At 39.4% G+C, this 144,179-nt stretch overlaps 1 protein-coding gene and 1 pseudogene across 3 annotated transcripts; both read right to left on the bottom strand.

Moving 5' to 3' along the window:
• Positions 1-31,036: 31,036 nt before the first annotated feature.
• Positions 31,037-123,805, bottom strand: Rfx7 (regulatory factor X7). Of its 3 annotated transcripts, none has more exons than XM_029481237.2 (10): positions 123,269-123,805; positions 122,944-123,109; positions 79,440-79,473; positions 63,920-64,002; positions 62,448-62,570; positions 45,912-46,028; positions 43,412-43,496; positions 41,995-42,202; positions 38,512-38,807; positions 31,037-37,256 (listed from the first exon to the last, which is right to left on the bottom strand). In XM_029481237.2, the coding sequence occupies exons 2-10, from the start codon at positions 123,102-123,104 to the stop codon at positions 33,984-33,986; spliced, it is 4,380 nt and encodes a 1,459-aa protein (XP_029337097.1). In that variant the 5' UTR covers positions 123,105-123,109; positions 123,269-123,805; the 3' UTR covers positions 31,037-33,983. The 3 variants fall into 3 exon arrangements, with proteins under 3 accessions (XP_029337097.1, XP_021028095.1, XP_029337098.1); XM_021172436.3 differs by having other exon boundaries at positions 122,944-123,106; positions 123,269-123,804; XM_029481238.2 differs by lacking the exons at positions 122,944-123,109; positions 123,269-123,805 and adding an exon at positions 76,178-76,203.
• On the bottom strand, positions 99,116-105,215 carry LOC115031903 (large ribosomal subunit protein eL38 pseudogene; annotated as a pseudogene).
• Positions 123,806-144,179: the final 20,374 nt, after the last annotated feature.

Raw genomic sequence — 144,179 nt, 5'->3', positions numbered from 1 at the left:
TTTCGGTCTTCTAACACAAATGTTACAGCCAGCGTCTCAGTTTTCCCTGAGGCACCTTCCCTACTGGTGAAGACACAGGATCTCACCACACTGCCTTCCAAGGGCCAGCTGTGCACATTTGCTCTCTAGTTGCAAACGTGGGGAAAGCCTGTAATCGGAACCCCATGCAGCATGTGTTACACTAACCGGCAAACCCTACAAACCATGAGAAGGTCCCTGCAGAGTACCAGGAACTAAACAATTATCATCATGTGTTTGGTACAAGAAAGTGCCAGTACGGGACTGGGAAGAGTCATGTGGGGCAGAGAGCAATGTTAGTACAAAGGTTCTGGGACATGGAGCTTGACTTGAGTGGAGTCCGGACTCTTTGAAGAGCCTGGACCTAAAGCATATCTCAGAATTGTCCTTTCCAGGAGGAATGTTTGCCTGCTAGTTTCTATCCTCCCTGGACTAGGGTGTAAACTCTCTACCATTTCCAATTTTGCTTGTGTGTGTGTAGAAGGGCTGAAAAGGCAGCTGCAGGCATATTGAATAGCAGAGGCCCTGAGGCCCCAGGGCAAAGAGAAAGCACAGCGCCGAGCAAATGGCTTCCAGACTAATCCTCCACATAGCGGATGGCTACAACCAGGACCTCAGGGAGTTTGCTGAAAGAACGTGGCACAGTGGAAGAGAAATCTGATCCACTTGGTTCTGCGCCCTACTTAGTCCAGCCAATCCCAAAGCCTGTGAGGTCGTGGCCAGTTTTTAACTGTTTCGTAACTCAATAGGCGAGGGGTCAGAGAATGAGCTGTTGTATTCCCTCAAAGAAACTGGTCTCAGGGCAGCTTTGATATGCTTCGGCTCCAATCTATTCCCACCCATTCCAAGTGTTCCCACCCTTGGGCAGCATTCAGCAGCTCTGGGTTGTTGCCTATTGGTGACTCAGGTTTTCATCCCCCTCTGGGGGGGGGGGTGTATGAATCATTAATTGTGCTTGCTTGCCATGAGCATTCATTTAAAGTTAGCACTGGACATGCAGGTACTGATATATGTCCCCCAGGATAACCCCCCACCCCCTGCCAAGTTCAGCACCAATGCTGCTGGTCTTTGTTGGTGGCCCAACCATCACCCCTCATGGTAGCTCTTCATCTAGATAGCAAATGTCTGCAATAACTGTGAAGAGAAAAGCGGTACTGGATTCACAATGCTGTTGTTTCTGCCCGAGACTGGATGACTCTATTGTTTGGGCCTAGGTCAAAAAAGCACATGTGTTGGGAAAGTATGGTAGAGCAAATCCACTCAATGCGTGGTTAGAAAGGAGAAAGAGAAGAGAGAGGAGCATCCCACAGGCTCCATCGGAGCTCATGCACAAGAGCTGAAGACCACCGCTAGATCCCAGAAGCTTCTCCACAAGCCGGGAGGCCATGCTTCGGACAAAGCCTTCACAACGCACAGCACTGGGGTCTGAGTCCTTACTGTGCAGTTCACAGACATCCAGTTTTCCCACACGGACCTGTGTGGGACACGTAAGACCCAAGTCTCAGTGTAGCACTGCAACGAGGTCACTTTTTGTTTTTGTCCTTGAGATAAGGTTCTTATGTTTCTCAGGATGGTCCACAACTCACTGTGTGGTTGAAGATAACTTTAAACTTTGAATCCCCCTGTCTCTACCACTGAGTGCTAAGATTACAGGCATGGATCACTATACCCAGTTTACGCCATTTGAGGAACTGAACCTAAGGCTTCATGAATGCTAGGCAAACAGCTTACCAGTTGAGCTTCATCCTTCAATTCAGTAACTCTTTGTTTTTTGTTTTTTTTTTTTTGGTTTTTCTTTTTTTTTTTTTTTTTTTTTTTGGTTTTTCGAGACAGGGTTTCTCTGTATAGCCCTGGCTGTCCTGAAACTCACTTTGTAGACCAGGCTGGCCTCGAACTCAGAAATCTGCCTGCCTCTGCCTCCCGAGTGCTGGGATTAAAGGCGTGCGCCACCACCGCCCGGCACAATTCAGTAACTCTTTGTGTGCTAGTGCACAGCATGGGACGCTCAAGTGGTTATTGGGTGGATAGTCATAGACTCCAGGGTAATAGAACCCCCTCGATGCATCTCTTGGAAGACACACCCTCTGTACTCCGCACCACGAGCTAGAATTCCTAACTCAGCAGTGCCTGACAGTGTGAGGACAGGAAACACAGTCCATGAGTGAGTCACCAGTTGTCATGATGAGTCCAGCCCACTGTCACCCTGTGGGTAATGGAATACCAACCATTGTTCAGCCAATTTATTGCCTGATATGTTTTCCTTCAGATGTCTGCTCCTCCACAATCCATCAGTTTCTTAATTTTTTTTAGATGGTAGGGATATTCAAGACAGAGTTTCTCTGTGTATCCCTGGCTGTCTTGGAACTTGCTCTGTAGACTAGGCTGACTTTGAACTGAGAGATTCTCCTGTCTCTGCCTCCTGCATCCTAGGATCAAAGTCATGTGCCACCGTTGCCTGATATTTTTCTTAATCTTTAAAACATGTATTTATAGCCAGGCAGTGGTGGCACACGGCTTTAATCCCAGCACTTGGGAAACAGAGACAGGCAGATTTCTGAGTTCGAGGCCAGCCTGGTCTACAGAGTGAGTTCCAGGACAGCCAGGGCTATACAGAGAAACCCTGTGTCGAAAACCAAAAAAAGAAAAGAAATACAACCTGGAACAAAATCATACCCCTAAAATAAAAAATTTAAAAGTATACTGGACATGGTGGCACACATCTTTAATCCCAGCACTTGAGAGACAGAGGCAGGTGGATCTCTGAGATGGAGGCCAGCCTGGTCTACAGAGGAAGTTCTAAGACAGCCAGGGCATCAGAGAAACCCTGTCTTGAACCCCAACCCAAAATAACATTATTGCCAGATAAGGCTTTTACCATTATTCTACAGAAAATGTCTTATGGGTTGTGGTCATGTAGTTCTTTTCCCTCTCTGTCTCTTTTTGGTGGAGAGAGGTTGAGACAGGGACTCAACCTGTAGCCCTGTCTGGCCTAGAACTTACACAGTAGATCAGGCTGGCCTTGAACTCGTGGTGATCCCCCTGCCTCAACCCCTTGGGTGCTGGGGTGACAACACACATCTTTCTGTATCTGTAGCCATTAACTAAGGTGAAGAAGACAGTTAAAAGTTACATAAGCCTCAAATGTCTAAAAACAGTAAAAAAACTGCCTTCTTCAAGTTTTACCAAATATAGATTAACATTCCAGTCTGGTTCCTAAGAGGTGCTTTGTGATGGAATGGCTTTAGGAAACCACAAATTCAGGAAACCACAAATTCAGCTGAATGCCCTATCTACTTGCTCAAACTTGTTTAACATTTGGAGGGAGAGACAGAAACAGATAAACACTTCACAGTCTGCTTCTTCAATTTGTTGTATTGAATTTTTTTTTTTTTTTTGGGGGGTTGGTTTTTTCGAGACAGGGTTTCTCTGTTTAGCCCTGACTGTCCTGGAACTCACTTTGTAGACCAGGCTGGCCTCGAACTCAGAAATCTGCCTGCCTCTGCCTCCTGAGTGCTGGGATTAAAGGCGTGCGCCACCACGCCCGGCGTACGTGAATTCTTATCCCTCAGGATTCATTTCTGAGACCCAGAATAAGGTTACATCCAAATAGAAGCAGGTACCACACTGTACCTGCCTTGTGTCTAAAGAGAAATCACCGAGGTTTAGAAGGAGAAATCTGTCCCTTGTCTGTGTCTGTGGCGGGCTTGCTCAGAAGAGGAGCACAATTGCCTTCAGTCTTCTTAATGAAAGTTCTTCTAAAAATTACACACGATTTTGTACATAAGTACGCATGTGTGCCTATGTGTGCCATGGTGCTTTTGTGAAGGTTACTACACAACTCGTGAGAATATGCACTCTCCCTACACCATGTGGTTCAGGAAATCAAACCCAGGTTATCAGCGTTGCCAGGAAGCACCTTTACCCGCTGAGTCATCACACTGGCCCTTCTTACTGAAATAAGCACAGACCAAAGAAGACCATGAAGGACAAGTTAGGCCAGGCATGTGCCATTAATCCCAGCACTCAGGAAGCAGAGGCAGGCAGATCTCCAAGTTCGAGGCCATAGAGAGCTCCATGCTGGCAGGGCTACATAATTAGTCCCTCCCTTAAATTAAAATAAATAAAAAAATAATGAACGAATGGATGGATAAGAAGAGAAGTCGGAGCCGGGCGAGGTGGCACACACCTTTAATCCCAGCACTTGGGAGGCAGAGGCAGGCAGATTTCTGAGTTCGAGGCCAGCCTGGTCTACAGAGTGAGTTCCAGGACAGCCAGGGCTACACAGAGAAACCCTGTCTCGAAAAACCAAAAAAAAAAAAAAAAAAGAAGAGAAGTCGGGAGGGAGACGAAGAGGGAACAAGTCTGCAAGTCTGGGCTGGAGAGATTGCTCACTTCCTGTTCTCTTTCTTTCTTTCTTTCTTTCTTTCTTTCTTTCTTTCTTTCTTTCTTTCTTAATATTTATTTACTTATTTATTATATGTAAGTACACTGTAGCTGTCTTCAGACACTCCAGAAGAGGGCATCAGATTTCATTACAGATGGTTGTGAGCCACCATGTGGTTGCTGGGACTTGAACTCAGGACCTTTGGAAAAGCAGTCAGCACTTTTAACCACTGAGCCATCTCACCAGCCCTCCTTTCAAAGGACCCGGTTCAGTTTCCAACATGGTTCACAAGTGCTTTGTTTGTTTGTTTTGAGACAGGGTTTCTCTGTGTAGCCCTGGCTGTCCTGAAACTCACTCTGTAGACCAGGCTGGCCTCAAAGATCTGCCTGCCTCTGCCTCCCAAGTGCTGGGATTAAAGGTGTGAGCCACCACCGCCCGGCTCACAAGTGCTTGTAACTGAAGTTCCAAGTGCTCTCTTCTGACTTCCAGTGACAGCACGCACACACAGGACACGTATATTTTAAGTAAAGGAGGGAGAGCAGTGGGGTAGAGAAAGCGAGACAAGCCTGTCAGTCCCCGGCACAGGCTCTCCTCTGTTCTACTTCGGTTTCATTCCGTATTCCAAAGAAGATTATTTATAAACCACCGTCTGTTCCATGAGCTAAACAGACTTTTTAGATGGATGTTCTCCAAGGTGCCTGCATTCCTCGGAAAAAAACCTCATTCCCTCGCCCCCTAAAAACTGCTTACGCTGGGGAAGAGAAGGAGTAAGGAGGATGGAAATGCAGCCACCCGTTCTAAACGAGCATGTGTGTTGTTTTTTCATTCTCTCCACTAGAAACATCTATGCCTGCTTATAGAAAAATGTTCTATATATAACTGTTTCATACTTTAAAAGGCTACTTCTGTCCCAGGGAATGTGGTTTTGCAGGACTCAGGCAGTTGGGACAAGGTTCACCAAACACCTCCAAAGGCTGACTGCACTCTTGAAGAAGAATAAAGAGTAAAACAAAATTAGAGTATCAGCAATTATTTCAATGCTAGCCCACACCATTTTTCTTCCTTCCTTCCTTCCTTCCTTCCTTCCTTCCTTCCTTCCTTCCTTCCTTCCTTCCTTCCTCTCTCTCTCTTTCTCTCCTCTCTCTCTTTCTCTCTCTCTCTCTCCTCTCTCTCTTTCTTTCTTTCTTTCTTTTTCTTAAAGATTTATTTATTTATTTATTATATGTACGTACACTGTAGCTGTCTTCAGACACACCAGAAGAAGGCATCAAATCTCATTACGGATGGTTGTGAGCCACCACGTGGTTGCTGGAATTTGAACTCAGGACCTTTGGAAGAGCAGTCAATGTTCTTAACTGCTGAGCCATCTCTCCAGCCCCAGCCCACACCATTTTTAAAGAGATTCTGGGGTAAGTGTTCAGAGATGTCAGCACTTTACATTTAAATTTTTTTTAAAAAGTTTTATTTATTTTATATATATGAGTACAGGCACACCAGAAGAGGGCATCAGATCCTTTTACAGATGGTTGTGAGCCTCCATGTGGTTCCTGGGAATTGAACTCAGGACCTCTGGAAGAGTAATCAGTGCTCTTAACCACTGAGCCATCTCTCCAACTCTCCTATTTTTTTTTTTTATTACTAACATATGTGTGTGTCCACAAGTATGCACCACAGCATGCATGTGAGGGCCAGGGGACTAACTTCTGGGTAAGCTCCCTCCTTCCACTGTCAGGATTGCATTCAAGCTGTCAGGCTTGCTTGGCATGTAGCTCCATCTGCTAAGTCATCTCATGGCCCCTGAAAGAGTGCTTTTTCTGTTTTTTTTTTTTTTTTCCAGTCTCCTAAAGTCATTGTGCAGTTTCCCCTCTTTCCAATAATGACATTCATTGTGTGGTGTGAGCAGACACTGTCTACAAAGAAGCAATTAATGCAAAGAAGGTCTGAGTGGATTTTATAGTCATGCCTACCAAAAGAGCCTGAAACCACAGGACTTCGGCTCTGTACCAGCCAAGCCTTTGAGAGAAGAAAGGGTTTTGTTTATAATTCAAAGAAGGCGTGGTTACAAAGCTTAAATCTTATTGGAGGATTGAAGGTTTAGGCTTGAGGAAATTTTGCCACAGGGTAAGGACAATGAAGTGACTCACAGACAGCTCCCCTGCCTGCCTCAGGCAGGAAAACCAAAGCAGTATTTCCTGGGCTGAGAGGGAGAAAGGAGAACGGGCGAGAGTAAACAGAGCTGAAGTGCCTAAGAGGGGCCCACTCCTAAGGCCTTGCTAGTCAAACCTTCAGTGACAGGATGGGTTGAACATCACGCCACTGGGGTCAGCCTCAAGGGGTTAGGAAGGGCATCTGGTGGGTCAGAGAACCTGAGCGAGTGTCTTTGGTCTGTGTGACCCAGATGGGAACCAGATGGATGAGACCTGTGAGCTCCGGGAGCAGCCTGGGGTGGGACAGAGCAGAGGAGGTCCACACCGGATGTGAGGATATACACGCCGTCCGTGAGGATGCACACATCGGATGTGAGGATATACACGCCGTCGGTGAGGATGCACACACCGGATGTGCTAAGAGGGCACAGATACCAGAAATCTTGCAGAAGAAGAACTTGGATTCCAAAGAGTTGAAAGACTTGGATCTTTCCAGAAAAAGTCATGGAGAAGTTATAAAGTAATATGGGCCACAAATGCAGATGCTCATGGGAGCCTGAAAGACTGAGTTTGGAGAGAGAATGATACAGCGAAGGAGTGTCTTTTTTTTTTTTTTTTTTTTTTTTTTTGGTTTTTCAAGACAGGGTTTCTCTTTATAGCTCTGGCTGTCCTGGAGCTCACTTTGTAGACCAGGCTGGCCTCGAACTCAGAAATCCGCCTGCCTCTGCCTCCCGAGTGGAAGGAGTGTCTTTATTGGTGATGTTGAAGTGGAGGGCAGCTTGGGAGCTTTGGCCTTTGAGGAAAGAAGGCCAGCACACAAGTCTGGGAGAAATGGGCTTGGTTACTCATATTCTTTTTCTAGCCAGCCAAGGATTCTGCCTTTAGAAGGGAGGAGATTCAAGTTGAAGAATTAGCTGTGCTTTGCTGTTAAGCAAAGACAGGGGCTAGGGAGATGACTTTGTGGGTAAAACGCTTTCCCTGAAAGCAAGAGGACTGAGTTTGGATCCCCAGCATCCACATAAAAGTTCAAGCAGGGGTAGTGTGAGCCTGTAACTCTATCACAGAAAGGTATCGATGGGGAGAAGGGGTCAGTTAGGAGGGAGACTTGTGGAGTTTGTCAGCCAGCTAGCCTAGTCTGATGGCTGAGTTCCCGTTCCAGTGAGAGACACTGCTTCAGAATAATAAGGTGGAAAGCAATTGAGGAGGACACCAATATCCACCTCTGGCCTTCACATGCACGCACAGGTGTGTGAGCCTATACACATATGCACACAGCTACACGAGGGGAAAGACAGCTGCTTATCCCTGTTGATATAAAGTGAGTACTGTGTTTACCAGGGCTAGGCTCTGAACGGATGCTTCATAAATAAAGAGACAAAGCAAGGGCTGGAGAGATAGATGGCTGTGATGGTTTGTATATTCTTGGACCAGGGAGTGGCACCGTTTGGAGGTGTGGCCTTGTTGGAATAGGTGTGACTTGGTTGGAGTAGGTTTGTCTTTGTGGGTGTGGGCTTAAGACTCTTACCCCAGTTGCCTGGAAGTCAGTCTTCCACTAGCAGCCTTTGGATAAAGACGTAGAACTCTCAGCTCTGCTTGAGCCATGACAGCCTGGATGCTGCCATGCTCCCACCTTGATGATAATGGATTGAATCTCTGAACCTGTAAGCCAGCCCCAATTAAATGTTGTTTTTTTTATAAGACTTGCCTTGGTCATGGTGTCTGTTCACAGCAGTAAAACCCTAACTAAGACAATGGCTCAGAGGTTAAGAGCAGTTAAGGCTGTTCTTCCAGAGTCCAATTCCTGATGCCCTCCTCTGGTGTGTCTGAAGACAGCAACAGTGTCCTTATATACATTAAAAAAAAAAAAAAAGTAAATCTTAAAAAACAAAAACAGGGGCTGGTGAGATGACTCAGTGGGTAAGAGCACCCGACTGCTCTTCCGAAGGTCAGGAGTTCAAATCCCAGCAACCACATGGTGGCTCACAACCATCCTTAATGAGATCTGGCTCCCTCTTCTGGAGTGTCTGAGGACAGCTACAGAGTACTTACATATAATAAATAAATAAATAAAATTAAAAAAAAACAAAAACAAAAACAAAGCAAGACTCTAGTACCATATGGTAGCATCCAGTACACATCTGCCTGGGGTCCTCCAAAAGTTGTATGGTGCTCCTCTCCCCCATCCATGGAAGTCTTTCTGGGTTTTTTTTTTGTTTTTTAAAAAAAGATTTATTTATTGGTTATATGTAAGTACACTGTAGTTGTCTTCAGACACACCAGAAGAGGGAGTCAGATCTCATTACGGATGTTTGTGAGCCACCATGTGGTTGCTGGGATTTGAACTCCGGACCTTTGGAAGAGCAGTCAGGTACTCTTACCCACTGAGCCACCTCACCAGCCCTGTCTTTCTGTTTTGTAGTTGAACTTCCCAAGGGCTGGTAGCCCCCAGAGAAGGAGAGTGAGCCACCAAGGAGGTGTTGTGAGAATTTCAGTTGAAACCAAGGGCTCCTCTCAGTGAACCTGCAAGAGACTTCAAACATTCCACACAGAGAAGTGGAATGACTCCCAGGGAAGTGGTCTAGATCAAATGTTTTTGTGGGGCTCACACAATGTATTAAGAGGAGTGGGATTAAGCCTCTCGAAAAACCAAAAAAAAAAAAAAAGAGGAGTGGGATTGATGCTTGAAAAAAATTTTTTTTCCTTTCTTTTTTTTTTTTTTTTTTCCGGGGCAGGGTTTCTCTGTGTTGCCCTGGCTGTCTTGGAACTCACTCTGTAGACCAGGAGGGCCTCAAACTCAGAAATCCACCTGCCTCTGCTTCCTAAGTGCTGGTCTGTGTAGTCCTGGCTGTCCTGGAACTCACTCTGTAGACCAGGCTGGCCTCGAACTCAGAAATCCGCCTGCCTCTGCCTCCTAAGTGCTGGGATTAAAGGCGTGCGCCACCACGCCCGGCGTGCTTGAAATTTTTAAGCCAACATTTGTTTTCTTTCCCAAAATGATTGCTGGCTGACCCAGTAGAATGTCATGCATTGTTTAAGGGAACAGCTGGTCTAACCTAGTACAAAAAAGGAGATCAAAAGTCAAAACTCTCTCTCTCTCTCTCTCTCTCTCCTTCTCTCTCTCTCTCTCTGTGGTGTGTGTGTGTGTGTGTGTGTATGAAGTTCTCTGTGTAGATTTATTATGTGCCTGTGTGTGTTCCCTAAGGTTGTTTTTTTGTTTTGTTTTTCAGATAGTATCTCACCATATTGAACAGGATGGTTTGAAAAGAACCTCATGAGTATCTGGGACTGGATGTGTGCACCTTAACACAGCTGTGTGTGTTTAATTAAATTCGGGGCGGGCACACTTGCCTGAAAGTGTACACAGGCACCAGGTTTGAAGTTTATGGTTAAAATGACTCAAGGACAAAGATATTTAACTCTGTTAATATGTCAGTGAAAAAAACAGAACCCCCCCCCAATTCTACAGGGTGTGGAAACTTTCACCCTGCCCCTTTAAGAAAATGTCACCACCTCTAGTTTAGACCTTTTCTTTTAGATTAATTCAGAGTCTATCTTTAGGCACTCCTCAGTCATTCTTTCCCTTTATACCTCAGGCTGAGTTCAGGTGGCAGGCGGCAGAGGGTATGCGACACCACTATTTCTGCACTGAGGAGGGAGTTCCTGCCCTCTCTGCTTGCTGGCCTCCACTAAGGTACTCTCTACTGCGGGTACCATCTGCTATTGGGATTACTATCTTCTGCCCTGGATGCCTCCTATACTTGCCGTGGCCCCTTGATTGGGGTATAGCTCTCCCAGACTTAAGTCTAACCCTTTGGGATCTACAGGTCTTCACAGTAGCTGTGGACCCCAACCAAAGGCAGGAAACCTACTGTAACCAGTCAAGCAGAGATGGTTGGTATTCTAAAGAAACACTGTGTCCTTCCCTCTGGTCCGCAGACTATTGAAACAATGGGCCCTAGTAAACGGGAATTTCCCCAAAACCTCTTGCTAGGAGAAGAGAAAGTCAGAGGTGGGAAAAATGAGGAAAGAGATCCACAATTTGTCAGACTGCGTTGTGGGAGAGGTAAGGAGGAACAGCGGTAGGTGGGACCACAGTCTGCCCCGGAGTGCTTGCTTAGCCTGGTCCCGACTTAAAACTGAACCTTACATCAGGAGGGGCTCACTAGAGTTCTTTGTCCTTCTCAATGTGACCACATTGAATAAAAATCTCTTCTTTCTGTTTTCATTATTAACTGGGCTGCTTTTTTTGGCTTGCTCAGGACGGTTGGCGAAACATACTTTCTTGAGGCCCAGGCTGGGGCCTCAAATCCAGTAACATTTGTCTAGGATATTCAGGCCCCTTGAATTCACAAGCCCCAGCTCCACTTCTCTCTGATCGCCCACCCCCCTCCAGCCCGGTTGTTTTGTTTGCAACCCTCCTTCGGTGTGGGGTGTTTTTCCAAGTCCCCAGACAGAAAGAATGCCTGAGCTGCCTCTCCTCTAAGATTCCCTTTCACCCAGCTGGAGAATTCCACCCTTCTGGCTTTCTCCCTAGGCTCCTCCCCCCTAACCAGGAAGGTCTTTTATTGCCTTTTTGTGTGACAGGAAATTGCAATGACCTCATGGTCGTATGGTTTATATTAAAAACTATACTATACCATGCCTCAGATCGAAATATTTGACGATATTTCGTAAGTTTGAAACAGAACAAGCGGGCCCTTCTTATCAACCAGTAGGCCCTGAGCCTGTTTGCGCAACGTGTTATTCTTGCCCTCAGCCCATCCCCCTCTCAGCTCCGGAGCTAGCCGCTTGCAGGTCACATGATCTGTAAACCCTAGCTAGGTCCAGCCCCTCGAGACAGCAGTGCAAGCCCGGCCTGGAGAAGTCTGGGTATATTCTGAGCTAGCGTGGAAAGTGCTGGACGCTGCCGCGTTCCACCGCGGCTCTAGCTTCCTCCTAGGATCATCTCCCAGCCTCTCTGGTCTTGCTGTAATCCGTTTCTGAGAGATCTTCAGCGTCCAGTCTTCTTTCTCGCTGCCTCTGTTTCTTGTGCATCTAATTATCTGTTCAGTATTGCACACGCACGCGCGCGCATACACACACACACACACACATGTAAGGGGGTTTGTTGTTGTTGTTGCTGTTTTGAGACAATCTGCTGGATCCCAGGTTAGCCTCAAATTCACTTAGGAGCAGAGGGTGTCTTTGAGTTCCTGATTTACTCTAGCTCCTGAGTGCTGAGATCACATGTGTGCATCACCATGTCTGGTTTATATGGCTTTGTGCATACCAGGCGAGCATTCTAACAGCTAAGCTCCTCCTCCTCCTCCTCTTTCTTTTCTTTCTTTGAGACAGAATTTCTCAGTGTAGCCCTGGCTATCCTGGAACTCACTCTGTAGACCAGGCTGGCCTCAAACTCAGAAATCCGCCTGCCTCTGCCTCCCGAGTGCTGGCTCACTGAGGGTTCCTGAAGTGTTTTCTTGATTAGAATATAATGGAGAGATCTGGCTTTGAAGACCTTTACTTCTGAAATGATGTTCAAGAGAAAACGAGTAATTCTTTGCATTCCTGCTATAAAAGCCCCGGAACTTTTGAAAGCAGTGATGTTTAAACTAGAGTAAAAGTCATGAGCAAGAAATACAAAAATAAAAAGCATATCAACATATTTCAAAACCTCTCGCTACCAAAGCCCCAAAGGTACTGTGTCCGTCATACTGCCTTAGGAGCAGCCATTTGCTGGTCTGTCTGCTCATGTGCAGAGTTCTCAGCTGTTACAGTCTTGTGACTATTTTGGTCCTGTGCAGCTACGTCAGATTCCAAGTAACCAGGTTTCAAGCCCTGTCCTAACTGGATATTTCATATGGGAACAGAATACTTTTGATGCTTAAGTAATGGACTCTTAATAAAACTTACAGGCTGATGTTTTAGAGTTAACTTTATAACAGTATTTGAATATCCTCATTTTATGTAACCTACATCCCTTCATTTATAGCAAATGAATTTACATTATTGCTCTATTAGAATTATAATAATTATTATAATTATTTTGGTCTTTTGAGACAGGGTCTTACTACATAGCCAAGCCTAGCCCAGCATTTGTGATCCCTAAAACTCAGTCTTCTGGGTGTCCAGAGTATAGGCAGATGGTGCCATGTATGTCTGGTTCTCTCTCTCTCTCTCTCTCTCTCTCTCTTTATTTTTCTTTATTTTTTTTTTTTAAAGATTTATTTATTACATGTAAGTACACTGTAGCTGTCTTCAGACACTCCAGAAGAGGGCGCCAGATCTCGTCACGGATGGTTGTGAGCCACCATGTGGTTGCTGGGATTAGAACTCTGGACCTTCGGAAGAGCAGTCGGGTGCTCTTACCCACTGAGCCATCTCACCAGCCCTCTTTATTTTTCAATACAGGGTTTCTCCATGTAGCCCTAGCTGTCTTGGAACTCACTGTATAGAACAGGCTGGAGAGTGCTGGGATTAAAGGCACCATCAGGCTTCTTTTTGTTTTGTTTTGTTTTGTTTTAGATTTATTTATGGTTATATGTAAGTACACTGCAGCTGTCTTCAGACACACCAGAAGAAGGCATCAGATCCCATTACAGAAGGTTGTGAGCCACCATGTGGTTGCTGGGATTTGAACTCAGGACCTTCGGGAGAGCAGTCAGTGCTCTTAACCACTGGGCCATCTCTCCAGCCCCTCTTTTGTTGTTTTTTTTTTTTTTTTTAGTTTTTTTTTTTTTTTTTTTTAAGATTTATTTATTTATTATATGTAAGTACACTGTAGCTATCTTCAGACACTCCAGAAGAGGGCGCCAGATCTCGTTACGGATGGTTGTGAGCCACCATGTGGTTGCTGGGATTTGAACTCTGGACCTTCGGAAGAGCAGTCGGGTGCTCTTACCCACTGAGCCATCTCACCAGCCCCTCTTTTGTATTTTTAAGCATTTCAAATTAATAGTATGAGTAACTTTTATAGTGGAAAAAGGTAGGAAAAGTAAGTTTAGGTTTACATTTTCTCTTACTTTACCATTTTATACATATTTATTGGAACACATACAGGCTGCCTCTAAAATGTCTCTGTACCATCTCCACTGCCTTCCTACTTCAGTCATTGCATGTTACCCTGTACTAAAGTGGTCCAATGTTTTCTCTCTTCTCTCGGTTCCCAGGCCGGGCATCTTCCTTTGGAGCAGCTACTATAACAGTCCCCTAGACCTTAGCACATCTGACTTCATGATGGAAGTACCATTCATCCATAAAACTCAGCATGCAGACACCACCACCCACTGAAATAAAAACAAAGACCTAATCTGTCAAAGCTCATAGTTCTGGGAAAGTCTCTAAATGCACTAACCTGTCTCTTTAGCTCCTGTAGTTTCACTTCTGGCTAACTGTTCTTGTTGAATAAAGTGTGTCAAGACCAAGATATGTCTTTTGGTGTGTGTGCTTAAAAGTTCACTCTGAGAAAGGCTCAGGCTACACTGGAATCCTGAACATCCAGTGTAGTTGCTGGCAGGTTGATTAAAACTTTCAATTGGCTTAAGCCCACGGCCAATAGTCTTCTCTGGTGGATACCCCAAAGTGCTACCATGCATCAAGCACAAAGCTGAGGACTCTCTGCCCTCAGGAAACTCACATCCTAGCACTCCGGGGGGGAGTGTGTGATGCTCTGTGGAAAAGGGGTCTCCCCGTCATCCCCAGGATGGAACCTGGAGGAGCAGGGTCTGACTAACTAACTGGAACCTCAAAGACCCCTCCAGCAGCGGTTCCAGGCCTGACTAAGTGAGTTATTTTCTCCACATCTCCAAATGTAAAGCAATAGGGGTTCTAACATTTCTCAAATCTTACAGCTGCCCTGAAAATGTATATTCATGCTCTCTCTGATGGCTAATCTTGGTTGTCAATTTGCAACATCGAGAATTAACTAAAACCCAAGTCGCTGGTCATTCCCATGAGGGATTTTCTTGGGATCATCTGAAGTAGGAAGACCCACCCTTGTGGGTATCAGGGTCACACCTCCTGTGGCAGCCAACATAAAAGGACATCGAAGGAAGCTTTGGGTTTGTTTTTTTGTTTGTTTGTTTGTGGGTTTTTTTTTTTTTTTTTTTTTTTTTTTGCCTACTTTCCCTTACCCTGGTTGGCAAGTTCATCTATCCTGCCGCTGAGGAGTTCCCACAGTAGTATGAAACCTACTTCTTCGGGATTTCCACACAGACTGAAGAGCAGCTGAGACACCCAGCCTCGGGAACTGAGCAAACTACCAGGTTCTTAGCCTCTCTGTCAAGACACAGCCATTGTTGCTTTACTCAGACCACAGCCTGTAAGCCACTTTAATAAAATTCTAATAATCCCCCTTTGGTATATATGTACGTATACCCACCCACATATTTCTTTTTTTTTTTTTTTTTTTTTTTTTTTTTGGTTTTTCGAGACAGGGTTTCTCTGTATCACCCTGGCTGTCCTGGAACTCCCTCTGTAGACCAGGCTGGCCTCGAACTCAGAAATCCGCCTGCCTCTGCCTCCCGAGTGCTGGGATTAAAGGCGTGCGCCACCACGCCCGGCTTCTTTTTTTATTAAATTATTTTATTTATTCCAATGTTGCCCTCCTTCCAGGTTCTCCCTCCCATAGTTCTTCATGCCATACCCCACCCATCCCCTCTGCCTCGGAGGGGTGCTCACCCACCTCTCCCATATATATTATACACACACACACACACACACACACACACACACACACACACACATATATATATATTTCTTTTACCAGTTCTGAATCCTGATTTTCTCTTATGTGATAATACTGCTTGACAGTGAAAATCAGGTATGATATCATCCAAAAGTCTCTTACTATTCTGGAGTTGTTCTTTGTACTATAGGATATCTTATTTACATTTTGAATTTATAGCCTACACTGAGGCTGAGTGTGCTGGTACCCACATGTTCCCCCCCAGCTATCCAGGAAGCTGAAGTAGGAGGACTATTTGAGTTCAGTTCCAAATCTGCCTGGACATCATAGGAAGAAAAGTATCAATGTTTGAAATTTAGAAATAAATTTCTGTAAGACAGGAGTAGTAATATATACCTTGAATTATACGCAGGAGTCAGAGGCAGAGGATCTCTGTGAGCTTGAGGCCAGCCTGATCTACAGAGTCAGCTCCAGGACAGTCAGAGATATACAGTGAGACCTTGTCTTGAAAAAAAAAAAAGATTTATATAAATAAAATAGAAACATTGCTAAGCAGTGGTGGTGTACAAATTTAATCCAAACACTAGGGAGGAGGGGGCAGGTAGACCTCTGTGAGTTTGGGGCCAGCCTGGTCTACAGAGCAAGTTCTAGGACAGCCAAAAACCAAAAACAAAGAAGAAGAAGAACAACAACAAAACCCCAAAACCCCAGCCGGGCGTGGTGGCGCACGCCTTTAATCCCAGCACTCGGGAGGCAGAGGCAGGTGGATTTCTGAGTTCGAGGCCAGCCTGGTCTACAGAGTGAGTTCCAGGAAAGCCAGGGCTATACAGAGAAACCCTGTCTCGAAAAACAAACAAACAAACAAACAAACAAAACCCAAAACAAAAATCAAAACAAAACAAAACAAAAAACCCCACAAAATAAAACTTTTAAAGCTCTATGTTGCTTTGAAATACAGATTTTTGAATTCCTGTCTTTCTCTACTAGACTATAAGGTCACTCTTTCATTGTCTGCATTTTGTATGTGGTCACAAGTGGCCCCTAGTGCTGCACTAGACAGACACTATTCAAGATTTGAGCTGGTGAGGAGTTTGAATCTCCATCTAGTGGTCAAACTGAAAAACAGCATGCCCCTTTGTGCTAACCTATCACAATTGTGAACCAAACCTAGAAATGCTAGCAAACTTAACAAAAACTACCTGACACCACAGGGCCCTTCATTCCTGGTCTATTCCTTGAACTTCTGATCCTGCTGCCTCTACCTCCATGTTTATACAGTGTCTGACTCAAGAGCTTTCTGGATGGTACACAAGCAGTCTACCAATTGAGTAGCATCCCCAACCCCATAGGTTTACAAAAAGAAAAAAAAAAATCAAGTGTAGACAAGTGTCTGTCACTATTTCCGATCCATGACTAGAGATAGATGATCTCAGGCTTCTGTGAGGAAACAGAAGCCTAACGCCTTTTCTCTATGGAGCTGAGTAGGCCCAAGCTGATTTGGGTAGGGAGTGACCCACTCCTGCTGTGCTCTCTGAGAGCTGTCTGGGGTCTGGGCAATGCTCTAAGGTCCATTATCTGGTTTGGGAACCCACAGGAAAACACTGGGGATGGCAGGAGCCTTTTAAAACCTTGACCCCCTGACCTGGGACAAGCTTCTTCCAACCTCCTCCAATACAGTCACAACTCTTAATCCTGCCCAAACAGTTCTACCACCTGGGAGCAAGCTTTTAAGTATAGGAGCCTGTGGGGGCCATGCTCATTCACTTCAGCAAGGCTGTTTCACTCTGTAATTTGACAGGGTGAAGATCCTCTGGTTTGGTGTTGGCAAAACCTTTGCATGGAATTCCACTGTGGTTTGTTTAGGTTTGCTTGGCTCCTTGAAGTCTTGTGCTCTCACATGATGTAGTTCAGGATATTTTTTTCAGTTATGCCAAGTTATTCTTGGTATTAAAGTCACCACTGTTACACTGAGGCCTAAACTACCACCTTCTCCTCCTCCACCTCTCCCTCCTCCTCCTCTCCTTTTTTTTTTTTTTTATATATCTGGCAGCATTTTGTTTTTTTATAAAATTAGGTGCTGTTCTAACATTTGGCATACATATTTACATCATTATGATTTTCTCCAAGTAACTTAAAATATATTTTGCTTATTCCTTCCTATTTATCTGGTAATTCTGATAGTTTTACTATATTAGTAATAGTTCTTATTCCCCATTGGTATATCTCTTTTCTAGTGGAATTTGTCCACATTCTCAATGATAGTGTTTTCTAAAGTCTTTCTCTCTGGGGAATAGGATTCTTTTAAACACTTGCTGCATTTCTGGGCCAGTGGTGTGGAGATCCCCTAATTTAATCTTAAGATGGAAGCTCTTCACTTCTTCTTTAGCTGTGAAGTATAGCCTTGCTGGGCACAATGATCTTGGTTGGTAGTTATTCACTTCAGGACACAAAATGCATTATTCCATGCCCTTCTGACATTTAAGAATGCTTTCTGAGAAATCTTCTGTTAATCTGATGTATTTGCCTTTGTTACTTGACATTTCTATCTTATAGATTGTATTACATTCTTTGTCCTGTATTTTTAACAACTTAACTATAGCTATCTCATGGTGATATACTCTTGTGGTCATGTGTATTTGCAGTTCAGAATACTTCTTGTCCAAGATTTGGGGAGTTTCTTGCTGTTATTTTATGGAAGAGGTTTTCTATGCCCCCAGCCTGTATTTCTTCTCCCTCAAGTATGCCAATGATCTGAATATTTGAAAAAAAATTTTTTCAAGACAAGTTTTCTCTGTCCTGGAACTCACTCTGTAGACCAGGCTGGCCTCAAACTCAGAAATCCTCCTGCCTCTGCCTCCCAAGTGCTGACATTAAAGGCATGTGCCACCACTGCCCGATTTTGTTTTGTTTTTAAAATTTTTTTAAAAAAAGATTTATTTATTTTGGGGCTGGTGAGATGGCTCAGTGGGTAAGAGCACCCGACTGCTCTTCCGAAGGTCCAGAGTTCAAATCCCAGCAACCACATGGTGGCTCACAACCATCCTTAACACGAGATCTGGTGCCCTCTTCTGGAGTGTCTGAAGACAGCTACAGTGTACTTGCATATAATAAATAAGTGAGTCTTGAAAAAAAAAAAAGATTTATTTATTTTATGCATATGAATACATGGTAGCTGTACAGATGGTTGTAAGCCTTCATGTGGTTCTTAGAAATTGAATTTTTAGGACCTCTGCTTGCTCCGGTCCAAAGATTTCATTATTATATATGCATACACTGTAACTGTCTTCAGATGTGCCAGAAGAGGGCATTAGGTCTCATTACAGATGGTTGTGAGCCACCATGTGGTTGCTGGGACTTGAACTCAGGACCTTTGGAACAGCAGTCAGTGCTCTTACCTGCTGAGCCATCTCACCAGCCCCAAATATTTGAATTTTTAAAGGGTATCTCAAAGCTCTTGCATTTTCTCCTCATTCTTTAAAAATAATTCTCTTTTGTTTTTTGTGTTGGTTGCTAACAACTCAAAAGATCTGTCTTCAAAATCTGTTATTTTTTGTAGGAGGAATGCAGGTCCTTGTGCTCATAGATAAGCACCAGGGAAACCAGGAATGTTAAACACACACAGCTGTCTCTTCAAAGAGAGAGAGATGCAGAACCTGTCTCCTGTCCAGAAAGCTGGAAATAGACATTAAGCCTCGTGACCTCTGCACTATCTGTATAGCCAGGCAACACCAGCTCTAGCAGACCCTTATCTTGAGCTTGTCTTGATCTATAGCTATCCTCCCCAGGACCCTTATCATGTGCTTGTTTATCTTGAGCCTGCTTCCTCAGTTAATCTACAGAGCCTATCTTTGTGGAAGATGTCATCTGTACTTCACAAGAGTTTTGATGTAGTCATGTCTTTATTATTATTATTATTATTATTATTATTATTATATTTTTAAAATTTACATCTACAGTCCTCTGCTCTACCAACTGAGCTATCGAAGGCTCTGCGGATGTAGTCAGGCCTTAAGCTTTGTCATGCATACAGTATTGAGTTAATTAAAACCAGGAAACTTTCCCTCAATTGTTCTGGGCTTACATATGTCTAAAATTACGTACCTAGTACCCGCCTCTTCTTTTCATGAGACATGGTTCATCTGTGGAGCTAGGCAATCTCTTAGAGCCTCTCTGCTTTGGACATGAGGTCCTAAAGCAGATTCTACAGTGGAGTTCTCAACTTGATCTTGGAGTTTAAGGTCACATTTTGTGGAAGCTTTCTAAGGTCCACCCTTTATTTCTTCCTTCCTTTCTTTTTTATTCTCTTTCTTTTAAAAATTGTTTGTGTTGCTTATGAATGCATGTACTGTGCTACACTGTACATGTGGAAGTCACAGAACTCCTTGGGGGGGAGTCAGTTCTCTTCTTTCACTGTGTTAGTGGAAAGACTCAAATTCAGGTCATCAGGCTTAGTGGCAAGTGTCTCTCCTTGTTCAACCATCTTGCTGGCCAGTGAGGCCATACACCCAGGAACAGGATAGAATAAGAAAGAGTTCTGATTTTCAGTCCAACCAGCTCTATGTTGGAAGATTTATTTTAAATTCTTCTTCTTCCTCTTCCTCTTCCTCTTCCTCTTCCTCTTCTTCTTCTTCTTCTTCTTCTTCCTTTTTCTTCTCCCTTCTTCTTCTTCTCCCTTCTTCTACTTTTCCTTCTTCTTCTTCTCCCTTCTTCTTCTTCTTCTTCTTCTTCTTCTTCTTCTTCTTCTTCTTCTTCTTCTTCTTCTTCTTCTTCTTCTTCTTCTTCTCTTCCTCCTCCTCCTCCCCCTTCTTCTTCTTCTTCTTCTTCTTCTCTTCCTCCTCCTCCTCCTCCTCCTCCTCCTCCTCCCCCTTCTTCTTCTTCTTCTTCTTCTTCTTCTTCTTCTTCTTCTTCTTCTTCTTCTTCTTCTTCTTCTTCTTCTTCTTCTTCTTCTTCTTCTTGTTTTTCGAGACAGGGTTTCTCTGTGTAGCCCTGGTTGTCCTGGAACTCACTCTGTAGACCAGGCTGGCCTCGAACTCAGAAATCCTCCTTCCTCTGCCTTCCAAGTGCTGAGATTAAAGGCGTGAGACACCATGCTCAGCTACTTTAAATTCTTGAAAACTGCATTTCTCCTTCCCTAATTCATGTGTCCTTCCAATATTTTATCATAGGCAGCTAAGAAGAGGCAAATTAGTCATCACTCAACTTGAAAATTTCCTTTGACCAGATCCACAAGTTCATCATGTTACTGTAAGTATCGGCTTTATTCATTACTCTACGACCTTTGTTGTTGGTGGTGTTTTTTTTTTTTTTAATATTTTTTTATTACGTATTTTCCTCAATTACATTTCCAATGCTATCCCAAAAGTCCCCCATACCCCCCCCCCACTTCCCTACCCACCCATTCCCATTCTTTTGGCCCTGGCATTCCCCTGTATTGGGGCATATAAAGTTTGCAAGTCCAATGGGCCTCTCTTTCCAGTGATGGCCGACTAGGCCATCTTTCGATACATATGCAGCTAGAGACAAGAGCTCCGGGGTACTGGTTAGTTCATCATGTTGTTCCCCCTATAGGGTTGCAGACCCCTTTAACTCCTTGGGTACTTTCTCTAGCCTCTCCATTGGGAGCCCTGTGATCCATCCTATAGCTGACTGTGAGCATCCACTTCTGTGTTTGCTAGGCCCCGGCATAGTCTCACAAGAGACAGCTATATCTGGGTCCTTTCAGCAAAATCTTGCTAGTGTATGCAATGGTGTCAGCGTCTGGAAGCTGATTATGGGATGGATCCCTGGATATGGCAGTCTCTAGATGGTCGGTGGTTTGTTTTTTGAGGCAGGGTTTCTCTGAGTAGACCTGGTTCTCCTGGAACTCACTCTGTAGACCAGGCTGGCCTTAAACTCATAGAGATCTGTCTGCTTCTGCCTCCCGAATGCTGGGATTAAAAGTGGGTGCCACCACGCCTGGTTTTCATTCTACTATCTTAAAGCATAAATGGGCATCTTTTCTGTCTACAAGAACAATTTCCTTACTGGCTCCCTGACATGTAGGTATCAAATCATCTGTAACTACCACCCCCCACTTCAGATACTAATTTAGTTTTAGTAATCTACTGACATGTAAAAACCTACCTCAGATGAGTTGTCATTTCCTGAGTGTTGTGGGGTTATTGAAATAATAGCTGCAGCCAGGCAGTGGTGGTGCACGCCTTTAATCCCAGCACTTGGGAGGCAGAGGCAGGCAGATTTCTGAGTTCAAGGTCAGCCTGGTCTACAGAGTGAGTTCCAGGACAGCCAGGGCTACACAGAGAAACCCTGTCTCAAAAAACAAAAACAAAAACAAAAAAACCAAACCAAAACAAAAAAAAGATAAGGAAATAATAGCTGCAAACATCTAGAGTGTATAAAGATACACATTTTTTGTTTTGTTTTTTGTTTTGTTTTTTTGTTTTTTTGTTTATTTGAGACAGGGTTTCTCTGTGTGGCCCTGGCTGTCCTGGAACTCACTCTGTAGACCAGGCTGGCCTCCAACTCAGAAATCCACCTGCTTCTGCCTCCGGAGTGCTGGGATTAAAGGCGTGTGCCACCACTGCCCGGCAAGATACACATTTTTTTTTTTTAAGATTTATTTATTATATGTAAGTACACTGTAGCTGTCTTCAAACACTCCAGAAGATGGAGTCAGATCTCATTAAGGGTGGTTGTGAGCCACCATGTGGTTGCTGGGATTTGAACTTTGGACCTTCAGAAAAGCAGTCGGGTGCTCTTACCCACTGAGCCATCTCACCAGCCCAAGATACACATTTTTTAAAGGGATCAAATGAAATGTTACCCTACTTTCCAGTTACTGCCACATTGCTATTTTTTTAAAAAAAGATTTATTTGTTATATGTAAGTACACCGTAGCTATCTTCAGAAACTCATTAAAAATGATTGTGAGCCACCATGTGTTTGCAGGGATTTGAACTCAGGACCTTCAAAAGAGCAGTTGGTGCTCTAAACCACTGAGCCATCTCTCCAGCCTGCCACATTGCTATTTTGTTGTTCTTTTGTTTTAAAACTGGGACTTATGTTTCACAGACTAGCCTTATACTAGCTTTGTAGCCAAGGATGACTTTGAATTTCTTTTTTTTCTTTTTTTTTTTTTTTTTTTTTTTTTGGTTTTTCGAGACAGGGTTTCTCTGTGTAGCCGTGGCTGTCCTGGCACTCACTTTGTAGACCAGGCTGGCCTCGAACTCAGAAATCCGCCTGCCTCTGCCTCCCGAGTGCTGGGATTAAAGGCGTGCGCCACCACGCCCGGCTGCTTTGAATTTCTTAATTTCCAACCCCCAAGGTATACATCACCAGGACCATGCAAGGGTTATGCAGTGCTAGGGATGGAACCCATGGCCTTGTGCTTATGAAGCAAGTGCTACCAAGTAACCTACATTCCCAGGCCACTTTTTTTTTCTTTTTTGACATGATAATCTGCTAATCAATTTTCTAATTAATTTCTCCTTTCCTTACAAAAGCGAGTTCAGTTTGCCTATGTTACTTATTCATAGGTATTCCCAGAAATTCAAATAAGGTGTGAATCCATGTAAAGGAATTTATACATATGGATAGAGACTGTGGAGATGGATCAGAGGCTAAAGTGCTGCTATGGAAGCATGAGGATCTGAATTCAGCTCTAGCAACCGTGTAATCAGAGGGTGAACACATCATACACACACATATAACCATCTCATTGTTTAAACAACTGCTGACTACTACAGGCTGTGAGTAAATGATTCAAGTGTTAAAAGAATGGCTTTAACATTGAATAGAGCTTGTGGATATATCTGAACTTTGCTCCAATAATCTGGAGAACATGGTAAGATGTATTTAAATGGGAGTGTAATGAGGTTATGAGTTCATAACTATTAAGCTGACGTAAGGCTACATGAAGGTTCTCTATTCTTTTAATTTTAATATTCACCTGAATCTTCCGTGTATAAAAACTGTAATATTGCTACAACTATGAGCTAGTTTATATATTATTCCTACAGCTCCTAGTTATTTTAGGGCAGTGGTTCTCAAACTATGCATGACCCCTTGGGGTCAAATGACCCTTTCATATAAGTTGTTTAAGACCATAAGAAAACATATTTACAGCCAGGCGTGGTGGCGCATGCCTTTAATCCTAGCACTTAGGAGGCAGAAGCAGGCGGATTTCTGAGTTTGAAGCCAGACTGGTTTACAAAGTGAATTCCAGGATAGCCAGGGCTATACAGAGAAACCCCATCTCAAAAACCCAAAACAAAAAACCAAACCAAACCAAACCAAAAAATCCAAAAAAAACCCCCCAAAACCCCCAATATATTTAATTACAATTTATAGCAGTGGCAAAATTACAGTAAAGAAGACTTGTACAATGGTGGATAATGATTAATTAACTAATGACTTCTATTTCTTGTTTTGTTTTGTTGTTTTCAAGACAGGGTTTCTCTGTGCAGCCCTGGCTGTCCTGGAGCTCTCTCTATAGAACAGGGTGGCTTCAAACTCAGTGATCTGACTCCTCTGCCTTCAGAGTGTTACAGTTAGACATGTGCCATAGGCTCAGCTAACTAATTTTTAACTATTTCTGTCAACATATGAGCAGGTCTTCCTCCTTTTCTTTTCTTGTTTTTCTCCTTTTCCATTAGGAAATACAGAAATGTCTTGCATGGCCAAGGTGACCTTAGCTTCTTGCTCAAAGCTGAGAACACCAGACAGTTTATTGCATCACGTTTCTTCCCAGAGGCCCGGATTTAGGCAAAATGCCAGTGCTTACAGCTGTGTCTGCACTTCATATCCACTCCCCTGAGCTATAATTAGCAGTCAGAGAAATCAACAGGAGGCAGAGAGAATATGTTCTCAGAACTAAATGGAAATCAATTAGGAAATGGCTTGCTTTAAAGCCAAAGTTCCAGGAACATTTCAAGTGATGTCTGCTATTGTAAATGTGAGATGTAAGCAGATGTTTGAGTCTAGTGAATGGCAATAATATAAAAGAACTTCTTAGCTATCTTCAACTGTCTCCTTTTCATTAATGTACTGGCCTTTTATTCGATTTACTTACCTGTCCAAACACCATTTCTCCAATGAAGAGAGGAACTAGTCCATTCTTTTAGACATTACCAGGTTTCTTTTTTTTTTTTGAGACAGGGTTTCTCTGTGTAGCCCTGGCTGTCCTGGAACTCACTCTGTAGACCAGGCTGGCCTTGAACTCAGAAATCCACCTGCCTCTGCCTCCCGAGTGCTGGGATTAAAGGTGTGCACCACCACGCCCGGCCATTACCAGGTTTCAAAGCACCAGAATCACTAAGTACTAAGCTAAGCACTTGTAGAATATTTCAAAGAGAGTCAAACTTAGAAGGAGTTTTGTAGTCAGAGCCTCAGGAGAACCCGGGCTCCCTGAGGTGGGAAGGGGGTTACTAAGAATTAGAAGGAAAGAGTTTCTTGCTTTGTGAGTCCATTCAAAGCCTCACATTTGGCGTGAGTTAACTGGATTCCGCACAGTGCTCAGAAACTGTTAGTCTCATTTCCTCTGACTTTCCATCCCCAAGACCATCTATCCGGAGAAGACAGAAGGCAGGAGCTGGCCTGACTGTTAAAGTCAAGCACGGGCCTAAATTGAGTCTTCCTGGAAAAATTGCAGCACTTATAAAAAAAAATAACGATAGGACAAATTCACAGTTGCGACTGCATGATGTGGACTCAGTCATCAAATTAAAAACACAAACTAAAACACTCAAATTTCTTTCAGTTTGAAGATCTTCTCAGACTTATACAGTAAAATGGTAGCTTAATCAAAGATTAGCTTAATGCAAATATTTAGCCTCCTCCCAAAAAGACCATATGGTTATTGTCGTATCAGTTAAAAATTCTGTTAAAAGCATTAAGGGTGACCATCTGCTGAGGCTGGCAAAGAAAGTAACATATTTTAAAATGCAGACACATCCACATTCCCCTGCTGATCATCCACAGGCATCCTGGCTGTGGATGATTTGGATAAAGTGTCTAGGCTGGAGATCCTAGGCAATGCTCATTCTACTTACTTAGTATTACAGAGAACAATCTTTTAGCTTAATACTCTTTCCACCAATACTCCTCCACAGTCTTATTTTTCTACTGTTGTGACAAAACACCAGGACCAAGGAACTTATGAAAGAAAGCATTTAATTTGGGGTTTACTGTTATGACCATCATGTCATGGAGCATGGCAGCAGGCAGGCACAGTGCTGGAGAAATCTAAGAGAGGTTACATCAGGTCCACAAGCACAAGGGGGAGGGAGAAAGAAGGGAGGGAGGGAGGGGGAGAGAGGAATAGAGGGAGGAGAGGGAGAGAGGGAGGAGGGAGGGAAAGAAGGAGAGAGACAGACAGACAGAAGGAGAGAGAGACAGACAGAGAGAGAGAGAGAGAGAGAGACAGAGAGAGAGAGAGAACAAGTGGTGGTTTCACTATGTCCCCCCGTTTTGTGAGCGCTAACAGGGAATGTCATGGGCATTTGAAACCCCAAAGCCTAACTCTAGCAATTCATCCCCACCAGCAAGGCTACACCTTCTAATTCTTCCCAAAAAGTAACAACTGTGGTTCAAAATATACGAGCGTATGGGGGACATATTCACACTACCACCCTCTCCCTTTCTCCCCGTGTGCCTCTGCAAGCTTATGTGCATCATTTGCATTCAGGCATTTGGTCAGCGGCTAGAAAGCTATGCTGGATCCTCTGAAACTGGGGTTACAACATTTGTAAGCCATTATGTAGGTGCTGGGACCTACACCCAGGTCACCTGTAAAAGCACTATTCAGTCTTAACTCCTGAGTCCCCTCTCCGGCCTCCTTTGTGCCCGTGTTATAGGAGTTACTAGTTACTAGGCCTGTGTTTTGACATGGCGCACACCTTTAACCCCAGTGCTTGGGAGGCAGAGGTAGGCAGATTTCTGTAAGTTTGAGGCCAAGGGATGTTACACACAGATACACAGACACAGACATAGAAACACACACACACACACACACACACTCACTTTGTCTTAAAAGACAAAAACTTTTAGTTCACCGAGGACAGGGACAGGGATATGAAGATATATTGCCCATACAGGGCAAAATACTGTTATAAGCACTGTAATCTGATACTACTGGAGCCTTCTTCTTCTTCTTCTTCTTCTTTTTTTTTCTGAGACTGCCCAGCATCCTGGAGCCTTCTTCTTTTGTTTTTGTTTTTGTTCTGCCTCTCGGCTTCCTGGAGCCTTCTTAATGCTAGAGACTGGACAAGGCTTTCCCCTCAGATGGTGGTTGATGTGATTTTAAAGAAAAAATATTTTTCGTTAGAGAAATTAAAAAAAAAAAAAAGAGTAAACACATCCCAGGCTACCTAGCCAAGTATCCCAAGTATCCTGAACTTCTGATATTCCTGCCTTACTTTTTTTCTTTTTTCTTTCTTTTTTTTTTTTTTGGTTTTTTGAGATAGGGTTTCTCTGTATAGCCCTGGCTATCCTGAAACTTACTTTGTAGACCAGGCTGGCCTCGAACTCAGAAATCCGCCTGCCTCTGCCTCCTGAGTGCTGGGATTAAAGGTGTGTGCCACCACGCCTGGCTCTGCCTCTTTTTAAGTGCTGGGAGTATAGGTGTGTACCATCATACAGTTTAGCTCCAACCCATTTCCAGACCCAAAGTTTTCTTTCTTTTCTTTTTTAAATAGAGCACAGTCTGAGTAAGATTAGAGGCAAGAGTGTGTGATTTATTCATGAAACAGTGAGTGTTTCTGTTTGTCAGGATACGTTTTGAAAGATAAAGTTGGGAACAGCTGTGAGAACTGTGTATGGATTTCTGCAGCACTCTGCCCTTTGAAAAGACTTGAAGGAGCAGACTGCCCAGTACCCTCAGTATCCCCCAAAGGAGCTTGGATTTTGAGTTCTATCCGTTAAGTCTATGGAAAATAGGAGATTAAAAACTATTTTTAATGGAAACATACTCAAATATAGAAAACCCAAATTTGAACCATGATGAACCTCCAAAATTCATTTGCAGATTAAAAAATTGTTGTGATTTGAAGGAGCATTCTTCCTGTTTTTCCCTATCTCCATCATGTCATCCCCTCTGGAGCATTTAAGAATACACCATGACATCCTGTATTCACCACATGTATTTCAGTATGCATCTATAAGAAAGATTGATATTACTTTTTGAGGGTTTCTCTGTGTAGCCTTGGCTGTCCTGGAACTCACTCTAAGTCAGCCTGTCCACAAACTCAGAATGCTGTTATTAAAGGCAAATGCCACTATGGACAACAGATGGGTATTATCTTACAAACAAAAGGCCCTTAGCACACCCAATAGTTACTCAGGATCTTTGAGTATCCAGCTGTTATTAAAATTTCCTCAATTATTCATTTGTCTTGTTGTTTGTGAAACAAAGCCTCACTGTATAGCTTTGGCTAGACTGGAACTCATAGGTATCTACCTACTGCTCCTCTCTAGAGATGGATTAAAAGTAAACATTTTTTCTCAAGAGATATTTTATTGAGTTACTTTTTGAGGGATGGTTTGGCAGTTAAGAGTCCTTGCTGTTCTTATAAAGGACCTAGGTTTGGTTCCTAGCACCCACATGGCAGCTCACAATCACTTGAACTCTAGTTCTAGGGTTCTTCATGATGCTCTTCATCCCTGTGCTCGCCTCACCTCTGTGGACACTGCACTAATGTGGTCCACATCCACACATTTTGGCAAGGCTCATACACATAAGCCTAAACCCCTCATAAAAGTCAATTCAATCCTAATTTTTTTTAAATATATTTTTAACTTTTTTCCTTTTTTTTTTTAAGATTTTATTTATTTATTATATGTAAGTACACTTTAGCTGTCTTCAGACACTCCAGAAGAGGGCACCAGATCTCGTTACGGATGGTTGTGAGCCACCATGTGGTTGCTGGGATTTGAACTCCGGACCTTCGGGAGAGCAGTCGGGTGCTCTTACCCACTGAGCCATCTCACCAGCCCCAATCCTAATTTTAAAAGTAGGATGAAAAACTTGAAAGGAGTTCCCAGCTCAGATGACTGTAAGTGGGCAGTGTGTGCGAGCACCTATGGACAGCATTAGGTGCAGCACTGGGCTCTACCCAGCACTGGCCCTTCCAGTGCTTCCATCAATTCATCTCTGGAATCCAATGTTATCATCTGAAAATAATATTCCCTTAGGATTATTATAATCAGGAAATGAGAATTTATGCAAACTATTTAGCATAGGATCTAATGCAAAGAAATACTCTACATATGGCAGTAAGATCATCTCATAATATTTATCTTCAAAATCATTTTACCTTCTCTCCAAGAAAAAGTACTTGTAAGGACAGTCTTTCTTGAAAAGTGAGTCTGTTTTTACTTCCTTCTCTTGTAAGATTATTTACCCCAGAGCAGGCACACATTAAAAAACTTTAGGGGCTGAAGAGATGGCTCAGCGGTTAAGAGCAGTTTAATCTGCTGCTCTGAAGGTCCTGAGTTCAAATCCCCAGCAACCACATGGTGGCTCACGACGATCCATGAGGTCTGGTGCCCTCTTCTGGTGTGTCTAAAGTCAGCTACAGTGTACTTATGTATAATAATAAATAAATCTTTAAAAAGCTGGGCAGAGGTGGCACACGCCTTTAATCCCAGCACTTGAAAGGCAGAGGCAGGTGAATTTCTGAGTTCGAGGTCAGTCTGGTCTACAGAGTGAGTTCCAGGATAGCCAGGGCTACACAGAGAATCCGTGTCTCGAAAAACCAAAAAAAAAAAAAAAAAAAAAAAAAAAGAAAAAGAAAAAGAAAAAAAAAAAAAAGAACCTCTAGCCGTTTTGCCTTCTCTTTCCTTTTCTTCTACATACCACAATGTTAAATATCCAATTTTGCAATTAATTCTTTACTGGACTCTGAGCTTCCCAAAGGTAGGCTCAATATCTTAAAAGGCTGGAGAGATGGCTCAGCAGTTAAGAGCATCTATTGCTCTTACAAGATGTCTGGAGTTCAGTTCCCAGTACCATGCAGGGCAGCCTTTAACTCCAATTCCAGATCAAACACTGTTTTGACTGTGGGCACTAGTAGGCAGTGTATATACAGACAGACAGACAGATGCACACACAGAATAATGTTTTTTTTTTTTTAAACTCATTAATTTTACTAGCTGTTGTTTTCATTTTGACCACTAATGGTCTCCTTCCAAAGACGAAGTCCTTAACATTTTTAGGTTATGATTGTGTGTGTGTGTGTACATCCATCACAGTGTGCCTGTGGAGGTCAGAAACAACTGTGGAAATCACTCTTTCCACCACATGAGTCCTGGTGACTGATCTTAGACTTGTGGGTAGGTACCTTTACCTGGTGAGCCATCTCAATTGCTCCAAATAGATGACCACATGCCCCAGAAAGCAGGCTCCTCTTCCAACCATAAATGATGAACCAAGAATTTAACAAACTGGCATTTTAGGCTTTTGCTTGTCCAGGAGGGTGTGAGATGCTGGAAAAAGATTTTTCTTTGATAATGGCAGTAAGAACTTAGGGTGAAGCCACAGAAACCAGAGACCCTGAAGTATCATGAAACCAAAGCTGGTGATGAAACAACCTAAACACAGAAAGCCAGAACCTGGCGTTATGAACAAACTACTGCATGAACTCTTTGAACCTGTCTACAGTGTCATTTTCTAGGGATGAAGTCTCAGTGTATTGCTCAAATTGGTTTCAACACACTAGGCTGAAGAAATCTTCCTACCTCAGCCTCCCAGAAGCTGGGACTATGAGCACTTGCTACTGCTTTTGACACTGAAATTGTTATTAAGCTAACTGCAAAGTTTCTTACAGCTTGAGGCAATTTTAAACTGTCATACTTAAAGTAACGCCCAGGTGGTTTTGTCTTGAGATTTATCTTTTTTAGAGTTATTTTCAAAGTGCTTTGGAGTTTTGGTTTGTAAGTTCAATCTATGTAGGAGCCTTCCTGTAATTCACTCATGGCCTTTCCCAATCTCTTTGTGACTGACTGCTTTATACCTGTGTAAGCTTGGGGTTCAAGCTCAGGGGTGAAAGATCTGTATATACAGGTACGTTGTCTATTTGACTGAGGACATTATTATATGTTATTGTCTCAGATACTGGTTCTTTTTTTTTTGTTGTTTGTTTTTTTTTTTTTTTTTTTTTTTTTGAGACAGGGTTTCTCTGTGTAGTCCTGGCTGTCCTGGAACTCACTCTGTAGACCAGGCTGGCCTCGAACTCAGAAATCCGCCTGCCTCTGCCTCCCAAGTGCTGGGATTAAAGGCGTGTGCCACCACGCCCGGCCAGATACTGGTTCTTGTTGAGTCTGTATTAAAGGTGACCAAATTCCATCCTAGACCCTGATTCCAAGACTTTTAGAAGCTGAAGTTTCTGGTATCTTCTGCCTGCCTGTAGACCCATGGCCTATGTCCTGGCTTACAATTTCTGTACATGTGAACATATCTGGGATTTGATATTTTCATTTTTGTATTCAATGCCCCTGAAAAAGAGCAACCTAGATAGCCCTCAGTCTGACATCTGAAAGCAAACACCACGTGAGACAACAGGAAAAGATGGCCCTTTGGATGCCATGAACTCTTATGTACCACTTGCTACAAAATTCAAGTGAGTGACAGAGTTTCAGAGAATGGAGAGACAGAGCTGTCATTTCTTTTGCATCAGCAGAGATGTAGCACATTTTGCCTTGTATCCTTTTTATGCCCCTCTCCCATTTCACCAGTTCAAGGAAAATACAGCATCATGTACATATTTATAAAATGGCAAATTGTCTATAAAAATACATCCCATAAATTATCTTAACATCCAGTCAGTATAATATAAAATGTTTTTAATTGTTTTTGAAAACATTTAAAAAACAATTTGAGCACTTTTAATAAAAAAAGAGAACTGAAATGCTACTGTGCGATGCTCAACTACTGTAATCTCAGCAGGTACAACAGACAACAGAGCACCAGGGTCTGACTCTGCACTAAAGGAAACACACAACAGGGCTTGCTTTTGTCACCTCTGGTGTAGTAAGCACACTGTAGTACAAGACTGTTATCTCAACTTCAGATGCACTGCACAAAACACGCTCCTTCCTTCTCAGTTCAAAAGTCAGTGCTTATTGCAATTATATGCAAAATTATTTACTTCATGAAGTCTTATCATGATAAAACAGTATGCAAAATGTTTTAAACGTCAAAACAATGAAAGAAATCCCAAGAAAAGAACATATTCAACAACTAAGCAGAATTAGTAAACATTAAAAAGCCAAAATAACCTGTGAATAACTATGCTCACCTGGTTAACACAGAGCCAGTTTCAATACAGCCAAGAGGGGAAAAAAAGTGGTTACAGGAATACCTAGTACTGTACAAGGTAAGTCAAGAACACTCATGCACATTTTGTGATCATGTATTAACATGGTGAAGCAAACTAAACTTAACTCTTCCTGCTGTAATATTCTCGTGTAAGAGAATAAGAAATAGAAATATCTCATTGAGATCAGTGCACATTGCTACATAAGACAATTTCATCTGTCACTTTGATGATATTTTGTCTTTTCATAATGAAACACATTTAAAAATTTTAATCTGTGGACTGTACTGGTTGCATTTATCCTAAGAGATGTGCCTACCACAGGTTCAACAAATTTAGTGCAATATATGAACCCCAAAAAGTTTGCTGGACGAATTCAGCCAAATTTAAAGAGTTTGCTGCAATACTGTACAGGGGGCAGGGGGTAAAAATCCTCCAGTCTCTAGACTTTTTTTTTTTTTATCAAAAAAAGATTTCCATTATTCTTATATTAGTAGGAAGCTAACAATGTAAACAAGGGATTAGAATGGCCTCAAAGTCTCCTTTTCAGAGTATCTCACTGAGAAAGGCTCCCATCATTTGTTAGAAGAAATCACACAGTTTCCTTTGGGTATTACATACTTTGGTGTGCAGTAGTGCTGTATCTCAATGTACAGTGAAGAAATAACTATTATCAAGAAAAAAAAATCTAACAAATCATTAAATCAAATTAACAGCAAACACACACACATATGCCAGTAACTAGGACATATCCATAGATAAACCTCTGAGCCAACTCTAGCACCATTGATTTATTAGAATATGTTAATACCCTACTTTCAAATCTGTTGAACAATGGACCCTTATTAAATTAACCCTTCTATCATATTTCATTAACCATTCAGATTGTAGTCTTCTAATTTCTTTTTGAATTAAGGTAAAAGAAAAGCTTGGCTAGTCAGGAAAGTACAGTGAAGGTTTTCATGTAATCTTTTAAAACTCAGGGTTACCTTTAACATCTCTTTGAAAATTATCTTGAAACTCACTTAAATGGAGCTGCCTACTAGTTTTGTGTTAACATGAGATTCATAAATACTATTCATAAAACAAAATGGGAGCCACAGAGAAACACTTTAAAACAAATCCTGAGTGCTTTGCTTCTTTTGCAACTGTGTCCATCACAATAAATAAGTCAAGCATGTAATAAAATGCTCCTCTCTTCAAGTACTAATATCATCCCCTTTGTGTTATCAGAGATATAAACATCTGAGGCTTCAGACCTCAAGTGAAGAAATGCTTTTTTGCTGGGCTTTTAACGTTATCTCTGTCCTGCTTGGTGTTTTGATCCATGATAAAACTGTATTACTACATTCAGAGAAGCGAAGGAGTTAGTCAGCAAACTGAGGAGGAAAGCTGATTACTAAAGGATACCATGGTGAAAAGCATTAAAAAATAATGAATTCTTCAGTAGAATTTCAGTATGTACATGGAGCGGTGGTGAAGAAACTTAAAAAAAAAAATCCTCTATTTTCCTTCTAACACTCCAATCTCAGCAAGCAAATAATAAAACACGAGACAACTTCCTAACATGCTTGTATTTCTTCTATTAAATCTTAATGTCGTGTGTGTGTGTGTGTGTGTGTGTGTGTGTGTGTGTGCGTGCGCGCGTGTGTAAGAGATGGGGAGGGGGAGGGAAGAAGAGAGGAAGAGGGAAGATAGGAAGGGAACGGAAAGGGGGGAAAGAGAGCCAGAGTGCATGAGCTGGAGAGCCCCACTTTAAAAGCCACCTTCTAAAATTGGACTAATGCAATGTCACAAATAAATGGCTACTAGTTTTCCTCTTAAAAACTTTAGTGCAGCTTTTACTTTCCTTAAACTAATGTTTATGTTCCATTATTTCCTCCTACATAAGCCCTTCATTGTGGGAGTAAATGGTACCGAAGCCCCAGAAAGTCCTACAGAGATTTCTCATCCTACAGTAGCTTTATGTTTCAAGCTTAAATATTTATAATAACCTGAATATTATCCCTGTTTTAAGGAAGACTCTCTTGCCTACAGTTTACCTTAGCTATGATTTCATACCTAAAAGATAATGCCAACAACAAAACAGCCTACAACTAAAAATGGATGGTCTTTTAATTTCTGTGTAGGTCAACTGATGAGTTAAAATGAACTTATACAAAATAAAGACCCAGACTGCTCTCGTAAAAAGCTGGATTTTTTACTAGCAAATGTGATTAAATGGGGGAACATTATAAAATTTAAAACCTAATACTTGCTCTACAGCCTACTGTCTTCAGAAACGTGTCCAGAACTGAGGCAAGTCTAACCATTTCCTACTGAAGAAGAAACCACTTCTGCAGCAAACGCTTTTAAAATGTCACAATTAATAGTGTTTCTGCTGCGGGAGGCACTTCCATTAAGACAAATACAATACATATGTCTTTAGATACAGTGTGCTACATATTATAAAACACAATTTATCCCAACATTTCAACAGTAGGATGGTCCTTGCTTTCTATCCATTCAAAACCTGATGAAGTCATAGAGTTCATTGACTCACTGCAAATTTGTTGAAACAGTGGGTCATTCTTTAATTCTTCCAGTGTGGCTTCATCATCCTGTCCCTGCTGACGACCTGGATCAAACAGTAGATTTGGGTCTAAGGTGTTCAAATCATTGATGCTGCCTGAGAGGTCAGAAGACAACCTGATGTCGCTAGAGAAATCAGATGCAGTGTTGGTGAGATCAGATGCCACCTGACCTCCCAGCTGCTGGCTGGTTTGCAGGTTGTCGCCACTCAACAGGTCTTTAACAGTGCTATTGAAATCTAACTGCTGTTCTCCAATTTCAGATTGTGCTTGATTATCTCCAGGAGAAAAACTGATCTGATCGGTGCTATTACTTTTGGTGAGGTAAGATGGTGTTTGGAATTCATAAACAGAAGTGCTGGAATCGATCATATTTTGTGAGTTGGCACTAGGAAAAACAGGGGAAGTTTCCAAAATCTGGGTGAGATTCATCCGGGCTGTGTAATTGGAGGGTATGTTGTTAATTCCCAAACCTCTCACTGAATCATCATTGTCAGAATCGAGTTTACTCAACAAAACATTAGTGATTTTTTTACTGTTTGTTTGCTTCTGCAGAGCATTTGGGAAGGCTGTCTGCATCATGACTGTCAATGGAACTGACTGACTTCTTTGAGCTATGTTGTTGGCACATGCATCTGTGTGAACATTTGTGAAAACATGAACTTCTGGCGTCACTGGACTTCCAAAGGGGGTTACATTAGATCGTGGGATATTAGACACAGGATAGAGGGTGCTTCCACTAAGATTCCGTTGGCGATGGACAGCAGGGCTCACACTCCGGCACCTGAAGTTGCTGCCGGCAGATGAATTAGTTCCCTTATTATCAAGAGGAGCTGGGACTGCAAACCCTTCTTGCTTGTTGGTGTTTACAGTGGCACCTTGATGCTGCACAGGAGAGACGGGAGTCAAACGACCAAAATGAGTGTCATGGTGTCTGGACTGAGACTGATATGACTGTCCAGGCACAGCAAAAGCATGAGGTTTCCTGAAACGATCTTCTACTAGTTCCTGATAGCTTGGGAGAATGCCATGACCAGAAACCGATGAATTACTAACCCCACCATACCCATTATTCATCCATTCAAGCTTGGTTTTATCAGGGTGAGTGGCCATGGGCCTTTGCATTGGTTTCACAGGACTGCTTGAGACAATGCTGGCATCGTGATATGCCATACTGGAGCTTATTGGAGTGAATGCAAATGGATTCCTGCATTCAACAGGGCTTGGAGGGACGCTACTGCTGCAATTAGAATGAGGAGTACCAATGGGTGTGTGTCGGCTACTTCCTAAAGCACTATCCACAGGTGTTGTCTGGGCAAGCCTGGAACAAGGGCTCTCCCTTGACAGACTCTGAGACCCAGCAATCATTTCAGATGTTGGGGTTGGAGTTGGGGTTGGAGTTGGTGTAGGAGTGGGTGTGGGTGTAGGTGTGTGAATTGGAGTGCCATTGCTATGAATTGGATGATAGAAGTGAGTGCTGGAAGCATGAGATGACATTGGAGCTCCTGGAGTTACTGACTGATTCTGAAGGGTCATTCCCAAGCAGTTACCATAAGAATGTGAATTATTCATTGACATCTGCTGCTCCATAAGTACCAGCTCTTCCACAATGCTATCTTGTGTAAGCTCATCGTCAAAAGGAAAGTAGCTTTCATTTGTCTGGGAAACAGAAGACTCAAACTCTTTCAGTTCGGATTGCAATGGCAACTGATCTGAAGACTGTGCTTGTATTTCATTCAGAGAAGATTCTGGTATCTGGCTATGTAGCTGCTGGCTGTATGTGTCCTGTGGCATCCCTTCTAATTCCCAAACAGATTTCTCTAAATCATGGATGTCAGGATGTTCAGGAATTGTCATAACACTAATATCTTGCTGTTGCTCACAGCTGGCAGCTATGAAGTCAGAATCCTTAGTAACTTGTTGCCATTCGTTATGATTAAAGCTGCCATCTGATTTTGACTCACGGTCCAAGAGAAAGACACTCCCTTCAAGTTTTACTTTTACATCCGGAGACGATGATGGCGTTGTCTGCTGCTCCAGAACCGATTCACTGGTGACAAGAGTAGGGTTCACGGGCTGATCCTCTATAATTTGTGAACTGACGCTGATTGACACCTTGTTAGGAATCTGAGCACCTGCTGTTGAACTTTCTGTTTTCCCTGAATGTGGAACCTTTTGGTCCTTTTTAACAGTGCCTGGTTTCTGACCTTCTATAGTAACTGCAGAAAGCTGTTCCACAATTGGTTTCTTTACAGGAGGCACCTGAGACTCTTGCAGTGTAGCAGACAGTCGTTTCCTTGGACTTTTAGTGCATATTTTAGGGTCTTTATTTACTGAGTCACCATTAGATGGTGAGCTGGTGCTGGTGAAAGGTAAGTTCTGAGTAGCAACCGAGAGAGTAACAGTGCTTTGATTATTGCCTGCTGAGATGCCTGACAGAATTTCATTACAGCGATTTTTACATTTGGTCCTCTGGTCACAGACCTTGGTTGTTTTCACTTCAGTGACACCTTCATTAGAAGGTTTTGGTACTGTTCCATCTGTATTACTTTTCTGGCCCCAAAGGGCACTAGATGTTGTCAGGGGAGCTTTTGTCCCCTCAGAGTTCTCTTGGCACTGGAGAGGATGCTCATCTGATGAACCTTCTGGTTCCATTTTGACTTCCACAGCCGAAGTTCCCCCAGTGCTGCTAGCCCTGGACCCAGGAGACTGAAGAGAAACGACAGAACCATTCTTGATCTGAGGAACGGTCCTTGATTCCTCTGTTGTTCCAGTAGCACTGCTGACTGAGGCAGAATGTTTAAGAGGCGCATTACTGTTACTGGGTGTGAGGGATATTGTTGTCATTTTCACCACATTTAGAGAACTCATGTGTGATGCAGGTACCACAGCAGTTTTGATGGGACTGCTAGTAAAGAGCACAGTTGTAGGAGAGCGGATGGTGAGTGCACTGGTGTTTGCTGGCTTGGGTAAGATCTGAGGGTATCGGTGTCTGGCAGAACGGTCCCCACCAGGACTGGCTGGAACGTTCTGAGGAGTCTTTGGTGTCTGTTTCACAGACTGCATGTGCTGAGTGACCACTTGCACATTGAGGGGAAGAACTTTGCCATCAGGAGAATTCATTGGACTTGGTGAAGTTACTAACTGCCTCGTTCGCTGGACCTGCAAAAAGGTAAAAAATCAAAAGTCCATTTTATAAATCTAGGATACAACAGTAACTGTGTATTGTATTAAAGGATTTATTAAGTGTTAATTTAAAAGAAAAAAGGTCATTTTAATGTTAGAAGAGAGTTCTTTTGGATCATTTTTTACACATATCTTTAACAAATATAACCACAAAGCAATATACTTATGAAATACAGTAACACACGGGAAAAAAGTTAGGTTTACTTTCCAGTTAACAAAATACTTCATACCTATGATAAATACTTGTCTAATGAGTGGGTTAAAGATGTTACAGTGAGAAGGAATACAATCATGAAGAAAGGTAAACTCTCAAGTATCTAAGAGCACAGTTCATTCTTGGGAAGTCTTACACAGTTCAAGTTTGCCCTGGACTTTAGTAACTAGCTACTGTGGATTTCCTTATCCACAGTAGGCCTCCTGAAATCTGCTTTTAGGTGAGTAGTATGGCCGCCAGATATTAATAATTTTAATGGAATAGCAATGATGAAAGATACCGATACCAAGAAAAATTAAGAGAAAATATCTCCTTAATAATCATACCAATAGTAATGTAAGGTTATCACTTTACTTTAGGAGGATACACTTGCATTTGAAAAGCCTCTTCACTATAATGTTAGTTGTGTGATAGTGACCTTAACAATCTTCTACTCCTCTATCTACCCAGCTAACCAAAGATGCAGGCCCACATTCAAGTATAAAACCATGAATAATATATTATAATTTGATCTAGTTCAATATTAAGAAAAACATTTAGGCTCCCAAAAGTTTCTTGATCCAGCCAGGGATGAAAAAATTTTTAATAAATTTAATCTTACTGAAATTCTGACTGCTTATATGCACACTTTACAAATCTTCATCTTTTGTATCTTTAGTTTTGTAAAGTTTAGGGTTTGCTTTTCATTAGCAATAAATATTCGGAATGAAAGATGAATGACCAGCCAGGCGTGGTGGCACACGCTTGTAAGCCCAGCACTTGGGAGGCAGAGGCAGGCGGATTTCTGAGTTCGTGGCCAGCCTGGTCTACAGAGTGAGTTCCAGGACAGCCAGGGCTATACAGAGAAACCCTGTCTCGAAAAACCAAAAAAGAAAGAAAGAAAGAAAGATGAATGACCAAGGATAGTCTGGTCTTAAAACCAGTTTATGACCCTTGCCATCTCCTCACCTGTTACTTATAATAAAATAAATGACTTCCTACCATCTCAGTAAGGCCAAACTCTAGTGATAATATTACCGGAATGGGGCTAGGGACAGCTGCCACCACGATCCCAATGGGCTGGGGAGAAAGGATCGCAGGGTTCCCATTGGGTAGATTAGCCACTCCGTTGGCTGTAGTGCCTTCTGTTTTTTTTGCTGAGGATTCTCCTGGCAATGGGGATTGTAGTTTCTGTTCTTGCTGCTTTTTTTGAATTTTCCGTTGCAACTGCTGCTTAGCATCAATTGGAGATGGCAAAGTCTTTACTTGAGGTTGAAAGGAATTACTTTCAGCTGTAGGTATAAAAGCAGAAGGCTGGGGAATTCCTTTAAGTCCTGAAAATAAACACAAAGGAAAGCTAAAACTACACACTGTCTTTTGTGGAAGGCCGCATTACTTAGTTTCTTTGAATGTGTAGCCATCTGCTGGACAAAGCGGCTAAGCCAGCACACACTAACTCACAGCATATTTGCAAAGCAAAGTAACAGACTTCCATTTACAAACCTCTGTCAACAAGAGTTTAATACCTTAAAATATGGTTTAACCAGGTCAATTTCAGTTAAGTAAACAATAGCAGACAATTTTAAAAGATTATTTGTATCATAAATGTTGGAACACTAAGAAAAATACATGCCAATAGAGCATTTTTACATTGTATTAGATGCCAGCAAATTCCTACCCCTTTCTGTGACTAGAATGAAATTAATAAATTTTCATAGCTTAAATATTTAGCTCATAAGGATAACCTAATAAATATTTGCTAAAACCACTCCATAACCTAATTTATGTGGGGAAAATAAGTTTTTAATCTTACCAGAAATTGAACCATTATTTTAATTGTTACTTAATGATTATTCCAGTGTGACCTAGAGAAATTAAGAAGCAGAATTTCTTTGTAAGACTAAGGTTAAGGCATTTTGAAAAGTGTCACTTAGAAGACTTTTTAAGAGTATTAAGATAGCAGGAAAAAAAAAAAGAAGAAGAAAGAAAGAAAAAGCAAGATAAAAATTGCACTTTGCCTTCGGTCCCTTAGCCAGGCTCTGCTCTGCATCAGCTACAACTTGGTGCGGGTGCGGGAGGGAGGGAGGCTAGGAAGAAATTAAAAAACAGGAATTCTCCTTTGCGAACTCTGGTTGATAATCCTTCAGTTTTGATCCTCTCCTTTTCTATTAAATGCTGTAATTACTGTTTTTCTCTTTGAACTCAGCCTTGCTGCTTCCTTTGGCCCTGCTCAGCGTTCCTCCTAGCATCTGCACCCAGGAAAGCCTCTGCCAACGGCTCACAGCTTTCTGCCTTGTCCTCTTGCCAGGGTTTCTGGACAGGAATGATTTCCAAGCAGCTGACTTACAAAAAGGACATTTGTAACACAACCTGTCTTCAAGATGGACACTGTACTTATAAAAAAACTAATTTGCCTTCAAAGGATGAAAATTAATTTATCATGAGTATTCTTTTAAAAATGTACTAATAGTTGAGTACAAAATTTCAAGACTGAAAGTGTTTTCAGTAATGATATAATTGGTAAAGTTTTGTGTTCTCATATGTTGCTTCTAAAAATAAAAATCACCTGTTCACACATGTACTTTTTAGTACATTTAAAAAATTTATTTTATGTGTATGAATATTTTGCCTTCATGTATGTACATATGTGTATTATGTGCATGCCTGGCACTTGCTAAGGTCAGAAGAGGTCTTTGGATCCCCTGGGACAGAAGTTACAGAGGGCTGGCTGTGAGCTGCCACATGGGTCCTGTGAATAGAACCCAGGCTATCTGAAAGAGCAACATGTGCTCTGAACTGCTGAGCCATCTCTCTACTTTACTAGACTTACACCTCAAAAATCCCTTCATTCTCTTTTGGTCAGTTTTGCAAATAATGGGAAACAGATGGTACTTCCAAAAAAATCCAAGCCCCCATCCATAGAGGTACCCTTCCAACTGTCAGTGAGGAGAGTAAGGAGAGATTACAGAGTGTCCTGAAGGCTCCACACTCTTCGAAGTCTTATTTTGCAAGAAGATAAGGAGTTAGTAAGAGTAACTGAGGTAGCCTGGTCTTTGGAGACAGGCAAACAGTATTCAAATCCTAGTTACATTACTTATCTGGCCAAGGACAAACTATTTCACCTCCTAGAGTCTGCTTCCTAGAATGAACATCACCTTTTTCATAGGCCTGAGGGAATTAAGGGAGCTAACATATGTGAGCTATTTAGTGACACACATTGGGATTACTAGGCAATGTCATGCTTGTGTTTGATTAAGTGAAAAATCAGGTTTGGTCATATACAGTTTATATTCAGGAAGGAAAAGTTGTGACTAGCAACTGTGAGAGGCTGTTTTGCTGATACTGGTTCTCAACTGGCCACAAAATGAAAAGGAGAGATTATATACACTCATGCACAACATGAACAATAAATCTCTTCAGGATAAATGTAGTGCAGATTTAAAAAATATAAACTTAGAAGACATATCTTGGAGAACAAATTTCATGTTAATATTCTTCACAGGAATAATTTTCTAAGGTAATATAATTTATTCACTCTACAATCTGTCAGGTATAAGTGAATTAAGGCATTTAAAATTTTCTGATACCTGATAGAACTGATACCTTACATACAGCTATTCAATTAGGAATGCATCAGATATTCCAACAATAATGCTAATTACTAAGGTTGTCAATTCCAAAAACTTCTCTTTGAATTAAAATTATCATTTAAACTGCCATAAAAGAAATTCTCTTTCAGCCGGGTATGGTGATAAATACCTTAGAGATAGAGGCAGGAGGATTTCTATGTTTAGTTTCAGGACAGCCTGGGCCCTATTAACAGAGGGACCCCATTTCAAAAACAACAAACTAACCAACCAACCAAAAACAAAGCTCTTTTTATTTTATAGTACCACTTCATAAAATTTATTTTTTTAATAAAACCAGGTAATCAGTCAATGATGTTCAGAGATCATTTTATTTACAAGATTAATTTCTGGGACTGGAGCCTAGCACATAATTTTAAATTTTAATTCTATTTTACTTTTAACATTTAATTAATTTAGACACATAGACTTAAAAATACATATATTCTTTACATTTAAAAACAGCTGTAAAAAAGGTATGGTAGGGGAATTCAAATAGTTTATTCTAGCAGAGCAACACAGAAAGTAGAAAATTAAGCTCTACAGCTTAACAATATAGTTTTTATTTTATTAGCTTAATAAAAGATCTGCATTTAGTGTGAACTGAAGTAAGAATGAACTTATACCTTAAATGATGAAGCTCTTTGGTCACAGACTTCATTAATCAATCCTCTAAGTTTGATTTATTTATTTATAAATGCACATGTACCAGGGAGGTCATAGACAACTTGCAGGAGGGGAGTCAGCTCTCGCCCTTCATCATTCTGTTTCTGAGGCTTGCACTCAGGCCATAAGGCTTGGTAGCAAGTGCCTTACCTACTGTGCCATCTTACTGGCTTCCAAGCTCTCCGTTTGCTATCAGCTCTACCTATAGCAATGCGGTCAGTTTCCATACCTGCCGGTGCTGCTGCCATCACAGTCAGAGCTGCCATTGACTTGGTGCCTATATAGTGACTCTTTACAAGGAAGTGGGCTAATTCCAAGACTGTGTCAAATGGCTGGCTTAACACTTTCTGGGCCCACTCACACACAAGACGGCAAGCAGAAGAGATAACTTCCTCATCAATATTTTGAAGCTGCCCAGATGGTTCAACTCCTTCCAACTATACAAAGGAAAGAGGAAAAGTTAACTTTATGAAATACTACTACTACTACTTCTTCTTCCTCTTCTTCTAATGTTCAGAGAAATTAAGATGAAGTACATTGACGATATGTATTTTTTTTTTTTTTTTTTTTGGTTTCTTGAGACATGGTTTCTCTGTATAGCCCTGGCTGTCCTGGCACTCATTTTGTAGACCAGGCTGGTCTCGAACTCAGAAATCCGCCTGCCTCTGCCTCCCAAGTGCTGGGATTAAAGGCATGCGCCACCATGCCGGCTCGATATGTGTTCTTATTGGGAGATACAAAATACATCCCTTGGATCAAAACAGCATGAAGGAGCTGTTGGAAGACATGTAACAGCTTTGCACATAAGAGCGAATCTGTAAAGAATAGTCAGTCAAGAGTAGGGTGAATATAGCACTTTAAATAGCAGCTAAATCAAGGTGTAGTGTTCCACACCTTTAATTCCAGCACTTGGAGGCAGACACAGGTGGATCTCTGTGAGTTCAAGGCCACTGTGGTCCACATAGTGACTTGACTTCTAGAACAGAAAGCCCATATAGAGAGCCACTGTCTCAAAAATAAAACTAAAAGAGCAACTAGACACAAATAGATGTTTTTGGTATTTCTAAAGCTTTCTTTAGTATCAATAAAAACTACTTTTCGTAGTAGCCCTGTTTTCTTAAAAAAAAAAAAAAAAAAAAAAAAACAAAACCAAAAAAAAAAAAAATTTGAGTACATTGTAGCTGTCTTCAGACACACCAGAAGAGGGCATCAGATCCTATTATGGATGGTTGTGAGCCACCATATAGTTGCTGGGAACTGAACTCAGGACCTCTGGAAGAGCAGTCAGTGCTCTTAACCGCTGAGCCATCTCTCCAGCTCCCTGTTTTCTTTTCTAGAGAAGTCAAATATAGCTATTCTACAAGATTTCCTTCCTTATGTATACAATGTATACAGGTATCATCAATATATATGGACATACCTACAAATTAGTAATCTTAGGTCTTTATTCTCCTGAATTTCACAGTGATATAGGTCATTTTCACTAACATCTTTTGGCCATTGTGGGTGTTTTTTCCCCACTCTTTCTTCTTTTTATTTGTGGAAGGAACAATCCTCAGTTCCCGATTTTAGCCAATATACTGAACAGAATGCATTCAATTAAAGGCACATTTCTCTTTATTAAAAAGAAATTGTAGGATTCTTACCCCATCTCCAGTTTTATGAAAGTCAAGGTTGGGCAGTGTTGGCATATGAACAAAAGCTTTTTTCCTTAGTCCACTGTAGCAATATGTAATAAACAGTTAAGGCTGAAAGCACTTTAAGTGGGCTGCCTATAAAGATAGCACTTGAGAAGGAACTGTTTGTAAAATGTGAATACAATCACTAGGAGATAACATATACTTTGGGAATTTGTCAATAAAAGCACAATGTACTAGCAGAAACTCAGAATACTTCAGTGCTTTTAAAACTAAACATTTCTTGTAGAATGTTCAGTATAACTGTCTTAAAAGGAATCTCATCTGTTATAACATTATGAACAAATGTTCCCACTATGCAGTGCCAGCCAGCAGTAACAAGCAGGTCAGAGGGAAGGAATCACCAGATGGAAACCTGGCAAAGGGATAGGAAACTTGAGTAGGGGCAGAGGGACAAAAACAACCCTTAAGAGTATCACAAGGGCTTTAACCTTTATATTTCTTTTTCCACTGAAACATACAGGATTATCACCTGTAACATGCCAAAGACACATCAAGACCTTTTACGTCTGAATTCAGGAAACAAGGCTAGAGTGGTGCACCTGTGACTCCTTTAGAAAAGCAGCCTTCTTCCTTATTAGCCCCTTCTCTTATTGCCACAGTAGCTAACTTAAGGCTTTAAAAAAGGCCATGAGCTGAGCAAGGAGGGTATGAATGCATTTCTAATAAAAGATAGTCTCTACTTGCAAATGTTCATTACAATTAATCATTGGTCCAGTTTGAGGCATTTGGCTTCTGCTACATCATCAATACTGGATCCTTTTTGGGACTCCTTTCAGATACTCTGTGTCACAGAGATCCTGCAGCTTTGGATCTGCAGGATCCGCCCTTTCATGGACTCCAGTAGATCACAGATGGAGTAGATGTTGGGGTGGGCCAACTCAAAGCTGTAGACCTGGGCCTGGAAGGTAGCTGAGTTAGTCAGCCCACCAGTTTCTCTAGTGCCCGAACCATCAGGGTAAGGTCTCTAGCACTGCCCTTGCGAGATCACTCAATGCCACATCCTGCAAAGGGCAGGGTCAACTCTCCTGCTTACATGTCCTCAGGGTCAGCTCAACTATGCTGCCCAGTCTAGGTGCTGCTGGTGAGGGGTAGGGCCAGTTCAGCACAGTGCCTCAAGTATCAGTCTAAACCAGAGCACCTGCATGGGCTTTGGTGGTAACATGGCCTTGGACATCAACACAGGCCCCTGGCTGCCATAAAATCACAGACCCTGACATGCTCCCTCCCTGCAGGAGCATAGGCCACTCAGATCAGCATGTCCCACTGCCCCAGTGGCAACCAATACCATGGATATCTGCTTTGGTGGTAACCTGGACCACAGATCTCAACACAGACTCCAGCTACAGCAGGATCAGCTCTAGGTAGCAGCTCAGGTAAGGACCTCACCATGGCCTCTAGTTCCACTTTCCCCACAATGTATGAACCCCTTGGCCTCACTTTCTCTTCCATCTCTCCATCACACATTCTTCCACTGGGTGTCTTTCTTCTGGCCATCCCAGACCATTGTGGCCAGGGCAGGTACTTGAGTGTCCTTCTTCCAGTCACAATGGGCCAGCCTGTGGTGGACACTTGGGTCAACCTGTAATAAATTCTTACTTTTCATCCCCTTCTGTTTGCTTATATATTATTTCTCTGATACAAAAAGGGTCTTTTCTATGTTCTGCTTTAATGGTTGCAAAAAAAAAAAAAAAAAAAAAAGTTAACACTAGTAACTGTCATTGTAAGACAAGATTTTTTTTTTTTGGTTTTTCGAGACAGGGTTTCTCTGTATAGTCCCGGCTGTCCTGGAACTCACTTTGTAGACCAGGCTGGCCTCGAACTCAGAAATCCGCCTGCCTCTGCCTCCCGAGTGCTGGGACTAAAGGCGTGCGCCACCACGCCCGGCCATTCTAATTATTTTTTAACCAGGGAGATTCCCATGTTTTTTGCATTACAGGAGGGAAACAATATAAGCCATCATCTTTCTCCACTTTTACTGCTAAAGCAAAGGTGACTGGATAATAACAAGGTGATAAAAGGGGCTGAAAAACGGCTCAGTGCTTCAAAGCACTTGCAACTCTTACAGAGAGCCTGGATTTGGTTCCTGGCACCCACACTTTGAGGTTTACAGACACCTGTAACTCTAGCTCCAGAGAATTCAACACTTTCTTCTTCTGGTAGCACACATATATGCTACACACAGGTGCATAGGAACACATACATAAATATGAATTTAAAACATAAAATGATAAAACGATAACATCTTGCAGAATCTTAACTTAGAAATCATTTGCTATTTCTTATGTAGTTTGGTAACAGTGGGAGAAATAGCATTTGTAGTTACTCTACTAAGGACTTTAAACTGTTTATTTGTTGATTTACACTTATTTCAAAACGTAGTGGCCAGATGAACTACATTAGCAGATGAGTCTAAAGAGATTCCTGACACCATTCTGATAAAGGATATTTAGATTTGCCTCTAGTGCCTAAACGGCGTGCCTTCATGTTTGGAAAGACGTTTTTCATGATTTTTCCAAAGTCAGCAGCACTTAATGGATGGTAGCCAAGATTGTCACAGTAGCTCCTGCAAAGGAAGGAGAGCAATTCAAACAGTGACAGAATTCAACATCACACAGCATGGTGCTAGTTCAATACACTCTTAGTACAGTGAACCAATGGATATCCCAGTAATTCAGGACAATTTATAAACACTCACTCTGGGGAGCTACATGCTAAATTCAGATTAAATTTGCTTGACTTCCTCTAAGGATCTATAATACTGTTTTCAATGGCATCTGAGAAATTTGTATGAAATTTGTACATAGACAGTATATTGCTATAAAGTTTCCAGCTCTGGTCAAACCCTAGGTCTGAAATGAGTACATGTAAGCCCATCTTGCAGGGCTTTAATTTGTATATACATACAGGTACACCCACAGAGAAGAGATAACTTCCAATCTCAGAGCATTACACAGTTTTAATACCACGGGATGGTTTAAAACTTCAAAACAGTCTCCTCTTCTTCCTCTTCAGCCCCATGATTAAGAGGCTTCCGGGCTTCTGCAGAGATTTCTAGGGGCATGGGTCAGGGTCCTGGCTCCTGGAGGTAAAGCTGAAGAGTAGATTCCTATCCCCAAGCTGGACTGCTTGGATAAGGACCTAAAATCAAGTCCTTGGAGCTCTACCTATTCTCCTCGACCATTAAGGAATCGAGATCATTGGCTTTTTCCTGAGTACACCCCTACAGGATGAGGTTCTAAAGAGCCTGCCAGTGCAGAAGCAGACTTGGCCTGGCTTGAAGACCAGGTTCAAGACTTTTGTAGCTATTGGGGACTACAATGGTCACATTGGTCTTGGTGTTAAATGCTCCAAGGAGGTAGCTACTACCATCTGACAGGCCATAATCTTGGCCAAGCTCTCTTCATCCCTGTGCAGTGAGGCTACTGGGGGAACAAGATTAGCAAGTCTCATACTGTTTCATGCAAGGTGACAGGCCACGGTAGCTCTGTGTTGGTGTGCTTCATCCCTGCCCCTAGAAACACTGGCATTGTCTCTGCTCCTGTGCCCATGAAGATACTGATGATGGCTGGTATTGATGACTGCTACACATCAGCCAGAGGCTATACTGCCACCCTGGGCAACTTTGCCAAGGCCACCTTTGATGCCATTTCTAAGACCTACAGCTACCTAATACCCAACCTCTGGGAAGAGACTGTGTTCACCAAGTCTCCTTATCAGGAATTCACTGATCATCTTGTCAAAACCCACACTGGAGTCTTTGTTCAAGAACATAAGAGATTTTATACAAGAAAAAGAAAGTGAAAAAAGCCCGTTAAAACAAAACAAGACAAACAACCCCCCCCCCCAAACTCCAAAACATGGGCTATGAACTAAGAGACCTTAGAGATCATCTGCACTAATATTTGTACTCCAGTGGTAAGGCTAACACCAAAGGCAATGAGACGTCTCAAAGGTCCAGAGTCACTCTTCCCCTTTGTATCTCTTTAGTTTCATGAAATCTTAGAATTAGAAATGAATTCAGTTTGTATAGCTCAACTTCCTGTCATGTGGAGAAACTGTCATAATTTTAAATATTGGTATCCATGTGAGTACCTCCCTGATAAAGACTGCTCTACTATGAGGTGGCCTATCTAGATTTCAGTAGTTTTAAAGAAAAAGGATTTTATCATTACCCATTGGAAAATTCTAAATAGTCAATGATGCTAACTTATGAGAATTAATAGCGCACATACAGTTATGATTTAGAAAACAAGGGCTGTATTGCAAGCCACAGGTCACGATAGGACAAATGAAGGTGAGGATTAGCTTACATCTCATTTTCCTGCTTTAACTGCAGGGTTCATCAAGCAAAATTTGGTGTCAATTAACACCTAACTCAGCATTAGGTTATGTTATACAAGTTATAAAAAGGTAAAAAACAAAGAATGTTTAGTTTATAGAAAAACTCACTTTTTTTAAAAAAAAGATTTATTTATTTATTATATATAAGTACACTGCAGCTGTCTTCAGACACTCCAGAAGAGGGCGCCAGATCTCGTTACGGATGGTTGTGAGCCACCATGTGGTTGCTGGGATTTGAACTCTGGACCTTCGGAAGAGCAGTCGGGTGCTCTTACCCACTGAGCCATTTCACCAGCCCGAAAAACTCACTCTTAACATTCTTAAAATGAGATCATTTGGTCTTTTTCCTTTTTACTTAAAACTATGCTTTAAAGACTGAAATACAATTAACATTTAATATGACTGAAAAGGTCACTCAAAATACACAGAATTCAGTCTTTTTTACTTTGTCCTGTCATTTATAACATCATTTACCCAATGTAAAAGTAAATATTTAATTCTACAAAAATAAGCTAAAACAGGGCTGGAGAGAGGGCTCAGCAGTTGAGCACTGACTGCTCTTGAGAAGGTCCTGAGTTCAAGTCCCAGCAACCATATGGTGGCTCACAACCATCCATAATGAGATCTGACATCCTCTTTTGGTGTGTCTGAAGACAGCTATTGTGTACTTACATATAACAATAAATAAATATTTATGGGGCTGGAGAGATGGCTCAGCAGTTAAGAACACTGACTGTTCTTCCAAAGGTCCCGAGTTCAAATCCCAGCAACCACATGGTGGCTCATAACCATCTATAATGAGATCTGATGCCCTCTTCTGAGGTGTCTGAAGATAGCTACAGTGTACTTACATATAACAAATAAATAATAAATCTTTTTTTTTTTTTTTAAGATTTATTTATTTATTATATGTAAGTACACTGTAGCTGTCTTCAGACACTCCAGGAGAGGGCGCCAGATCTCGTTACGGATGGTTGTGAGCCACCATGTGGTTGTTGGGATTTGAACTCTGGACCTTCGGAAGAGCAGTCGGGTGCTCTTACCCACTGAGCCATCTCACCAGCCCCCTAAATAATAAATCTTAAAAAAATAAATAAATCTTAAAAAATATTAAAAACATAAGCTAAAACACAGTAGAGAAAATTGGTGCAAGCAGTCAGAGGATAACTGACCAAATCTTATACCATTGAGTGCTTTAAAGTATTATTTCATTTTTCTCAAGTCCTTAAGATAAAAGTTAGAAAATTTGTAGATAGGAATTTGTACAAAGAAGTTTAGTCTAACCCAATCCAATTCATATAGCTTATTAAAATCTTTAAGCATATTTGGATACTTCGGATGAAACCAAGGTTTTATCATTTTTTTCTATATACAGAATAATTTATTAAGATGATCATTTTTCTAATTAAATCTTTACAATGTTTTTAAACTGCTAGTTTAGTGGGTCTTACCGCTCATGCATTACGGATGACAACAAATTAAAAAATAGGTAAGCTACACAGCATGGTTGCACATGTCTTTAAGTCCAGCACTTTGGAGGCAGAGGAGGCAGGTGGCTCTGTCAGCATCGCATACATAGTGAACTCCAGGACACCAAACTACATAATTAGACCCTGTCTGGAAAAAAAAAATGTAGGGAAGCCACAGAGATATGGTTGGATAATATTCTCTTTAAAGTGTCAATCAAATACTACATCACATCTGTGAGATAATCTAGAAGATAAATTTGGTAAAAGAAAATTGACAAGTCTTTCACTTGCTTGGTTTTGGTTTTATTGTCAAAGATCAAGTGAACATAGGTGTGTGGATTTATTTCTGGGTCTTCAATTCTATTCCACTGATCGACCTGTCTGTCTCTGTACCAATGCCACGTGGTTTTTACCACTATTGCTCTGCAGTACAGAGGTCAGGGATGGTGATTCCCCCAGAGGTTCTTTTATTGTTGAGAATTGTTTTTATTATTGTTTTTCTTTTTTTTTTTGTTATTCCATATAAAGTTGAGAATTCGTCTTTCTCTCTCTGCGAAGAATTGAGTTGGAATTTAGATGGGGATTGATTGCATTGAATCTGTAGATTGCTTTTGGTAAGATGGCCATTTTTACTATGTCAATTCTACTGATCCATGTGTCTGGAAGATCTTTCTATCTTCTGGGTCTTCTTCGATTTCTTTCTTCAGAGACTTGAAGTTCATGTGATACAAGTTTTTCACTTGTTTGGTTAGAGTTACACCAAGATATTTTATATTATTTGTGACTACTGTAAAGGATGTTGTTCCCCTAATTTCTTTTTCAGTCCATTTATCTTTTGTGTAGAGGAAGGCTACTGATTTGAGTTAATTTTATATCAAGCTACTTTGCTGAAATTCTTTATCAGGTGTAGGAGTTCGCTGGTAGAAATTTGGGGTCACTTATGTATACTATATCATCTGCAAATAGTAATACTTTGACTTCTTCCTTTCCAATATGTATCACTTTGACCTTTTTTTGTTGTCTAAATAGGGAGAGAGTGGGCAGCCTTGTCTTATCCCTGATTTTAGTGGGATTGCTTCAAGTTTCTCTCCATTAAATTTGACGTTGGCTGCTGGTTTGCTGGATATTGCTTTTATTATGTTTTGGAATGTGCCTTGAATTCCTGATCTCTCCAAGACTTTTAACATGAAGGGGTGTTGTATTTTGTCAAAGGCTTTTTCAGCATTTAATGAGATGATGTGATTTTTCAAACCAATTAATAATCCAATTAAAAAATGTGGTACAGAGCTAAACAGAGATTTCTCAACTGAGGAATCTCAAATGGCTGAAGGAGCTCCCAGGACCCAATGGGGATGACATTAGCTGAAATACCCAATAGCAGGGAGACAGAACATGAAGAGACCACCTCCAGTAGATGGACATGGCCCATAGTGGAGGTGTGGGGCCATCCACTCATCTCAAAAATTTTAACCTAGGGCTGGTGAGATGGCTCAGTGGGTAAGAGCACCCGACTGCTCTTCCAAAGGTCCTGAGTTCAAATCCCAGCAACCACATGGTGGCTCACAACCATCCGTAACGAGATCTGGCGCCCTCTTCTGGAGTGTCTGAAGACAGCTACAGTGTACTTACATATAATAAATAAATAAATCTTAAAAAAAAAAAAAATTTTAACCTAGAATTGTCCCTGACTAAAGGAAAATCAGGGACAAAAAATGGAGCAGAGACTGAAGGAAAGGCCATCAGAGGCCGCCCCAACTTGGGATCCATCCTATTTGTAGACACCAAACCCTAACATTATTGCTGATGCCAAGATGTACTTGCAGGCAGGAGCCTGGCATGGGTGTCCTCTAGAGGCTCTGCCAGCACCTAAGACAGCTGCAGATACTCATAGTCAACCATTGGATTGAGCTTGGTGACCCCAATGGAAGAGTTAAGGAAAGAACTGAAGGACCTGAAGGGGATTGTAACCTCATAGGAAGAACAAAAGTTTCAACTAAACAGACCCATCAGAGCTCCCAGGGACTAAGCCACCAGAGAAAGAGAATACATGGTCCAGTCCGTGCCCCTGTTACATATGTAGCAGAGGACTGCCTTATCTGGCATCAGTGTGAGAGGATGTGATTGGTCCTGTGGAGGCTTGATGCCCCAAAGAAGGGGGATTCTAGAGGGGTGAGGTGGGACTGAGTCGGTGGGTGAGCACCCTCTTAAAGGCAAAGGGGAGGGGGATGTGTAACTCTAATTTTTTTTTTTCTGAGACAGGGTTTCTCTGTATAGCTCAGGCTGTCCTGGAACTCACTTTGTAGACCAGGTTGGCCTCGAACTCAGAAATCCGCCTGCCTCTGCCTCCCAAGTGCTAGGATTAAAGGCGTGCGCCACCACGGCCCGGTGTAAGTTTAATTTTTTCAAACTTTATTTATTTATTTATTTATTTTTTTTGGTTTTTCGAGACAGGGTTTCTCTGTATAGCCCTGGCTGTCCTGGAACTCACTTTGTAGACCAGGCTGGCCTCGAACTCAGAAATCCGCCTGCCTCTGCCTCCCAAGTGCTGGGATTAAAGGCGTGCGCCACCACCGCCCGGCTCAAACTTTATTTATTTTTTATTTTTTTATTTTTTTTGGTTTTTCGAGACAGGGTTTCTCTGTATAGCCCTGGCTGTCCTGGAACTCACTTTGTAGACCAGGCTGGCCTCGAACTCAGAAATCCGCCTGCCTCTGCCTCCCGAGTGCTGGGATTAAAGGCGTGCGCCACCACGCCCAGCTCAAACTTTATTTTTAATGATGGTTCTTTTTTTTTTTTTTTTTTTTTAAAGATTTATTTATTTATTATATGTAAGTACACTGTAGCTGTCTTCAGATACTCCAGAAGAGGGCGCCAGATCTCGTTACGGATGGTTGTGAGCCACCATGTGGTTGCTGGGATTTGAACTCTGGACCTTCGGAAGAGCAGTCGGGTGCTCTTACCCACTGAGCCATCTCACCAGCCCCTAATGATGGTTCTTAAACACTTGTAGCCTACTACCCACCAGAGGTAGTGGGAAAGAAAGGATACGGGGGTCTGGAGGGTAGGAGGGTGGGCTGGAGGAGTGAACCTGTTTAGAAAGGTTCTTTGGAGCAACTCCTGTCTGTGTTGTCTGGTAATCAGTTCAGTTAGCAGGCAGCAGCAGCTCCATCCACTAGCAAACACTTCACGGATATATCAGTAGTCCAATTTGGTAGAGTCAGGTTAGCAACAATGGTGACAGGGTGACACCACCTAGCTGAGACAATCAGGCATCAGCCTTAGCACCAGTCAGTGGGAGGGACCAGCAGGAACACCAGGAGAAGTTCTCGGCTGTGCCTCTCTCAGGGGAATGAAGATCAGTGAAGTCTCAAGATCCACAAGGTTGCACAGGTAGCTGTACCAGCAAGCCAAGCTCTGTCGCCATCAGGAGTCCTCTTTATACCTCCAAACATCACGTGTCCTCCATGTGCCTTGCCTCAGCACATGCATCCAATCAGCCCAAGTCTGAGGAAGTGGCAAGAAACTGCAGCACTCCACCAGATGTTTTTTGTTCCATTGCTCTCTATGGAGTCCTGACTAATACAGCTCAACTATGCAATATAAGGCAGACCAATACATGTGTGTCATTTAGCAAAGGATCCTTTGTCACGTGTCCTTTCACGTGCTTGCTTTAGCAGAACTTCCTCCCCTGTGTCTGCTTCTGAAACATTACTTCATGAGTCGGCCTGAGCCTTCAACACCTGTGTTCACTTTAACAAAATGTTCTTTCATGGGTTTGCCCCAGCAAAACACTATCCAACTGATTTCCCAAACAACCTTAAGTTTCCAGTTCAGGGAGGGGTGGGGGAGTAGTGGAATGGGGATTGGGAAGGGGGAACAACACTTGAAATGTAAATAAAATAATTAAGAAAAAGATAAAAACAATCTGAACAGTCCTGAGATGCTACATCACAAGTATTTGAGACTTGAGAAAGGCTGAAGTTCCCATTTTAGGCTAAAGAGAAAGCCTCCCCACAGCAGAAAGTGAAGGCTAAGGACAGTTAATTCCACATCTGATGGCTGAGGCTGAATCCTAATACATACTTATGGAGAACCCTAGTGAATAAAGATTAGGAGATTTATCGGATCCAGGTCCTTTTTGAAATCTATATCTTACTAGACTATTAAGCCAGGGAGACTTCAGTAGATAGTCATAGTGACACAGTATAGTTCAAAAAAGCCACATAAAAAATTATCCCCCAAGCAGCCAACAAATATTAATAACCACAAGAAATGACACACACACAAACCTTGGGGAGGGACTGAATCTAGTTTCCAGAGTAACATATTTTATGTCTAACCTGCAATAAAGAACTATGAGCTATAAAATAATCAAAATTTTTGCCCTGTTCCCAAATTGTAATTGTTAGAAGCTATACCTGAAGAAGTCTTGATAGATGTACTTGCTATAAATCAGCTCCTTAAAATATACTCAGTGTTAGGAGAAACCAAATCTCACCAAACAGGAAATATCAATAGAAAAACAGAAACTACATATATTAAAAAAGTTATAATTCTAGAAAATATATAATGAAATTTTGCTATGATAAAAATAAGTTTTTAAAACTAGCAGATGTGTCATATAAGAAATCAGGCTTAAATGGACTCTACATAGCAGCTCTGAAAAAAAAAGTCACTTGAAGAAATAAAGAGTACCAGTAAAAACTAAATATAAAGTACAGAATAAATATATCTTCCATGTATAATTTTTGATATTTTCATATCTGAACTGAAAGTCAATTGCATAAAACATCATTTATAAATCTGTGTTGATGAGCACATATTACAAAAAAAAGTATGGAATAAGGTAAATGAGGACATACATATACAAATATGCTTATTTGCTTCTGGCTTTTTGTTGGTATAATCCAAAATAGATCCTGGGGCAACTATTAGACAAAACCCTGAAATGTAGAAAGTGAAAAAAAAAAGAAAATAATTATTAGAAAATAGCTGTTTAATGGAGAGACTGCAATAGGAGAAACGGAGGAGCAAAATGAGGTATAACACACAGAAGATGACCAGTAAAACCAGGTAATACAATTTATACCTCATTAGCAATTACACCAAAGGTTCAAAGGTTGCAACAAATTAATTTAGTCAGGTATTAGTACAACAGACTTAATATAAAACATGATGAAATCAAGTTATCCCCAGGGTGTGGGAAAGGGGACTCAAAAATCAGCTGTAGGTAGGAGTATATAACTTATGTAGCCGCTGTGGAAATCAGGATGGAGGCTCCTCCAAAAACCTGAAACCAGGGCCAGCCACATGGCTCAGCAGGTAAAGCACCTGATGCTTTTTCTGTTTTGCTTTCTGTTGCTGTAATAAAAACACTGACAATGGCAACTTGTACACATAAATCATAATACATTTCTTAAAAGTTAAAAAAATAAAAATATTAACATCATATGGCCCAGCTCTACCACTCTTTGATATGGACCTGAAGGACTCTAATACTTTAGAGATCCTTATATGTTTGTATTCATAGCATCAATATTCATATTAGGTAGAAAAAGAACTTTGCATTGGTTTCACAGTACTTTAATACTGACAGCCATCATTAAATGAATGACTAAAAAATGTGGTACATTTTTACAATAAAAACTTTTATAACTGTATGGATAAATAAAGTATTTGCAATAAAATAGATGCAATATGAAACTATTATGTTACATAGAATTTTGCTTTTTTTTTTTGCTTGCCACATTTAAATATTAAACAGAAAGTAGCTGGACATGGCAGAAAGAGGTGGAGATAGAGATAGGAAGGTCAAGAGTTCATGGACAGCTTCAGCTACATAGTAAGTTCATTCAGGTCAGCCTGGGCTATATGAAACACTTTTTCAATAAATTCAGTACAGACAACAGGAAGATGACCAGAAACAAGAAGGAACTATTTAAAGAAAAGAAAAGAAAAGAAGAAAATATATACGCTGGGCAGTGGTGGCGTCCCAGCACTTGGGAGGCAGAGGCAGGCAGATTTCTTGAGTTTGAGGCCAGCCTAGTCTACAATGTGAGTTCCAGGACAGCCAGGTTACACAGAAAAACCCTGCCTCAAAAAAAAACAAAAACAAAAACAAACAAACAAAAAAACACAATATGAAATAACAAAAACCAGAGAAAATCAAGAGATTAAGAATAAAAGTATAAGCAGAAATAATACAGGAAGTGAAAAAACAAACAAGGAATTCGATTTCTTCTAGTTAGGCAACATGTACCCAAATTACAAGTGCACAAGTCTCTTTTTTTTTTTTTTTTTAAAAAGATTTATTTATTTATTATATGTAAGTACACTTAGCTGTCTTTTGACACGCCAGAAGAGGGAGTCAGATCTCATTACGAATGGTTGTGAGCTACCATGTGGTTGCTGGGATTTGAACTCAGGAACTTTGGAAGAGCAGTCAGTGCTCTTAACTGCTGAGCCATCTCTCCAGCCCAAGTATACAAGTCTTTATCTGCTTCATATATTAGAATTTCTTCCGAGATAGTGACCCGTACTTTGTATATTCTACTAGAAGGTTAAAATAACCTAGAGGAATTTTAATTGATATGCAAACATAATTTACATGATAAATAGTAGTGTAGCCATTAATGACAGATATTAAAGATAATAATTTATGTTCTGTTACAGAATGATCTCAGGTTTTGTTTCTGGTTAAAACAAATGTTATGTATAAAATCATGTTATGCTTCTATGACAGGTGATGTCCACTGTCAGCTCAAGAGATTAAAATCACCTACGAGACTGGTAAGGTACTTCTCTGAGTATGTTTATTTCCAAATAGATTCACTGCTGAATTCTACCAAATGTTTCAGTAAGAGCTAACAGCAGGGGCTGGAGAGATGGCTCAGCGGTTAAGAGCACTGACTGCTCTTCTGAAGGTCTTGAGTTCAATTCCCAGCCACCACATGGTGGCTCACAACCATCCTTAACAAGATCTGGTGCCCTCTTCTGGAGTGTCTGAAGACGGCTACAGTGTACTTACATATAATAAATAAATAAATCTTAAAAAAAAAAAGAGCTAACAGCAATGTTCCTTAAACTCTTCTGTAAAACAAAAGAAAGAACACTATTAAGCCTAATGTATGAAATCAGCATTACCTTGATACAAAATGAGATAGGAATGCATTACCACCACCACCACAGGTTAGTCATCCCAATAAATATAGATGTAAAAATTCTCAAAGAAACTAGGGTAAACCAAATTCAAGAACATATACAGATGATCAAATACCCTGACCAGTTTCATTCCAAAGATGCAAATTAGGTTTAACAAATACAAATTAATAAATGTAATATAGCTGTAAATTTGATATAAGAACAGAAATGGCATGAGAGTTCAAAAGATCCAGAAGAAGGCTTTTGATCAAGTTAAGCATTTTTGTAACTTCAAGATAAAAGGCCGGGCAGTGGTGGCGCACGCCTTTAATCCCAGCACTTGGGAGGCAGAGGCAGACAGATTTCTGAGTTCGAGGCCAGCCTGGTCTACAGAGTGAGTTCCAGGACAGCCAGGGCTACACAGAGAAACCCTGTCTCAAAAAAACAAAAAAGAAGATGATAAAAACCCCAAAGAAGCTAGAAATAGAAGTAAACTACTTCAAGTTAATAAAGACTAACAAACTAAGAGAAAACTTTTTTTTTTGGTAGCAGATAGAGGTTATTACAGAGAATCGTAACTAGTCAAAGTGAAGAGAGAAAGTGCCGATGAGCCAGGCGTGGTGGCGTACGCCTTTAATCCCAGCACTCGGGAGGCAGGGGCAGGCGGATTTCTGAGTTTGAGGCCAGCCTGGTCTTAAAAAAAAAAAAAAAAAAAAAGGAAAAAAAAGAAAGTATGGAGTACCCATTTCCACATAGGATATCTATACTACCACCCTACATCCAAAGCTCAGAAATCCTCACAGAATGGGTGGAAAAACCGAGGCTGGGAAGACTGCTTTGAAAGTCTCTCTGGTTATGACAGGGATGGTGCACTCATAAACTTTCTACAGCTATGGTTGCCCATACAAGATCATATTAGCCAACATTCTAGCATAGATGTGGGCTGAATTCACAAGGCCCCTCCCCTAGATGAGGAGCTGTAGGTAGCAGATGGCTGCAGAGGGAGAGAACATAAGTTCTCCTTAGGGATGAACCTCCTGGCTGGTTGTATGTGCCAATGGTCAACCTTATACCAACTAACTGGATTCAGAAGAGAAATCATTTGAGAGAGAAGTGTGGGAAACAACCTGAGTAGGAAACTGTGGAAGGGAGACATGGATATGGACAAAATGCAAGAATTCTAAGCAAACCACCCCATCAACCCCCAACAAATTCTTAACATTTCAGCTAGAGCAATAAGACAAGTAACAAACAGGAGACAAATAGGAAAGAATTATTCCTACGGTGAAGATGTCATGATTCTGTATCTAAAATGTAGACCCTAAACATTCTGCCAAAAAAATATAGAATCCAATAAATACTTTCAGTCAGGTATTAGCATATAAAACCAGCAAAAAAATTAGTTGCATTATCTATATCCTGTTAATGAACATGATAAATAAAAACTAGGAAAGACATCCCATTTACAATAATTTAACGTCCTCCCATATTCAACAGGATACTTAGGAAGAAATCTAACCAAGGACATGAAAGACCACCACATGAAAACTAAGACACTGAATAAAGAATGTAAATTTAACAAGATGGAAACAACTCTCATGCTCATTGTTTGCAGAATATTGTGAAAAGCTATATTACTAAACATGATACACAGATCCAATGTAATTCCCATCAAAATCCCTGTGACATGCTTCACAGAACTCAACTGAGCTGAAAATTAACTGTACAGGTTGGAAATGTCACTAATGTTCCTTAACAACATGACGTTTCAATCTCTTTATTTTAAAAATGATTTATTTGTATTTTACGTGTATGAGCGTTTTCCCTGAATGTATGTACACGTAGCTGTGTGTGTACACAGGCCACAGAGGTCAGAATAAGTTGTAAGATCCTTTAGATGGTTGTGAGCCACCATGTTGGTGCTGGGAACTGAACCTGCGTCCTCTGCAAGAGCAATAAGTATTCCCAACTACTGAGCTATCTCTCCAGGCCCTCAATCTCCTTCTCTCTCTCTTTTTTTATTAGATATTTTCTTTACATTTCAAATGCTCTCTCGAAAGTTCCGTATACCCTCCCCCTGCCCTGCTCTCCTACCCACCCACTCCCACTTCTTGGCCCTGGCATTCCCCTGTACTGGGGCACATAAAGTTTGCAATACCAATGAGCCTCTCTTCCCAATGATGGCCGATTAGGCCATCTTCTGATACATGTGCAGCTAGAGACACGAGCTCTGGGGTACTGGTTAGTTCATATTGTTGTTCCACCTATAGGGTTGCAGACCCCTTCAGCTCCTTGGGTGCTTTCCCTAGCTTCTCCATTGGAGGTCCTGTGTTCCATCCTATAGATGACTGTGAGCATCCACTTCTGTATTTGCCAGGCACTAGCACAGCCTCATATGAGACAGCTATATCAGGGTCCCTTCAGCAAAATCTTGCTGGCATATGCAATAGTGTCTGGGTTTGGTGGCTGATTATGGGATGGATCCCCGGGAGGGGTAGTCTCTGGATAGTCCATCTTTTCGCCTTAGCTCCAAACTTTGTCTCTGTAACTCCTTCCATGGGTATTTTGTTCCCTATTCTAAGGAGGAATGAAGTATCCACATGTTGGTCTTCCTTCTTCTTGATTTTCTTGTGTTTTGCAAATTGTATCTTGGGTATTCTAAGTTTTTGGGCTAATATCCACTTATCAGTGAGTGCATATTTAATGACCTCTTTTGTAATTGGGTTACCTTACTAAGGATGATATCCTCCAGATACAGCCACCTCAATCTCTTTTACTTAAGAAAAACCTTTATTATTTCTTGATTTCAAAGAAAAATTCAATATAATTTAATAGTAAAATATAACCAAGCTTTACCCAAGACAGAACATTATTAGGAAAATATGAGCTGTTTTCATGCATTATGGTCACATTTTTACAAACTGAGGTGATGTCTCTGCAGGTGATATGAGTTGTTGAATAGGCAAGGCCAATACTTCAGGAATATATGCATGTCATGGATTTGTTCATAGTCTACTGAAAACATCATTTGTTGGGGCTGGAGAGATGGCTCAGATACTAAGTTCAATTGTTAAAACCCACATGGCAGCTCACAACTGTCTATAATGAGATCTGATGCCCTTTTCTGGAATGCATGCAGACAATGCACCCATATTCATAAAATACATAAATAAATAAACTTTAAAAAAATCACTTGTTAAAAATTTCTTTTAACTTGGGAGGCAGAGACAGGCGAATTTCTGAGTTCGAAGCCAGCCTGGTCTACAAAGTGAGTTCCAGGACAGCCAGGGCTACACAGAGAAACCCTGCCTCGAAAAAACCAAAAACAACCAAACAAACAAACAAAAAATTCTTTTAGGAAACCAGCAAGACATCTCTGGATAATTTTTCAACATTTTCTACTTCAGACAAGTTTATAATTTTAGACTAAAATAAACCTTATGCAGTTTCACTTTATTTCTTTTTTCTTTTCTTTTCTTTTTTTTTTTTTTTTGGTTTTTTGAGAAAAGGTTTCTCTGTGTAGCCCTGGCTGTCCTGGCACTCACTCTGTAGACCAGGCTGGCCTTGAATTCAGAAATCTGCCTACCTCTGCCTCCCGAGTGCTGGGATTAAAGGCATGCGCCACCACGCCCAGCGACTTTATTTCATTTTATAGATGTGCCAAATGATAAAAGAACAGTTAAGCACTTGTCCTGGTCATAGAAGTTTGCTGACAACGTCAATTTTCTGGATTTTCAACTCAGAGTTTCTTCAGCATATTGTACAAATGTTCTTTTATTGAATTCCGATTAGCTTCTTACATGTTTCAGAAAGATCGCCTTTTGGCTAAGATCAAGTATGTAAGTTTAAGAAGGTCTTTTGTATTTTAATTACCCTGTTTGTACTAAATCTATGCTAATCACAAATATACATCTTTTTTCCTCTATCCCTTCCTGCTTCCCATGTAGCCCAGATATAAAGCTAACTTCATTCTTGGAATCTTCCTGGATCAGCGTGGGCTCCCAGACACACACTATCACTCTACCCACCCACCACATACACACAGATTCCTAGGGAGGACAGAACTGGTGCCAGTCTCACCAGATACTCACAGATTGTAAGAATGAACAACTTTCAGTTTCAACTTTTCTTAAAACATTAAAGTTCTTCATTTAGCTCATCTTAAGTATGTATTCCTTTTTATAGCCCAACTATGCTTTCTTTAATGAGCAGTTAAGACTTATGAGTAAGCTAGAGAGTTTTCTTGTCAGATATCAACCATGTTCTCGTTAAAGTTTTCTAACAAATTATATAATTACAACATACTATTTTTTCTTTAAAAAAATTAAAAAAAAAATTTTATTTATTTGTTATATGTAATTACATTGTAGCTGCCTTCAGACACACCAGAAGAGGGCGCCAGATCTCCTTAGGATGGTTGTGAGCCACCTTGTGGTTGCTGGGAATTGAACTCAGGACCTTCTGAAGAGCAGTCAGTGTTCTTAACCGCTGAGCCATCTCTCCAGCCCCTTAAAATTTTTTATTAGATATTTTCTTCATTTACATTTCAAATGCTATCCCAAAAGTCCCCTATACCCTCCCCCCGCCCTGCTCCCTTACCCACTCACTCCCATACTAATTTTTTCTTAGTTTGATGTTTTAATTCTACCAGAATGAATTCTTCCTTTCAAATAAACTATAAACACACTAAGCAATACTGAATATCACAATGATTGGTCATGCTCTTTTTTTTTTTTTTTTTGGTTTTTCGAGACAGGGTTTCTCTGTATAGCCCTGGCTGTCCTGGAACTCACTCTGTAGACCAGGCTGGCCTCGAACTCAGAAATCCGCCTGCCTCTGCCTCCCAAGTGCTGGGATTAAAGGCGTGCGCCACCACGCCCCGCAAGTCATGCTCTGTCTTTAAAGACCTATAACATATATACTTTTTATTTCCCATTTAAACAAACTATTTGCATAATCAAAGTTATTTGTGTGGAGTTTTTGTATGTCATTAATCTCTTTTATCCTTAAATAAACACTTTACAATATTCTCTGGTTGGGATAGAATTAAATGGTTTTAGATTTATGAAAAGTGGCTTAAAAATTCAAGTACACCAATGGAGGAGTTAGAGGACTGAAGGAGCTGAAGAGGTTTGGAACACCATAGGAAGAACAACATTAACCAACCAGATCCTCCAGAGCTCCCAGGGACTAAACCACCAACCAAAGAGTACACATGGAGGGACCCATGGCTCCAGCTGCATGTGTAGCAAAGGATGGCCTTGTCGGGCATCAATGGGAGGAGAGGTCCTTGGTCCTGCGAAGGCTTGATGCCCCAGTGTAGGGAAATGCCAAGGCAGGGAGGCGGGAGTGGGTAGGTGGGGGAACATCCTCATAGAAGCAGGGAGAGGGGAAATGGGATAAGGAGTTTCAGGATGAGGGGGAACTGGGAAAGGTGATAACATTTGAAGTATAAATAAAGAAAATATCCAATTTAAAAAAAAAGAGAAAAATATTAAAGTACAAAAAACCATGTTTTGGTCTTTTCTTATGCACTGATTATTTTTTATTGCCACCCATTGTCCCTCTAATCCCTCCCATTAAAAATATAAGAACCTTTAAATTCAGTATCCCTATACATCCTTTATCCTCAGAAGCCTGGACAAAGCCCTCATTTAATAATCCTGTTCTTTTTTTTTTTTTTTAAAGATTTATTTTATTAATATATGTAAGTACACTGTAGCTGTCTTCAGACACTCTAGAAGAGGGAGTCAGATCTTGTTGCGGATGGTTGTGAGCCACCATGTGGTTGCTGGGATTTGAACTCTGGACCTTCAGAAGAGCAGTCGGGTGCTCTTACCCACTGAGCCATCTCACCAGCCCAATAATCCTGTTCTATATTACATTCTAGCACAGAAGCTTAGAGCTGGTAGTAATCTTGGAAATTTCTAAACACATCACCCAAGTAACAGCCAGATCATAAGCATAGATAAAGTAAATCACTGTTGTAACACAGTACTTATCTGCTTTAATCTATCACGTGGTACACTTACTTGTATTCATCATAGACTTCCTGTTTGGGGAGGGACGTCTCAGGATGCTCCTCTAAGGTATTTCGAATCCAGGAAAAGGCATGCATTTGCTGTGCCCGACTAGATGACATGGCATTCTGATCACTAAGGATAAAACAGACAAATTTTAGCTGAACCAGACAGCAATTCTATTAATACCTTTTTAAGCAAGGCCTAAGTGTTATGTTAAAAACATATAAGCGGATCAAACTGAACTTAGGACATACAGTAGATACACAGTAATCTATATAGAAATTGTGTATTTGTGACTGTGAGCCAGTTTTTACTATCTGTTTCAGACTGAAAATACTGGCCTGTTTGGCCAAACTGCTGGCTTGGATTCTAAGTAGGTAGTGAAGATAATACAAAATAAGGCTTTTGTTTTGATCAAAATTGCTTTTGTATGATTATTTCCTAACTTACTTGCCTATTCATATGTTTATAATTCCTAAATTGTTAAATGTTTAGAACAAACATTGTGGTAAATTCTTTATATTCGATTTCCTCTGCACACTCAAAGAATATGCCTGTAGAAGTACCTATCCTGAAATCATACTAAAACACTCCATCCCTAGAATGGACAGGAGAGACCTCAAGAAAATCACCCCCCACATCCCTTCTCACAACTAGCATCTTTGCATAGACTACTGTGTCCACTAATCAGCATTAATTTTATTATCTGGCAGTACTTTTATAAGCCGATCTCATGAAATGGGCATTATAGACCGTATACAGCAAGCTAGTCTAATGACTATGACCCTAATCTCAACCTCCGAGTAGAAGTACCTGATTCCAAAATACTGAGCACATGTTTAGAACAGGATATAATTAAAATAGTCATTATGGCTGATATGAGGTAAGAACAGGTAAAAGCAACATAATGTGTGTTTCATTATTTCTCATGTACAATTTGAAATGAATATAATATTGAAGATAACATATGAGTGAAATGAATCCTCAGAAATATGCAAAGGTAATGAAAGTCTTAAGAATAGAAACTGAAGAACTGTTTTCTCCACATTCTCTCCACTTAAGCAATACCTAAAGTACTGAAAGTGAGGTACACCTACATTAATGTGGCCAACATTGTACTTTTTTCTTACCTCTACGATGTGCATATTTAACACTACATTAAAAACAACCCCACACTTTATTCTTCAGAAGACTTACCTGGCTATTCTTTGTTTTTTTTTACATTTTTATATGGCATACATACTCCCACTGTGCTGTGTAACCAAACCCAACTCACATTTCATAGTATTTAGCCAGCTACACAAATGAAATATTCAAAATTGATGGTGAATATTAACTAAGTATTATAAAAGACACATGATGTGTTGTTTTTCCAATCTGTGTTCAGACAAGCTTAGGAATACTAAAATAACAATCAATCATAATGTACACAGAACAGTCCTACAAACAAGGCAGCATTACAAAGACAGGGATAGGTCTACCTTTTCTCTGCACTGCTAAGACCAGAAGGCAGTTGAAGGTAGAGGTAGAGTTTCTCTAGGTCTGTAAACTTCTCAACTTCTTGCTGGTTACAAAGGGTTAAAAAGAAAGATCATTAAAAATATTTCCTCCCAACTAAATTTATTATTTCCCCTAAATGCTACTAATCTTTTTCTAATTTTCAAATACCTAGAATGTGACTAATGCTAATGCAGGCTAAAAGATCTGAAATAAAACCAACAAACCCCTTTGAACTATGCAGGTGAAATTATAGTTTGAATTTCAAAAGGGCTTTTATTTAGATAAACCTAGTTATAAAATTCTCTACTATTATTGCTGAATAAATGTCATTCCTGCCTTCCTTTGTATGGGTTTCATCCATTTTATAACCTCTTTTTACAATAAAGACATTCATGGGGCTGGCGAGATGGCTCAGTGGTTAAGAGCGCCGACTGCTCTTCTGAAGGTCCGGAGTTCAAATCCTAGCCAACCACATGGTGGCTCACAACCATCCGTAATGAAATCTGATGCCCTCTTCTGGAGGGTCTGAAGACAGCTACAGTGTACTTACATATAATAAATAAATAAATCTTAAAAAAAAAAAAAGACATTCATGGTAACTTATTTCAAGCAAAACTTCTTAGTAATGTCAATTGAACTGGTTACTAGTATTTATGACAGAATTGTTTTAGGTGGTAGTGATGGTGTAGGACATCTTTTAAAACAGAGTCACTCTATTATGCAGCTGTGGCTGTTCTGAAACTCTCTATGTAAATCAGGCTGGTCTCCAATTCGGAGAGAGATTCACCTACCCCAGCTTCCTGAGAGCTGGGATTACAGGCATGCACTACTATGTCTGGCCCAGAATTTCTTCTTTTTTTTCTTCTTTTCCTGAGACAGGGTTTCTCTGTGTAGCTCTGGCTGTTCTGGAACTCACTTTGTAGACCAGGGTGGCCTCAAACTCAGAAATCTGCCTGCCTCTGCCTCCCAAGTGCTGGGATTAAAGGCGTGTGCCACCACTGCCCGGCCAGAATTAATTCTTTATAAAGCACAGTTTATATGTAGATTCAATTTTAATAGCAGAATTAATCTCACAATTTTGAACTGTCCATTCATTTTGTTATATACAACTGTATACATGTATGTAGAGGTCAGAAGAGGATGCTGGCTCTCCTTCATTGCCTTCTGCTTTCTTTTCTTGAGAAATGGACTCTCACTTAACCTGCAGTTGGCACTTAAATGGCTATGTGGATGATCAGCAAGCCTCAGAGATAATCCCATCTCTTCATAGCTTCCTCAGCAACACAGGGGTAAGAGGTGCTGGTCCATGCCCTGGCTGCTTATGTATGTGTGTGCTGGAGTCCCAAATACAGTTATTTCTATGCACCAAGCACTCTTACCAATTGAGCAATCTTTTTAGATCATAGAAGCCTGTCCTTATTTTCAAAATTTACCCGAAAATTTATCTTAGATCTAATTCAGAAGGTGATTTAATCTATCAATTGTTTGCATATAGGTCCTATGTACATTTCAAAAATCCCATCATCTAAGAGTATTTTCCAAAGGATTGTTCTAATGCTTAATGAGCTATATCTCTTAAAGAAAAACAACAAAACAAAAACAAAGTAGGCATTCAGTCTTATTGATGATTTCTGCCTTTTCTTAGTTTCTACAACATGTGGATTTGGAGTCTGCTTAACTGAACTCTTCACAGTGCATTCCACATTAATCCTCCAGTTAGAGCACAAACATTGTGTCCCATAGTCTTCAGTATTTTTACTTTCACTCTCACAATAGTTTATGTTCTTTAGCTTTTTCTTTCACTACCACCAACAAAAAAAGTTCACTTACTCAGCATATATGTTTTGGCAAGTTTTGCTGTGTTTCACAAATTTTACAAGAGAATGGTCTGACTATACTGTGTATTGTACATTACACAAATACTTGAATACATCACAATACTGATGAACACAATTTTTTTTTGCCCCCACAGACTTAAGACAGTTCTTACCGAACTAACTGGCTTTCCTGCTTCCAACCTCTCCCTTCTTAAATTTATTAAATTTGGTTCCTTATATTATTTTTATTAAATACTATAGTTCCCATTCAACCTCCAAAGTGCCTATCATCCTGAACCTAGTGAGGTTATACTGTAATAATAAATCATACATAATATTGTGGGCAAAAAATGAGAACTATACCTAAAATTACAATATTTGATCATTAAGGAAAGATATATCTCAGGAGTTAGAAAGATGGTTCTGCGGTTAAGAACACTGTCTACTCTTCCAGAGGTCCTTAGTTCAATTCCTAGCAAGCACATGGTGGTTTGCAACCATGTGTAATGAGATTTGATGCCCTCTTCTGGTGTGTCTGAAGACAGCTACAGTGTACTCAAATACAGAAAATAAATAATTCTTTAAAAAAGATAAGTCCCATATTGATTGTTAAACTTGGGATTTTACATAATTTTTTAATTTTCCAGATATGAGAAAAATAGAGAAACTTCAGAATAGAGGAACATTTCAAAACATATTTCAAATTAAGACAAAGCACTAAAAAGGAAACTTATAAGATGTCAAAGAATATCTTTTGAAAAAAAAGTAAAACTTTTTTTCTTACTTTAAAAAATAAAAACTTGTAAATGCTCTGTTATTTCTTTATTTACAATTGGTGTTTAGCACACAAAAGGAAAAACTACAGACTAACACTAAAAATTGGTCATATTAACGCTATGAAAAAAAATGGAAACAAAATGACCCAAGTGTGTACTAATGGCATTTGATTCCAGTCTGAGTTTATCACAGTTTTCTGGTTTTAGATATTTGTGTCATTCACTGCCAAATGTTGGCTTCCAAAACAATGACGGCTGATTTATGAAGACTCTTACTAGATTTTCAAGGCAAGATGTGGCAAGCATGTTAAACATCATATTATTTAATATACTTTGTGAAAATTTAAATGTGAAGAATAACCATTTTAAGATGCACTAGTTGTTAAAAACCACATCTGGCTAAATTCATAAAGTAAAGGATAATGGTGGTCCATTTTCATAGTAGTAGAGAAAAAACTTGACTGTATACACTTAAGAACTGTGTGTGTTTCTGAGATAGAATTTTATTAAGTAGCCCTGGCTAGCCTTGAATCAGAGATCAACTTGCCTTTGCCTAAATAACCTTATTCTAAGTCAGTGTTCTCAACCTTATTAATACTCTGACTTTTCACTTTTAAAAGATGTACTTAAAGCCAAGCTATGAAAATAGTTTCAAGTTTAGGGTGAACCTCAAGCATTACCTAGTTGAATTACTTTACTAACACTCTGCTCTAAGTGAAAGAAAGCTTCCAACAAGAGACTTAGCTAAGTTTTCGACTGCCCCCACCCCTAGAGGCTATATGAGTATTCCAGAGGAGAATGCAGAAACTGTTTAACGGGCAGCATCATATACATAAAATAAAACATCTTACAAAAAGCACACCAGTCACAGTCTATAACAGAGTTGGGCAGATGTGTCTTTATATCTGAAGACCTCTATCAAACTTTAAAAGATCACACTTTAAAAACAATAACCCACACCAACATCCCTTTATCCCTAGACTTAAGTTTTCACTTTTAAAAAGATGTTCTTAAAGCAAAGCTATGAAAATGGTTTCAAATTTAGGGTGAGCCTCAAGCATTACCTAGTTGAATAGACTGGGCAATAACTGTTAGAAAACAATATGAAAAGGGTTCCTGCCTATAATCATAAAAGCTTTCATCCATTCATACTCGGTAGATAACATATTTTGAAATTTAAGACTAACACTATTACTGATACTATGGTTTGCTTACAGACAAGAGAGTAGATGGTGGTCTTCTGAGAGGCCCAACCAGCAGCTGACTGAGACAGAAGCAGATACGTACATTCAACCAATGGACAGAAGCTGGGGACCCCTGTGATGGTTGAATTAGGGAAAAGCTGGAAGAAGTTGAGGAGGAGGACAACCCCATAGAAAGATCAGCAGTCTCAACTAACCCAGGCCCCTGAGATCTCTCAGACACTGAGCCACCAACCAGGCTACTGGTCCGATACCCGCTCCCCTCCCCCCTTACATACACAGCAGAGGACTGCCTCAGTGAGAGATGATGCATCTAACCCTGGAGAGACTTGGAGGTTCCAGGGAGTGGGGAGGCTTGGCAGGGTAGCTGGGGAGGGGGGAGAGGGAAGCAGGGGGTGGGGTGGGGAGAGCAACAATGACATCCTCTTGGGTACAGGGGGTAGGAGGAATGGGCTGAAGAACTGTGGGAGGGTATACTGGGAGGGGGTAATGACTGGACTGTAAAAAAATAAAAGTAAAACAAAACAACAACAACAACAAAAACCCCCCACAGCTCTGATAATCTCTTCCTATAAATTTTAAACAATATATACACAATGAAACAAATAAGCAAAACCTCCCGTTAATAATTCAACTTGATTTAAAGCTTGCAACACTATTCTGATTGCTTCTCTGCTTTGGGTCCTAGTTGTCAATCAGAAACAAGTTCAGCTTATGGATAATTAGTTTGCATTTATGGATTCATTTAATAGTGCTTTCTAGTATCAGGTTATACTTTTACCATCAACCAAGATGAAGCTTTTATCCGTTTTGTTCTAATTAATTCTTTTGTAAGGCAGAATCCTAAAAAATAAGATGAAGCCAGATGGGGACCTTTCTAGTATAGTTTAGTACCCAATTTTGTTTTTAAAAATCTAAAGTTATAAAAAAAATCACAAATAGAGAGAGAGAGAGAGATCAGGTAGACATGTATTACTATGTCACACTAACTTTTATTCTCTTTGACATTCCTTCAGCAGCATATACAATAAAAGTATCTTGGTAGGGGGGAAAGGGGGTAGAGGATGGGGAGTTGGAGAAGGGAAATGGGAAGGGGGATAACATTTGAAATGTAAATAAATAAAATAACCAATAAAAGATGGAAAAAGTATCCGTATATGTTTGAAATACTAATGTTGTAAGAGCAGCCTAAACTGCTGATTGATAGATAAAGGATGAACAAAATGTGATATTTATACAACAGTTTTATTCAGCTACAATGAAAATTATCTTGTCAGAAAATAGATGGAAACAAAATAGCCAATATCAGAAAATACCACATATTTTCTTTCATATAGGCATTTCAGGTGGCATAAAAATAAAAGCAGGACAATTAGGTACATTGAAAGGGAAAAGGATTAAAGGGAGGGGGATCAGAGAAAGTAACAGAGGGGATGAGCATCACCACAATGTCCTATCCAGTTATGAATATATTTATGAATAAGAAAAGCTACTGCTTTACGATCAGCATATGCTAGTGAGATAAATGAGAAAGCACATTGTAAAAATGGTCTGCTCATTGTTGTACTGTGAGTGAATTATTACAAAGATTCAGTATTTTAAGCACTAATGCTAGATAATAATTGTGACCCTTGTGAGTTTTTGTAACATGTCTAAAAGTAGAAATAGTCATCAAGGTTGTACATCTTCACCTTTATCAGTTTTGGATTTCTTCTCCACTGTTACACTAACTTATACTCTCAGCAGCTATGTCAGGATTTTTCCATATTTTTTTTTATTAAACATACATTTTAAATTTTAAATTAACTTATAGTATGAAGAGTGTTTCTATTTTATCTATCATTTTATAAGTGATGAATATGGCTACACTGAGCTTTAATGAAATGGCTCTGAAGTTTTTTTGAGGTAGAAGATCTGAAAGGAGGGCCTGAGAGTCTGGATTTCTAACAAGCTCCCAAGTGATGCTGCTACTGTTCCTCGGAGGATCATACCCAAGGAAGTAGTGTTCAAAGAACTTTTCATGTTCAGGACACATTTAAAATAAGGGCTCTTTATCATAGACATAGTATACTCACCCTCCAGTGGCTACATGTGTTCATCAGATTTTTCTCTTAGTTGCAGATAGCTACACATTTTAATTTTGGGAATTTGTGACACCAGTCTTCTGATGTTTCCAGGTAGTCTAATACTGCAGACTCTCCATTCATAATCCCAAATCCCAGCACTTTATTCCCCAATAAAGTGAAATAAGAAAGACAGAGTGAGGACTCTTACTTTCCAGGCTTGTTGCTTAGAATTCTAAATTTTCAGTTTCCAAACTTCTAAAAATCATGGGGAATTACAGAGGAATATGATTTCCTTTTGTGGAGTAACTACATAAACAATGTAAGAAAACTGCCTTCGGTCCTCTGTCCTAGAAAACATCAAGCAACTAGGAGAGCCAACACTTTACATTATATTTGATTATTGTAAAAGTTTGGCCTTCTATTTATATACCTACTGACCTCGGTATAAAATGAAAATGGCTTAATTTCTCCACTCTGCTAAGAAATGTGATCTAAGCTCACTTGGAAGATCTGGGTTACTAGGAGTCAGGGAAGGAAAAGTGAATCAAGTCCAATAAGCAAATTTTACAAAACCCCAGTGTGGTGGCTTGCATGAGAGCGGCCCCTATGGAATCATACTTCACCAGCTGGTCTCCAGCTGGTTGAACTGTTTAGGAAGGACCGGAAGGTGTAGGCTTCTTAGACAAATCATATCACCATGAATAGGCTTTGAGGTTTCAAAACTTATGCTATTTCCAGTGTGCCTTCTCTCGCTGCCTCATAGTTGTGGATTAAGATGTGAGCTTTCATCTGATTTTTTTTTACTGTTATCATGGACTTCTAATCCTATGTAAAAATGAAAACAAACAAAACAAAACCAAGAAGCTCCTTTCAATTTACTCCAACCACAATCATGTGTCAAGAAATTGTCAAAAAAAACCCAAAAAAACCAAAAACCAAAACAAAACAAAACAAAAATGCCGGGCGTGGTGGCGCACGCCTTTAATCCCAGCACTCGGGAGGCAGAGGCAGGCGGATTTCTGAGTTCGAGGCCAGCCTGGTCTACAAAGTGAGTGCCAGGACAGCCAGGGCTACACAGAGAAACCCTGTCTCGAAAAACCAAAAAAAAAAAAAAAAAAAAAAAAAAAAAAAAAAAGAAATTGTACTGCTAGGAATCACAAGGTGCTGCAATGTGAATGCTAGCAAATTCATATTCCAAGACAGGACTCTAATGTGATTCTCATTGGATTCTGTGTATAATACTGTGAAGGTTCTGTATCTAACAGTGAATAGATTTTAGTAAGAAAGAAAAAATTTAAAGAGATTATTACATTCCCCATATTTAAGAAAAGCTCACACTTATGAATGTAGTCTCAAATATATTTTGGGTTTTTCATTACTTTTATTTATCTGACTAATTCTTTAAAAAATGGGTGGGAGCTGGAGAGATGGCTCAGTGGTTAAGAGCACTGACTGCTCTTTCGAAGGTCCTGAGTTCAAATCCTAGCAACCACATGGTGGCTCAAAACCATCTGGTGCCCTCTTCTGCAGTGTACTTACATATAATAAATAAATCCTTTTTTTTTTAAATGGGTAAGTTAATAATAAATTAAAAGAAAATTATAGTAAAGAAAAAAGCAACATGGAATTTTTTTGTTTTTGTTTTTTGAGACAGGGTTTCTCTGTGTAGCCCTGGCTGTCCTGGAACTCACTCTGTAGACCAGGCTGGCCTCGAACTCAGAAATCCGTGTGCTTCTGCCTCCCAAGTGCTAGCATTAAAGGCGTGTGCCACCACCGCCTGGCTTGCAACAGGAATTCTTAAGGACTAAACAAAACAAAGTTACCCCAAGGCTATATCACAAAATAATCCTTATCTTCCAACCACAAGCATTTTAAGGCCATATTATTTTTTCTTAGGTAGTCTAAAATGTAGTTGTAGGTTTAGTCAACTCTGAGTTAATATACTGATCTTGGTTAGCATTTGGCATTCACTATAGAATGCTTCCACCAACAGAGGAGAAAAGGCACTTTTTCAAATGGCCACACTTTATATATATCTATTTAATGATATATACACTGGCAAGAACAGGAAATACTACAGTGAGCTACTTATTGTTAGGCGTATGTAATCTTTTGTAGAAGGCCTCATTCTAACATCAGTCTGGTTCTCAGAAGCATGTTCTTTTTTTTTTTTAAAGATTTATTTATTAGTATAAGTTCACTGTCGCTGTCTTCAAACGCACCAGAAGAGGGTTTCAGATCTCATTATGGGTGGTTGTGAGCCACCATGTGGTTGCTAGGATTTGAATTCGGTACCTTTGGAAGAGCAGTCGATGCTCTTACCCACTGAACCATCTCACCAGCCCCTAGTCTGTTTTTCGAGACAGGGTTTCTCTGTGTAGCTCTGGCTGTCCTGGAACTCACTCTGTAGACCAGGCTGGCTTCAAACTCAGAAATCCTCCTGCCTTTGGCTCCCAAGTGCTGGGATTAAAGGTGTGCGCCACCACTGCCTGGCAGAAAGTATGTTCTTATATTCTAGTGTTCCAGATCACTTTTAGTCCATCTAACAATAGAACAGTAAGTTAATTCTCTCCCCATTTAAAATAATAATCATGAAACACATACATAAAAGTTTCAAAATTAAATAAAATCATCCATGCATCCAAAATTGAGTATTTAGCATATTCTACATACTATTTATACTTTAATCACACAAAACTAGATAATAAACAAAATTATACATGATGAAGACAAATGCTGTAACTAAAAAAATATGTTGGGAAGAATAATTTAAAAAAAAAAATTTATTTAAGCCGGGCGTGGTGGCGCACGCCTTTAATCCCAGCACTCGGGAGGCAGAGGCAGGTGAATTTCTGAGTTCGAGGCCAGCCTGGTCTACAAAGTGAGTTCCAGGACAGCCAGGGCTATACAAAGAAACCCTGTTTCGAAAAAAAAAAATCATTTAATGTATATGAGTACACGGTAGCTGTCTTCACACACACCAGAAGAAAGCAATTATATCCCATTACAGATGGTTGTAAGCTACCATGTGGTTGCTAGGAATTGAACAAGACCTCTGGAAGAGCAGTCAGTGCTTTTAATTGCTAAGTCATCTCTCTAGCCCCGAAAGAATAATTTATAACAGTGACCTTGCCACAAAGTAAAAAGGCAAATGCTTTGTACAATGGCTGACCCACAGCAGAGATATCATTATTCTTCGTTACATTAAATTTTCTTGTATTTTGCTTTTTATTGACTGGTTATTGTGATGGCTAGGCAGGAGCAATGATAGAAGTTAGTACAGTACTAAGACAAAAATAGAGGTCGTCTTCCCGTTTTCTGTTCTCATAGATATATGGTTTTCCCAACCCTATAAAGAATGACACTTGGAAGAACTCTGCCACAAAGAATCTAATACAAACTCCAATGTCAGACATTGCAGTACAAATAAAGAACACTTAAGAAAAATATCTTTGGGGCTGGCGAGATGGCTCAGTGGGTAAGAGCACTGACTGCTCTTCCAGAGGTCCTGATTTCAAATCCCAGCAACTACATGATGGCTCACAACCATCTGTAATGAGATGATGCCTTCCTCTGGTGTGTCTGAAGACAGCAACAGTGTACTTATTTATAATAAATAAAATCTTAGGGCCTGAGCGAGCAGAGGTCCTAAATTCAATTCCCAGCAACCACGTGAAGGCTCACAACTATCTGTACAGCTATAGTGTACTCATATACATAAAATAAATATCTTTTAAAAAAAGGAAAAATATCTTTGCTGAGGATGTAAAACATGGTGGGGTCTGAGAAGACTTGAGAGCACCTATCGTTTCTGGAAAAGAACTCAGGTACAACTGCTGACACGTAGGAAGATGGGCTCAGAGTACAACAGAGACCAGTTTTTTTCCCCTGTAAACTCTTCATTTTTGAGATAGGAAAATCAATTCAAGAATCTTTGATATTAGGTATAAATTGAAAGGGATTAAAGTATTATTCATTAATAATATTTAAGTAGGCAGAAAGTATTAGGCCTCTATATAAAATTACTGTATTTACAGGGCTGGACAATTAAGAGCACTGGCTGCTCTTGCAGAGGATCCAAATCACACAAAACTAAACAATAAAATTATACATGATGAAGATAAATGCTGTAAGTAAAAAAAATGTTGGGAAGAATAATTTTTTTTAAAAAATTATTTACTTTATGTATATGAGTACACTGTAGCTGTTTTCACACACACCAGGCGAGTTTGGTTCCTATCATTCACATGTTGGCTTACAAACCCTGTAACTCTAGCTCCAGGGTATACAACATCTTTTCCTAGCCTCTACAGGCACCATATATACACAGCACCTTTACATATATACAGACAAACATTCACATATACATAAAATAAACATATAATCACTATATTTAGTTGGTAAACAATGAGTCTGCAGGCCAAGAGATCAATATAAATATGGGCAATAAACACTGGATAACAAAAATTTAATTACTACCCACAACAGTATCTAAAACTTTAAAAATTTTAATGTTTAGGAATAGTTTTAAGAAAATCTGTATGAAATTTACAGAGAAAACTACAAAGGTATATTGAGAGAAAATATGGAAGAATCAACTATAATAGTGAAAAACCCAATCTTATAGAGGAAGACTGTGATATAGTCACTGAAGTCCCAATAAAAAAAAAAATCAATAATTTTTTTCTAAAAATAGAAATTGACAAAGTGGGCTGGTGAGATGGCTCAATGGGTAAGAGCACACCCGACTGCTCTTTCGAAGGTCCAGAGTTCAAATCCCAGCAACCACATGGTGGCTCACAACCATCCGTAACGAGATCTGGCGCCCTCTTCTGGAGTGTCTGAAGACAGCTACAGTGTACTTACATATAATAAATAAATAAATCTTTAAAAAAAAAAAAAAAAAAAGAAATTGACAAAGTAATTCTAATACTTGAATGGAAATGACATAAACAATGAGTTGTTTATAGAACTATCTTCCAGATTTCATATAAAGTGATAGTACACAAGACACTGATGGGGAGAGGAAGAGAGTCTAGAAAAAGACCTGTCCATTACAAATTTTGATAAGCTAGAGGATTCTCAATGAATGGTGCTGGGAATGGATACCTATTCAAGTTTTAAAAATCACCTGAAGCCAAAAACAGATTGAAAATGAAAAAGATTCAAAGATCAAAAAAAAAAAAAAAGGCTAAAGTATACAAATAAATTTTACAAGGAAATATGTTAAATTATTATGGAAAGGCTGAAATAGGAAAAGTAAGATTAAGGTGTTCACAAGGCTAGGTGGTGGTGGAACTGGCCTTTAATTCCAACACTTGGGAGGCAGAGACAGAGATCTACATTTCTAAGTTTGAGGCCAGTATGTTTTACAGAGAGAGTTCCAGGACAGCCAGCGCTGCAGAGAAACTCCATCTCAAACAACAATAAAACCAAACCAAACCAAACCAAACCAAACTCAAACCAACCAAAAAGAGATGTTCGCAATGCATCTTTAAAACATTTACAAGATGACACACAATAGTCAACAAGAACAGTAGTGTGTGCCTGACAACTGACTAAGGAAACAATACACAAAGAAGTGCTTACATTATTAGAAACATCTGAATTTTCATCAGTAACTATCAAAGTCCCTATTATTTTTGTTTGAGGCTGCTACCATGACCCCATTTCACCTGGTCTTATAGTAAAACTATCAAAATGAGGCTGCCTGCGTCTAAATGAAGCAGGAGGGAGGGTCAGATGCACGTGACTGCGATTTATAGGAAGGTTAACTCTAGGATCAAGTAACTGGCCCTGGACTGCCTTAGACAGTTCCTTAAGTTGTACAAACCCTCTCTCTAACAAATAGGAAAAAGAGTCTGACTATGGCTAGGAAATAATATTCAGGGGAAGACTACTCTAAAGATGTGATGTTTTTCCCCATGGGACCTTTGGGACACCACAAACCACTTAAAAGTTCATGTGTATGGACTGCATCTCAAGCAGATGACTATTTAAAATGATTATAGAATAGATCATGTGACAGATGCTAATCATCTATGTCAATCAAAGAAGGATCTGACCCCGCCAGGGAATCTCCTTCCCCCTCTGTAACTAAAGTCTTGTAAAAACAGGAGCTCCTGAGCCTGTGCTCTCTGGAGCCCATTCCACTCTGCAGCCTGTGCTCGGCTTTCCCTCTCACTGACTGTGGCATTCATTACTGCTTCTCTGTGTTTTTGCTCAACTCTTTGAGACACAAAGAACTGAGCATTGCCTCCTGAGAGATCCCCAAGACTCTTTCTAGTAACAAACAAGAAAAAATTTGAGTACAAGTCAGATAACAGAAATTAATTAAAAAACAGTGTTTTTAATAGTCTAGGTTGTCCTTGAACTTACAATCTTCTTGTTTCAGCTCCTGAGTCCTAGGTTTGGAAATTTTAATAGAGAAACCAGAGTAGAGAGAAAGACAATCAGAGAAAAGAAGAACAGTTATTGAGACCAGAATAACATCAGTGATTTCAATTTATGTATCTTCAAAATTTTAAAAGAGGGATGAAAAAAATCTAAGGAACAGAAAAGTATTTAGAGATAATAATGCCTGAAAACTTCCCAAAACTAATCTACTGAAGACAAATTCAATAAAGCCCCAGTCAGATGATACAAAGTAATACATAGCCATACACATAACAGTCAAACAGCTGAGAACCAGTGTTTGTGGGTAAGTTAACAAATAAGAGACAGAATGAAATAAAAAGAAATTTTAATAGCAATTAAGAGGAAAAGAACTCATCACATTCAGAAAGACAATGATGGACTAATTACTAACTTCACATCATAAATAACAAAGACTGGAAGGCTACAAAATAACATTCATAGCAATAAAAGTGTTAAGCAATAATTCTATTTCCAGCAAAATTATTGTTTAAAACTCAAAACAAGGAGATATTACACCAAATGACTTATTCTCTAATTTTTGAAATAAAATATATTTTAAAAATAATTAACATTTACTATTACTTCAACAAAATTCTTTAATGCTCTATTGGATTTATGAGTAGCCTAACTAGTTTTCTACTTCCATTCTGCTCCCCTTATCTATATAGCACATTCTATATATATATAGAATGTGCTATATATATATATATCTGTCTGTCTGTCTGTCTGTCTATCTATCTATCTATCTAAATAAAATTTACTTGAGGGGTTTGGTTATTTCCTGGTTATTCTAGAACTATTATGTAGACTACATAGGCTTTGAACTTGTAGAGATCCTTCTGGCTCTGCCTTCTGAGTACTTAGTTTAAAGATGTGTGTTACTATGCCTGGCTCAGTAAGGTCTGAGCACTCTGTCCTGTAAAAAGTCTTCTACTTGGCTTTCAATGAACTTAGGATGAATACATCCTTCCTGTCATAGCTCAGCACACCAGACATAAACTGCTCCCTATACTACATCTTACTCTAATTCTGCCATCATTCCCCTCCCTTCCATGAGTTTTAGCTTACTGAAATCATTATATCTTTCAAATATTCCAAACGCATTCCTAATTTTGATTTTGTGTATTCTCCTTGGTCTACAAATGTGCAAGCCACTGCACATTTATTTATTTATATATCATTGTTTGTTTATTATTTGTGTGAATGCCACAGCATGCTTACGGAGGTCAGAGGATAACTTTGTGGAGCTAGTTCTCTTTTTATCTGGGTTCTCAGGATAGAACTCAGGTTGCCAGGGTAGAGTACTAAGTACTTTTTTATTCACTGAGCCACTTGCCAGACCATGGTTGGCTTCTCAGGTCTGCTTTGCTATCATGATTTCAGAGAGGCCTTTCCTGATCACATCCACGGAAGTTTACTCTGGTCACCATCATTTATTTGCTTCAATGTGCACTTTTCAAAATTTATAATAGCATTTATCAATATCTGATATTTCAAGCTCATTTGTTTAATGTGAAACCTTTTGTTCTTATTTAGTATTTTGTAATAGATATTACTTATCTTTTCCCTATTTTCTCCATGATTAAAAAAATGAATAATCCTCCAAAGTATGTATGCCTTATGAATATCTAAATCTAAGAATATTAGTTATTTTAGTTGTAAAAAGGAAGCGAAATAATTGCCTATTCCAGAGGATTACTGTAAGACAACAAGAAGCAGAGGGATAAAGGGAGAAAAGAAAAGGAAGTCAATGAATGAAGACAGGAAGTAAAAGGTACAGGTAAAAACTTCCCTACAAAGCCATCCTTCAGCCGTTAAGTTAGAAATATATAGAACTGATAGAATTTTCTCCCTATGAAAAACTGTTATCCATTTACCTTTCAAGAAACTACAATGTTAACAATAATAGGAAAAACCTCTAGTAAGATATATATTCATTATACCACCAGATACCTCAAGCCATCCAAACCCCACAGAATTTGACAGGAAAAGGTTCTGAAATGACAAGGAGAGGGAATCTGCTATCTTGACAATGTATAACTTAATAGTGCAAAGCTGTTGGATGCTCAGGTGCATAGGGTGTAGCCTGGGTTCTTGGGAGAGCAGAGAGTATTAACTCTTATCCCAGTAGTTGGACGTGTATGAGGGTGTGTGTTGGGGATGCCTGTGTGAGAATGTCTCACTGAGTAGCCTATGCTGGTTTTCAAACCTGTAGCCATCTTGCCTTCATCTCTGTGAGTGGAAGAAGGCTTGGTTTTCCCTATACATTAAAAAGATCATTTAAAGGGGCTGGTGAGATGGCTCAGTGGGTAAGAGCACCGGACTGCTCTTTCGAAGGTCCAGAGTTCAAATCCCAGCAACCACATGGTGGCTCACAACCATCCGCAACGAGATCTGGCGCTCTCTTCTGGAGTGTCTGAAGACAGCTACAGTGTACTTACATATAATAAATAAATCTTAAAAAAAAAAAAAAAAAAAAAAAAAGACCTAAAGGCTGGAGAGATGGCTCAGTAGTCGTGAGCTCTTGAAGAGGACCTGAATTTGGTTCCTAATACGCATGTCAGGCTATTACTCAACCCCCTGTAACTATAGCCTCAGAGAATCCAACAGCCTCTCCTGGCCTGGTCTGCAGGTAACTGCATATATGTGGCAACCATTCATACATACACATAAATAAAAATAAAAAAATAGCTTTACAAGACCTAAGGAACTATCAAAATAAAACTATTATTGTGGCTTAAATTCTTAAAAGCTGTAACTCAAAGATGAAAATATAATAACAAAAATAAATTCACCAAGAATATAAAAGCATTTGTTAAAGTAAATACTTACAGGGTTTTATTAGTAAATGTATACTATCTTTGTAGGTGAATTCCAAAAGGCTAACCAACAAAACAATGACAAAAAGGTTATCTAATGAATCAAGGTACCAAACATCTAAAATGTTTTCTTTAAAATTTTCATACCTAGTAATTAGAACTTTAAAAATTACACATTTAATGAAATGTTTAAGTAATCTTTCAGTAAACGTCAGCAAGATTCAAAAACACAATGGCTTCTCACTGTGGTCTTAGGACTGATGAGCTACACAAGAACACAGATAGTTAATAATGAAGGTACCCAGAGGGTTGGTTGTAAATGTAAAAATTATTCACAAAAACTCAAGAGATATTTAGAATCAATATTTATTTAAGAATGGTAGATTGTGAGGTATTGTACTTACCAAAATGCAGTCCACTTTAGATTGTACAGTTTTGCTAGGAGAAAAAAAAAAGTGAGAGTTAATAAAAAGTAGAGGATCTTTTAAGTATAAGAACTTCTCTTAAACAGACACAGTAATTATACAAACTAAGGAAACAGTGAAGCATCTCATTAAATACTGCATTTTGTTATAATACCTACTAAAGTACAAATGAAAGCAAGGCATGTGAAACATTTAGATATTTAACACAGTCTTAAAAAAATAATGAAAACTAAATTACCTTTCACAGAAAGCCTAAGAGCCAAGTAGATGCAACAAAACCTAGTCATGGGGATAGAAGATGGCTCAATGGCTCTGAGCACTTGCTACTCTTGCATGGTGGCTTACTGTAATTCCAGTTACCCCGTAACTCCAGCCCCAGGAGCATACATGCAGTGCACATACATACATACATACATACACCACATACACACACACACACACACACACACACACAATTGTGAGGCCCTGACTATTATGTTTATGTGTGTACATGTATACATGTGTTTGCTGTTGTAGAGACCAGAGAACAACCTCAACTGTCACACAAAAATGTGTCTACCTCCTTTAAGATGGTGTCTTAATGTCCTGGGGCTCAACAATGAGAATTAGACGAGACTGGCTGGCCCAAGGATCCTCCTGTGTCTTCTCCAGTGCTGAGATTATAAGCATACCACTATATCCAGCATTTTAAAGTGATTTCTGGGGTCTGAATTCAGGTCTTCATGTTTGAGAGACAAGTAGTTTATCAACTGAGCTAAATCTCTGGCTCAGATTTGACTAATACTTATTATGGGAACCTTTATGTATCCTAGATACTAATTCCTCACATATATTTGACTTTGCTAACTAACAGCAACTGTGTCTAGACAAAGTTAAAATGTTTAGTCCAAATGTATTAACTTTCTTTTTATGATGTATTTTGTTTTGAGAACGCCTATCTAGGGCTAGAGAGCTGGCTCAGTAGTTAAGAATTGCTTATTGCTCTTCCAAAGGCCAGAGTTTGGTTCCCAAAACCTACCTACAGTAAGCAGTTCACTACTGTCAGTAACTTCAGCTTCAAGAAGTCTGACACCCTTTTTCTGACCTACATGGGAATACACATATATATAGTATATTTATATCTCCCCCCAAATATACACACACAAATTTAAAAAGTAAACATTAAAAAAATTAATCTAGCTAAGTATATACATTATATTTTAGGATTCTGACATCATCTTTTAAAATCCCACTCTGTATTTGGAATTTTGGTATATGTGTAATATACTGTTTTTTTTTTTTTTTTGCAATCTGTTCCCGACTCTGTTATACCGAGTTTCACATATTCTTCAATCTATTCTTGGATTTCCTTTTCTGTTTTTATTAATTTTATTTTATTTTATTAATTTTATTGTTCATCCCTAAGCAGTACCACTTTCAGTATATTATGTCTAGTTATTTCATTGTTTTAGACTTTCTTTGTCCATTTTCAAAATGGCCAAACTTTTCCAGATGAACATTTTAATATTTTTGTTTGTTTTATTTTATGTATTTAATTAATTAATTAGTTGACACAGAGTCTCCCTATATAAACCTTAGTTAGCCTCGAACTTATTATGTATACTAGGCTGGCTTTGAACTCAGAGATCTGGCTGGCTTTGCTTTTCAGCGCTGGGAAGTGTTCACTACATGCCAGGTCCATTCATTTTTTTTTTCTTTTTTTTTTTTTATCAAATTCAACAGAAGTTCTCCTAAGAGTTACATCTAATAATAGTGATACACACTGAACTGGGGTTGGGAAGCAGATTAATTTCATGATATCTCATAGATGATATATTGATAGTTATTATTCATATTACATATTTTATTTTAGTTGATTCCTGATATGTGAAAAATTATTGATTTCATAACTGAAACCAGTTTTATCTTCACCAGTCTCTTTGTACACTTAGTTTTATTTTAAGAAAGAAAAAGAGAGAAAAAAGAGAGGAAGGAAGGAGAGAGCAAGAGAGCAATTTTTTAAAAGATTTATTTTATATATATGAGTACACAGTTACTCTCCTCAGACACACCAGAAGAGGGCATCCGATTCCATTACAGATGGTTGTGAGCCACCATGTGGTTGCTGGGAACTGAACTCAGGTCCTCTGGAAGAGCAGTCAGTGCTCTTAACCACTGAGCCATCTCTCCAGCCAGCCCCCCACTTATTAGTTTTAATGGGATATAGATTCTCTTGTAGCTAATCATTTCGTGCACAATTAATGATATTTTGATGATTTTCAGTATTTATATTTCTTTTCTATTTCTAGCTGTAATCCTAATGCAATGATGAGGAATGGTAGTGACAGCAGTTATTTGTTTCATTTCCACATTAAAGCTCTTTCTTCTAAATTCTTTGAAATAATGTTGGTTTATGGAAGTAACTAACAACTTTTGATTGGATTTAAGGCCTACTCCATGACACAGATCCCATATAAATAACTGCTAAAGGGACGGAGGACAGATAGGGATGAGACTAGATAGGTTGTGAGCCTAGGGGAAAACCTAATACTATGAATCTGATAAAGGAACATAAGTAATAAAATGCCTCCCAATGACATCCTGCTATACCCATGGATTAATGCCTTGCTCAATTCATATCAGAGAAGCATCTTGTAGTGAATGGGAATTAACACAGGCCACTAACCGGACAATGTGCAGAGAGTGAGAAAGACTTTGGAACACTCAGTCCTAAATGAGATGTTCGTCAAACCCTTCCCCTATGGCTCAGGAGATCTATGCAAAAGAGGCAGAGAAATTATATGAGCCAGAGGTAATGAGTGACTCCAAGTTAAGAGTGTCTTCCAGACACAATAGGATTGGTGCACACTTGAACTCACAGGAACTATGGCAGTATGTACAACACCTATGCATGTTCAAGCCAGATGGAGTTCTAGCACTATGAGGAAGGATTGGACATGGAGTCCTATCTCTAAACAAGAAGTTATCTATAACTCTACAAACTGAAAAGGAAAAAAATCGCTTTTTGCCACTGAGTGTCACTGAGTGCATCAACTACACTCCAGTGCAGACTCCATGCACAGGGGCAGTTGACCAATACAAAACAGCCTCAATGGTACTTTTGTGGACTTGTTTCATTTTACTTTGTTCTGATATTTTTTTTCATCTTACTGGTCTTTTGCTTGCCCCTCCCACCCCTTAATGGGGTAGGGCATGGTAGCATAGGCTTTTAATTCTTGAAGTGAAGAGGTGGAGGCTGGAGAATCAGGAGTTGAAAGTCACCTTTGGTTGCATATCGTTTGAGGCTAGAAAACTCCTTTTTTTTTTTTTTTTAAAAGGTGATTTGGGAGGCTTGAGAGATTGCTAAATGGTTCAGATGCTAGCACTACTATAAAATCTAGGCATGGTCCTACACAAGCAGTACCTGAGTTCAAACACTTGTACCTATATGAAAAGATGGGTGTGGTTACGTGCTTGTAATTCCAATGCTGGGAACAGGGAGACTGGTGAATCCCTGAAACTCAACTTTTGCCTCATCAGTGAGCCTTAGGTCAATGAGATACTGTCTCAAAAACAATTAACCAACTTATCCCCTAAGGTGAACTACTAGCCTCTGACTGTGCAGTACACACACATACTGTAGAGTCCAGAGGAAAAAAAGCAGTGCACAGAATGCAAATCCTGAATGACCTAGGTGTCATTCAGCAGATAAGACTTTTAACATGAAGAATTATAAGCATGCTCAAGTATATAGGGATGGTGATAATAAATGTGCACACAGAGGTGGCTCAACTAAAAAAGTTAAGCTGTGAACATAAAAAATAAAAGTAAATTCTAGAATACAAAAAGTTGTAACATATATAAAAAAAACCTCATTTGGGTGGCTTTATAGGATAGCAGATAGCAGTAAAAGGGTCATAACTAAAAAACTGATAGATCTTACTGAACCTAAAGGAGAAAGAGAAGTCTTGAGATAATACAGAAATTCTGAATTTACAGCACAATACCAGGTGGTCTGTGTGTGACAGGAGAGGACAAATGAGACAAAATATTTAATAAAGGTCAGATTTTTCACAAATTTCATGACAAACAAAACCTTACAGATTGCAAGAAGCAAGAAAACTCTCAGCCAGACATATGTCAACTCAGAGGATGAGAACACATAGATAAAAAGAGTTCCATGAAAGCATCTAGAGAAAAGCAACATCACATACAACAAAAGTGAGGTGAGAACAATGACCATCTTCAACACAGGCAACAGATCTGCAAGAAGGAAATCAGGGAAATTCAAGAGACCTGGGGGAATTCTTTAATGTATACTGATGTGATAAATTGTATGTACCTGTACTGAAAGCAACACACCTTACACTATAGGACAATTTGAGCTAGATCAAAAACTAAAAATAAAAGCTGAAACTATAATGTATCTTGGGGAAAAAAAAAACTGTACAAAAATTCTACAATTTGAAAGCCAGAAAACCATTTACAAAATGCAGGAGTAATAACCTTTGAAAGAGCACTGGAGAGATGGCTCAGCAGGTAAGAGCACTGACTGCTCTTCCAAATGGTCCTGAGTTCAATTCCCAGCAACCACATGATGGCTCACAACCATCTATACAGCTAGAGTGCACTCATATACATAAAAATAAATGAAAGAGAAATAAATTATAAAGCATGGGTGGTTCTATACACCTTTAATGTCAGTACTCAAGAGGCAAAGGTAGGATAATTAAAATATCAAGATCATTTTCCAGCTAGGTAGTGAACTAAGGACTAGCCTGGACTACATGGGCTTGGATGCTATAAAAATGAAAAGCAAGTTCTATGTGTTGAAAGCATCAATTAAGAAAATATTTGCAGTATATATCTGATAAAAGATGATCAGAAGAACTCCAGTGATCTAAAAGTAAAGACAAGTAACCAATTAATAAACATGTAAACAATTGGAATAGAAATTTTTAAGAGCAAGAATATATAGATGTCCAATAAATACATGAAAAAAAATAGTCCACATAAATAGGTACTCAGGAAAGGAGGGAGATAAAATGATGTGTTAATAGCATATTAACAGAACTAAAAAAAAAAATGGGCTGGAGAGAGTAGAGCACTGACTGCTCTTCCAGAGGTCCTGAGTTCAAATCCCAGCAACCACATGGTGGCTCATAACCATCTGTAATGGGATCTGACGCCCTTTTCTGTTGTGTCTGAGGACAGCTACAATGTACTCATATACATAAATAAGTAAAATCTTTAAGAAAAATAAAAACCAAACAACCCAAAACAAACCAAATCGAAAGGAAGTAAGAAAAAAAAGAAAAAGGAAAGAAGGAAGGAAGGAAAAAAGGAAGAAAGGAAAGAAGGAAGAAAGGAAAGAAGGAAGAAAGCAGGCAGGCTGAGTAAGCCTTGGTACCAAGCCAATAAGCAGCACTCCTCCATGGCCTCTGCATCTGCTCCTGCCTCCAGGTTCCTGTCCTCTTTGAGTTCCTGTCCTGACACCCTTTCATGATGAACAGTGATATGGAAGCTTAAGTCAAATCAACTCTTTCCTCTTCAAGTTTTAGTAACCCTACCCAGGATGACGATGATGACAACAACAGCAGCAGCAGCAACAACAACAACAACAGAAATGTAAAGAAAAGAAAAAGAACTTAATACTTTTGAATAAAGGAGTTCAGATTCCACAGCAATTTAAGAATGTAATGTTAGAATCCAGCTCAGGCCCCTTTGACAGATACTGGCAGGCTTCTGGGATACTGTCTGTGAATCTCTAATTAACAGACTTGAATTACCACACTCTCTCACCTGGGGAAGTAAGTTTACATTAAGTGGGGTACTGATGGCAACATGTTCTGCTCCTAACCCCTTTCCCTGACTTACACGTGGGAAATGAAGAGAGCTTGGCTGCTGCCTCAAGTTGTAAAAGAATCTCCATCTTCAGAAAGGGCTTGGGTCTTGGGGCCCCTGCTATGTAACTATCCATCCATGGCACCAATAACTGTTAAACTCTAATACCCAAAAATCTGTTTCAGTATTCCTCTAGAATATAAAACTGAGATCTTTCATTAGGTATATGTCTTTTACTTACATGAACCATTTATTTCCTTTAATACACTATCCTTTAGTGTATTAACCATTAATACACTATCCTTCAGGGTTTTTCATAAAGATGACTTATATAAGTCATTATAAGTCTGTTAACAGATTCTTATTACATGCTATGTGATATTATTTAAAGTATATTAAGATTGAGTATAACTTTTAAAATATTTCATTAAAGACTAACCAGAGGGCACAGAGACAGTATCCAAATTAATAAAATCAGAAATGAAAAGGGAGACATAACAACGGAAATGGTGGAAGTCCAAAAAAATCATCAGATCCTACTACAAAACTTTATACTCAACTAATTTGGAAAATCTGGATGAAATTGACAATTTTCGAGACACATACCAGGTGCCAAAGTTAAAACAGGATCAGATAAACCATTAAAACAGACCCATAACCCCTAAATAATTAGAACCAGTCATTAATAGTCTCCCAACAACAACAACAACAAAACCAAAAAATACCAAAAAACCCTAGGGTTTAGCGGAGAATTCTATCAGACCTTTAAAGAAGACCTAATACCAATACTCTTCAAACTATTCCACAAAATAGAAACAGAAGGAACACTACTCAATTCATTCTATGAAGCCACAATTACACTTGTACCTAAACCACACAAAGACCCAACAAAGAAAGAGAACTTCAGAGCAATCTCCCTTATGAACGTTGATGCAAAAATACTCAATAAAATTCTTGCCAACCGAATCTAAGACCACATCAAAACGATCATTCACCAAGATCAAGTAGGCCTCATCCCAGGGATGCAGGGATGGTTCGATATATGGAAATCCATCAACGTAATCCACTATATACACAAACACAGAGAAAAAAAAAACCACATGATCATTTCATTAGATGCTGAAAAAATATTTGACAATATTCAGCATCCCTTCATGTTAAAAGTCTTGGAGAGATCAGAAATTCAAGGCCCATACCTAAACATAGTAAAAGCAATATACAGCAAACCAGTAGCCAACATCAAACTAAATGGAGAGAAACTTGAAGCAATACCACTACAATCATGGACTAGACAAGGCTGCCCACTCTCTCCCAATTTATTCAATATAGTACTTGAAGTCTAGCTAGAATAATTAGACAACAAAAGGAGGTCAAAGGGATACAAATTGGAAAGGAAGAAGTCAAAATATCATTATTTGCAGATGATATGATCGTATACTTAAGTGACCCCAAAAATTTCACCAGAGAACTCCTAAACCTGATAAACAACTTCAGCAAAGTGGGTGGATATAAAATTAACTCAAATCAGTAGCCTTCCTCTACTCAAAGGATAAATAGGCTGAGAAAGAAATTAGGGAAACAACACCCTTCACAGTAGTCACAGATAATATAAAATACCTTGGTGTGACTCTAACCAAGCAAGTGAAAGATCTGTATGACAAGAACATCAAGTCTCTGAAGAAAGAAATCGAAGAAGATCTCAGAAGATGGAAAGATCGCCCACGCTCATGGATTGGCAGGATTAATATAGTAAAAATGGCCATCCTGCCAAAAGCAATCTACAGATTCAATGCAATCCCCATCAAAACTCCATATCAATTCTTCATAGAGTTAGAAAGAGCAATTTGCAAATTCATCTGGAATAATAAAAAACTCAGGATAGTGAAAACTATTCTCAACAATAAAAGAACTTCTGGGGGAATCACTATTCCTGACCTCAAACTGTATTATAGAGCAATAGTGATAAGGACTGTATGGTATTGGTACAGAGACAGGCAGGAAGATCAATGGAATAGAATTGAAGACCCAGAACTGAACCCACACACATATGGTCACTTGATATTTGACAAAGGAGCTAAAACCATCCAGTGGAAAAAATACAGCATTTTAAACAAATGGTGCTGGTTCAACTGGTGGCCATCATGTAGAAAAATGCAAATCGACCCTTTCTTATCTCCCTGTACAAAGCTCAAGTCCAAGTGGATCAAGGACCTCCACAGCCGGGCGTGGTGGTGCACGCCTTTAATCCCAGCACTCGGGAGGCAGAGGCAGGCGGATTTCTGAGTTCGAGGCCAGCCTGGTCTACAAAGTGAGTTCCAGGACAGCCAGGGCTATACAGAAAAACCCTGTCTCGAAAAACCAAAAAAAATAAAATAAAATAAAATAAAAAGGACCTCCACATAAAACCAGAGACACTGAAACTTATAGAGGAGAAAGTGGGGAAGAACTTTGAACACATGGGAACAGGGGAAAAATTCCTGAACAGAACACCAATGGCTTATGCTCTAAGATCAACAATAGACAAATGGGACCTCATAAAATTGCAAAGCTTCTGTAAGGCAAAGGATACTGTCAATAGGACAAAAAGGTAACTAACAGATTGGGAAAAGATGATAGGGGACTAATATCTAATTTATATAAAGAACTCTAGAAGTTAAGACTCCAGAAAACTAAATAGCCCTATTAAAAATGGGGTACAGAGCTAAACAAAGAATTCTCAACTGAGGAATATTGAATGGCTGAGAAGCACCTGAAAAAATGTTCAACATCCTTAATCACCAGGGAAATGCAAATCAAAACAACCCTGAGATTCCACCTCACACTAGTCAGAATGGCTAAGATCAAAAATTCAGGTGACAGCAGATGCTGGCGAGGGTGTGGAGAAAGAGGAACGCTCCTCCATTGCTGGTGGGATTGCAAGCTGGTACAATCACTCTGGAAATCAGGTTGGTGGTTCCTCAGAAATTTTGACATAGTATTATCGGAAGATCCAGCAATACCACTCCTGGGCATATACCCAGAAGATGTTCCAACTTGTAATAAGGACACAGGATCCACTATGTTCATAGCAGCCTTATTTATAATAGCCAGAAGCTGGAAACAACCCAGATGTCCCTCAACAGAGGAATGGATACAGAAAATATGGTACATTTATACAATGGAGTACTACTCAGCTATTAAAAATGATGAATTCATGAAATTCTTAGGCAAATGGATAGAACTAGAAAATATCATCCTGAGTGAGGTAACCCAATCACAAAAGAGCACACATGGTATGCACTCACTGATAAGTGGATATTAGCCCAAAAGCTGCAAATAACCAAGATACAATTCACAGACCACATGAAGCTCAATAAGAAGGAAGACCAAAGTGTGGGTGCTTCGATCCTCCTTAGAAGGAGAACAAAATACTCACAGGAGCAAATATTGAGATAAAGTGTAAAGCAGAGACTGGAGGAAAGGCCATCCAGAGACTGTCCCACCTGAGGATTCATTCCATATACAGTCACCAAACCCAGACACTATTGTAGATGCCAAGAAGTGCATGCTGAAAGGAGTCTTATATGGCTGTCTCCTGAGAGGCCCTGCCAGAGCCTTACAAATGAAGAACACCCTCATAGAAGCAGGGGGAGGGAGGATGGGAAACGGGGCTTCTAGGGGGTGGTGGGAACCGGGAAAGGGGATAACATTTGTAATGTAAATAAAGAAAATATCCAATAAAAAAATCTAAAAAAAATTGATTAAATGTTTGATTAAATTTTAAATTAAAGAAAATGTCATGTGAAACTCCCTTACACATATACATCATAAATATACACAATAAATTAAAAACCAAAAGTGACATATAAGATCACACATTTTTATTTGCTGTTACATCTGATAATAATGCCTCAACTGTACAATGGGATTTTCATCAAGAGCATTTTGTGCCCTAGTCTCATGACTTTTGGAACTTCCTTTTCCTTAAACCCATTATATATTCCACTGAGTGAGCTGGAGGAAGGGTCTGGCTAGATCCAAAGACTGACTCTTTGCTGAGTTTCAATGCCCTCTAGTGCTGATTCTGCAACGCTAACCAGAGGTCTAAACAGAGGGCAAAAGTTACATCCCCAGAGAGGGAGAGGGAGGGGGTTAGGGGGAGGGGAGGGGAAGGGGATTCCTCAAGGTAAAAAGTCCTCAGAATAAAAGAGAATCAATCATCTATCTACAGAACTATACTATCGATCCATATCATACATACATTAAAAAAAATGGCTATGGAATATAAGACAAATTTAAATTTTTACATCAAATAACCACTTTACTTTTTTATGCTCCAGCAAACCAGAAAAGAGAACTTCATGAAATCAAGTGTGAATGAGGATAAAACCCCACCTGACTCTAAAGCTACCCACTCTTGAGACTGGGCAAGCTTAAGAACACTTGTGAGTCGCATAGTGAAAGCACAAAAACTAACCATAGTAAATAAGTAATATATACATTTTCGGGGGGGGGGGGAACAAACAAACAAACAAACAAAAAAACAAATGCGGACTGAAATGCCTACCAGAGAGTCAATTAAGTCAACAAGCACAGAAAGAAACACACAGGTATTTCTTCTGAGGAAGATTTTTTCCTAAGGCTCACAGAAGGCATGTAGGTCAAAGACAAGGAAAATACTGAAAGAGACAGATTTACTCTTAGATCTATCAGGGTGAAGTCACAGGACTGACCCAATCCCCTTGAGTTTGAGGGATTGACAATCATCAACACAAATCTCTGTGAGGTCCAGGAGAGTGCAGGAGAAATATCTAAAGTACTGAGGCAAAAACTCCTTCAACCTATAACACTAAAACAGAAAAAAACAAAAAACAAAAAAACAAAACAAGAAAAACACCCCAAAACAAACAAAACAAAAAAACTCCACCACCCTTTAAAACTGAAGGTGGAATATCTTCTCTTTTTAAGAAAAACCCAAGGAAGTCTGTGGATAGTAGTTCTATAGAAAAGTTAAAGAGATGGCTCAGCAGTTAAGAGTGTTTGCTACTACTCCAAAGCACCTGAGTTGCACTCCTATCACTCACTCTGGGCAACTCACAAATGCCTCTAACTCCAGATTCAGGGGATGTGACCTCTTTTTTGGACCTCTGTGGGCACATAAAATTGACACACATATATAATATATATTTGATTTAAAAGTATCAAAATGAATGTTAAAGGAAATGAATTAGAGAAGACTAACAAGTTATAATACAAGTACACAGAAAGGAAGAGCATTAAGTACAGAAAATATGGGGGACTTTGGGATAGCATTTGAAATGTAAATGAAGAAAATACCTAATTAAAAAAAATCCAATAATAAAGGAAATTAAAATTAATTAATTAAACTTTGCTATTTAAGGCTAAGCTTACCAGTATCTGTGTAGCAGTAGTTTTTTTTAGAAAGTAGGGTTAGATTAATTATGTATATGAACTGAAGATTTGGGAACAAATAGTAAGAAAATATCCAAAGGAAAGTATAAATAATTAGCTAACAAAGGAGATAAAATGGAATCACAGGAAATGCTTAATGAAGATCCAAAAGGATAGAAATAGAATTGACAGATATTGAACAAAGTAAGAGAAATATGCTTAATATCCACTTGATCAATAATCACTAAAAAATCTTGTGGTACAAAGAGTCTAGTTTTGCCGGGCGTGGTGGCGCACGCCTTTAATCCCAGCACTCGGGAGGCAGAGGCAGGCGGATTTCTGAGTTCGAGGCCAGCCTGGTCTACAAAGTGAGTGCCAGGACAGCCAGGGCTACACAGAGAAACCCTGTCTCGAAAAACCAAAAAAAAAAAAAACAAAAAAAAAAAAAAAAAGAGTCTAGTTTTTAAAAATATTATCAGAACAAAGCAAATACAATATCCCAGCACTGCTAGAAAGAAAAGAAACTTCCTCTTATCTCCATTTTTTCCCCTGAGGTCTCTGTAATTGATTAAAGACTTAAAATGTTAAATGAAAGAATTAAGAAATAATTTCTAAGTTTTGTATTTTAGTATTATTCCTAATTGTTAACTGTCTGTAGTTTAAGAATTATACTTAACCACAGTTACGTACGACTAGGATGAAACAGTGAGTAATGAATGAGGTTTGGGATTCAGGTATCTAGTGCATGTCTCACAATAAATACATTTTCCAGGAATAAGAAGAGACTATAGCAATGTGGGATGGAGGAGATTTAAAGGCAGGCAAGCTATCAGAAATAGAGTAGCACTGCATGCAATGAAGATAAGATACATTTTGCAAAAAGACATTTTACCCCATAAGATACATGTGGTGATTTGAATATGCTTGGCGCGGGGAGTGGCATTATTAGGAGGAATGGTCTTGTTGGAGGAAGTGTGTCATTGTGGGTGTGGGCTTTAAGACTTTCCTCCTAGCTGCCTGGAAGTCAGTCTCCTCCTAGCAGCCTTCAGATGAAGATGTAGAACTCTCAGCTCCTCCTGCATCATACTTGCCTGGACACTGCCATGCTCCTGCCTTGATGATAATGTGCTAAGCCCCAATAAATGTTGTCCTTATAAGAGTTGCCTTGGTCATGGTTCACAAGAGTAAAACCCTAAGACAGTACACGAGTCAAATGATAAACTTGGCAGAACCAGCTGGTACAAAACCAGTTTAGGACACACTTGACCCTAATGCTGTCAATCACCTATAATGGATCTCTGCAGAGTACTTAGTCCAACAACTGTCAAGGCACACATATAGCATTCACCAAGACACACATTCTGGGCTATGAGAGAATGCCTTAACAAAATTTCTTTCATAGTACAATAGCATAAACTAGGAATGAAAATATAAGCTTAGAAAACCCCAAATATGTAGATATAAACCAAAAATTTATAAGATTTGAGACAAAACTTTCTTTAAAAAAATGTTTTATGTACATGAGTGTTGTAACTGCATATATGTCTATGCACCATGTACATGTCACAGAGGCATCAGATCCCCTGAGAATGAAGTTACAGATAGTTGTTAGCTCCTATATGGGCGATGAAAATCGAACCCAGGTCATTTGTAAAGAGCAACAAATGTTCTTAAACACTGACCCAATTCTCTAACTACAAGAGAAATTTTAAAATACTTTGAGTTGAATAAAAACAATCCATCAACCATGTGGGAAGCCACACAAGCAGTGCTTAATAAGAATTTATTTCAGAGTGAATGGATTAGAACCCAAGTGTTTAACTTATAAAAGGAGGAAAATAAAGTGCTATGGTATGAGGTTCATTCATGTCTTTAATCACTTGACCCTGGCTAGTAGTGCGGTCCTGGGAGTCAGGGGGTGTGGTTGGCAAAGAAAGGCTACTGATGGAGCCCCTGAGGTTTCCCATCTCATTTTGTTTCTAGTCTGTTGCAAGGCTATAGTAACATGAGACTTATACTTCTACTAAGGTGGACATAATCACTCTTGTCACCATACTTCCCCTGCCATGATAAACTAAGATTCCTTGAAACGACCAACCAAAAAAAAAAAAAAAAAAAAAATCCTTCATTAAGGTGCTCCAAAAGTTAGGTATCCGAAGGCTCAGAGTAAAACTTAGAACATATACAAATGCTGGGTGGGCATGATGGTCCACTTGTAATTTCAGTCAAGCAATGGGAGCCTGGGCAGCCCTAAAGCAAGATGGCTACTTATGTCATGATTAGTCACATAGACACAGTCTGATTTTATTTAGACCTTGCTTTAATAAATATGGTAGAAGAGTAACTGAAAATGACACTGAGCATCAACCTCAGGCCTTAATCTGTGTTTGCATACACTTACAGGAGCACACACACATAGGGGCCTGCACTCATGTAAATATGTATACATACCTATACACATGAAATGAGTCATCTTACCACAGCACTGAGAAAAGTAACATTTTTTAAAAAAAATAAAACAACCTACAAATTACTAGTATTAGAAATGAGAAACTGGACATCATGACATGGTCAACAAGGAAAAAAATCTCTGTACAACTTTATGCCATCAAATTTGATAATACACATAAAATTTGGTTAATAAAATCTGTCAAAATTAGGAAACAAAGTCTGAACAGGCCTGGATCCACTAAAGAAACGGAATAAGTAATTAGCAGCCTTTCACAGAAGAAAGCAGCAGGTCGAGGTGAGTTCACTAGTAAACTATACCAAGAATGTGCAGCTATCTTCAACAAAAGAACCAAAGCAATATAATGAAGAATTTTTTTAAAGGCTATGCAGATTCTGGACAGCCACATGCAGAAAGAGGTAAGGAGACATAAGTATTGCACCCTGAATTATCAAAATGCAAAAGTAAATTGAAAAATAATTTATAGATGGTAGTGAATGAGAACATCTTTATGAGCCTGCATGTTCATATTGTGCTTATACTGAGTGTGGTATGACTTTTCAGATATAAAATCAAAATCTATAAAAAGAAAAACTGATGATTTGGATTTATTAAAATTACAAATGTCTGTTCTATGAAAGACATTGTCAAGAGAATGAAAAGACAAAAGATAAACTAGGTGACAGAATATGCAGAAAATGCACCTGACAAAAAAAACTGTGAAATGCACTGTAAGATCCTGTCTTCATCTTTCTTCCCCAAAACAATAGGCTTACAACGCAACATTAAAAATACAAGAACCTAATGTCAGGTGTGGTGGTATGCACCTTTAATCCCAGCACTCGGGAGGCATAGGCAGGTGGATGATCTCTGTTAGTTCGAGGCCAGCCTGGTCTACAGAGTGAGTTCTAGGACTGCCAGGGCTATACAGAGAAACTGTCTCAGGAGAAAAAAAAAGAAGAAAGAAGAAGAAGAAGAAACAGAAAGAGGAAGAAGAGGATGAGGAGGAAGAGGATGAAGAAGAGGAGGAAGAGGAGGGGAGGAGGGGGAAGAAAAACAAAAATTATGTATAAATCTCAGCAAAGAAAATATACAGATGGTAAACAGCAGGTGCATAGACGCCCCTTGTATACACATCATTAGAGAAATGCACATGAAAATACTACGCATCTATTAGAATGTCCAAAAACCCAGAAGCTTGGCAACATCAACTGTTATAATGACATAGAGTAAGCTTTTTCTGCTAGTGACAACAGAAGCTGAGAGATCCTCTTCAAAGAAAAATTTCTTACAAAATGAAGCATATTTTTAACATATGTTTCAGCAATTGTGTTCCCTGGCATTCATCCAAAAGAGGTGAAAACATGTGTTTACACAAAACCCTACACACATGTTTGTAGCAGATTGATTCATAATAGCCCAAAATTAAAAGCAATAAAAATGTCATTCTGCTGGTGAATGGATAAATAAACCATGGGAAAATAATCCATCAATGGAGAATCATTCACTATTAAAAAGAAATGAGCTATATAACCCACAAAAAGACACGGAGGACCATCACTGGATGAACATTAGTAAGTGAAGTAAGCTAACATGAAAAGAGCATATATTGTAAGATTATACCCACCAACAATCTGGAAAGGTAGCCTTATGGAAACAGTAAAAAGATCAGTGGTTGCCAAAGTTTGGGGAGGAAATAGAGATATACAGTCAGGGCACAGAGAAGTTTAGGGCAGTGTGACTACTACTCTTCATGATGTAATCATGTCTGCATATCCTCATGTATGGTATACAGCATTAAGAGTGAAGCCCATGTGATAATATATTGTGGGTATGTGTTGAAGTAGCTTCAAAAATTTTAATAAATCTATCACTGGTATAGGATGTTGATGACAGAGGCAGCTATAGATGCTGGACAACAGTGAGAATGCAGGCAATCTCTGTGCTCTGTGTAGCATTGCTACAAACCTAAAACTGCTCTAAAAATATGATCTAAAAATCAGTTTAGAAAAAACAAGTTTCAGGTTGAGAAAAATATCTCATATTAATATTTAGATTATATTTAGACTAAGACTTAGAATATATAAATATATAAGCTTGCATATATGTGTGTGTGTATATATATACATATATCCAATTAAAAAGTGAACAAGCCAGTAAGAATACATGCAAAAGATAAAGAAATGTATATACATATGGTAAACATGAGAAAAAGATTAATAAGCCATTAGGTGAATGTACAATGAGTTCATAAGACATAGCAATACACACACACCTGTGAGAACAACAAAATTAAAGAATGTCAGCACCAAACACTGGCAAGGAACAAACAAACAAACAAACAAACAAACAAACAAACAGGGATCACTCAGACATTGTTGGTGGAAATGTTTTGCAATCCTTTCAAAAAACAAAACTGAACAGGAATCTTCATTCTTGGGCAGTTATTCAAGAGATATGCAGATCGTATTTATATAAAAACCTATACAGGAATGCCTACAGAGGCTAGCTTCTAAGAGCACAAACTAAAATCAACAAGGTAGTCTTCAATATGGGAACTGCCATACAAACTGTGGTGCAGTTAGGTCATGCTATAGTATTCGACAATAAAGAGGAATGATTAAATGAGCAACATAGGTAAGTAATCAAAGAATTTTGTCAAATGAAAAAAGCTAATCTCAAAAGTTTACTATAAAATCTGTTCTATGTTCTTGAAATGGCAGAATTTTTAAAAGAGATTAGAGCAATGATCACTGAGAGTTAAGGAGGTTAAAGGTGAGGACGAAGTGGGTGTGGCTGTAAGAGGCACCATCAGGAACTTGTGGATAATGAAGACTGTCCTGATCCTATCAACAAAACCATCTTGGTTGTGACTGACTATCTGCCTAAAGTGGTGTAAGATGTGACCACTGGACCAGGCTAGGCAAAGTACAGATGGGTGATTTCTCCATTTCTTAAAAGGGCATGTGAGTCACTCAACGGTTGTTCCAAATAGAAAATTTAACTAAAAATTAAATGTTAGCAAATGCAATTCTGTTCTGAAATGTGCATTTGTCTCTTTCCTCCAGGAATTTGCATCCTATGAACATTTTCTCCCATTGATTTGGAGGGTTTTTTGTTTTTGTTTTTGTTTTTTTAGTTTATTAACTAAAAATTGACTATGGATCAAGGGTAAAAAGGAGTTATTTTACTTTGCTTTTAACAACCCATTCTTCCCTGTCCTATAACAAATGTCTACGCAAGCACAGGCCATCTAGGTTATTGAACTGTATATAAATACCAAACCCTATAGCTGCTGCAGCCCTTCAATCTTGTATGTGGCACAGCTATTTCCTGAGCTCCTCCTTCTGTAAGTACATACTAGTTAACACTCATCCACAATAAACTTAAATCACACTGGCTTTCTGAAAAATGCAGTTTAGCTTTAACTTGTAAGGAATCAATCTGGGTGTGGTTGTACATACTGCCATCCCATTACTTGGGTGGCTAAGCAAGGAGGGTCAGGATTTCTAGATCAGGCTAGGCTACAACGGAATACTCTGTCCCAAACCACAATTATAAAGAAAAACAATTACATTGGGGCCAACATGAATGCTCAGCAGATAGAGGTACTCATCACCTGACAGCCTGAATTTGATTGCCAGGACTCATATGGTAGAAGAGAAAACAAGTCATGATTTTTTGTGTGGACCTTTTTACATAGATTAACCCATGGCAAGTTTTTTCTTCTATTTACTGCTATTTATTCCTTTTTCTTGCATTTCAATATGGTAAAAAACTTCTGAATATTTCTAATTTTTAAAAGTGTGTTAAATGTTTTTCTTTAATAGTATATTTTATGGTTTCTTGATACTTTTTAAGAAAAATCTATTGTCTTGCTAATTAGAGAAGAGCTTTAACATGAATACATATCAAACATCACTGGTTTTCCTCTGCAGAAGACCTCATAAAGCTAGACACTGAGGGTTTTATGCTATTCAAAGTTTGGATTTCCTTCAAAATGTATTATGTTTGGGGTGAAGTTAATTTATCAGTAGTTCAACTTGACATCTTTTAATATTCGCTTCACATTTTGTTAGAATCAGTCTAGACTATTTGTAGAGAAAACCTAGTCCTATGTTATATAATTTATACAGTCTTAACTAATGTCAACAATGCTCAGCAAGATTACTACATCTAGCTCGGTGAAACGTTATTGCTCAGTAAAATGTGGCCTCTTTAACTATAGGTCACAACAGTTGCTTTCTAGAATTAGGCCTGTGCATCTGACATTCAGTACTCAGACAGAGTGAGGGACGCCTTTAAAATGGTTTCTAACCCTTCTCCAACTGCCCCCTTCCTCCAGTATTTAAACATGTAAAGTAGAGCTGCTTTAGCAGCTGTGCTCTTTAATACTGGTTTACTCCATCTTAGACCTCTATGCAAGGATGCTCTGCTTTCTGCTTAGCTGAATGACAGTATGGAGAGTCACTGAAAGTAAACCTGTAAGACTACTATTCTTTATGCTTTATTATTTAATAATAAATGTAACTAATATGTAATTTTTTTTTAGTCAGCTTCACAATTCTAGAGAGGGTAGGTGCAATACCCATTACTCTATCAAGGTAGGGCCTAAAAGTGAGTATGGAATAACTTCACGTATTTTAAAAGTCTTTTATATGTATCATTAAGAAAACTGAGAAATAAAAAATGTTAAAGAAGTTTAAACCAAGAACATTTTCTGTAATGATTATCTGCTAACTTTGGTGTATTTTCTTCTACTTATACATAAATGTTTGAATATGTACATGTACATTAAGATCATTTCAATATTAGGACAGAATCAATTCTATATTTTTCTTTTCCCATTTCCAATGATTAATATATTCAAGTTATTATACATTATTTAACAATAGGATCTTTTATTACTGTATAATAAAACACTGACAGTAATTTAAAAATAAGCATTCTCTCTTTGTTGGACATTGATGCTCTACCAATATAAATTAATGCTTTGTTCTCAGAAACCACACAGCTCACTCATAATTTGGGTCTTAATATTTAACTCTGGCTTTGATGATGTCTCCCTGACCCAGTCATCTGCTTATAACAGTAGCCCCATTCCTGTCAGACGCAATCCCTAGACTACAGCTTTACTTTTCTTCAGAACTTACCACCATACTTGACTATGCACTGTTATTTATTGTTTAAATTGATTAAATCGACTCTGTGCTAATACTGAAATGATCGAAATATACATGCATATATCCAAATATTTGGGTATAAACAGAAGAAAATACACTAAAGTTAGCAAATACTCATTACAGGAAATGTTCTTTGTTGATTAGGTGGTTTGTTTGTTTATTTTTCATGTCTCCTTCCACCAAGACACAAGGTTTGGGCTGGAGAGAGATCTCAGTGGTTAAGAGTAAACACATACTGTTCTTTCTGAGGACCTGAGTTTTATTCCCAGCACTCAGGGGACTTACATCTGCTGTAACCCCAGCCTCAGGGGGATCTCACATCCCTAACGGCTGTGAACACTTGCATTTATATGCACATACCACCCCCTATACAATACACACAAGTAACATAATCAAAGTAAATCTTTTTTTTTTACAAGACACAAGGTTTATGAAAGCAAGTACCTTTGAAATTTTTGTTTACTAGTTTAATCTCCGTGTAAAGAGCACCTCCAATAGCATATATTTAGTGCTTGTTGAATAACTTTTAAGAATATTAAGGAAGAATATACTATATAACATAATTCTGACTAAACATATGAATAAAAGTGCACCCTGTCTCGAAAAAACTCAAAAAAAAAACTGCATACAAATTCAAGTAATTCAAATGTGCTATGATGAAAACAAATTCTTTAGTATTTTTAATTTCTTAATGTTTTCAATATGAAAAAATAAATTTCTTTTACAAAAAGATGATACATTAATATTATCTATTAAACAAGAAATGTGTAAAAGTAAAAATGAACTAAAACATCCTTTAGTAACTGGGACAAATTATTATCAAACCATAAATATTTGCTAACATAATACAGTGGAGACACAGAGATAAATGGCATAGTCATCTATTGGAGCTCAATACCCACCAGGAAATACACATACATCTAGAAATATCATATATGAAAAGTGTGACAATGCTATAGGACAAGTATGAGGTCAAACAGGCTGAAGAATACTGGAAAGCATGTGGTCAAACTGGGTGGCCTCTGGTTATGGTCCTGAGCTGTCATTCAACACAGAGGGTAAAGGAAGGTACTGAGGCCCAGTCAAGGAAAATAAATGGAAGAACAGAAGAGTTTTAGGAAAACAGATACACCAAGTTATTTAGTAACTACCAAGCAAGGGTTCCTTCAGAAGTAAGATAGCCATATTAGTTAGTGTGTGGTATAGCTGAACTTCATGTACTATGGATCACATAGTGAAAGGGATGTGGGCCTTCACATGAAGACGTGTGGAAAGCGAAACGTTGCTACTTGTGATGGAAAACTGTGAAAAGTCAAGAAACAAATTTCTCAATATGTGGTTCTGCAAGCAATTTAAAAATAAACATTTTAAAAGTCAATAATTATAGAAAGAGTCAAAAAAAACATAAAAAAAACAGAATATTTTGAAAAGTCACTGACATCAATTCTCCAAAAATTATCAACACACACACACTGTGCATGGGTGTTTAGTTTTGGATGTGAAATTGTGTAACTATATTACCAATTTTGCCCCATTAATATTTTACCCAAAGAATGTATTTATAAACTGGTATACAGTAAACATTTTAATAGTTGTATAATTTTCTGAATTCTATTCTTTCCTGTTTTTTTAATTAGTTAGGTTTAAGTGAAAAATATGAGCTATTTGGTTTTTCATTTTAAGTAGAAAAATCTAGCTTTTGTTTGAGGTATCTTCTACCACTTTTAACAGAGAATCTTTAAATTCCATCTTTTTCATTGCATTATGCTCTAGATTTTTGTTACTCTACTATGACTTTTGTTTTGTTTTCCTTTTTTGGGTTTTTGAGACAGGGTTTCTCTATATAGTCCTGGCTATCCTGGAACTCACTCTGTAGACCAGGCTGGCCTCAGAAATCCACCTGCTTCTGCCTCCCAAGTGCTGGGATTAAAGGTGTATACCACCACTGCCCAGCTCTGACTTTTGTTTTCATTTAAGTATTTATGCATCTGGAATTCTACTGATAACTATTGCTGTGTCAAGGCTCTGAATTTATTAGCTTCCTTCTGCAAATAATCAAACAATTTCAGTAATGCTATTTTATAAATTACCCTCTTGCTGATTCATGATGTCTCTTCTAACATTTATTTGTATTATAATGTAAACAGCTTCATTATTACTAAGTGAAAGAAAAAGGAATATGAATACCAGTATAAAACAAGAGTTGTATCATTAAGTATTTCTGAATTTAATAGTTTCACATTTGGAACTTAAGTAATAAACATCTGCAGTCTACAGTGAAACAGGTAGGTGTAAACTGTAATATTTGTTTTATAATCTGTCACAATCACTGTCATTTGTCTTTTTAAGTTCCTGCAAAGATTAGGCACATGCAACCCAACTTAAGGATTCAAGAAACAAACACACACAGCCTTGTCGACACCCTGGACAATCTTCTATAAAACTGCACTGTATTTCCCCCAGGTCTCAGATCTTTATCTTCCTCTAGCTGTTCAAGCAGCCTCTACACTGTTCTTACTGAGCTGCCACATGTTTCACCTTACTTAAAAAAAAAACCCAAACTACTATAATTTAGAATTATCTATAAATATTTAGAACAAGACATAAGACATATTTCTATCCAAAAAGATTAAAAATGTACAGAATTCACATTTTACATCCCACAGTAGAGTCAAGAATCCACAAATAAGTCAGGCACAGTGGTGTATGCCTTTAATTCCAGCACTCAAGCTCTGTGAGTTCAAGGCCAACCAGTTCTATAGATTGAGTTGGCTACACAGTGAGGCCTCATCCTCAAAAGAAGAATGAATGATCCTCAAATATCCTTTCAGCTCAGTTCCTCTGGGTCTTCAGCAGGTTTAGCATTTAGTAGCTTATATATGGGGACCACGGCAAAAAAGCAATCCACCTAGCACAACCCTTTCTCCAAAAATCTGCCTGTTGACTTACACCTTTTCTTCACATTATCAATGATTTTATTGACTTTTTAAAAAAATATCAGACTCATTACATCTTTCTCAAATAATTCAATTAAGCTTTGAAACAACCTGATTTCCAAAACAGAACAAAACTTAAAAAACCCAGCCATCTACTTATCAGAGTTTAAACATAAGACAAGAAGACATGACTCTTGGAGTTCATCCTCTGACCTCTCTGTACTCTTGCCATTTGGTCTCCTTTCTTATAGTCTCTGCACTTAAAGGGATGCTTCCATCCCTGTGGGTTCCATGTGTGGAATACATATGAATGTATTCAACCAACCACTGATGTTAAAAAACAATGTTCCTGTAGTGAACACACTGGCTTTTTTTTTTTTCCTGGTCATTACTTCCTAGTACAGGTTAGTAAGTGTTCACATAGCATTCACACTGGATTAGAGAAATTAGACACAACCAACGAAAGATGACTTAAGCATATGGGAAGACATGTGTAGGTTACATGCAAATACTGTCCCATTTAAGAGAACTGAGCAATTGCTAGAGCCTTGGAATCAATTTTACCAATACAAGGAACACTGACTGGTTTAACATTCCTAGAAATGCTCCCTCACATATCACCATAGTCTCTTTACCTCTCTAATAAAACCCAGAAGTAATATTCCTTATATACAGATGGTATGTTAATGTATGTTCTTTGAATTTTACAGGGGCTAAAAAATAGCAGATAACAACTTGCCAAGTTATAAGTGTTTTATATGAACTATCTCACTTAATTAGTACTATAATCTACAAGGTGCACAAAATGAAAACAGCTTCAAAAGATTAGGTTATCACTTGGGAGGCAGAGGCAGGCGGATTTCTGAGTTCGAGGCCAGCCTGGTCTACAAAGTGAGTGCCAGGACAGCCAGGGCTACACAGAGAAACCCTGTCTCAAAAACCAAAAAAAAAAAAAAGATTAGGTTACTTGGGTAGGAAAATCTAGAAATTAATTCTAGAACACATTATACGGCTTGCTGTCTCTGTAATTCTGAGTTCTCACTTTAAAACTTTTTAAAATAAAAGTCTATTTGTAAGTTGTGGATCCTAGCAAAAATTTAGAAAAATGTAATCATCTTACTGGTTCAAAATCTGACAGTTGTCATACAGTATCCATGAATATGAACATATAAAGGCACAATTATTCGGAAATGAAGTTTCCTACAGAAAAACCACATGAGTGTGTGATTAGTGACTGAAATTCAAGTATTTTGACATTTTGCTTTTTTCCTTTTATAGAAAGAATAAAATGCTTTGTAGCCTATCTGAAGTAATGGAAGACGATCCATGAGGATAAATAAGACTGTAAGGAAAATGAACAGAGCCAAGTGAGCTTTCCTGAGTCTAGAAATCTACATACTACAAACCCATTTTGAGGTGTTAAGATGGGCTGCAGAGATAGCTCAGCGGTTAGGACTGCTCTTCCAAAGGTACTACTGAGTTCAAATCCCAGCAACACATGGTGCTGGGATTTGACCATCCATAGAGAGATCTGATGCCCTCGCCTGGAATGCCTGAAGACAGCTACAGTGTACTTACATATAATAAACAAAAATGTAAAAAAAAAAAAAAAGGTGTTAGATAAAAATACTACTTTATACAAATATACTACCTTTGATACTCTAGAATTACAAATGGATAACCTTTTTAATCCTAATTGTTATGTTACTCAGGCAACACAGTATGGTTTTTTTGTTTGTTTTTTGACTTTTCAGGGTTTTTAATAGTCATATGCAGAGGTCTGGCTCATTTTATCTCCTTCCTTGTCAAACCTGGGGGTAGGGACTGCTTCAGCTTCTCTGCCTTCTCCTTGTCTATGATATAACCAGAGTGTAAAGATACCTGCTACAGTGAACTTTGAAATTCTCATTATCCTTGTTCTTGATCTTGAAAGATTTGGCAACCTTCCACCAGGCTGTGAGCAGAAAATCCTTGATTTCCTCAATTTTCTGAGACATGGCGACTGGTGATCTGCTCTGGTGTCAGCACCTGCCCAAAAATACTCCCACAATACACCTTTCAACTACTTAAAACATCAAAATGTTGGGGCCGGGGATGGCTCGGTTGTTAAGACTGCTCTTCCAGAGGACCTGAGTTCAATTCAGAGCAACTGGTTACATGCTAGCTCACAACGGTCTGTAATGGGGCCTGGAACCTTCTTCTGGTGTGTCTGAAGACAGGTAAAGTGTACTCACATAAATAAAATAAATAAACCTCTAAAAAAAAATCAGAGTGTGGGCCACTGAGATGGTTCAGTAGGTAAAGCTCTTGCTGTCAAGGTAAATTCTGTCCCTGCAACCCTATGACAGAAGGAAAAAACAATTTCTGAAAGTTGTCTTCTGGATCCAACATTTATGCCACTGCATGGGCACATATGTACTCGAGTATGAATGAACGCACACACAAACAAAATGATAACATAATTTTTTTTTAAATCAATGAATGTGTCCTAAAACCAGAAGAAGGCAATGTTCCCACAACTTTGTAACCACACTGAAAATCATTTTATTGTTTGCTCAAAAGTAAATTTAATGGTATATAAGCCATATCAATACAGTTACTGTGTAAAAAAAACCCAAGTCACCACAGTTTTCCACAATCACTTGAAAAAATAAGATGAAATTAAGTGGTTCAAATATAAAACTAGGTTAAAAAAAATACAGCAAACTTTCCTTGAACTGTCTTCATAATTTTATCACCTTAACATTTGCTTGCAACTTGTGTAACAAAGGTTTTTACAGATTCTGTGACAATACATACACGAAGTATGTTACAATTAGCTTGTTACTAAGTAATAAAGTAGCATGCTCTGTAAATGATATTCTTGTAGACAACATATGGGAGGGTCTTATTTTTAAAGCTAATCTAACAATATGTCTTTTTAAAAATTCTATTTTATGTGTATGGATGTATTGCCTGCATACATGTTTGTGTGCCATATGTATATCCAGTATCCACAGTGATCAGAAAAGGACTTCAGATTCCATGGTACTGCAGTTACAGATAGTTGTGACCTACCATGTTAGGGCTTGGAGCCAAACCTGGGTCCTCTTTAAGCGAAGCCAGTGCTCTTTAACCAGTGAGGCTTCTCTTCAAGCTCAACAACCTGTTAATTGCTGTATTTAAAATACTAACAAGGCTATCAGCAAATTTGGACTAGTCAATGCAACTTCTCTAATTCTTTACTTTGTTGTATTTGATTTTTATAAATATATATATTTGTCTTTTTTACTCTATCTTAACTATTTTTGTGATGTTGGGTCAAAATCAGATCTTTATAAACTACTCAATCACTAAGCTACATCTCTCTAGTACAGTTTTGTACTTTCTTCTTTGAGCATGCTCCTAAATGTTAAAGAGCATATGGAAGCCAGAGGACAACCTTAAGTGGTGGTGGTGTTCAGGAAGTGGCAATCCTCCCCAAATATGTCTGAGTGTTTGCGTACATGTATGCCTGTGCAGCACATTTGTGCCCACAAAGGCCAGAAGAGAGTGTTGGAGACCCTGGAACTGGAGCTACAGTGTGTGCTGCCTAATGGGTCCTGAGAATCAAACCCAAGTCCCACAGAGGAGTAACAGTACTCTCAATCCCCAATTCATTGCTCTAGCCTATCTGTGTCTGTTTAAGACAGGAGTTTCAATGACCTGGGCTTTGCCAAATAGGTGAGATCTGAAAGTTTTTACCTCAATGATGAAAATATATGCTTCTACCACTATCCCTGGCTCCCCCCACCCTCCGTGAGTTCTGGGGACTGAACACAGTCCTCAGGTGTGTATGGCAAACACCTTTATCAGCTGAGTTATCTACCTAACCCAACTTGGTTTTCTATACCCTTCTGGTATACCATATTAGTAGACTTTCCATCAGTGTAACAAAATACCTAGGGTAATCAGCTTAATAAGAGAAAAGGTTTATATGAGAAAGAGAAGGAAAGAAGGAGGGAGGGAGGAGAGAAAGAGGGAGGAAGGGGGAGGGGAGGGGAGGGAGGAGAGAAGGGGGAGAGGGGGAGAGGAGAAGAGGGGAGAGAGGGGAGAGAGGGGAGAGAGGGAGAGGGAGAGGGAGAGGGAGAGGGAGAGGGAGAGGGAGAGGGAGAGGGAGAGAGACTCACACTATCTAGAGGTTCCACTATTTGTATCAGAGGTAAGTCTTCAATGATCTAGTATCTAATGGCTCCAGACAAAGCCCATAACATGAATCTTTAAAGAACATTTTTGATTCAAATTGTAGTGGGTATCAACAACATTTCCTTCTATTTAACCTCCTTTAGTCAAATGGCCCTACAGTTTACAGTATAATTAAACTAATTGAAGTCTATGTTCAGTAACATTATACTCCCTCACAGGGCATCATTCCTAAGACCTCTGTACAATCTAATGAAATCCTGTTGTTATTTACTTTATTTATTCATGAACTAAATAATGGTTTATCCAAGAACTATTTATAAATGTATTGTATTGTTGCTGTTATTTTAGACAAACTCTTATGAATTCATCAATTTAAGAAAAATAAAGATTCTTATCCCTTCTTATATTTCTTCTTGTTCTTCCTTTATATAGACTTGGGTTTTTTACATATTTCACTATTCTCTTTGCTGTACTATTTCACATTCCTTACAAACCAAGCATTTCAGTGACAAATTCTCTTAATATTTATTTCATTTTTATTTTATTTCATATGATTGTGGGAGCACAGCCATGATACAGCATGTGCACATCAGAGGATTATCTTCCAGGAGTCAGTTCTCTCCTACTATGTGTGTCCCAGAGATTGAAGTCAGAGGTCCCCTGAGGTCTTCTTGGTGGCTTATGCCTATATCTTCTGAGCCATCTCTCTGGCCTTCTCCATCATTTTGAAGGGCAATTGGTAAGCACAGAATTCTACTTTGGTGTTTTTGACACTAAATATTTCACTTCACTCTTTTTTGCCTAAACAGTTTTTAAAGGGAAGCCTGATACAGTTTTTATTTAGGGGTTTTTCTCCTTTGAATTTTTTCAAGGTTCTCTGCCTATAAGTATCTGTAGTTAGAATAAAATATGCCAATAATTATTCTGCTGGGTTTTCTCTGGGCTTCTAGAATCTGTGTTTTGTTATCTAGTTGTTAACTTTGGAAAAATTTCAAGAATCATGTCAACTTTCTCTTTACTTGGTATTCTAATACATGTTATAACTTTTATAACTGTAACTTCTTTGTATTCTTTACATGTCAGTTTTGGAGATGTCTTGGGATATTTTCATATTCCATGATTCTTGCCTCAGTCATGTCCACTCTACCAATAAGCCATTGCTAATGATAGTATTTAGTAATTTTTTAACATACTGGGGGTTGAACCCAGGGCTTGAGGCATGCTTTAAGTGCACTACTACTGAACTAGGTATATCACTAACTCTAAGGGTTATTTATTTCTACCTTTTCCTTTGGGTTTTCTATGCCTATGCTTATGTACCTGTTCTTGCTCCTTTAGAGCATGTACAATATTACTCACAGTTAAATAACCATTCTAATCACACAAATTGATTTGAAATACTTACTCTCTATGCTTAGTTTGCCTCTTCAGACATTGCTTATTTTGTTTTGGCCTTTTAGCATGCCTTGTATCCTGCTGAAGACCAAGCAATGATATGGAACAGAGACAAAGGGTTTTTGTAACCTTTGCATTATCTGGCAGGAATTTGTTACTTCATAGTGTGATAGGCTAATGTTATGTTGTTATAATCCTTGTTTTTGTCTCCCCTGTTAATTTTAGGCTTTCTTTGAGATCCCTTTAAACAGGGTGTAAGCTGGCAGTTTCTTCAGACAGGATCCTCTGTGATTATACAAAAGCTCTCCTGATAGGATGGTGAAGTGTAGAGGGAGGGAACATTCTACACTCCAATGATTTGTTCTTAGTCTTTCAGAGTCTGAATGATCATTTCTCATCTCGTGTCAAAGACTAGGCAGGTCTGAAGTTGGGTATTTTCCTTCTTCCAGGTCATTTAGGTTTTGGTAAATATCCAGTTGATTATACTGTGGTAAAACAGTTTCCTCTGAGGGCAGTCCTTGTTAAAGAGAACAGATAAGTGTGAACATATTGGGACTTTTCTCTCATCTCCATTTACTTCCAGCTAAAGCACCTGGAAGTATAACTAATGATTGTGTAGCTTCCAGCCTCCCTTTTAAGCGTATGTGTCTGCCATTTAATTGCTGATTTGATGAGAACATTTTTGGTACAAATGAAGATAAAATAGATTAGATTCAAATACTACAAAAATTAAAATAAAGAAATTATTAAGTTCACCTTAGGTACTTAGGAATGACTGAGAATACAGCTATGCTGGACTTGAATTAATATCTTTTCATAGATGAAACTTCTAATTTATTCACACACTTACTTTTGAGACACTGAATCACCTAGAAGACTAATTAAAACAAAGACTGCTACTTACCCACTAAGTTTTCATTCAAGTAAATCTAGGGTGGGGCTTCAAAATTTGTCAGCAAGTTCTCAAGCAATGTAATATAATCATAATTTGAGAAATTCTGTCTTAATAAACCAAGCAGAATAGAAGAAATTACAGCTGAAAAGGTTTTTTGTTTTTTGCTTTTAAAATAAAATTTAAATTTGTTTTATTTTATATATAAAATGGTTGGCCTCCATGTATGCATGTGCACAATATGAACATCTGGTGCCTGTGGAAGAATAAGGCCCCAGGTCTGCTAGAACTGGAACCAGGAATGGCTATGAGCCACTGTGTAGGTGCTGGAAATGCAATCTGGCTCCTTTGCAAGAAACACAAATTCTCTTAACTGCTGACCCATTTCTCCAATCCCTGAAAAGTCTTTTAAAACAAGAGTTATCAGACAAACAAACAAACAAAAAACAGAAAAGTTCTATATCAGATAAGGTCTTAGAGCATAGGTGGCCAATTTTGTGAATCAAACACTTTAGTAACAACATTTTTTTTTCTTATTTTAATCCTTCATTCCTCACTTAGCAGATAAACTACCTCCTTCCTCATCTGCAACCACTCAGGTTTTCCTATGCCATCTTCAGACTTTGGCCAATATGAAATGTCCTCCACAGGTTCATGTGTTTGAACACTCGACCCTCAGGTGGTATTGTCTAGGGAGGTGGTAGAACTTACCGGAGGAAAAAGAAAGCTTCTTGGGACAGCAAGTGACAGGTATACTCTGGTCCAAGTTCTGCCTAACTTCTGTTTCCTGACTTGTACCACTTAACAAAGCTGCCTCTGCAAACCCCTCCCACTGGAACCCAGCTGTTTCAGCCATCATGCGTTCCTTCCCCCACCAGGAATGATGAACTATACCCTCCCAAACCAAGAACCAAAAGAAATTTGTTCCTTCCATAGGTTGTTCTGCTAGGTATTTTGTCACAAGAGAAAAACAATCAGTAAAGCATGATTTAGCAAGCTGCTTTAGTTTTGACCAAATTTATGCTAGGACCAAATCCTCCAATTCAGTGTTACTATAACTCCTAAATCCAATTTTATCTCTTGGAAGTAGGCTGGGACACAGAACAATCATCCCAGAACTACATTCTGTTGTATTCTTGTATGGAATGTTACCGACACCTGGTTTAGTCATTTGCTTAGTAATTTAACAAGATTTGTATTTTCTTTTGAGACCACAAAATCAAAGAGATCCACCTGCCTCTGCCTTCCAAGTGCTCAGATTAAAGGTGTGTGCCACCATGCTCAGCTTTAACAAAATTTTTGTGTTTCTGTGTGTACACATGCCATGACTATGAGGTACCCATGGAAACCAAAAGAAGTCATATCTCTTGGAACTGTAGCTACAAGCAATTGTGAGCCACTCATTCAATGTAGGTGCTGGAAACCAACCTTAGGTCCTCTATAAGAACAATAGATATTAACGGCTAAGCCACTTCTTCAGTCCCATTTACTCTGTAACTATAAGGAGGGGTTCAACTGCTCTCATTTAGGGCATATATTATTTTATAATCCAGATACAGTACAATAGTACTCATACTACTAAAATCCTTAATAAATAGTTACTTCAATTTCACTAATGAAATGTAAAAGAACCAGATGCTATAAATCCCTTGCCATGTAAAATGCACTGTCAGATTAATAACCTGTTTGGTGAGGAAAAAACAACATTAAATACATTGAATATACAGACATTAATACATGGGGAAATCTAAGTGTCCATGAGAATACCGCATACAAAAGCTAATCACTAGTATTTACCACTAGATGAAAAAAAAAGTTGGCTGGGCATGGTGGCACACACCTTTAATCCTAACACTCAGGAGGCAGAACTTTCAGCTCAAGGCCAGCCTGAGTTCCAAAACAGCAAAGATTATACAGAGAAACCAGCTTGAAAAAACAAGATAAAATTAAAAGGTACAGAAGGTGCTGTCATCAGATTCAAATTGCTACAGCATAGGAAGCAAGAAAAAAAAATTAAGATTAAGTATTTAATCATTCAGAACTTATACAATATGAGGTCAAAAAAAAGGCTAATGTGGACTAGAGTAACAAAAAAAAGAAGTTTCTAGTACAAATGCTATCATGTGTTAAGATGTAGGATCTGGAGACAGGGGTGGAAATTCTAGGACATCCATAATGAAAAACCATGGACAAAATCAGGACCACAACATACAAGGCTAAAAATACTGGCGAACATCAAAATTGGGTTGAACCAACCGTATGGGTGTTACATTGCTTGTAGGTCTTGTAAAACAAATGGAAATCTTTACACAGTATGGTAAAAAAGAAATTACTATAGAATTTTAGGAAGGAACCTATGAAAACTAACATTTGTAAAGCCTTATTTAGATAGCACTGTATAGTATAGTTTAGTGAGGGACAACCATGAAGAACCATGTATTAATTTTTCACCACTGACAAAATGATAGAATAACTTCAGTGAGGAAAGGTTTAATTTGGCTTATGGTTTCAGAAGCTTTAGTCTAGGATGGAAGGGAAGAAATGGCAGAATGAATAGAGCTGAAGCAAAGAAGTAACAAAGCTAGGCCCATTACATAGCAACCCACTCTTTTTTTTTTTTAAGATTTATTTATTTATTTATTTATTTATTTATTTATTTATTTATTTATTATATGTAAGTACACTGTAGCTGTCTTCAGACACTCCAGAAGAGGGAGTCAGATCTCGTTACGGATGGTTGTGAGCCACCATGTGGTTGCTGGGATTTGAACTCTGGACCTTCGGAAGAGCAGTCGGGTGCTCTTACCCACTGAGCCATCTCACCAGCCCCCCAACCCACTCTTAAGGTTCCATAATATCCCAAAACAATGCCCCCTCCACCTCACCCCCCACAGCTAGGGATCTAGTATTTAAACTTGTAAGACTATCTTACATCCTAATTCTAATATTCTGCTTCTGTTTCCTCCATTTACCCAGTTTCACAGCTATTTCATAATGAAAAATACATCTAGTCTAACTTCAAGAATCCTTATAATCTTAAGCCAGTTCAAAAGTCCATAGCCTCTTTTGTGACACAAGGCAGACACTTAGGTATGAGTTCAAGTCACAATCTACATATTTCAAATATCCAATGTCGAGCCGGGCGTGGTGGCGCACGCCTTTAATCCCAGCACTCGGGAGGCAGAGGCAGGCGGATTTCTGAGTTCGAGGCCAGCCTGGTCTACAAAGTGAGTGCCAGGACAGCCAGGGCTATACAGAGAAACCCTGTCTCAAAAACAAACAAACAAAAAAAAAAAAAAAAAAAAAAACAAATATCCAATGTCACAGAAATATACACGCGGGGCTGGTGAGATGGCTCAGTGGGTAAGAGCACCCGACTGCTCTTCCGAAGGTCCAGAGTTCAAATCCCAGCAACCACATGGTGGCTCACAACCATCCGTAACGAGATCTGGCGCCCTCTTCTGGAGTGTCTGAAGACAGCTACAGTGTACTTACATATAATAAATAAATAAATAAATAAATAAATAAAAGAAATATACACGCAACAAAAGGAAGAATGAGGACTAACAAGGAAAGACTGGACCAGAGCAAGATGGAAAACTGTTGGGCAAACATCAAAACTTACAGCTAACTGTCTGATATCAGGGCACATGGTGGCTCCTATAGCCCTGCTTTTTGTAGCACATGTGGCCAGTCTCTTGGGTTGACTACCCAGTATCTGCAGTTTCTTCAGCAGATATCCCATATTCCTGGTATTTATAACATTTTAGTTTCTGCTGCAAATCAGGCTTCATCTTCAAAGCTTCAAACACAGCTTACTAAGGAACAAAGAACAACTACCCAATGCCTGGCCTCACAGGACTCCCTTTGGGATCTTTGTACAAGCCTACTTTATTCTACCGCTGTGAAACAGTACCACATGGAAAAGTCTAAGTTCTGTTGTCAGCTTCAGATCTGGCCAGGCCTCCATTTAACACAGCTCAGTAACTTCTGATGCCTGAGTGGTTGTATTGGGATAAACACTTCCCTTTGGCATTTTAAAAAATCCCCAACAATATACTCTAGAAGCTGTATCTTCTTAGGCACCATTTATTTATTTAGATTACATGTTTAGGTGTAGGCATATGCACAGGTGCAGATATCTACAAAGTTTAGAAGAGGAAGTTAGATCTCCTGGAGCTTGAGGTACAGGCCACTGTGAACCTCCTGTTGATGGGAGGAACTGAACTCCAGCTAGGCCACTGCTCTGCAAGAGGAGTATGTTAACTGCTGAGTCATCTCTTAACCCCCCTTCAGTCCTTCCTCCCCGTACTCTAAAAGTTTTTCAAATACATTTTTAGTTTTGCTTACATCTCTGAGTCTTGGTTTGATGGAACCTCACCATCAAGCTATCTTTCTGTTTAGACAATACAAAGTACTCAGTTTCTCTAATGGCATTAATCTCTTTAAAAGTTAACAGTCACTGCATCTGTACGGCTCATCTCTAAATAAGATTATTTCCTTTCCTTGAAAAACTGTACATTTTCATATCCTGCTGCTTCACTTTCTACTTTTATTCACTATAAATCTGTGTAAATGCAATGAGCAAAACCCATGTTACAGCCTGATACTAATACTGTCTTGGAATTTCTTCCATAAAATACTGAATTCATTACTTCTGAATTCAGCCTGATACAATTTTTCAAGACATAGACAGAGTGCAGTTAGATTCATTTTGACAAAAAAAAAAAAAAAGGGGGGGGGGATGGAGAGATGGCTTAGCGGTTAAGAGCCATCCAACTGCTCTTCCAGAGGTCCTGAGTTCAATTCCCAGCAACCACATGGTGGCTCATGACCATCTGTAAAGGGATTTGATCCCTCTTCTGGTGTGTCTGAAGACAGCTACAGTGTACTTTCTACATATATTAAATAAATAAAATCTTTAAAGACAGCTTATAGTTCTCTATAGTTTCTCTAGCCCACAATTCTAAAACTGTTCCACATTTCTCCTGCAAACCAATTCTGAAGACCTATAAACCAAATGGTAAGGTTCATGACAGTAAAGACTCTAAGTATCAATTTCTGTATTACATTTCTCATGACTATCACAAAACAGTGCAGGGAGGAAAGGCTGTTTTGGTTTAGGATTTAGAAGTTTGCATTACATCATGGTACAGTTCATGGTAGTAGGAGTAGTTGGCTAGGACTACTCATATCCCGGCATTAGATAGGAAGCAGAGAATAAGGACTAAGGGAAGGGCAGCCTACAACCTGCAGTGACCAACCTCTGGGAGTCAAGCCCTATTTCCTAAAAGTTCCACAACCTCCAAACAGAACCACCAGCTGTTTGTGAACTTGACATCTACACAGGAGTCCAAGAGAGATATTTTGGGCTCAAATTATAACAAATAATATCTATTACTATTCTTAATAATACAGTTATAGGAGGTTGAAGCACTAAACTATGGTTTTGGCAGTGGAAATAGAAAAAAAAAAGAAGAAATTTAAGTTACACTACAAATTAGTCAGTTAGTTAAATGGTAAATATTGGACACAGGCATGGTCAGGAAAAATAATTAAAAACCAATTTGCTAAAAGATATAGTGGTATACACTATCAAAAGAAGTAGATAAACAGAAAACAAGGGCAAATTGAGGCCATAAGATAACAAGGCACAGAGAAAAGACTGCTGTTAAGCTTTTTGGGCTGGAGAGATGGCACTTATTACTCTTGTAGAAAACCTAGATTCCATTCCAAGCACCTATTGGTGGCTTGCAACTATCTATAATTCTAGTCCCTGGGGCTCTTACACCCTCTTTTCACCTTCATGGGCACCAGGCATGTATGCACATGGTTTCATTCATACATGCAGGCAAAGCATTCATACAGATAAAAATAAATACATCTAGAAACAAAAATAAAATGCTGTTTAAAGTAACAACTTGTACTTTGCCTAGTGCTCATCCATACCCATCCTTTTCTTCTCTGTTATTATGTTATACTTTTCTTCTACCTATGTAAATAAAAACTTAGGTAAGAGGGCTACAAATGGTTGGCATTACCATTTATATGTAGGAACTATATTCATTAATAAGTTTTCTCCCATACTATATCTTCCTCTACTGACCTACATTATTAGTGAGGTTCACTGTCATCACCAGCTCTAAATCTAATTCACGGCAGAGAGAATAAAGAAGTCACAGTAAGAATCTAATAAGTAGTTTGTTTAAATCTATAGTCTATCTATCTCTGGATTTTTTTTTTTTTTAAAGAAAAACTAAGGCCACTACCCTGAGCTTGGCAAATAAAAATACTTAATATCCTTGACTCCCTATTCATCTACTACTCATCGTATCATTACTTCATTAAATAAAATCTTACTTTTTTTTTTTTTTTTTTGGTTTTTCGAGACAGGGTTTCTCTGTATAGCCCTGGCTGTCCTGGAACTCACTTTGTAGACCAGGCTGGCCTCGAACTCAGAAATCCGCCTGCCTCTGCCTCCCGAGTGCTGGGATTAAAGGCGTGCGCCACCACGCCCGGCTAAAATCTTACTTTTATATATAAAATCCAAGTGGGTGAGGTTCTAAAGGTTGGAATTCTCCCCTATTAAATTTTAATTTTCCTATGCTTTGCAAGTGGAAACATTACAATAAATGTATACTGAGTTTCCCTTTCGTATACTGAAGATTATCCCTTGTCTTTCTTACTTCTTGGAAACTTTTATATGTAGAATGTGACAGAAAAATGCTGTTTACAAATAGCTTTTGCTTTAGAAAAAAATGGGATCATATATTTAATAATCTGTGATATTTTCTATCATAGATTCCCATATATGTATACCTTACACAGTACTAATGACTACAATTAGGGAAAAGACTCATTTGCATTAACTGAATCATTTTGTTGATATACATTTTCCAGGTTTCTAGAAACATAAATTTTACTTTAGGTAAGATGTCAGAAAAGCCTTAGGTAATTACAGTGCTACATTTCATATACCTATTCCAAAAATATAAGTTCTTGGCTTCTCTATATACAAATAACAAATTTCTGTTATATATTACTTAAGATTTCTGCAGTGATAGCTTTGCTTCATATATATTTAGTCTTTAAAATCCTTTAGACTTCACATATTAGAAAACAAGAATTTTCATTTAGTTAAAAAATTTTTAATCACTAAAATAGACATCTCAGTAAATCCAGTATAAATTATCAAGAAATATTAAATAGCACAACTCATAACAGGCTCATAAGTCAATAGTTCATGAGTTCTAGTGTGTATAAGCGAATAAAATAACAGAAACAAAGAAAATAAAAGGCCACTTATAGTAATCCTCTCTTCTTATTTTGACAATATGAAATAGGACAGCCATGGAAAGACAGGAAAAACCCCACAAACCCAAGCAAGTGCTCTTTATGCTAAGGTTTCTAGTGTGCCTGTTGGGGGATGGTATGGATATGTGTTCATGTATAGTGTGCATATGTGCATGCAGGTGTGCAAAAACATGAATGTGCTCATGTGAGGGACAGAATTTGACAGTGATTGTCTTCCTGAATCACTCACCACCTTTACTTGAGACAGGGTTTCTCAGTGAACCTGGAAATCACCAATCTGGATAGGGTGGCCACCCAGGGATCTCCAAGTATCAGCCTATCTCTGCAACTCCATTGCAAGGGTTACATGCACATGCAGCTGCACCCAGTTTTTATATGAACATTGAGAATACAAACTCCAGTCCTCATGCTTGCATGGCAGGCACTTTACTGACTGAACCATCATCCTAGCCCCATGCTCAGTTTTACACCTTAAAAACATAAAAGGCAACAACACATGAGCCCTACAGATGACCTTGCCCTCCAAGAAAAACAATCATGCCCGGCAGTGGCAAGCCGGGCGGTGGTGGCGCAAGCCTTTAATCCTAGCACTTGGGAGGCAGAGGCAAGCAGATTTCTGAGTTCAAGGCCAGCCTGGTCTACAAAGTGAGTTCCAGGATAGCCAAGGCTACACAGAGAAACCCTGTCTCAAAAAAACAAACAAACAAACAAACAAAAAAAAAAAGAAAGAAAGAAAGAAAAAGAATCATGATGCGTTATCAACAACAGAGCTCAAATTCCAAGAAAATTGTTTTCAGAAAGGAAAAAGGAAGCAAATATAAGGCATCTATAACATCATTTTGTATACCCATGTTTTGGACAGACATCACTAATCAGAATGCAAATTCAAATCAATTGGTTAGTCCTGTGCTGGGATGACTATAAATACACATTATCTAATCCATTGCTATCCAAACTTAAGGCAACAAAATTCAAGTAAAAAAAAATTTTTTTTCATAAGGCTATTTTGGAAAAGATAGGAAATTAACCCTATTGAACCCTTCTTTTTTTTTTTTTTAAATGTATTTATTCACTTTACATCCTGATTGCTTATGCTTATAGACAGGAGCCTATTGACTCTTTAACTTCCTAAATTTCAAGGCATAACAGACTGTAGTCTTCCACTATACAACCCCTCATCCTCTCAAGTCAGTATCACAAGTAGAGATTCAAACAGCAAGGAATATCAATATGTTTTCAGTTTAGTCTTAGAAGGAAATATAAAACCTCACCTTTATACAATTTTTGTTTTATATATATATATGTGTGTGTGTGTGTGTGTGTGTGTGTTTATATTTCCTCTTGTAAACAGGACAAGTGTAGCTAATAAAACAAAAAAGAGAAATGTTTATAGCCTCAAAAGCATTATTAAATCATGTATGAAGGTTTTAAAGTTGAGTGCTAACTATCTTAATCTCATAGTAGCAGTCAAGAGCATTAAAGCTCTAGTGTGTTGATCTTCATTTCATGATCCTGAGTAGGAAGATTCTTCCCTGATTGCTCATCTTTAATCTGACTTCTTAGAATCCTCCAGGAAGCAGAAGAAAAAAGAAATGCCCAGACAAACAGAAATTGAGGTAATGGATAAGAGTGTATGATTTTTGTTAGGGCTGTGGAACCATCTTACTGCCTTGTTCTTAAAAAGGCACTGTCACATTAATTCATTACATGTCTCCCCTAAATGAAGGAAATAATTGTGAAGCTCAACCCCACTAAAGTATTCTGAAACCAATATACAACTGTTTTGTTTACATTAACAATTTTATAAGATGGCATCACTACTGGCTCAAAGTACTTTGTTAGTACCATAGGAAGAGGTTTCTACATGAAATGCTCGTAGGTTTACGCAACTCTATTAAAAAAAAGCAACCAGTAGCTCATAGTCTCCGCAACAACTAGGATTATTCTACAACATAGCATTTACGTATATAATAAATCAACTCTTAGAACATTTTATATATTATACATTTTCAGTAAATATTTGCAAACTTAATTTCATGTAATAAAATACTTGCACATGGTATTAGTAAGAGAATGCTATCTTCAGATAGTTTTCCTGGGCTAACACCCAAGTAGACACTAACAAATCTTAATAACCTGTTGACTAAAAATGTTCTGTTGATGGCTTATGATAATTATATTAGTCTTTCACTGTGCTTATGGCAGGTTTTGTTTGTTTGTTTGTTTGTTTGTTTCGAGACAGGGTTTCTCTGTATAGCCCTGGCTGTTCTGGAACTCACTTTGTAGACCAGGCTGGCCTCGAACTCAGAAATCTGTCTGCCTCTGCCTCCCAAGTGCTGGGATTAATGCTGTCAATATTAATCTAGTAGCAGACTCAGAATTTAAAAGCTAAAAGAACTTGCAAGATCATTCAGTATAACCCTCTACTTTATAAATGAGAAAATGAAGTTGTGCTTTTTGCAGAATCCATACTTTGACTGTGTCTTTTCTTTCCATAGTAAGTCCCCAACTGAACATAAGAGGTGTCACTGTGCATTTTCCACCTAAGGTTAACATTAAGGCAAATGAGCATTCCTTAAATGCCAGTGCTTATTTAGCACAGCACTTTCGTGCACAGTAGATATTCAATGGAGCACAATTCTTTTCTGAAGTGTCCAAATTTTAGTAAGTTACATTGTTTAATATTTGTTTTCAAAAATTTAGGTAAAAGAGACTTGATGTAATTTTAATCAAAGCACACTTTTCATGATAAATAAGATACTTCTGTCCTTTCCACCAGCTCATTTCCCAACTAAATTTCTAAAATAAGTAATGAGACAGAAGCCAAATCAGTTTGCAAATACCAGCATTCAAGACATCTTCCAGGTGGGAGAACTAACTGACCAATTATTTAAACACATACATATATCATTAGTTAAGCTAAATAGAACCAGAAATTTGACAGGCTTGAAATTGCTTAATTTACATTTTTGGATGACACGGAAGGCAATTTCTTTCTGGAATCAGATCCACTTAGTACTGGGACATAAACATCACATCTGGTCTCAGTACACCAAGCAAAAGCAAACCAAGTCTTTTCTGTGCTCACTATAGAAGACTACCTGATTTCAGGGTAGGTGGCATTTAACCAACTAAACTAAAATATGCTAGACCAAAAAAAAAAAAAAAAAAAAAAAAAAAAAACCCAAAGATATGAGCTATTTAACAAGACATGTTTTCCACTACATTTGGATGAATTACAATTATTTCTTACAGCACTAATAAACCGCATGGCTCAACAACAAAACTGAACTACTGAGTTCTATGGCAGAAGACAGAAAACAAGACTAATATGATATTATTATGTAAATGTTATAGAGTATTGTACTCTACTCATTGTACTAAATTGGAAATGAGATTAATCATTTACTATTGAGGTATTTATTGCCATAACAATAAGACAACAAAACAAAATTGAGTATAAATAATAATCTAGAACATATCCAAAATAATTCTTAGATTACAATCCCAAATATAAAATATACCAGATCAGAAATCAATGAAGACAAGGAACTCTTGACCCTCTGACACTGCCCCCTGGTTGGCTAATGAATTAGAAACTCCACAGCTTCCCAGTCATTCAGTTTCTTAACACAAAAGGGGTAGAATAATGAATGTCTTACTGTTTAAAGACACAAGGTCTTACCTGAAAGTAATGCCATTAGAATTGAAATTTTCTGTGTATTACATTATAATATTTTCTATAATTAAGTATTAGGGCTTCTTTTTTACTTTTTTAGGGAAAAGTGTATTGTCTAGATTACAATCAAATAGCAAATATAAGCCACTCCCACCCATGTACATTTCTTCCTTCAGACCTTCCTTCCTTTTAATGTGGTACCAAGTATCTGGGGATAACCTAGAGCCTTATACAAGCTAAATAAGTGCTCTACCCCTGAGCTACATTTTTTTTTTTTTGGAGACAGGGTCTCTTTATAGCTCTGGTTGGCCTTGAAATTACAGGGATTCACCTTCAGTGTCCCAAGTGCTGGGAGTAAAGGTGTAACCACTACATACAAGAAGACAGAAGAGATCTTATATATAGTTTTATATTCTTTTTTTTTTTTTAAGTTTCAATTCTATAATGGTTTCAAGTAAAACATCTTTAAAAGAAAAAGAAAAGAAGCCAAGTGTGGTGGTACATGCCTTTAATCCTAGCACTAGACAGGCAGAGGCAGGAGGATCTCTGTGAGTTCAAATCCAGCCTGATCTACATAGCAAGCTCTAATACAGCCAGAACTACATAGAGGGACCCTGTCTCAAAAAACAAATGGAGGTGGGTAGTAAAACTTTTTGTTACTTAAACTAAATAGAAATTTGCATACACACACACATATAATTTTTTTCAAACATGAAGTCACTGAGAAGGGAAAATATAAGTAACCAAAAAAGAAATGCAATATAAATGAAAGATGCTCACACTTAAGTTGGCAATAGCTTTTGTTTTAGCTATCAGTATGAGTCTTCTTTAAAAAAAAAAAAGAAAGAAAGAGAGAGAGAGAGATTGATTGATTGATTTAGGTAACCAGGTATCATGGAACACAATTCCGAGGGCTTGAGAGGCTGAGGCAGGAAGATTATGAATCCAAGTTAGCAGAGTCACAGATCAAAACTTGCTTAAAAACAAAAAAAAAAAAACAAAAGAAAAACTATGTTTCTACTATTTTAATATTCTCTTCCTTTCTCCCGTTTAGAAAAAAAAAATCTTCAATTTATATTATTTATAAAATATAAATAACATTCTCATAGAATTAAATCACCTCTACAAATAAAAATCCTTTCAAGTGAGACACGCAAGTAATTTAGACTCGTCTATGGAACAGGAAGGAGTAAGGTCAAGAAACACACAGACAACAATAGGCAGAGAGGTTTGTTAACCTAGGCTTAATTAGAAGATATTCACAAACACATAAATACAAACATAACACTATCAAGTCAGCCGTATATTTTCTAGAATTTCTTTAATATTATTTCCAGGTCTTGAGAAATTGTTAATCTCATTAAATACTATGAGATTTAATGTTGAATACTCATTCATTTTTTAGCGATGTATTTAATGCTCAAAATTGCAATGAAATACTTTTATCAGATAGTGTTTAATAAATGGAATAAATTAATTGTGAGCCAAGATAATAAATAACTCATTGTCCAGCTGGAGGCCTACATCACATACTATATTTATAATTGTAGAGCAGGACAAGTACAGACTTGTTTGTGATCTGCAGGCCCAGGAATTTAGACTCTATGATCACCCTAAATGCAAAATCCAGTTGAGAATTTTTAAATGCCTCATTTCTCTTGAATCTCATTTTAACTCTTAATAATCAATGATATTGAAGGATAACACAAAAGCAATACAAAACTGACAATCTTTCAAAACATTACCAGTTGATTTTTTTTAAAAAGTGGGAAAGTATTACCTAAAAAATACAAAACATAATACATACAGAATTGTAGCTATTAAATTATTAATATTATATTATTGTATATTATATTATATTATACAATATTATATTATTGTATCTATTAAAACCAGTTCTGTGTTTTTTAAAAATACTACTTTTGAAATGGTGGTATATGCCCTTAAATTCTGAACTTGGAAAGCAGAAAGGCAGACAGGACTTCTGAGTCTGAGGCCTGCCAGAGTTACATAGTAAGCCCTGGACTCAAAAAAAAAAAAAAAAAGTAGCAATGGAACTTTCACTTTTTAACATGTGCATTTTATGTAGTTTCTTGATGAATAATATGAATCTGTTCTTGTGGAGGAGTTACAAGTCTATATTAAATATGGCCATTAATGTTTATTATCCACTATGGTTGTTTATCCTAAAGTTTTAAATATAAAAGATAAAAATAATTTCTGCAAACAGAATTACTAAAGTTGGAAATGAAATGCTAGTATGTCAGTATAATCTGAAGGCAGAGAACAGCACATTTTGATATGAAGGTGTGTATTTGCACTGAGCTCCACTCTCTCTACTTCAGGATTTTTTTCATGTTGCAAGTCTGCCCATTTAAGTTGTCACGGATGTGTAAATACCATTACCACTGAAGGAATTAAATGATGAGTTCATAAAAATAAATAAGTAAAAAGGCACTCCACAATCATCATTATGCAAACATTATCCTTGGTATTCCATATAACTACTCTTTCTGTGAAATTATACAGTAAAGTTTCTTCTCTTTTATTGTTTTCACAATAAAATAGACTTACTAACTCAACCATTAAGATTTACCTTTCTTAAAAGATTTGGGTCCTGTAACAGAGATGTCCCTCATTAGAGTGTTAAAAAGAGTGAACTGTTTACTTCAATTCAATTTCAGGGACCCTAAGTTACATTATGCAGAGATAAACAAAGCATCTGGCTTTGTGGAACCCAACACAGTAAGCACAAAATTAATCCTATCTTTAAATTACAGATTTTAAAACAGGAAAAAGGTACGCATTGAATGAAGGTATTGCTTCGTCTCCCCATCTCCATAAACACACACACACACACACACACACACACACACGTGCATAAAATTATCTCACATATCTGACTTACTCAAGTTGCCACATAACTATTGTCAAAGCCTTAAAAAAATCCTTTTAAAATAATCGTTTCATATTAAAATTAAAAATAAAACCAAGACATTAAACTGTCAACTACTGCACAGTATTAACGAGAAAAGCCTGCACTGACCCACTTCCTATTAGCATGACATGGAAGCATGCTAAGAAAACAATGAGAATTACTATCTAACAACTTTTAATTTTGTATTTAAAATTGGCTACTGTCTTGAAATGTTCAAATGCTATACATTCAATGCCAGTTGCTTTATGATACATTAGTTTTCAAATTGCAAGTTTTGTTATTTTAGTAGTCATAGTCACTGGTGAACCTGCTAGATTCAGGCTCAAAAGAAATCAAGGCTATTTTTTTCACATCATACTTAATTCTATTTTAAAATTGCTATTAAAAGCAATCTTAGACCAAATTCCATATATTCCTTTCCATTTTAAAAATAGTGCTATGCTTTAAAAAAAGGTCAGTTAATAAAGAATCCTACAAAACAAGCCAAGTTCACATTTAAAGAACACTTGCAATGGTTCTGATAGGAGATAGACTTGACTCTGTGTATATATTAATATTGTTATCAGTCTCTAAGAGTTCAATTAGCATTGAAATATCCCAAATTCCCATACAAGAAAATACAGGACTAGTGTTCCATCTAGACTCTTTTTAATAATTACACAAAATAGCAAGAGCTTTTTTACATTTAAAAAAATTTCACTTTACCTTGTAAATTTCTACGTTAAAATAAAATACTTTGTGCTAAAGAAGCATTTCCTTTATAGTCAATACAAAGAATAAATTCCCTAGAAGGGAAATTCGGTGTGAGAATAAAGGAGGCAAAACCTACCAGAAACAGCAGCTAAGCCAACTGAATGAAAAAGACATGTTAGGTTTTTGTGCTGCATATTAATGCAATGTCTTGTTTGGTCAAAATTCACAATACACTTCTTCCTCCTCCTATGACTACAAAAGGAGTCAACACATTTTTACATTACAAGTTTCCAATTCATGCCACTATCATGCAATGACTTAATCTTGACCCATATTTCCCTTACTGTATATGGAAAAATGCACAAATAACTTGTTTATCTGCTTACAATTGAGGAGAGGGAAGCATGGTGTGTGTGTGTGTGTGTGTGTGTGTCTAAGGAGACCAGGGGTGGGTGCAACCTTCCCCCCTCCAGAGGTGGCACAGCCATGCACCCGGCTCTGGAAACCCACCTTCAATGAATGCATTAGCCTCCCCTTCGGATGCTGCCGCCGCCGCCGCCCCCCATCCCCTTTGCAGCAGCAATGTGCCTAGGCTGTTCTACCCCAGCGATGGAGGATCCTCTTACCAGATGGAGTTCTTGATCTTGTGTTGCAGAGCGTTGGCCTCTGTCCCTGGCAGCCCGGGCACAAGGGCTGGCAGAGCAACCCCGGGGTTGGGGGCGCTGAGGGGAAGCTGCTGAGGGGCATCGAGCTGCTGTGGTGGCGGCTGTTGTTGTTCCTCTGCCATCGCTGCTGGAGGGGAGGGAGGGAAGATGGGGGCGCGGGGAAGGGTGAGGGAAGAGACGCGGAGGGGAGGACGACGAGGGGAGGAGGAGGGGGAGGGGAGGAAGAGGAGGAGGAGGGGGAGGAAGAGGAGGAGGAGGAAGGAAGCTGGATAAGCTAGGCCTATACCCCAGGGCTCGAGTGAGTCGCTTTCTCCGGCCGCCTGAGGGACATCCCCGGGGAGACCGCGCGGCTCCTCGCGGCTCTCGTCACGGTTCCTCTCCCGGTTCTCCTCGCGGTTCTCGTCACGGTTCCTCTCCCGGTTCTCCTTACGGCCCCGCGCGTCACCGCGGCAGAGGCATGGCGGCGCCCCTCAGCCCCCCGTCAGCGGCCGGGGCTGGGGGGCGTCTGAAGAACGAGGTCCGTGGTCGAGCGCCCCCTCGGCCCCAAATCCAACCCGACGGGTCTCTCGGGGGGCCTGCCTCCCCGGCCGCCCTCCCCCGGGGGCCTGGCGCCTCCGAGCTCCCCCACGCCGCTCGCTCCCTCGCTCGCTCGCTCGCTCCCGGCCCCGCCGCCGCCGCGGCCACTGCTGCCCTGCCAGCCCGGAGCAGCCCAGCGCGCGCAGCCGCACTGCGGCCCGGCGCAGACGGCACAACACCTACCGCGCGGCCGGGGGGCGTGGACGCGCGTGTGCGGGCGCGGCGCGGGGGCCGCAGGGGGGCGCGGAGCGCGCGGGGCGGAGCGGAGCGGCCGCGGGCCGCGGGCCCAGGAAGCCGCGGCGGGGGCCCCGAGGGAGCGGTCGGGTGGCTGCGGCGGCCGCGGGGGTGGGGGTGAACGGCGTGTTGGGGGCGGGGAGCGGGCTCGCGTGACGGCGGCAGGGAGTGGACCTGTGCCACCGTGCGGCGTGGAAGGGAGAATTGATCGCTTCCTAGTGTGTAAGGTGAAACGAATCTACACGCCCTCCCGCCCCACTACACGCTCGCGAGCGTTTCCCCTCTACTAGTCAGGACTGCTTCCTCTCTCAGCCACCGGACTGGGCTGGAGCAGGTGAGAGCTTTTCGACGAGCTAGCGCCGCGAGCCGACTCGGTCTGGTCGCAAAAAGGCAAGTGACGAGCTGGTGGAAGTGCTCCTCGGTCGGGCATTCAAAGCCCTCCAAATCTGGCCCCACTTTAGCTGTCCAATCACAGCCGCCTCCATCCCCCCTGCAAGAACTCCCAGCTCCAATCAGTGAAGTCTCCATGCCATCCTCAGCGCGCAGCAGATTCATTCTTCCTTGGTGCCTTTGCCCATGCTGCTCCCCACCCCACCCCCTGTGCCAGGAGTGCCCTCCCTGCTCTACACTCCCAATTCAGCCCAGGCTCAGAGACACACAGCTCGCTCAAGTCGCGGCTTGTCAGGGTCCCTGGCAGCCAAGGCCCCTCCTGTTTCTCAAAAGGAACACATGTAATACAACATGGAGGCGCAAGCTTCAGCCAAGAGCTCTTCCTTCTCAGCCATCTAAACTCACACCAGCCAGAGACTGCCCACCATTCGCCCTCTTCCCATTCATAGACAGCTTTGCTGGCTGAGAGTGAGACTCCCTGCCTCCAACAGGGAAGAGCAGAAGAATTAGCTTTTCTAGGTGGGGCTGGTCAGGAAGGCTAAGCGCCTGGGTGTAGAAGACAGCAGCCAAAGCCTCTGGCACCAGATGGAACAGCTGCACAGCTCGCACTGACCTTTCTCAGTGCCTGTGGCTGTAATGAGCCTCCCAGCCCTTAACTTCTCTGACAGTGTTTCTATCAGACTTGACCCTGTCAGATTTTCTGGCCACTTTCCTGGATGGACTTTGAGCTAGGAGGCCCTGCCACCTTTCAGACTTCTAGTGGGTGGTGAATCTGATTGGCTTGGATTGCGTGGTCTTTTGAGTGCTCTGTTCCCTGCCTTGGCCTGAAACTCTCTTGCTTTGTCCATATGGCCTCAGGCCTGGTTCACACAGACTGGAAGCCCATACTCTGAATGTTTGCACCTGGATGGGTGGAGGGAAGGACACCCTTGCAAAATACAGTTTCCTCATGGGGATCCAGACTGTGTTCCAGAATGCATATTTATAATTCTGTATTCACAGGGAAGATGATATAAAAAGACAATGGGAAAAGTGGCCCAGACCCCTTTTTCTAATTTTTTTTTTTTTTTTTTTTACCTGAAGAGTGATGGCCTCACATTGCCACATCCTGAGGGGGAGAATCAACAAAGAAAGGTAACTAGGACCTGCTAAAGACCTTAAGAAAAGGAAGTTGAGAACCGAGATGTCTTTAAAATAACTTCACTACCGGTGTCACACAGGCTGGCTTCCCGAGTGCAACTTTTCAGTTTTTAATAGGTTCCATAAAGAGCCACGCATCCCACAGCTACCGCTAGAGGGCTCAGCAGAGTTACAGCCCCGATTTGCCCTCTAGCGGCGATTCTGAAAAGAGTGCGTTTACGCAGACTTGGGGCCTTCGGGGACTGGCAGTATGGCAGTTGGAGCAGACATCTGGAAGCATTAGGTTCAACCAGCCATGAGAGGGTTTTCATATAGCAACAGACTGAAGACATCCTCTTGCCAGAATGAGACACCCTTTCAGGAAAAGAAAGATCATTGCTCACACTTAACATCTGAGAGGTAAATTTGGGCTTTGTTACAGTTTTCATAGGAGACTGAATTTAAATAAACTATGCTTTAAAGAAACTTGAAAAAAAAATGGTAAAGTTACCTAAAGCCTTGGGTAGGGATTCAGGGCAAACCCAGAGAGTAAAGGCCAACTTAGAATGAGGGTGGCTCATTTTCTCAGTTTCAGTTCACCCCCATGGGAGTGAATAGAAAACATTTTAGTGAATATGAATTTTTAAGATAGCATTGGTTATGAGCACATCCCAGTCACGGAAAGTGTAAACTTCCCCTCGAGGGTGTGTATGACAATGGGAAAAAAACAGTCTGAGGAATGCCAATAGAGCTGGGAAGGAAAACTCTGGTTTTACAGTCAGAGACAGCGTGGAGAGTGACCTGTAACCCACTGGAGTGGTCTAACAAGAGAATTGACAAAGTGGCTGTGGATACCTCCGAAGCAGACTAATGTGTGCTAGTAGTCCTGGGACATAATTCATGGCTCGTAGGTGTTTAGTAAATAACATTTAAATTCAGTTATTAACTTTTTTCTAGTATTTTCTTTTAAAGATTTACTTATTTTATTTTATGTGCATTGTGGTGTTTTGCCTGCATGTATGCCTGTGTGAGGGTGTCGAATGCCCTGGACCTGAGTTACAGACAGTTGTAAGCTTCCATATGGGTTCTGGGAATTGAACCCAGGTCCTCTGGAAGAACAGACACTGCTCTCAACCACTAAGTCATCTCTCCAGCCCCCTTTCTATTAATCTTATGTATGAAAACTTCATTTCCCTTATAAAACTTTCCAGATATTTACACTACATATAATATATGTATATATGTATGTATGTATAAATGAATTATGATACATTATACATTTATCTCTAAGGATTTGTGAGATAAAACTCACATAATTTACAAAGTATGAGGAAAATTAATACCACATAATATTACTGGATGCAGAAAATATAAATAAGGCATAGGCCCAACTCAAAGTAGTTTATATTTTGTGAAGTAGAGTAAGATTAACATATTGAAGTATTTGAGATGAATTCCAAAATATATTTTGTTTTTGTTTCTTTTCTGTTGCTATGATGAGACACTATGACCAAGGTAACATAAAATAAGCATTTAATTGGGCTTATGATTTCAGAGGGTTAGAGTTCATGATGGCAGAGAGAAGGCATGGCAGTCGGAATGGGTGAGAACTCATATCTCAAATCATAGTACAGGGCAGAGAGGCACACTGTGTGGCACTCCTCTTCCAACAAAGTCACAGGTTCTAATACTTCCCAGTTTCACCAACTAAGGATTAAGTCCTCAAACACATGAGCCTATAGGGGGGTAGTCTTGTTTAAATCACCACAATAATGTCTATTAATGGTAGAGATAGATGGGAGAGATCGGTCTGTAAAAGTTAGAACTGTTTAGAGAAGGCCTCTTGGCTGGCCTTTGAATAGGGTATCCTTGAAAAGAATAGGAGACAGAACCCGGGTGTGCTGCCTAGTTTTATGTTGACTTGAATCAAACTATAGTCATCTGAGAAGAGGGAATCTCAACTGAGAAAATGCCTCTAGAAGACTGGGCTGTAGGCAAGCCTGTGCTGCATTCTCTTAATTAGTGCTTTATTGGAGAGGGTCCAGCCCATTGTGGGTGGTGACACCCCTGGGCTGATGATCCTCAATTTTATAAGAAAGCTGGCTGAGCCAGGTGGTGGTGGTGGTACTCAGCTTGAACCCCAGCACTTGAGAGGCAGAGGCACGTGGATCTCTGTGAGTTTGAGACCAGCCTGGTTTACAGAGCAAGTTCCAGGACATCCCAGGCAACACAGAGATACCCTGTCTCAAAAAACAAACAACAACATCAAATCATACTGAATAAGCCATGAAGAACACGCCAGTAAGCAATGTCCTCCATGGCCTCTGCCTCAGCTTCTGCTTCCAGGTCCCTACTCTGACTTCCTTCAGTGGTAGCCTACAATGTAGAAGTGTAAGCCAAATAAAACTCTTTCCTCCCAACTTCCTTTTGGTCAGGATGTTTCATTATCATGATCATCAACATCATCATCATAATAACGCTGACTAAGAAACTGGTACCAGGATCATGGGATATTGCTGTGACAGACCTGAAAGGATCATGGGATATTGCTGTGACAGACCTGAAAGGATCATGGGATATTGCTGTGACAGACCTGAAAGGATCATGGGATATTGCTGTGACAGACCTGAAAGGATCATGGGATATTGCTGTGACAGACCTGGCCGTGTTGTTTTGGCGAGGATTTTGTGGAAAGGGTTTGTAACTTTGGGCTAAGAAGTCACTGAGTGTCGAGAGTTCAGTGAGCTGTTCTGTAGGGCTTTTGAGGGTCTGAATGCTGAGAGCAGTGCAGATAATGAAGTCCTGGCTCGTGAAGCTTCAGAGGGAAGCAAATGCTCTACCAGGCCATTTGTATGAAGAGTCTGTGGTGCCTGATCAGCTGCAAATGAAAAAACCAGCTCTGACAAGAGAGCAGAGCCACTAAAGTAGAACCTGTGGGGCTTTTTGAGACAATGATGCTGGGCAACTGGGGCCGAAGTATCTACTGTGATTAAGAAGAGACCGTCTTTTAACCACTGAGCCATCTTTCCAGCAGCTGTACATGCACCTAGAGCTCACACACTTAAATAAATAAATAAATCTTGAAGGAGAAGGAGGAAGAAGAGGAGAAATCAGCATGGCGGAGGTGAAGTCTTCTGGGAAGGGATTCCTCATGGTCAGCACACAGAAGCGTCTTCCAGAGGTGGCCAAGGTTGTACCTTGTGCTGGCATCTGAAATTGGTCACCCAGGTTATGCTGGTTTTAAACACATGAAGGTCTAAAGAACAGTTGAGTCTTGGTAGTGTGTGGCGGGGTCAGGGTCCCAGAAAAAGAGCCCTGGAAAGGCTATTGGTGAAAGTGCTTCCAATTACTGCAAGAGACCCCAGAACTTTGGAGATGTCAGTACTATGAGATGACCACCAAGAACAGCAGCAGCGGTGGAATGGAGCTGGTCAGAGCCTAGAAGACAAGCTGTGTGTGAGGGTAGAACCAGAGAAGTGATGCTGACCCTGTGGAGATGCTCAGATCATTAGTAAATCCCAGATGTTGGATATTGGGTTATTTACACAGTTGGAGTCCGGCTTTGCTTTGCTTTGACTGTGACTGTGCCCTGGTTCTTTCCTCTTGAGATAAGAAAGCATCTAACTTATTTTTTTTTTTTAATAGGAGCCCATAGTTGAGAGCTTTTGAATTTTAAAAGAAATTGAATTTTAAAAGTGTTTAAATTTGTAACACTTGTAAAACTTTTTCGGTTTGAGATGTTTTACTATTAGCCTGTGGTGGTGGCTCACACCTTTAGCCTCAGCACTCAGGCAGAGGCAGGTGGTTCTCTGTGAGTTCGAGGCCAGCCTGGTCCACAGAGTGAGTTGCAGGACAGCCAGAGCTACACAGAGAAACCCTGTCTTGAAAAAACAAAAGCAAACAAACAAAAAAGAAAATGCTTTATATTGTGATGTTGATATTAATGAACAATTGTTGGGATAAACAAGAAAGGAAAGGTTGTGGTTTAACAGTGAAGTGTTTGTATGTCAAATTCACAGGGGTCAACTATGCTGGTTAGTTTATTATGTCAACTCGACACGACAAGCTATAGTCACCTGAGAGGAAGGAACCTCAATTGAGAAAAGGCTTCCATAAGAACTATCTGTAGGCAAGCCTGTAAGGCATTTTATTAACTAGTGATTGATGTGGGAAAGGCCAATCCATTGTGGGTAATAGTACCCCCTTGGGCTGGTGATCCTGGGTGCTATAAGAAGACAGGCTGAGCTGAGCGTGGTGGTGCACGCCTTTAATCCCAGCACTTGGGAGGCAGAGGCAGGCAGATTTCTGAGTTCGAGGCCAGCCTGGTCTACAGAGTGAGTTCCAGGACAGCCAGGGCTATACAGAGAAACCCTGTCTCGAACCCTCCCCTTCCCCCCAAAAAAGAAGGCAGGCTGAACAAGCCATGACAAGGAGCCAGAATGCGACTTCCCTTCGTGGCCTCTGCCTTAGCTTCTGCTTCCAGGTTCCTGCCCTGGCTGTTTTCAATGGTGCAATATGATGTAGAAGTGTAACCCAAATAAACCCTTTCCTCCCCAGCTTGCTTTTGGTCATGGTGTTTTATTACAGCAATAGCAACCCTGACTAAGACACTGGGGGAAGATGATCATTGGAAGAACAATGTGATGAAAGAATAATACAAAGTTCTGGGTGATCTGTGGCCAATCCTTAACAGGATGTAAGAGAGGGGGAAGGTGGTGGGGACTCTCTGGTGTTTGCTTTTTAGGTGACTTGACTATGTGGTTTTTTGTTTGTTTGTTTGTTTGTTTCAGATTTTTTTTTACTAGTTTTATTTTTTAATTGGATATTTTATTTATTTACATTTCAAATGTTATACCCTTTCCTGGTTTTCCCTCTGCATCTCCCTGTTACTATGAGAGTGCTCCTCCACCCACCTACCCACTCCCACCTCACTGCCCTAGCATTCCTCTACACTGGGACATAGAGCCTTCACAGGACCAAGGGCCTCCCCTCCCATTGATGCCTGATAAGGTCCCTTCAGCTCCTTCAGTCCTTCCCCTAACTCCTCCATTGGGGTCCTGTGCTCAGTCCAATGGTTGGCTGCGATGTTTCAAATTTCTTAAAGGCATAACTTTTAAATTCAGTCTCCTATGAAGACTCTTGCCAGTCTACGTTACAAAATACTGTTATATTACTAATTATGATTGTTCTGTCATAGATGATAAGGCCCAAAATTGGTTTCATCATTGATAAATATTAAGTGCCATAAACAATGGTGGCTTAGCACAGAAATGATAAAAGTTCTATCCCATTCTTTTTCTTTTCACCTTACACATCCTCTTTCCCTTTCCTGTAACATCCTCTGCCTTCTTCAACCCCACTGTTTCCCTCCAGGAGCTTAAAGGAGAACGTGATGAGCCCCTCCATGTCATCTAGAAGAGCCAAGAAAGAAGGCCTCCTGTACGCTTTATCCCTTCCTTGCCCAATTTTTGATATTTTAATTTTAGAAACTAATGAGTATGTCTTTCAAATTTCATGTAGTCCCAAAGAGTGCCATGTTAAATTCTACTGCTGTAATATAATACACAGTCTTACCTTTCTTTGTATTAAGAGAGGGGAAATGTGGGGAGTGGGAAGTGGGAAGAAAATAAAATATGAAACAAGATTACAGAAGACACAACTTGCAGAGTTTAAAGCTAAGTGAACAGGAGCAAATTTGGACAGATGTCCTAAATGTCTTATATACTAAGAAGTCCAGTGTGAAAATGTGAGTTCTGTTAGAACACACACATTTTATTCTTCAATTAAAACAATGGTCTGTTAAGGGCAAGGTAGCTGACCTGTTCAAATACTGAATAAGGCTATTAATGCTATCTGGCTATGAGACCCTATCTAAGCAATCACTATTTTCAAGTTTACTTACCTTTAAGGATTAATGGGAGAAAGTTCACATAATGTACTTAGCTGTTCAAATGAAAGGTATTAAAATGAATGTCAAATACTACTTGGATTTCACTTAGAAAACATTGCCAGTTCGGTAGAGCATACATGTTCATGTTGACCTGAAATTATATGAAGGAGGGTTCAATATAATATCAACTGTCAGAATCTTAAAGGAAGAGTTTACTTTTACTTGTGGCCAAAAAGGTCCCAAGTAGCAATCCAACACTTCAGAAACTCAGGCCAAGCTGCAGCTATGAACAGAAGCAAGTAAAGTGAAAGCATATTTACCTAATTCTAAAGTTACAATGAAAAGACCTTAAGAGTCAGTCCTCCATACCGTGAGGAAGTCAGTGCAGGTGTAGGCTGAACTAGAGAGAACCTAGCCAATAAGCCACAAATTATTTCAGCTCAAGGAACTTTCAAGTACGTGCAGTATACAAATCAATATTCTGGGACCTTCAAAACATTAAACTCAAGTGTCGAAAAGGACACTGTTCTTACCTTCAAGAGAACATGAACATACATATTATTTCTTTTCTGTTTTTTTTTTTTTTGGGGGGGGGGGTGAGGACAGTGTTTCTTTGTGAGCTCTGGCTGTCCTGGAACTTGCTCTGTAGATCAGGCTGGCCTCAAACTCATAATCTGCCTGCTTCTGCCTCCCAAGTGCAGAGATTAAAGGCATGCGCCACCACTACTGGGCCCATATATATTTCTCTTAAAGTGAGACAAACATATAAGCCTCTTCAACTTCTCAGAAGTGTCTATTCTTTCTTTTGTGGTCTGCCTTTTCAAATTCACTGTACAAGAGTCTACCAGAAAACAGCTCATGGGACTGAGCACACACATACATTATACTACTTTATATTTCAACATAGTAATTTGTATAAGAGGTTGGTCCAAAAAAGAAAAGGTTAGAAATGAACTAGCAAATTGATTCCTTTCTTATAGAATATGACCATGATAATGAGAAAGGGTACTTGAAAAGACACTTGGTAGTAAAACCAATAGCTGAAAGATACACAGAAGAGGGCCTCCTTCTGAAACCATTAGCCAACAGTAACCAGCAGAGCCAGAGAATAAGCAGGAACTGTGAGAGGACAAGCTGAAAGGGCTTATGGGAGATAAGATAGTTGCTTAGTGATAGTAGAAGCTTGATGGGATTACAGTCATTTTTAGATGCACTGAAGTAAGAAGGGCACAAATGCGAAAAAAGAGGTCAATAGTCTGGCCCTGGGGATCCAATCACGCAGGCGATCTCATACACTGGAAACACTACGGAATGAGAAGTTCACTTGGATCCTATGTTGGCTCATTTTCATTTCAATTTGATTACATGTGAGGAGAGTAAAGAGAGATTACAGGGGCTGGCGAGACGGCTCAGTAGTTAAGAGTGCGGACTGCGCCGGGCGTGGTGGCGCAAGCCTTTAATCCCAGCACTCGGGAGGCAGAGGCAGGCAGATTTCTGAGTTTGAGGCCAGCCTGGTCTACAAAGTGAGTTCCAGGACAGCCAGAGAGCTACACAGAGAAACCCTGTTTCGAAAAAACAAAACAAAACAAAACAAAAAAAAGAGTGCCGACTGCTCTTCCAGAGGTCCTGAGTTCAATTCCCAGCAACCACATGGTGACTCACAACCATCTGTAAAATGAAATCTGATGCCCTCTCCTGGAGTGTCTGAAGATAGCTACAGTGTACTTACATATAATAATAAATCTTGTTTAAGGAGAGAGAGAGAGAGAGAGAGAGAGAGAGAGATTGATTGATTGCAGGGTGTTCTGAAGGCTCCACACCCTTCAAGGTCTTATTTTGCAAGTTAGTATGAGTCTCTTTGGAGACAGGCAAACAGTATTCAAATCCTAGTTGCATTACTTATCTGGCCAAGGACAAACTATTTCACCTCCTAGAGTCTGTTTCCTAGAATGAACATCACCTTTTTCATAGGCCTGAGGGAATTAAGGGAGCTAACATATGTGAGCTATTTAGTGACACATATTGGGATTACTAGGCAATACCATGCTTGTGTCTAATTAAGTGAAAAATCAGGTTTGGTCATATACAGTTTATATTCAGGAAGGAAAAGTTGTGGCTAGCAACTGTGAGAGGCTGTTTTACTGATACTGAAGAAACACCTGATCATGAATAAGGTACATTTTTCTTAGGCATATCTGTGATGCAGGGAAGACCCACTCAGAATGTGAGTGGCACCATTCTATTGGCTGGGTTCCAAGACTGAGCAAAGCAGGGAAAAGGAGAAAGCCGGGTGAGTTACCAGCATTTGTTTTGCTCCATTTGTTGATCCATCTAGATGTGATCAAGCAGTCTCACTCTCCTACTGCTTCAGCCTCAAGCAGTTTCTGCCACTATGCCTGTACCACATACTTCGCCAGTTGGAAAATATCTTCCCAACCAAGATGGATGGACTACTCCATGTGCCAAAATAAATCTCTCCACCCTATAAAGGGTCTCACCTATTCTAAGCTGGCTACCAGTACAATGAACTTCACATCCTTCTGCTTTTGTGTGGTGCTGGGGATTGGACCCAGGGCTTCATGCATGCTGGGAAAGCATTCTACTGACTAAGTTAATCTCCAGCCCCAGTATTTTCTTCTGTAAGTTGCTTCTTGTCAAGAATTTGGTCATAGCCAGTTTCCAGTGCTGCTCTAGCAACAAGTTTGCCTTCTCAGTCCCCGGGAGCAGGTTTGATGTGACTCTTGTCTTCTTCCAATAAAGTCTTCTACATGCAAAGACGTTCTTGATCATATGAGGGCTCTCACTGGTTCTGAATGGCATCCTCTCTGAAGTGTTTCCTATAGTGGGACTTTCTTGGACCTGCCAACAATATAAATAATACACAAAGGCTTTTTAATATTTGATAGCTTAGGCCTTTTAGCTAGGGTAGTTTAGATACTCTAAATGTAACCCGACTAACTAGCCTACATCTGGCTGTATGGCTAGTTCTACCTCTCTGGTCAGCTCTGGTCCATCTGTTTACCTCCATGTCAGCAGGGTGAATCTCCCACATCTCATTTCTTCTCTCAGCATGTGTGTGTCTGTGTCTCTGTCTCGCTCTTGCTCTCCAAAGTTCTACCCTTAACTTCCTGCCCTGTTATTGGCCTTCAGATTTTTATTACAGCCAACCAGTAGTGAGGCGATCTCTGATACATTTTTATTTATTCATTTATTTTTTTGGTTTTTCGAGACAGGGTTCCTCTGTTGATATATTCTTGATTACCTTAGGCAGGTGAAGAATAACAACTATTTACAAAACAGAAAGCCTGGTAATGGGCCATAGAAATGGCAACACCAGAATCCTGCCAGCATTAAGCTTTCTGCCAGTACAGAATTAGCAATTGAATATACAGAGACACATCATCACACAGTGTACCTCAGCAGTTTCCTCATCCACTCCCCACTCCACCCACACTTCCATCTCTTTTCTGGGTCTTCTATAATACCTTGTCTGCCTTATGTCAGACACTTTCTCAGAATAGGAGTATTTCTTGATTCCTGTTTCTAGCCTTCCTATATTGTGGTTTTGAATGCTGTGAATCATATATGGTCTTTAAGTGTGTTCTTATTCTCTGTATCTGTAATATAAAAGGTAGTCACTGCTAGAGTAGCCAAACAGTCCATGTTGTTGAATTGAGTGACTGAATTTAAAACATTTTAAGAAACAAAAGATTGAATAAAAGAAAAGGGTATGGGCTAGGAAGAAAGCTTGATAACATAGCTGAATAATAGCGGGGAGTTGAGGATTTAGTTAATTTGTACTTACAATTCATCTCTCTGTGAGACTGTACAGCTCTTCTCAGCAGCTGATTTTATCTGTTCAGGCTGACATCTGGTGCTGAGACTCGAGCCTCGATGCTAAAGGAATTCAGGCCAGCTCATTGTTCTCAAAGAAAACAATCAGTTATGTCCAGTTTCTCATGTGGATACAGATCCACACTTTAGACAGGCCAGGATTGAAGCTCACGCTCAAAGGGGCTGTGTGGGTGTCAGAGGCTAACATTCTGCCTGACTTCAGCCCGATGCTTTAGGAGTTCTTTAGCTCTTTGACTTTCTTTCCCAGTTGGTTGAAGTGGCAATTATAAAAACTCCCTTGCACAACTACATTATGGATTCAATGAAAACCATTCATGAAAGTAACATTGCAATACTTTATGGTAGTATGTGCTAAATACTTGTGATTTTTTTCCCCCTTCTTTTCTGCTTCTGGCAGGGAGAGAAGAGAGGTGAAGAGTAGGGTAATGGTAGAAGACCAGACAAAGACAGGAGTTGTGAAAAGCAAAATGGACTCAGACATGATAGTATATACTTTTATCCCAGATCTCAGGAGAAGTTAAGGCAGGATGATGAGTTTGTGGCCAACCTGGGCTACATAGTAAGGTCGAGTCTAGCCTGATCTATAGAACAAGAGCTTATACAAAGAAACTGAGAAGCAAAAAAAAAAAAAAAAAAAAAAAAAATTAGCTAGGAGACAAAAATGACAAGAACCTGGTTACTGTGTCACTGCCTAAAATCTGATGAAGTACAGATACTTCCCACACTGCTCCTGAGTAGCTGACTGCAGAGTCTTGATCAGCATGGGAGGACATTCAAACACTGCCAACAGATATCAAGACGGCCCAGCACTAGATGGCAAGCGGTAGCCTTGTACCCCAAGGAGGAAACAGAGACTCTGAGTTGCCATCTGTTCTTGGTTGACTCTAACATATCCCCTATAGCTCAGGTTTTATTGTTTATTTATTCACTATTAAAAAGGGGATTGTGTGTGCCACACAACCTGTGCAGAGGTCAGGGGGCAGCCCTGTGGAGTGCATTCTCTTCTACGTATACATGGCTGCTGGGGATTAAACAGGCTTGTGTGGCAATTATTTTACTTACTAAAGAATTTGCCAGCCCCAAGGTTTTGTTTCAATGCTTGTTTCTCAGCTGCTGGCACCATTTAGGAGATGGGCTTCCCTGGTAGAATTAGGTTACTTGGAGTGGGTCATGAATAGAGCTCTGCTTCTGGCTTCAGACTGCTTCCTGGTCCCCTGCCATGTGATAAGTTACCGCATGCTCCATGGACTAAGCCATTCTGCTGCAGCTCCCCTGATGAATCTGTGAGCCAGGATAGTATTTCCTTCCCATAAGTGTTTCACTTCCAACACCCATGCTTTTTTTTTTTTTTTTTTCTTTTTAGCAACCAAGGATTGAATTTTGGACATTATGCATGCTGGTCAAATGCTCTACCATTGAACTACATCCCTCTGAAGTTCTTAAGTCATTTCTATGGTATTTAAGTCACAGAAATGCAGAGGTGACTAATACCCCATCTCAGAAAATTGTAAGAGTGTGTAGAAGTGTACAGCAGCAATTCCTTCAAATAACAAGAACCAAAGAGAGCAGAAGAGAAGACATTTATAACCAGTTGGTAAACGTCAAGGACTACTTCAAGGAACTCCAAGGCAGTGTTTCTCCTGAGGTTCCTAAAGAAGAAGGAAATCAACCATTCATATTAAGGTCTTGAAAAACTCCCAAAATGTAGGAGATAAGGGCCTGTTCTTTCTACCTGTTTTAAGAAGGTTTTGACTAATTAGTGTTAAAAAACTGTTAAACAGCTCCCAATGGACTCTAAACAGGCTTATCAGTAGGTAGGTGTTGATGTGGCAGGGGTGGTAGTGGAATTCTAAAACGGGATAACTTGTTAGCTCAATTTTTCTCTCTAAAAATGTTAACTTTGTCAGTGATTGCTAGTTAGTGTTAGAGATGGAGAAAGTGGCTAGAAAGCACAGTTCTGTAGCCAGTGTCTCTTGCTCCTGTGAAAGGATACTTTTAAAAAGGACAGCTGAGGGGGCTAGAGAGATGGCTCAGTGGTTAAGAACATGGAGTGAAATTCCAGCAAGCACATGGTGGTTCACAACTATCTATAAGGGCATCTGATGCCCTCTTCTGGCACGAGGGTGTACAAGCAGCAAAACACTTATACAAGAAAGAAAGAAACAAAGAAGGAAAGAGAGAGAGAGAGAGAGAGAGAGAGAGAGAGAGAGAGAACTTAAGAGACTACCCAATTTTTTTTGAAAGGCAGATGACTCAAGACTAAATACCCTCTCTACTGATGTTGATGAAAGTTATCTTGTTGTTTTCAGTCTTGTCAGAAATATCACAGGAGGTGGGCTTAAATTTTCTTTCTATGTTAGAGATACACAGTTTCTTTTAAAATATTTGGAAATAAAAATGGCAAGATCATAAGTTGTCACTCATAAATGATGTTTCATGATGTCCTGAAAGAGTTTAATTGAAGATCCTGGGTAGGAAAAGTTAAATTAGGATTTAAGACTGGACTACATTTCCCTCTACACACACTTAGGGAATCACAGGAAAGACAGAGATGGGAGTGTGGAGTAACTAATATGTAAGTGATCAAAAGGCGCCAGCAAAGATGCAAATGCTTTTTTAAAAAAAATATTATTTTATTATATGTAAGTACACTGTAGCTGTCTTCAGACACTCCAGAAGAGAGTGTCAGATCTCGTTACAGATGGTGGTGAGCCACCATGTGGTTGCTGAGAATTGAACTTGGGACCTCTGGAAGAGCAGTCAGTGCTCGTAACCACTGAGCCATCTCTCCAGCCCGATGCAGATGCTTTTAGGAGATGGTATCAAACCTTAGGAAAAACAAACTAGAACATTTGTACCACAAATATAGGCTCCAGGCTACTGAGAAGGTAGAAGAAATATGGGACTTAGTGAACAGCAGATCCTACAGTAATGAGCAGAGTGACTGATGAAGACACTGCCAGCTTCCTTCCCTTCATCTGCTTGTAATGCCTATAGTTAAAGTGCATTCACAGATCCTGGAAGGCAAGGAACAGAGCAGTCACAAGGGACTCCAGGAGAGAAGGCTCCTCTACAAACAAAGATCACATCTCCCAGCATGCCTGTCACATTGCCCAAAATCACCAGCCCACCTGTTTCAAGCCAAGCAGAGAGCTAAAGAGTAGAATACAAGAACCGTACAAGTTCATGGAAACTCCAAACTCAACACACAGAAGATGCAGCACATAGAGTTGATAAATGAGAGAAAGGGTGAGATTATTTTATAAATTTATAATTTTAAGAAAAGCATAAGTATGTAAGCCATATGTTTATATTCTGAGTGCTGGGACAAAAGGTATGTCTCTTTAGTTACAGAAAGTAACTATTCCTACTGGATGTGTTATTTGGGAAGCAAACTGACTTTCTTTTACTTTTACCCTTCTCATCTTTTGAGACAGTCTCCTGTGTAGCCAAGTTCGCTTTGAGTTCACAATCCTCTTCTTTCATCTTCCTGAGTGCTCAGATATAGGCATGTACCACCATGCCTGTCAAAAGTTTGATTTTTGTCTGGTATGGTAGTATACACCTTTAGTCCCAGCACTCAAAAGGCAGAGGCAAAGAGAATTCTGTGAGTTCAAAGCCAGCCTAGTCTACATAGCAAGTTCTAGGGCAGCTAGAGCTACATCAACTCTGTCTCAAAAGCTTTTTTGATTTTGTCCTTTTTATTTGTGTGTCTGTGGGAGAGTGCACCATATGTATGGGTGCTCACATAGGTCAGAAGAGAGCCTCAGAGTCCCTGGAGCTGGAGATCCAAGAAGTTATGAGTTACCAGATATGGGTACGAGGAACCAAACTTGGGCCTTCTGGAAGAACAGCAATGATTCTTAAATGCTGAAACATTTCTTCAGTCCCTGAAATGTTCTTTTTGAGGTAAAAATATTAATAGATATTTATCAACAATAGAATCTTTTGAAACAATTACTATATGATAAACTTCAACAAAATAAGAGTCCAAGAAAGACTGAGGACAAGATTCAAAAATCAATAGAGAGTGGAAAAATCAGTTAATTTGTAGTTGTCTAACTATAATGTGATTAAAATTAAAATCTAGATTAGAATTTCACAGATCTGCCTCAGTAACAGGCTAAACAGAAATTATTTCAGTTTTATGATCCATATGGTCTTTCACCACATCTGTGAAAGCAGTCGTAGATATATTAGTACCTGAATGGTATGCTTGTGTTCTAATACAACTTTATTTACTAAAGGAGGGAACAGACCAACTCCTATTTAGAGGATTGTAACCTAAGAGTGTCAGGATAAAGCCATGATGAGCAGATATAAGTTCTGAAAGCATGATAAACCACACAGAATTAAGTAGCAGGGGAAAGTTGATCTGTCATTCAGTGACAATGGGTAAAATATCTTCAATAAAAGGAAATAATTTAAAATTTGGTAAAAAAGAATAGCAACATATATAGCTATATTATTTAGAATGTAAATAATATTATAAAGAGTCTATAAGGGGGCTGAAAAGATGGCTCCTTGGCTTAAGAACACTTGTTGCTCTTTCAAAGGACTGGGGTTCTGTTCCCAGCAACTACATGATGGCTCACAGCTATCTGTAACTCCACTTCCAAGGGACCCAACACCCTCTTCTGACCTCTATGGACACCACCATGCACAGACTGTAAATACACATAGGCAGGCAAAAACACTCATAGACATAAAAGAAAATAAAAAGGAGTTGTTTGACGCTATTTTAACTAACTAAATAACTAGAAATTAAATATCACGTAGTCACTATCAAAAGAAAAGAAACAAGGGAACAGTGTTAGACTAAACAAATTGAATGTAAGAAAAAATTTGTCAACCCTATGGGTGAAAATAAATTTCATGAGAAATTTTGCTAGCAGTGAACCTTTTTAAATCATATACTATATCATCAAAATCATCTTTATCACAGATTTTATGCAGTAAAAATGTACAGAAAAGTAAGAACAAAAAACTTGGTAACTGTTGGTAAACTAACGTGTACCTCAGAAACTGACAGATCAGGTAGGAGAGCTGTTGGAGTCCACAGAATTTGAGCAACACAACAAAGCAGCTTTCTTGAGTAAAGGACTTTGTCCACAATGAACAGTGAATGTCCTGTCTCTTCCAACACATATGAAACATTAACCAGCTTGCTAAAACTCAAGGAAGATGTTAATAAAGTTCCAGATAAGAAATCATTTAGGTTACAGCCTTTGATTACACTGCAATAAAATTTGGAAATAATAAAATGACAGGGTATGGTGCTCATGTCTTTAATCTCAGCCCCTGGGAAGCCAAGGCTAGGAGATAACCTATAATCTGAGCCAAACCTAGGCAATACAGTGAGTTTCATGTTAGCCTAGGCTACACAGTGAGACTCTGTCTCATAAAAACACTGTAGTCATTTGAATGAGAATGTCCCCCAAGGGCTCTTGTATTTGTCCTTAGTCCCTTGTTGGTTTAGGTCTCAGAGTATGCTCTTGCTAGAGAAAGTGTGTGTATGCTGGGGGTTCACTGAGGTTTCAGAGTTTGTGCCATCCCAAGCTGGGGCACTCTACTCCATGCTTTTGGTTTAAGATGTGAGTCTTCAGCTTCCTTCTCCAGTTGCCATGCCTGTTATTTGCTGCCATGCCTGGCATGTTTTCTTGGCATGGCAGACTACTAACATTCAAGAACCATAAGCTGAAATAAACTCCTACTATAAGATGCCTTCGTCATGGCATTTCATCACAGTAATAGTGATAAAGTAACTAATAGAACCAATATTCAAACAGACAAACAAACAGCTAAAGTTTTATATCTAGACATAGTACCTCAAATCCCAGCTCTCAGGAATCTGAGGCATGGAGATGTGATTCTCTTGAGGTCACAGAGTGGGTTCCAGAGTGAGACCTCATCTCACAACCTCCTCTAAAACTGAGGATAAAAGAGAAATGTGCATGGGGCTGGAGAGATGGCTCTCAGTAGTTAAGAGCACTGGCTGTTCTTCCAAAGGACCAGGGTTCTATTCCCAGCAACCACTGGCAGCTCACTACTGTCTATAACTCCTGTTTCAGGGGATCTGACACCCTCACACAGACATACACAGAGGCAAAATACCAATGCACATTATAAATTAGAAATAAGTAAGTTGTAAAAAGAGAAATGTGCAAACTAAAGTTAACTGTCAAGAAATGATAATACATAAAAACTATAGCATATACTTGTACAATTAGCATGTTGCAAAGTTATCTATGTGAATTGACATTATTTTCACAATAATCTTTTCACAGATGAACTGAAATACAGAGCTCTGGATTAAATAACCTGTCTAGTGGCACAGTCATAAATAATAGGGTTCATATATAAATCTAAATAGAGGGTCAGCAAGATGTTTCTGTTGTCAAAGGTGCTTGCTGCCAACCCTTACAAGCTGAGTTGAACCCTCAGACTCACATGCTGTATCAGGGGAGAGCCAACTTCTTCAGGTTACCCTCTGACTTACACTCATGTTCATGGTACATATGTATGTGTGCATGTGTATGTTCAGAAGATATGGATATATCATAAATACAAATATAAATGAACTATGTATATAGCTCACAAAGCTAATAAAAACAAAGTTAAACTATTGCATATGCCGGCAAGATTTTGTTGACAGGATCCTGATATAGCTATCCCTTGTGAGGCTATGCCAGTGCCTGGCAAATACAGAAGTGGATGCTCACAGTCATCTATAGGATGGAGCACAGGGCCCCCAATAGAGGAGCTAGAGAAAGTACCCAAGAAGCTAAAGGGGTCCACCTATAGGTGGAACAACAATATGAACAAGTACCCCCAGAGCTCGTGTCTCTAGCTGCATATGTATTGGGAAGAGAGGCCCCTTGGTCTTGCAAACTTTATATACCTCAGTACAGGGGAACACCAGGAGCAAGAAGTGGGAGTGGGTGGGTAGGGGAGTGGGCGGGGAAGGGTATGGGGGACTTTCGGGATAGCATTTGAAATGTAAATGAAGAAAATATCTAGTAAAAAATTGAAAAAAAAACCAAAGTTAAAATATAACTGAGAGAAAAGATGTTATTTTAAAAAGTCTTGAAAAGAATGAAATGATAGAGTAAGTTTGTATAAAACTAAAAGATGATTCTTTGAAGAGAGACTCAAAAAATAAAGAGTGCCGGGAAGAGTGGAATTTGTCCAAGGCAGAGGAAGATTGTAAGAGTCAGGACAAGAAATCAGCCTTAATTATAGATTATAAAATGTCCAAAATAGATATTAAATGTAAAACTTTTTGTTTTTGAGATAAGGTCTCACTATGTGGCCCTTGGCTGTCCTGGAATTTATAGAGAGCTGCTTGCCTCTGCCTCCAGAGTACTAGGATTAAATGTGCAAGCCACCATACCCACATTTCAAACTCACAATTTTTTTTTTTTTTTTTTGGTTTTTCGAGACAGGGTTTCTCTGTATAGCCTTGGCTGTCCTGGAACTCACTTTGTAGACCAGGCTGGCCTCGAACTCAGAAATTCACCTGCCTCTGCCTCCCGAGTGCTGGGATCAAAGGCGTGCGCCACCACCGCCCAGCACTTATGGCATTACTGTTGATGGGTCTAAATTTGGAGGACAGGAAAATTTATGGTCTCTTCAGAGGTTTCAGACTTACACAATATCGTTGCTCTTTGGAGACAAAAAATTTCTCAGGGATAACTTGTATTTTCAGAAGTCACTTTCTTTTCAAGGGATCACACACAAAGGCGACAGACAAGTCAAGCTATTTTAACTATCATTCATTTGACAGAGTTGTCCCCTTTACACTTTCACTAAAAGTATTTTCATCCTCCCTAAAAACAAACCCGTCATTTTTCTCCTTAAAAATGTACAATCTGAGCCGGGCGTGGTGGTGCACACCTTTGATCCCAGCACTCGGGAGGCAGAGGCAAGTGAATTTCTGAGTTCGAGGCCAGCCTGGTCTACAAAGTGAGTTCCAGGACAGCCAGGGCTATACAGAGAAACCCTGTCTCGAAAAACCAAACCAAACCAAACCAAACCAAACCAAACCAAACCAAACCAAAACAAAACAAAACAAAACAAAACAAAACATATATCACCCAAGTTGATAAAAATTGAACCAAGGGCCTAGAGAGATGGCTCAGCAGTTAAGAGCACAGGCTAGTCTTTCAATGGATGCTAATTTGATTTCCAGCATCTCAGGGCAGTTCACAACCCTCTGTAATGCCAGTCCAGGGAATCCAATATCCTTTGTTAACGTCTTTGGGTACCAGGCATTCATGTGGTTCACAGATATATATGCAGGCAAAACACCCATATCTAAGTATATTTATTTACACATATATACTTCTATAATATGTTTAATTATATATATGTTTTATATATATATATATATATATAATAAAATAACTCTATAATAATTGAGCCAAGGAGAGTAACCAAGAAAAAAAAGTAAAAAAAGAAAAGAAAATCTTAGTCACTGCCTTCTGCTGTAAGGAAACCTTGAGTGATTTAGAAATGAAGCAATGGGGGCTGGTGAGATGGCTCAGCGGTTAAGAGTACTGACTGTTCTTCCGAAGGTCCTGAGTTCAAATCCCAGCAACCACATGGTGGCTCACAGCCATCTGTAACGAGATCTGACGACGCCCTCTTCTGGATTGTCTGAAGACAGCTACAGTGTACTTACACATAATAAATAAATAAATCTTTAAAAAAAAAGAAATGAAGCAATGTACTGCTTATATTTCTGGAGAAGTCTGAGGTCAAGGCATAAACAATGCCTATTCTCTCCTTCACATATGGCACTTGTTATCCATGTTCTTATGCAGCGCTATGAACAAGGCAGCCCTCTCCTGGTAGCAGTTAGTGGGGGTTATGGGCCCAAGGAAAACAGATGATCAAATCCTAGTAAGAACCATAGTCAATCCTAGAGCACTGAGTGTGAGCTCTGACAGCCAGTGAGCCTGACTCATCAAAGTGCCTGCTCTTTATACATCCTGGTTCTTCTCCCCACTCAACACCGAATAAGTTTTAGAGAATCTTTTTCCTACAGAGTCTGAAGTCTTTCATTCTGACCCACCAAACAGTCAGAATCTCCCGTATACATTCAAATTAACTACCCATCTGCATCACAATT

The sequence above is a fragment of the Mus caroli genome, unplaced genomic scaffold (assembly GCF_978045245.1).
Source record: "Mus caroli unplaced genomic scaffold, Mus_caroli_1 scaffold_11, whole genome shotgun sequence".
Lineage (NCBI taxonomy): Eukaryota > Metazoa > Chordata > Mammalia > Rodentia > Muridae > Mus > Mus caroli.
Note: the sequence above shows the minus strand (reverse complement) of the source record. Positions and strands in the feature narration are given on the sequence as shown.

Bases quoted from the DNA above. Each gene is read 5' to 3' on its own strand.
- Rfx7 (XM_029481237.2), bottom strand. From the start codon at position 123,104: ATGGCAGAGGAACAACAACAGCCGCCACCACAGCAGCTCGATGCCCCT. The intron at 79,474-122,943 runs GTAAGAGGATCC...TTTTTCTCCTAG, and splicing joins AAGATCAAGAACTCCATCTG to CAAAACTGTACAATCTAAAG. The intron at 42,203-43,411 runs GTAAGAATCCTA...TCCTTTGTATAG, and splicing joins TTCATAAAACTGGAGATGGG to TTGGAAGGAGTTGAACCATC.